General features: G+C 36.9%; 1 protein-coding gene across 2 annotated transcripts; it reads right to left on the bottom strand.

Annotated features, from left to right (window-relative positions):
• Nucleotides 1-29,565: 29,565 nt before the first annotated feature.
• On the bottom strand, nt 29,566-143,551 carry atrn (attractin). Of its 2 annotated transcripts, none has more exons than XM_087780503.1 (29): nt 142,878-143,551; nt 132,918-133,001; nt 132,414-132,527; nt 131,907-132,035; nt 129,956-130,152; nt 127,527-127,695; nt 125,179-125,269; nt 124,504-124,753; nt 123,237-123,420; nt 121,527-121,681; nt 119,246-119,330; nt 116,432-116,658; nt 113,925-114,046; nt 111,923-112,136; nt 111,675-111,856; nt 110,749-110,968; nt 108,295-108,480; nt 107,970-108,215; nt 107,762-107,899; nt 106,899-106,992; nt 105,120-105,172; nt 104,721-104,815; nt 102,328-102,406; nt 100,113-100,270; nt 89,467-89,528; nt 78,233-78,311; nt 53,824-53,931; nt 41,139-41,253; nt 29,566-35,401 (listed from the first exon to the last, which is right to left on the bottom strand). In XM_087780503.1, the coding sequence occupies exons 1-29, from the start codon at nt 143,078-143,080 to the stop codon at nt 35,277-35,279; spliced, it is 4,164 nt and encodes a 1,387-aa protein (XP_087636629.1). In that variant the 5' UTR covers nt 143,081-143,551; the 3' UTR covers nt 29,566-35,276. The 2 variants fall into 2 exon arrangements, with proteins under 2 accessions (XP_087636629.1, XP_087636630.1); XM_087780504.1 differs by having other exon boundaries at nt 111,923-112,061; nt 142,878-143,550.
• Between the last annotated feature and the right edge of the window lie 628 nt (nt 143,552-144,179).

Here is a 144,179-nt window from a genome sequence, read left to right as displayed (position 1 = left end):
ATCATGCTATAATGTCGCATTTTATGTCATGCTATAGCGTGGCATTTTAAGTCATGCTATAACGTGGCATTTTATATAATGCTATAAAGTGGCATTTTATGTCATGCTATAAAGTGGCATTTTACATCATGCTATAATGTCGCATTTTACGTCATGCTATAACATGGCATTTTACATCATGCTATAATGTCGCATTTGTTGTCATGCTATAGCGTGGCATTTTATATCATGCTATAGCGTGTCATTTTATGTCATGCTATAAAGTGGCATTTTACATCATGCTATAATGTCGCATTTTATGTCCTGCTATAACGTGCCATTTTACGTCATGCTATAATGTCGCATTTTATGTCCTGCTATAACGTGGCATTTTACATCATGCTATAACATGGCATTTTACGTCATGCTATAGCGTGGCATTTTACGTCCTGCTATAACATGGCCTTTTACATCATGCTATAATGTCGCATTTTATGTCATGCTATAGCGTGGCATTTTAAGTCATGCTATAACGTGGCATTTTATATAATGCTATAATGTCGCATTTTATGTCCTGCTATAACGTGGCATTTTACGTCATGCTATAACATGGCATTTTACATCATGCTATAATGTCGCATTTGTTGTCATGCTATAGCGTGGCATTTTATATCATGCTATAGCGTGTCATTTTATGTCATGCTATAAAGTGGCATTTTACATCATGCTATAATGTCGCATTTTATGTCCTGCTATAACGTGCCATTTTACGTCATGCTATAATGTCGCATTTTATGTCCTGCTATAACGTGGCATTTTACGTCATGCAATGGCGTGGCATTTTACATCATGCTATAACATGGCATTTTACGTCATGCTATAGCGTGGCATTTTACGTCCTGCTATAACATGGCATTTTACATCATACTATAATGTCGCATTTTACGTCATGCTATAGCGTGGCATTTTATGTTATGCTATAGCGTGGCATTTTACGTCATGCTATAACGTCGCATTTTATGTCATGCTATAATGTCGCATTTTAAGTCATGCTATAACATGGCATTTTACGTCATGCTATAACATGGCATTTTACGTCATGCTATAACAAGGCATTTTACGTCATGCTATAACGTGGCATTTTACGTCATGCTATAACATGGCATTTTACGTCATGCTATAACGTGGCATTTTACATCATGCTATAATGTCGCATTTTACGTCATGCTATAACATGGCATTTTACATCATGCTATAACGTGGCATTTTACGTCATGCTATAATGTCGCATTTTATTTCCTGCTATAACGTGGCATTTTACGTCATGCAATGGCGTGGCATTTTACAACATTCTATAACATGGCATTTTACGTCATGCTATAGCGTGGCATTGTACGTCCTGCTATAACATGGCATTTTACATCATGCTATAATGTCGCATTTTATGTCATGCTATAGCGTGGCATTTTATATCATGCTATAGCGTGGCATTTTATGTCATGCTATAAAGTGGCATTTTACATCATGCTATAATGTCGCATTTTATGTCCTGCTTTAACGTGGCATTTTACGTCATGCTATAATGTCGCATTTTATGTCCTGCTATAACGTGGCATTTTACGTCATGCAATGGCGTGGCATTTTACATCATGCTATAACATGGCATTTTACGTCATGCTATAGCGTGGCATTTTACGTCCTGCTATAACATGGCATTTTACATCATACTATAATGTCGCATTTTACGTCATGCTATAGCGTGGCATTTTATGTTATGCTATAGCGTGGCATTTTACGTCATGCTATAACGTCGCATTTTATGTCATGCTATAATGTCGCATTTTAAGTCATGCTATAACATGGCATTTTACGTCATGCTATAACATGGCATTTTACGTCATGCTATAACAAGGCATTTTATTTCCTGCTATAACGTGGCATTTTACGTCATGCAATGGCGTGGCATTTTACAACATTCTATAACATGGCATTTTACGTCATGCTATAGCGTGGCATTTTACGTCCTGCTATAACATGGCATTTTACATCATGCTATAATGTCGCATTTTATGTCATGCTATAGCGTGGCATTTTATATCATGCTATAGCGTGGCATTTTATGTCATGCTATAAAGTGGCATTTTACATCATGCTATAATGTCGCATTTTATGTCCTGCTATAACGTGGCATTTTACGTCATGCTATAATGTCGCATTTTATGTCCTGCTATAACGTGGCATTTTACATCATGCAATGGCGTGGCATTTTACATCATGCTATAACATGGCATTTTACGTCATGCTATAGCGTGGCATTTTACGTCCTGCTATAACATGGCCTTTTACATCATGCTATAATGTCGCATTTTATGTCATGCTATAGCGTGGCATTTTATGTTATGCTATAGCGTGGCATTTTATGTCATGCTATAAAGTGGCATTTTACATCATGCTATAATGTCGCATTTTATGTCCTGCTATAACGTGGCATTTTACGTCATGCTATAATGTCGCATTTTATGTCCTGCTATAACGTGGCATTTTACATCATGCAATGGCGTGGCATTTTACATCATGCTATAACATGGCATTTTACATCATGCTATAATGTCGCATTTTATGTCATGCTATAGCGTGGCATTTTATATCATGCTATAGCGTGGCATTTTATGTCATGCTATAAAGTGGCATTTTACATCATGCTATAATGTCGCATTTTATGTCCTGCTATAACGTGGCATTTTACGTCATGCTATAATGTCGCATTTTATGTCCTGCTATAACGTGGCATTTTACATCATGCAATGGCGTGGCATTTTACATCATGCTATAACATGGCATTTTACGTCATGCTATAGCGTGGCATTTTACGTCCTGCTATAACATGGCCTTTTACATCATACTATAATGTCGCATTTTACGTCATGCTATAGCGTGGCATTTTATGTTATGCTATAGCGTGGCATTTTACGTCATGCTATAACATGGCATTTTATGTCATGCTATAGCGTGGCATTTTACGTCATGCTATAACATGGCATTTTACATCATGCTATAATGTCGCATTTTATGTCATGCTATAGCGTGGCATTTTATATCATGCTATAGCGTGGCATTTTATGTCATGCTATAAAGTGGCATTTTACATCATGCTATAATGTCGCATTTTATGTCCTGCTATAACGTGGCATTTTACGTCATGCTATAATGTCGCATTTTATGTCCTGCTATAACGTGGCATTTTACGTCATGCAATGGCGTGGCATTTTACATCATGCTATAACATGGCATTTTACGTCATGCTATAGCGTGGCATTTTACGTCATGCTATAACATGGCATTTTACATCATGCTATAATGTCGCATTTTATGTCATGCTATAGCGTGGCATTTTTTATCATGCAATAGCGTGGCATTTTATTTCATGCTATAACGTGGCATTTTACGTCATGCTATAATGTCGCATTTTATGTCCTGCTATAACGTGGCATTTTACATCATGCAATGGCGTGGCATTTTACATCATGCTATAACATGGCATTTTACGTCATGCTATAACATGGCATTTTACGTCATGCTATAATGTCGCATTTTATGTCCTGCTATAACGTGGCATTTTACGTCATGCAATGGCGTGGCATTTTACATCATGCTATAACATGGCATTTTACGTCATGCTATAGCGTGGCATTTTAAATCATACTATAATGTCGCATTTTACGTCATGCTATAGCGTGGCATTTTATGTTATGCTATAGCGTGGCATTTTACGTCATGCTATAACGTCGCATTTTATGTCATGCTATAATGTCGCATTTTACGTCATGCTATAACATGGCATTTTACGTCATGCTATAACATGGCATTTTACGTCATGCTATAACAAGGCATTTTACGTCATGCTATAACAAGGCATTTTACGTCATGCTATAACGTGGCATTTTACGTCATGCTATAACATGGCATTTTACGTCCTGCTATAACATGGCATTTTACAGCATACTATAATGTCGCATTTTACGTCATGCTATAGCGTGGCATTTTATGTTATGCTATAGCGTGGCATTTTACGTCATGCTATAACATCGCATTTTATGTCATGCTATAATGTCGCATTTTACGTCATGCTATAACATGGCATTTTACGTCATGCTATAACATGGCATTTTACGTCATGCTATAACAAGGCATTTTACGTCATGCTATAACGTGGCATTTTACGTCATGCTATAACATGGCATTTTACGTCATGCTATAACGTGGCATTTTACATCATGCTATAATGTCGCATTTTACGTCATGCTATAACGTGGCATTTTACGTCATGCTATAACGTGGCATTTTACATTATGCTATAACATGGCATTTTACGTCATGCTATAGCGTGGCATTTTACGTCCTGCTATAACATGGCATTTTACATCATACTATAATGTCGCATTTTACGTCATGCTATAGCGTGGCATTTTATGTTATGCTATAGCGTGGCATTTTACGTCATGCTATAACGTGGCATTTTACATTATGCTATAACATGGCATTTTACGTCATGCTATAGCGTGGCATTTTACGTCCTGCTATAACATGGCATTTTACATCATACTATAATGTCGCATTTTACGTCATGCTATAACGTGGCATTTTACATCATGCTATAATGTCGCATTTTACGTCATGCTATAACAAGGCATTTTACGTCATGCTATAACGTGGCATTTTACGTCATGCTATAACATGGCATTTTACGTCATGCTATAACGTGGCATTTTACATCATGCTATAATGTCGCATTTTACGTCATGCTATAACGTGGCATTTTACGTCATGCTATAACGTGGCATTTTACATTATGCTATAACATGGCATTTTACGTCATGCTATAGCGTGGCATTTTACGTCCTGCTATAACATGGCATTTTACATCATACTATAATGTCGCATTTTACGTCATGCTATAGCGTGGCATTTTATGTTATGCTATAGCGTGGCATTTTACGTCATGCTATAACGTCGCATTTTATGTCATGCTATAATGTCGCATTTTACGTCATGCTATAACATGGCATTTTACGTCATGCTATAACATGGCATTTTACGTCATGCTATAACAAGGCATTTTACGTCATGCTATAACGTGGCATTTTACGTCATGCTATAACATGGCATTTTACGTCATGCTATAACGTGGCATTTTACATCATGCTATAATGTCGCATTTTACGTCATGCTATAACATGGCATTTTACATCATGCTATAACGTGGCATTTTACATTATGCTATAAAGTCGCATTTTACGTCATGCTATAACGTGGCATTTTACGTCATGCTATAGTGTGGCATTTTATTTAATGCTAAAGCATGGCATTTTACGTCATGCTATAACGTGGCATTTTAAGTCATGCTATAACGTGGCATTTTATATAATGCTATAATGTCGCATTTTATGTCCTGCTATAACGTGGCATTTTACGTCATGCTATAACATGGCATTTTACATCATGCTATAATGTCGCATTTTATGTCATGCTATAGCGTGGCATTTTATATCATGCTATAGCGTGTCATTTTATGTCATGCTATAAAGTGGCATTTTACATCATGCTATAATGTCGCATTTTATGTCCTGCTATAACGTGGCATTTTACGTCATGCTATAATGTCGCATTTTATGTCCTGCTATAACGTGGCATTTTACGTCATGCAATGGCGTGGCATTTTACATCATGCTATAACATGGCATTTTACGTCATGCTATAGCGTGGCATTTTACGTCCTGCTATAACATGGCATTTTACATCATACTATAATGTCGCATTTTACGTCATGCTATAGCGTGGCATTTTATGTTATGCTATAGCGTGGCATTTAACGTCATGCTATAACGTCGCATTTTATGTCATGCTATAATGTCGCATTTTAAGTCATGCTATAACATGGCATTTTACGTCATGCTATAACATGGCATTTTACGTCATGCTATAACAAGGCATTTTACGTCATGCTATAACGTGGCATTTTACGTCATGCTATAACATGGCATTTTACGTCATGCTATAACGTGGCATTTTACATCATGCTATAATGTCGCATTTTACGTCATGCTATAACATGGCATTTTACATCATGCTATAACGTGGCATTTTACGTCATGCTATAATGTCGCATTTTATTTCCTGCTATAACGTGGCATTTTACGTCATGCAATGGCGTGGCATTTTACAACATTCTATAACATGGCATTTTACGTCATGCTATAGCGTGGCATTGTACGTCCTGCTATAACATGGCATTTTACATCATGCTATAATGTCGCATTTTATGTCATGCTATAGCGTGGCATTTTATATCATGCTATAGCGTGGCATTTTATGTCATGCTATAAAGTGGCATTTTACATCATGCTATAATGTCGCATTTTATGTCCTGCTATAACGTGGCATTTTACGTCATGCTATAATGTCGCATTTTATGTCCTGCTATAACGTGGCATTTTACATCATGCAATGGCGTGGCATTTTACATCATGCTATAACATGGCATTTTACGTCATGCTATAGCGTGGCATTTTACGTCCTGCTATAACATGGCCTTTTACATCATACTATAATGTCGCATTTTACGTCATGCTATAGCGTGGCATTTTATGTTATGCTATAGCGTGGCATTTTACGTCATGCTATAACGTCGCATTTTATGTCATGCTATAATGTCGCATTTTACGTCATGCTATAACATGGCATTTTACGTCATGCTATAACATGGCATTTTACGTCATGCTATAACGTGGCATTTTACGTCATGCTATAGCGTGGCATTTTACGTCATGCTATAGCGTGGCATTTTATATCATGCTGTAGCATGGCATTTTGCGTCATGCCATAACGTGGCATTTTACGTCATACAATAACGTGGCATTTTACATCATGTTATAATGTCGCATTTACGTCATGCAATGGCGTGGCATTTTACGTCATGCTATAACATGGCATTTTACATCATGCTATAATGTCGCATTTTACGTCATCCTATAGCGTGGCATTTTACGTCATGCTATAACGTGGCATTTTACATCATGCTATAACATGGCATTTTACGTCATGCTATAGCATGGCATTTTATGTAATGCTATAGCATGGCATTTTACGTCATGCTATAACATGGCATTTTACGTCATGCTATAGCGTGGCATTTTACGTCCTGCTATAACATTGCCTTTTACATCATACTATAATGTCGCATTTTACGTCATGCTATAGCGTGGCATTTTATGTTATGCTATAGCGTGGCATTTTACGTCATGCTATAACGTCGCATTTTATGTCATGCTATAATGTCGCATTTTACGTCATGCTATAACATGGCATTTTACGTCATGCTATAACATGGCATTTTACGTCATGCTATAACGTGGCATTTTACGTCATGCTATAGCGTGGCATTTTACGTCATGCTATAGCGTGGCATTTTATATCATGCTGTAGCATGGCATTTTGCGTCATGCCATAACGTGGCATTTTACGTCATACAATAACGTGGCATTTTACATCATGTTATAATATCGCATTTACGTCATGCAATGGCGTGGCATTTTATGTCATGCTATAACATGGCATTTTACATCATGCTATAATGTCGCATTTTACGTCATCCTATAGCGTGGCATTTTACGTCATGCTATAACGTGGCATTTTACATCATGCTATAACATGGCATTTTACGTCATGCTATAGCATGGCATTTTATGTAATGCTATAGCATGGCATTTTACGTCATGCTATAACGTGGAATTTTACGTCATGCTATAGCGTGGCAATTTCATGTAATGCTATAGCATGGCATTTTACGTCATGCTATAACGTGGCATTTTACGTCATCCTATAGCGTGGCACTTTACGTCATGCTATAGCGTGGCATTTTACGTCATGCTATAGCGTGGCATTTTACGTCATGCTATAGCGTGGCATTTTACATCATGCTATAATGTCGCATTTTACGTCATCCTATAGCGTGGCATTTTACGTCATGCTATAACGTGGCATTTTACATCATGCTATAACATGGCATTTTACGTCATGCTATAGCATGGCATTTTATGTAATGCTATAGCATGGCATTTTACGTCATGCTATAACGTGGAATTTTACGTCATGCTATAGCGTGGCAATTTCATGTAATGCTATAGCATGGCATTTTACGTCATGCTATAACGTGGCATTTTACGTCATCCTATAGCGTGGCACTTTACGTCATGCTATAGCGTGGCATTTTACGTCATGCTATAGCGTGGCATTTTACGTCATGCTATAACATGGCATTTTACGTCATGCTATAACATGGCATTTTACGTCATGCTATAACGTGGCATTTTACATCATGCTATAACATGGCATTTTACGTCATGCTATAACGTGGCATTTTACGTCATGCTATAACGTGGCATTTTACGTCATGCTATAAAGTGGCATTTTATATCATGCTATAGCGTGGCATTTTACGTCATGCTATAACGTGGCATTTTACGTCATGCTTTAACGTGGCATTTTATATCAAGCTATAACGTGGCATTTTACGTCATGCTATAATGTCGCATTTTACGTCATGCTATAACATGGCATTTTACGTCATGCTATAACGTGGCATTTTACATCATGCTATAACATGGCATTTTACGTCATACTATAACGTGGCATTTTACGTCATGCTATAACGTGGAATTTTACGTCATGCTATAACGTGGCATTTTACGTCATGCTATAAAGTGGCATTTTATATCATGCTATAGCGTGGCATTTTACGTCATGCTATAGCGTGGCATTTTACGTCATGCTATAATGTCGCATTTTACGTCATGCTATAACGTGGCATTTTACGTCATGCTATAGCGTGGCATTTTATGTAATGTTAAAGCATGGAATTTTACGTCATGCTATAACATGGCATTTTACGTCATGCTATAACATGGCATTTTACGTCATGCTATGACGTGGCATTTTACATCATGCTATAACATGGCATTTTACGTCATGCTATAACGTGGCATTTTACGTCATGCTATAACGTGGCATTTTACGTCATGCTATAAAGTGGCATTTTATATCATGCTATAGCGTGGCATTTTACGTCATGCTATAACGTGGCATTTTACGTCATGCTATAACATGGCATTTTACGTCATGCTATAACGTCGCATTTTACGTCATGCTATAACGTCGCATTTTACGTCATGCTATAACGTGGCATTTTACGTCATGCTATAACGTGGCATTTTACGTCATGCTATAAAGTGGCATTTTATATCATGTTATAGCGTGGCATTTTACGTCATGCTATAGCGTGGCATTTTTCGTCATGCTATAATGTCGCATTTTACGTCATGCTATAACGTGGCATTTTACGTCATGCTATAGCGTGGCATTTTATGTAATGTTAAAGCATGGAATTTTACGTCATGCTATAACATGGCATTTTACATATAACTTTGCATTTTACGTCATGCTATAACTTTGCATCTTACGTCATGCTATAACGTGGCATTTTACGTCATGCTATAGCGTGGCATTTTACGTTATGCTATAGCGTGGCATTTTACATCATGCTATAGCGTGGCATTTTACGTCATGCTATAATGGGGCATTTTACGTCATGCTATAGCATGTCATTTTGCATCATGCCATAACGTGGCATTTCATCATGCTATAGTGTGGCATTTTACGTCATGCTATAACATGGCATTTTACATCATGCTATAATGTCGCATTTTACGTCATGCTATTTGCGTGGCATTTTACGTCATGCTATTATGTGGAATTTTACATCATGCTATAACGTGGCATTTTACATCATGCTATAATGTCGCATTTTACGTCATGCTATAATGTCACATTTTACGTCATGCAATGGTGTGGCATTTTACGTCATGCTATAATGTCGCATTTTACGTCATGCTATAACGTGGCATTTTACGTCATGCTATAGCGTGGCATTTTACGTCATGCTACAACATGGCATTTTACGTCATGCTATGACGTGGCATTTTACGTCATGCAATGGCGTGACATTTTACGTCATGCTATAGCGTGGCATTTTATGTCATGCTATAGCGTGGCATTTTATGTAATGCTATAGCATGGCATTTTACGTCATGCTATAACATGGCATTTTACGTCATGCTATAACGTGGCATTTTACGTCATGCTATAACATGGCATTTTACTTCATGCTATAACAAGGCATTTTACGTCATGCTATAATGTCGCATTTTACGTCATGCTATAACGTGGCATTTTATGTCATGCTATAGCGTGGCATTTTACGTCATGCTATAGCGTGGCATTTTATGTCATGCTATAGCGTGGCATTTTATGTAACGCTATAGCATGGCATTTTACGTCATGCTATAACATGGCATTTTACGTCATGCTATAACATGGCATTTTACTTCATGCTATAGCGTGGCTTTTTACTTCCTACTATAACATGGTATTTTACATCATGCTATAATGTCGCATTTTACGTCATGCTATAACGTGGCATTTTACGTCATGCAATTGCGTGGCATTTTACGTCATGCTATAACGTCGCATTTTATGTCATGCTATAGCGTGGCATTTTATGTCATGCTATAGCGTGGCATTTTACGTCATGTTATAACGTGGCATTCTACATCATGCTATAATGTCGCATTTTACGTCATGCTATAGCGTGGCATTTTATGTAATGCTATAGCATGGCATTTTACGTCATGCTATAACATGGCATTTTACGTCATGCAATGGCGTGGCATTTTACGTCATGCTATAACGTGGCATTTTACATCATGCTATAATGTCACATTTTACGTCATGCTATAGCGTGGCATTTTATGTAATGCTATAGCATGGCATTTTACGTCATGCTATAGCGTGGCATTTTATGTAATGCTATAGCATGGCATTTTACGTCATGTTATAACGTGGCATTTTACATCATGCAATGGCGTGGCATTTTACGTCATGCTATAACATGGCATTTTACGTCATGCTATAACGTGTCATTTTACATCATGCTATAATGTCGCATTTTACGTCATGCTATAACATGGCATTTTACATCATGCTATAACGTGGCATTTTACATTATGCTATAATGTCGCATTTTACGTCATGCTATAACGTGGCATTTTACGTCATGCTATAGCGTGGCATTTTATTTAATGCTAAAGCATGGCATTTTACGTCATGCTATAACGTGGCATTTTAAGTCATGCTATAACGTGGCATTTTATATAATGCTATAATGTCACATTTTATGTCCTGCTATAACGTGGCATTTTACGTCATGCTATAATGTCGCATTTTACATCATGCTATAATGTCGCATTTTATGTCCTGCTATAACGTGGCATTTTACGTCATGCTATAATGTCGCATTTTATTTCCTGCTATAACGTGGCATTTTACGTCATGCAATGGCATGGCATTTTACATCATTCTATAACATGGCATTTTACGTCATGTTATAGCGTGGCATTTTACGTCCTGGTATAACATGGCATTTTACATCATGCTATAATGTCCCATTTTATGTCATGCTATAGCGTGGCATTTTATGTAATGCTGTAGCATGGCATTTTACCTCATGCTATAACATGGCATTTTACGTCATGCTATAGCGTGGCATTTTATGTAATGCTATAACATGGCATTTTACGTCATGCAATGGCGTGGCATTTTACGTCATGCTATAACGTGGCATTTTACATCATGCTATAATGTCACATTTTACGTCATGCTATAGCGTGGCATTTTATGTAATGCTATAACATGGCATTTTACGTCATGCAATGGCGTGGCATTTTACGTCATGCTATAACGTGGCATTTTACATCATGCTATAATGTCACATTTTACGTCATGCTATAGCGTGGCATTTTATGTAATGCTATAGCATGGCATTTTACGTCATGCTATAACATGGCATTTTACGTCATGCTATAACGTGGCATTTTACATCATGCTATAATGTCGCATTTTACGTCATGCTATAACATGGCATTTTACATCATGCTATAACGTGGCATTTTACATTATGCTATAATGTCGCATTTTACGTCATGCTATAACGTGGCATTTTACGTCATGCTATAACGTGGCATTTTAAGTCATGCTATAACGTGGCATTTTATGTCCTGCTATAACGTGGCATTTTACGTCATGCTACAATGTCGCATTTTACATCATGCTATAATGTCGCATTTTATGTCCTGCTATAACGTGGCATTTTACGTCATGCTATAATGTCGCATTTTATTTCCTGCTATAACGTGGCATTTTACGTCATGCAATGGCATGGCATTTTACATCATTCTATAACATGGCATTTTACATCATGCTATAGCGTGGCATTTTACGTCCTGCTATAACATGGCATTTTAGATCATGCTATAATGTCGCATTTTATGTCATGCTATAGCGTGGCATTTTATATCATGCTATAGCGTGGCATTTTATGTCATGCTATAAAGTGGCATTTTACATCATGCTATAATGTCGCATTTTATGTCCTGCTATAACGTGGCATTTTACGTCATCCTATAATGTCGCATTTTATGTCCTGCTATAACGTGGCATTTTACGTCATGCAATGGCGTGGCATTTTACATCATGCTATAACATGGCATTTTACGTCATGCTATAGCGTGGCATTTTACGTCCTGCTATAACATGGCATTTTACATCATACTATAATGTCGCATTTTACGTCATGCTATAGCGTGGCATTTTATGTCATGCTATAGCGTGGCATTTTACGTCATGCTATAATGTTGCATTTTACATCATGCCATAATGTCGCATTTTATGTCCTGCTATAACGTGGCATTTTACGTCATGCTATAATGTCGCATTTTATTTCCTGCTATAACGTGGCATTTTACGTCATGCAATGGCGTGGCATTTTACATCATTCTATAACATGGCATTTTACGTCATGCTATAGCGTGGCATTTTACGTCCTGCTATAACATGGCATTTTACATCATGCTATAATGTCGCATTTTATGTCATGCTATAGCGTGGCATTTTATATCATGCTATAGCGTGGCATTTTATGTCATGCTATAAAGTGGCATTTTACATCATGCTATAATGTCGCATTTTATGTCCTGCTATAACGTGGCATTTTACGTCATGCTATAATGTCGCATTTTATGTCCTACTATAACGTGGCATTTTACGTCATGCAATGGCGTGGCATTTTACATCATGCTATAACATGGCATTTTACGTCATGCTATAGCGTGGCATTTTACGTCCTGCTATAACGTGGCATTTTACATCATACTATAATGTCGCATTTTACGTCATGCTATAGCGTGGCATTTTATGTCATGCTATAGCGTGGCATTTTACGTCATGTTATAACGTCGCATTTTATGTCATGCTATAATGTCGCATTTTACGTCATGCTATAACATGGCATTTTACGTCATGCTATAACATGGCATTTTACGTCATGCTATAACGTGGCATTTTACATCATGCTATAACATGGCATTTTACGTCATGCTATAGCGTGGCATTATACGTCCTGCTATAACATGGTATTTTACATCATGCTATAATGTCGCATTTTACGTCATGCTATAACATGGCATTTTACATCATGCTATAACGTGGCATTTTACATTATGCTATAATGTCGCACTTTACGTCATGCTATAACGTGGCATTTTACGTCATGCTATAACGTGGCATTTTAAGTCATGCTATAACGTGGCATTTTATGTCCTGCTATAACGTGGCATTTTACGTCATGCTATAATGTCGCATTTTACATCATGCTATAATGTCGCATTTTATGTCCTGCTATAACGTGGCATTTTACGTCATGCTATAATGTCGCATTTTATTTCCTGCTATAACGTGGCATTTTACGTCATGCAATGGCATGGCATTTTACATCATTCTATAACATGGCATTTTACGTCATGCTATAGCGTGGCATTTTACGTCCTGCTATAACATGGCATTTTAGATCATGCTATAATGTCGCATTTTATGTCATGCTATAGCGTGGCATTTTATATCATGCTATAGCGTGGCATTTTATGTCATGCTATAAAGTGGCATTTTACATCATGCTATAATGTCGCATTTTATGTCCTGCTATAACGTGGCATTTTACGTCATGCTATAATGTCGCATTTTATGTCCTGCTATAACGTGGCATTTTACGTCATGCAATGGCGTGGCATTTTACATCATGCTATAACATGGCATTTTACGTCATGCTATAGCGTGGCATTTTACGTCCTGCTATAACATGGCATTTTACATCATACTATAATGTCGCATTTTACGTCATACTATAGCGTGGCATTTTATGTCATGCTATAGCGTGGCATTTTACGTCATGCTATAATGTCGCATTTTACATCATGCCATAATGTCGCATTTTATGTCCTGCTATAACGTGGCATTTTACGTCATGCTATAATGTCGCATTTTATTTCCTGCTATAACGTGGCATTTTACGTCATGCAATGGCGTGGCATTTTACATCATTCTATAACATGGCATTTTACGTCATGCTATAGCGTGGCATTTTACGTCCTGCTATAACATGGCATTTTACATCATGCTATAATGTCGCATTTTATGTCATGCTATAGCGTGGCATTTTATATCATGCTATAGCGTGGCATTTTATGTCATGCTATAAAGTGGCATTTTACATCATGCTATAATGTCGCATTTTATGTCCTGCTATAACGTGGCATTTTACGTCATGCTATAATGTCGCATTTTATGTCCTGCTATAACGTGGCATTTTACGTCATGCAATGGCGTGGCATTTTACATCATGCTATAACATGGCATTTTACGTCATGCTATAGCGTGGCATTTTACGTCCTGCTATAACATGGCATTTTACATCATACTATAATGTCGCATTTTACGTCATACTATAGCGTGGCATTTTATGTCATGCTATAGCGTGGCATTTTACGTCATGCTATAATGTCGCATTTTACATCATGCCATAATGTCGCATTTTATGTCCTGCTATAACGTGGCATTTTACGTCATGCTATAATGTCGCATTTTATTTCCTGCTATAACGTGGCATTTTACGTCATGCAATGGCGTGGCATTTTACATCATTCTATAACATGGCATTTTACGTCATGCTATAGCGTGGCATTTTACGTCCTGCTATAACATGGCATTTTACATCATGCTATAATGTCGCATTTTATGTCATGCTATAGCGTGGCATTTTATATCATGCTATAGCGTGGCATTTTATGTCATGCTATAAAGTGGCATTTTACATCATGCTATAATGTCGCATTTTATGTCCTGCTATAACGTGGCATTTTACGTCATGCTATAATGTCGCATTTTATGTCCTACTATAACGTGGCATTTTACGTCATGCAATGGCGTGGCATTTTACATCATGCTATAACATGGCATTTTACGTCATGCTATAGCGTGGCATTTTACGTCCTGCTATAACGTGGCATTTTACATCATACTATAATGTCGCATTTTACGTCATGCTATAGCGTGGCATTTTATGTCATGCTATAGCGTGGCATTTTACGTCATGTTATAACGTCGCATTTTATGTCATGCTATAATGTCGCATTTTACGTCATGCTATAACATCGCATTTTACGTCATGCTATAACATGGCATTTTACGTCATGCTATAACGTGGCATTTTACATCATGCTATAACATGGCATTTTACGTCATGCTATAGCGTGGCATTATACGTCCTGCTATAACATGGTATTTTACATCATGCTATAATGTCGCATTTTACGTCATGCTATAACATGGCATTTTACATCATGCTATAACGTGGCATTTTACATTATGCTATAATGTCGCACTTTACGTCATGCTATAACGTGGCATTTTACGTCATGCTATAACGTGGCATTTTAAGTCATGCTATAACGTGGCATTTTATGTCCTGCTATAACGTGGCATTTTACGTCATGCTATAATGTCGCATTTTACATCATGCTATAATGTCGCATTTTATGTCCTGCTATAACGTGGCATTTTACGTCATGCTATAATGTCGCATTTTATTTCCTGCTATAACGTGGCATTTTACGTCATGCAATGGCATGGCATTTTACATCATTCTATAACATGGCATTTTACGTCATGCTATAGCGTGGCATTTTACGTCCTGCTATAACATGGCATTTTAGATCATGCTATAATGTCGCATTTTATGTCATGCTATAGCGTGGCATTTTATATCATGCTATAGCGTGGCATTTTATGTCATGCTATAAAGTGGCATTTTACATCATGCTATAATGTCGCATTTTATGTCCTGCTATAACGTGGCATTTTACGTCATGCTATAATGTCGCATTTTATGTCCTGCTATAACGTGGCATTTTACGTCATGCAATGGCGTGGCATTTTACATCATGCTATAACATGGCATTTTACGTCATGCTATAGCGTGGCATTTTACGTCCTGCTATAACATGGCATTTTACATCATACTATAATGTCGCATTTTACGTCATACTATAGCGTGGCATTTTATGTCATGCTATAGCGTGGCATTTTACGTCATGCTATAATGTCGCATTTTACATCATGCCATCATGTCGCATTTTATGTCCTGCTATAACGTGGCATTTTACGTCATGCTATAATGTCGCATTTTATTTCCTGCTACAACGTGGCATTTTACGTCATGCAATGGCGTGGCATTTTACATCATTCTATAACATGGCATTTTACGTCATGCTATAGCGTGGCATTTTACGTCCTGCTATAACATGGCATTTTACATCATGCTATAATGTCGCATTTTATGTCATGCTATAGCGTGGCATTTTATATCATGCTATAGCGTGGCATTTTATGTCATGCTATAAAGTGGCATTTTACATCATGCTATAATGTCGCATTTTATGTCCTGCTATAACGTGGCATTTTACGTCATGCTATAATGTCGCATTTTATGTCCTACTATAACGTGGCATTTTACGTCATGCAATGGCGTGGCATTTTACATCATGCTATAACATGGCATTTTACGTCATGCTATAGCGTGGCATTTTACGTCCTGCTATAACGTGGCATTTTACATCATACTATAATGTCGCATTTTACGTCATGCTATAGCGTGGCATTTTATGTCATGCTATAGCGTGGCATTTTACGTCATGTTATAACGTCGCATTTTATGTCATGCTATAATGTCGCATTTTACGTCATGCTATAACATGGCATTTTACGTCATGCTATAACATGGCATTTTACGTCATGCTATAACGTGGCATTTTACATCATGCTATAACATGGCATTTTACGTCATGCTATAGCGTGGCATTATACGTCCTGCTATAACATGGTATTTTACATCATGCTATAATGTCGCATTTTACGTCATGCTATAACGTGGCATTTTACGTCATGCAATGGCGTGGCATTTTACATCATGCTATAATGTCGCATTTTACGTCATGCTATAGCGTGGCATTTTACGTCATGCTATAGCGTGGCATTATACGTCCTGCTATAACATGGTATTTTACATCATGCTATAATTTCTCATTTTACGTCATGCTATAGCGTGGCATTTTATGTCATGCTATAGCGTGGCATTTTACGTCATGCTATAACGTCGCATTTTATGTCATGCTATAATGTCGCATTTTACGTCATGCTATAACATGGCATTTTACGTCATGCTATAACATGGCATTTTACGTCATGCTATAACAAGGCATTTTACGTCATGCTATAACGTGGCATTTTACGTCGTGCTATAACATGGCATTTTACGTCATGCTATAACGTGGCATTTTACATCATGCTATAATGTCGCATTTTACGTCATGCTATAACATGGCATTTTACGTCATGCTATAACAAGGCATTTTACGTCATGCTATAACGTGGCATTTTACGTCATGCTATAACATGGCATTTTACGTCATGCTATAACGTGGCATTTTACATCATGCTATAATGTCGCATTTTACGTCATGCTATAACATGGCATTTTACGTCATGCTATAACAAGGCATTTTACGTCATGCTATAACGTGGCATTTTACGTCATGCTATAACATGGCATTTTACGTCATGCTATAACGTGGCATTTTACATCATGCTATAATGTCGCATTTTACGTCATGCTATAACATGGCATTTTACGTCATGCTATAACGTCGCATTTTATGTCATGCTATAATGTCGCATTTTACGTCATGCTATAACATGGCATTTTACGTCATGCTATAACAAGGCATTTTACGTCATGCTATAATGTCGCATTTTACGTCATGCTATAATGTCGCATTTTACGTCATGCTATAGCGTGGCATTTTACGTCATGCTATAGCGTGGCATTATACGTCCTGCTATAACATGGTATTTTACATCATGCTATAATTTCTCATTTTACGTCATGCTATAGCGTGGCATTTTATGTCATGCTATAGCGTGGCATTTTACGTCATGCTATAACGTCGCATTTTATGTCATGCTATAATATCGCATTTTACGTCATGCTATAACATGGCATTTTACGTTATGCTATAACATGGCATTTTACGTCATGCTATAACGTGGCATTTTACATCATGCTAAAACATGGCATTTTACGTCATGCTATAGCGTGGCATTATACGTCCTGCTATAACATGGTATTTTACATCATGCTATAATGTCGCATTTTACGTCATGCTATAACGTGGCATTTTACATCATGCTATAATGTCGCATTTTATGTCATGCTATAGCGTGGCTTTTTATGTCATGCTATAGCGTGGCATTTTACGTCATGCTATAACGTGGCATTTTACATCATGCTATAATGTCGCATTTTACGTCATGCTATAACATGGCATTTTACGTCATGCTATAACATGGCATTTTACGTCATGCTATAACGTGGCATTTTACATCATGCTATAACATGGCATTTTACGTCATGCTATAGCGTGGCATTATACGTCCTGCTATAACATGGTATTTTACATCATGCTATAATGTCGCATTTTACGTCATGCTATAACGTTGCATTTTACGTCATGCAATGGCGTGGCATTTTACATCATGCTATAATGTCGCATTTTACGTCATGCTATAGCGTGGCATTTTACGTCATGCTATAGCGTGGCATTATACGTCCTGCTATAACATGGTATTTTACATCATGCTATAATTTCTCATTTTACGTCATGCTATAACGTGGCATTTTACGTCATGCAATGGGGTGGCATTTTACATCATGCTATAATGTCGCATTTTACGTCATGCTATAGCGTGGCATTTTATGTCATGCTATAGCGTGGCATTTTACGTCATGCTATAACGTCGCATTTTATGTCATGCTATAATATCGCATTTTACGTCATGCTATAACATGGCATTTTACGTTATGCTATAACATGGCATTTTACGTCATGCTATAATGTCGCATTTTATGTCATGCTATAGCGTGGCATTTTATATCATGCTATAGCGTGGCATTTTATGTCATGCTATAAAGTGGCATTTTACATCATGCTATAATGTCGCATTTTATGTCCTGCTATAACGTGGCATTTTACGTCATGCTATAATGTCGCATTTTATGTCCTACTATAACGTGGCATTTTACGTCATGCAATGGCGTGGCATTTTACATCATGCTATAACATGGCATTTTACGTCATGCTATAGCGTGGCATTTTACGTCCTGCTATAACGTGGCATTTTACATCATACTATAATGTCGCATTTTACGTCATGCTATAGCGTGGCATTTTATGTCATGCTATAGCGTGGCATTTTACGTCATGTTATAACGTCGCATTTTATGTCATGCTATAATGTCGCATTTTACGTCATGCTATAACATGGCATTTTACGTCATGCTATAACATGGCATTTTACGTCATGCTATAACGTGGCATTTTACATCATGCTATAACATGGCATTTTATGTCATGCTATAGCGTGGCATTATACGTCCTGCTATAACATGGTATTTTACATCATGCTATAATGTCGCATTTTACGTCATGCTATAACGTGGCATTTTACGTCATGCAATGGCGTGGCATTTTACATCATGCTATAATGTCGCATTTTACGTCATGCTATAGCGTGGCATTTTACGTCATGCTATAGCGTGGCATTATACGTCCTGCTATAACATGGTATTTTACATCATGCTATAATTTCTCATTTTACGTCATGCTATAGCGTGGCATTTTATGTCATGCTATAGCGTGGCATTTTACGTCATGCTATAACGTCGCATTTTATGTCATGCTATAATGTCGCATTTTACGTCATGCTATAACATGGCATTTTACGTCATGCTATAACATGGCATTTTACGTCATGCTATAACAAGGCATTTTACGTCATGCTATAACGTGGCATTTTACGTCATGCTATAACATGGCATTTTACGTCATGCTATAACGTGGCATTTTACATCATGCTATAATGTCGCATTTTACGTCATGCTATAACATGGCATTTTACGTCATGCTATAACAAGGCATTTTACGTCATGCTATAACGTGGCATTTTACGTCATGCTATAACATGGCATTTTACGTCATGCTATAACGTGGCATTTTACATCATGCTATAATGTCGCATTTTACGTCATGCTATAACATGGCATTTTACGTCATGCTATAACAAGGCATTTTACGTCATGCTATAACGTGGCATTTTACGTCATGCTATAACATGGCATTTTACGTCATGCTATAACGTGGCATTTTACATCATGCTATAATGTCGCATTTTACGTCATGCTATAACATGGCATTTTACGTCATGCTATAACGTCGCATTTTATGTCATGCTATAATGTCGCATTTTACGTCATGCTATAACATGGCATTTTACGTCATGCTATAACAAGGCATTTTACGTCATGCTATAATGTCGCATTTTACGTCATGCTATAATGTCGCATTTTACGTCATGCTATAGCGTGGCATTTTACGTCATGCTATAGCGTGGCATTATACGTCCTGCTATAACATGGTATTTTACATCATGCTATAATTTCTCATTTTACGTCATGCTATAGCGTGGCATTTTATGTCATGCTATAGCGTGGCATTTTACGTCATGCTATAACGTCGCATTTTATGTCATGCTATAATATCGCATTTTACGTCATGCTATAACATGGCATTTTACGTTATGCTATAACATGGCATTTTACGTCATGCTATAACGTGGCATTTTACATCATGCTAAAACATGGCATTTTACGTCATGCTATAGCGTGGCATTATACGTCCTGCTATAACATGGTATTTTACATCATGCTATAATGTCGCATTTTACGTCATGCTATAACGTGGCATTTTACATCATGCTATAATGTCGCATTTTATGTCATGCTATAGCGTGGCTTTTTATGTCATGCTATAGCGTGGCATTTTACGTCATGCTATAACGTGGCATTTTACATCATGCTATAATGTCGCATTTTACGTCATGCTATAACATGGCATTTTACGTCATGCTATAACATGGCATTTTACGTCATGCTATAACGTGGCATTTTACATCATGCTATAACATGGCATTTTACGTCATGCTATAGCGTGGCATTATACGTCCTGCTATAACATGGTATTTTACATCATGCTATAATGTCGCATTTTACGTCATGCTATAACGTGGCATTTTACGTCATGCAATGGTGTGGCATTTTACATCATGCTATAATGTCGCATTTTACGTCATGCTATAGCGTGGCATTTTACGTCATGCTATAGCGTGGCATTATACGTCCTGCTATAACATGGTATTTTACATCATGCTATAATTTCTCATTTTACGTCATGCTATAACGTGGCATTTTACGTCATGCAATGGGGTGGCATTTTACATCATCCTATAATGTCGCATTTTACGTCATGCTATAGCGTGGCATTTTATGTCATGCTATAGCGTGGCATTTTACGTCATGCTATAACGTCGCATTTTATGTCATGCTATAATATCGCATTTTACGTCATGCTATAACATGGCATTTTACGTTATGCTATAACATGGCATTTTACGTCATGCTATAACGTGGCATTTTACATCATGCTATAACATGGCATTTTACGTCATGCTATAGCGTGGCATTATACGTCCTGCTATAACATGGTATTTTACATCATGCTATAATGTCGCATTTTACGTCATGCTATAACGTGGCATTTTACATCATGCTATAATGTCGCATTTTATGTCATGCTATAGCGTGGCTTTTTATGTCATGCTATAGCGTGGCATTTTACGTCATGCTATAACGTGGCATTTTACATCATGCTATAATGTCGCATTTTACGTCATGCTATAACGTAGCATTTTACGTCATGCTATAGCGTGGCATTTTACGTCATGCTATAACATGGCATTTTACATGATGCTATAATGTCGCATTTTACGTCATGCTATAACGTGGCATTTTACGTCATGCTATAGCATGGCATTTTACGTCATGCTATAACATGGCATTTTACGTCATGCTATAACATGGCATTTTACATCATGCTATAATGTCGCATTTTACGTCATGCTATAACGTGGCATTTTACATCATGCTATAACGTGGCATTTTACATTATGCTATAATGTCGCATTTTATGTCATGCTATAATGTCGCATTTTATATCATGCTATAATGTCGCATTTTATGTCCTGCTATAACGTGGCATTTTATATCATGCTATAATGTCGCATTTTATGTCCTGCTATAACGTGGCATTTTATATCATGCTATAACGTGGCATTTTACATTATGCTATAATGTCGCATTTTATGTCATGCTATAATGTCGCATTTTATATCATGCTATAATGTCGCATTTTATGTCCTGCTATAACGTGGCATTTTATATCAAGCTATAATGTCGCATTTTATGTCCTGCTATAACGTGGCATTTTACATCATGCTATAACGTGGCATTTTACGTCATGCTATAGTGTGATATTTTACGTCACGCTATGATAGAGCCTCCATCTTTCTAACAGGAGATGTTTTTCTCCAGTCAACCTTTATTTTAATGTTTTGTAGTCTTTGAGATTCTCCTACGTTGAGTAATTTTCAGTTGGTATTTTTGAGACGAATAAAGCTTCATCGTCCTGCTCTGCACCTCAGTCCTGTTTTGAGTCCCTTAAATTTTTTAAGTGCTTTTAAATTTGGATACTCAATGTTTTTGCTTTGATTCAAAAACAATATGATCTCAATAAAATGAAAACAAAGTATCTAAAGGAAGCATAGAAGCATTTAGAACATTTACATTGAAAAAATCAAATGTTTTTTTTTTTATGAAGTTATAAGTACCAAAGTATTGTTGATGAAATTGTCAAGGTATGATCAACAATGTCACTGATAGTTGAATTTTTAAAATATAAACTGACAAAAAAATGTTATGGAGTCAAAGAAAATATAATTTACTACATGAAAGAAAAAAAACATATCACAGATCTATTCATTTTTTAAAGCTGAATCAGAACAAAATATTTAAATAGACAAAATACTTTGACTCTAATAATATAATGGAATAATCTCTTAATAAACACTTCAAAACTAGTTCATATTCATGACATGAAAGTGTTAAACGTTACAACTCATTTTTTGAGGTTAAACATTGCAGTTGTCAATAAAGAGAAGGAAGAATTAACATGAAAACCAATTGACAAAAATACTTTGTTAATAAAATAAATTGTAGTATTTTATTAAAAAAAAAACATTGACAAGGATGGAATTCAAAGCTGTTTGTAAATGGAGCTGTCAAACACTAAAGACTGAAATTAGATCTTGACATGTTTCGGGTGATTCCAGTCGGTTTGACAATCATTATTAAAGCTGTCAATCATCAGCAGCTTGAAAATTTTCTGCATCGATTGATACATGAAAATAATTGTGTTGTTGTTGCTCATGAAGTTTGTGAGACTTTTTGACGTTTAAGAAAGAATGTAAAATACAGTACACGATTTAATTTTCAAGTATCTGACGACATGTATTACGAGATAGAGACAGAGGCAACGATACGATATATCGTGACTGTAGTAACAAGTATATATTTTTAGTATTGTTGAGTACTTGACTCCTGTGTTGCAGAATTTACAGACCACATGACTCTTGACGAAGTCGTAAGTGATTTCATTTGTTTTGAAACCAAAATATGTCCAAACATCAGCTTTAAAAGCTGCTGGAGTCACTGTATCCTCTCGTCCTCAGTCATCCTCATTTCATTATTACTTTCTAAAAATGCGTGCAAAAATCAGCTTTTAAAACTGCTGGAGTCACTGTATCCTCTTGTCCTCAGTTTCGTCATTTCATTGTTACTTTAGAAAAATAAGTGCAAAAATCAGCTTTAAAAGCGGTTGGAGTCCACTGTTTCCTCTTGTCCTCAGTTTCGTCATTTCATTGTTACTTTAGAAAAATAAGTAGAAAAATCAGCTTTAAAAGCGGTTGGAGTCCACTGTATCCTCTTATCCTCAGTCATCGCAGGGATCTCCATTTAACGACCGCTACCATGTAGCGAAATATGTCGAAACATCAGCTTGCAAACGACTGAACATATCCTCTCGTCCTCAGTCATTGACATGGTCTCTCTGTTCCTTTAGCTCTGCACGTCATCCTGCCATCTAGTGGATGAAAATTGAATTGCAACACAATGATGGACAAAAACAGTTCAAATGTTCTTTTAAATTACATTATTTTATGTAAAAAAAAAAATTGTAAGTGATGAAATAAATATGATCAAAATACAGTTTTGTAAAATAAACGAAGAAAAAAAGGTTTCGATCTTTCCTCACACTTTTTTTTAATGCATTTGACACCTGTCAATCATAACATCCTCGCCTCCTACTGTCCGTCACTCCGAGACGTCCAAGATGAGACGAAAAGACACTTGCGATCAATAAAAAGGACAAAACTTTGAGTCGTGAGCGAAGGAAGGTGTTGTTGGTTTGAAGCAGACGCCGAAGAGACGCTGGAGGACATGAAGGCGTCGAGAAAAGTCCCCCAAAAAAAATCAAATAAAAAGGTGGCGTCGCGGGAGAGAAGCTCCAGCCGGGCTTTGTTGTGATGCTGCAGGACTTTGTGCTTCGGTGTCGACAGGGATGTGAGCTCCAGCCTCCTGCTGCTCTGAAGCTGCTGCTGTCGCCAGATAAGCTTCGTGACAACAGACCAACACGTCAGAAGAACTTCTGGATCTTCTCACCTGACGCTGAAGGACCAGAAAAATGCCCAAAACTAAACATCAAACTAAACGTAGAAATATCAATAGAAATATGTGTAGGTTTTGTTCATGTCTTTTTGTTAAATAACTTAAATGTAAGTTAAGTGTGTAGATGTGTGCCTGTGTGTGTGTGTAGGTTAGTGTGTGTGCCTGTATGTGTGTGTAGGTGAGTTTGTGATTCTGTGTAGGTGAGTGTGTGTGTGCTTAGATGTGTGTGTGTATAGGTGTGTGCATGTGGGTGTGTGTGTCTGTGTGTGTGTAGGTGAGTTTGTGTGGTATAGTGTGTATGAGTGTTTAGGTGAGTGTATTTGTGTGTAAGGATAGCGTGTGTATGTGTGTGGGGGTGAGTTTGTGTAGGTAAGTGCGTGTGTGTGAGTTTGTATGGGTGTGTATGTGTGAGTGTATATATGTGAGTGTGTGTTTAGGTGAGTGTGTATGTCTGCATGTGTGTATGTGAGTGTGTGTAGCTGAGTGTATGTGTGTGTCTGTGTGTAGGTGAGTCTGTTTGTATGCGTGTGTGTAGGTGTGAGTGTGTGTGTGTACGTGTGTGTGTGTTTAGATGTGTGTGTGTGTGTAGGTGAGTGTGTGTGTAGGTGAGTGTGTATGTATGCATGTGTGTATGTGAGTGTGTGTAGCTGAGTGTATGTGTGTGTCTGTGTGTAGGTGAGTGTGTGTGTATGCATGTGTGTAGGTGTGAGTGTGTGTGTACGTGTGTGTGTGTTTAGATGTGTGTGTGTGCAGGTGTGTGCATTTTGGTGTTTGTGTAGATGAGTGTGTGAGTAGGTGAGTGTATGTTTGTGTAAATGTAAGTAAACAAGTTAACTTTTTTGATTAAAAAAGCATTTATTGTTAGCATAGCGTAGCATGAACTAGCTTAGCATTAACAACAGAGAAGTTTATCATTGAACGATTTAATTTTAAATGTAACTTTTTTTTAAATAATTTAACTATTACTTTTCAATACTTAAATTCAATAATTGATATATTGGTATAAATTCGTAGCCTTTTAAATTCGATTTTAAAAATGTTGGTATAATAGCGTTGTGATGCAGACATAACTAGAAGAGCACCGAGCGAAATGATCGAACTCTAAGCCAATCATGCGACGCACAGGTGATCATGTGATGAGGTAGAAGTACACAAGTAGCTCGGTACTCTTCTGGTATTTTTTAAGATAGTTGAAATACAATGTCAAATTCTACGAGTAAATAAAATATAATTTATTTATTTAAAATATATTCATTTTCTTTTATTCATCATAGATAAAATATTCTTTTTGAATTCGTAGGATTTTAAATTCAATCTAAAAACATTGTCAGAATAGTTTCACCAGACATTAGCAATCGAGCACCGAGCTACACGATCACACGCTTCTACGTCGTCACGTGATCGTCTGTGCGTCGCGTGATTGGCTGAACGTTTGATCGACTATCTCGGCGCTCGATTGCTGTTGTCTGGTTAAACCACTTTTTTTTTATATCGAATTTAAAACGACACAAATTAAAAAGTAAGGGATTTAGAGAAAAGTATTTGGTAATTTTTGGAATTGAAAAATACCAAACTTTGTGTAAAAAAAAGTCAATCAATTGGCAGAAAAATAAACTTAAAAACGATTAAATTAAATAATCCCATAAAAATAAATTCAAAAGTAAATAATATGCAAATACCACATAATTCAAAACTTCAAAAAACACCGTTAAAATACTGTAAAGTACTTTTAAAACGTGAAAAAAAAGTTGTACTATGAAAAAGAGTGAAGGAAAAACAAGGTGCGTTCAATAAAATAGGATCAATTGTGCTGCGTTCAATAGCGTGGGACAAATTAAATTCACACAAAAAAAAGAAAAAAAAAAAAAAAGTGATATATTTCTCACAACATGTATTAAAATACGTGAAATAAATCTTTAATATGAGCTTCAAAGGAGCGTTGATTGACAGGTGGAGGTCCGTCTCCAGGACACTTGGACCGACGGCTGGTTTGAGACGCAGCCTCGCCGCCGGCAGAGGAAGTGAAAACGAGGGATTTTTCCAAAACATGGCGTCACAGTCAGTCGCCCCAAAACTTCTGTGTTAATTATTGCAACAACAACAACGAGCTCATTCCTCAGAGCAGCAAAGTGGAAACAGAAAAGACTAATAATGAAGGAAAAAAAAAAAGCAGCTGTCGGCGCGAGTTGAACGAAGACGATAAGATTTTTAATTAAAGTCCACAACACGACGTTCGCTTCATTAATGATTTTCATGATGTTTTCACCGCGACTCGAGCGGCTGCTGCTCGACTGCAGGACTTGTTGACTCGAGGTCATGACGAGAGAAAACTGGATCCAGCAGGTTTTGTTCATGTTTTTTTTAAATAACTTAAACGTAAGGTAAATGTGTAGATGTGTGCCTGTGTGTCTAGGTGAGTGTGTGAGTGTAGGTAAGTGTGTGTGAGTGAAGGTAAGTGTGTGTGTGTGTGCTTGTGTGTGTGTAGGTAAGTGTGTGTGTGTGAGTTTGTATGTGTGTATAGGTGAGTGTGTGTGTGTAGGTGTGTGTGTATGTGTGTGTGTGTAGGCGAGTGTGTGTGTGTAGGCGAGTGTGTGTGTGTATAGGCAAGTGTGTGTGTAGGTGAGTGTTTGTGTGTAGGTGTGTGTATGTGTAGGTGAGTGTGTGAGTGTAGGCAAGTGTGTGTGTAGGTGAGTGTTTGTGTGTAGGTGTGTATATGTGTAGGTGAGTGTGTGAGTGTAGGCAAGTGTTTGTGTGTAGGTGTGTGTATGTGGGTGTGTGTATAGGTGAGTGTGTGTGTGTAGGTGCGTGTATGTGGGTGTGTGTGTAGGTGAGTGTGTGTGTGTGTAGGTGCGTGTATGTAGGTGTGTGTGTGTAGGTGAGTGTGTGTGTGTAGGTGAGTGTGTGAGTGTAGGCAAGTGTGTGTGTAGGTGAGTGTTTGTGTGTAGGTGTGTGTATGTGGGTGTGTGTATAGGTGAGTGTGTGTGTATAGGTGAGTGTGTGTGGGTGTGTGTGTAGGTGAGTGTGTGTGTGTAGGTGCGTGCATGTGTGTGTGTGTGTGTATAGGTGAGTGTGTGTGTGTAGGTGAGTGTGTGTGTGTAGGCAAGTGTGTGTGTAGGTGAGTGTTTATGTGTAGGTGTAATTATGTGGGTGTGTGTATAGGTGAGTGTGTGTGTGTGTAGGTGCGTGTATGTGTGTGTGTGTGTAGGTGAGTGTGTGTGTTTAGGTGCGTGTATGTGGGTGTGTGTGTGTAGGTGAGTGTGTGTGTGTAGGTGCGTGTATGTGTATCTGAGTGTGTGTGTAGGTGCGTGTGTGTTTGTACTTGTATGTGAGTTTTTAGACGAGTGTGTATGTGTAGGTGTGTGCACGTGGGTGTGTGTGTGTGTGTAGGTGAGTGTGTGTGTGTGTGAGTATGCGTGTGTGTAGGTGAGTGTTTGTGTGTGTGTGTGAGTATGCGTGTGTGTAGGTTGGTGTGTGTGTGTGTGTGTGAGTGTTACCTGCAGAAGGTAATCTTGAACAAACTGGTCTAGAATAATCTCCTGGACTTCAAGCGTCTGCTGGTCCTGGTGAGAAACTGGAATTGAACCTGCAACTCTGAACGTCTGAAGGTCGTTTAGCTTGAGAAGGTTGAAGGTCAGAACTTTCTCTGGATGATCTGCTGCAGCCTAATACCAGACGCTGATGATACCAGATGTCTGATGACAGGAAGTTGTTTTTTTTAATCGTGATCTTCTGGAGCTCCATCTGGACCCAGGAGGTTTTTAAAGGATGTCATATGTTTGAAAACACATCGATGAAATTGCCCTCAAACACAATTTTTCCAGATTCATTTATCAAAACAATAAAATAAATAAAACTACATTCAAATCGGTTACGATTTAATTTAAATCAGGTGTAATGAGCTCCTCCTTGGGGGAGGTATGTGCCCTATGAGTGCTTTTTTTTTTTTTTCAAGTTGGTATTGAACCGAGGATCCACAGAGTAAAAGAAACGACGGATGAAAGAATGAGTTCAGGAAGAAAAAAGAAAACGAGTGAGAAGAGAAGGAGAGAGTGAAAAGAAAGAAGAAAGAGATTTATTTAGATTTGAAAGATGGTGGATCGATGGAGGTAAAGAAAAAGGTTGAAGATGTATATTAGGGAAAAAAAGAGGTGAAGTAGAACGTGGAATTCCTGTGTGTTAACCCGGGTAGCTGGGATAGTCTCTAAATAAGAAGGTATAAAATAATAATTTTCTTAATCCACACTCTTGCAACTCCGGTTTCCTCCCACAGTCGGCAACCATACGCTGCACTGAGCGAGTCCTTTCCAGGGTGTCCCCTCCAGCATCATCACACAAGAACACACACACAAAAGAAATGGTAGAATTTCACATTTATTAATAGACAAACCAAATGCTCTGTCATCCTGGTATTTACACGTGTGGTTTACAAACGTGGTTAACGGTCGTCAGCTTCTAGTAATAGTTCAACATAGAAAATATGCCACTCGCTATAGTCACGGTTCCAAAAGCTGCAGGAGTTTGAAAAACAAAAACAATGTCATTCATAATATTTCCTCGGTATTTACAACAACAAAAGAAGCTAAATTATACATATTAACAAACTACTTCCTTCTATATATATATATATGTATATATATATATTTAAAATGCCGCCGTACAAAAGAACCATTGATTTAATTCAGTGTTTGACATGGAAATGACTTTAAGTTCAACACGGAGGGAATTTTGTCGCTTCCGTCACCGGCGTCCTCTCGATAAAGTTACTTTCGAATGCTTCACACGCGACCGAGAGTTGGACTTTGTGCTCATTTCTGCGGATTTATTGCATCTTTCGGGGAGATTTTCGGTCGTAAACGGGGAGGGAAGCGGGAACCTTATGAATAAAGAACAGCAGGAGGAACTTTTTAAGTCGTGTCCGGGAGATTTAACGTGACTTTAAACCAAAAAAACCCCAAAAACTTGACATTCCCGATGAACAAATGACTCTTCTCCGCAAACAACGTAAACTCTTTTTCGTATTTCAAATTACGGAATCAAAAATGATATCGTGAAGTTGTGGCTCAGATTGTTTTGCTAGCTTTAGCATTAGCAGAAGAATTCACATAGAAAGTGCTAATTTCTTGGGCCTAGAGTCAGAGCAGTTTTTACGCTGAAAACATCGTAACGGAAAGTCGTATTTTTGGGTGGGTATATAACGCACGTCCACCATCTAGTCCCATAATGCACTGCAACAGAAATCGCAGTAAAAGTGTAATTTCTAATTCAGTATACATTTTTTTTTTTGCTAAATTTACTGGGAAAAAAAAATTCTGCAAAAATGTGGCTCAGATCGTATTGCTAGCTTTAGCATTAGCAGAAGAATGCACGTAGCAAGTGCTAATATTTTGGGCCTAGAGTCAGAGCAGTTTTTACACTGAAAACATCGTAAAGGAAAGTCATATTTTGGATACGAGTTTTATCACATATTTTCATAAAGATCCCTTTGAGTATCTTAGTAATTATGGAATCGTAAATTATATCGTGAAGTTTTAACATTTGGGTGTCGCAGATGGGTTTGCTAGCTTTAGCATTAGCAAAAGAATCATGTAGGAAGTGCTAATTTTGGAATTAAACTCAATTTACGCTGAAAACCTCCTAAAGAAAAGTTTTGGATTCGTATTTAACCGCAAGTCCGCCACCAAGTCCCATAATGCAATGCAACAAAAAATAATAGTACAAGTGTATTTACTTACTCAGTAAACGGTTGTTGTTGGTTGTTTTTTTACACATTTACTGATAAAAAATAATTGTTTCTGCAAAATTTTGGTTAAAAAAATGTTTTGCTAGCTTTAGCATTAGCAGAAAAATTAGGGAAAAAAAGAAAATGTTTTAAACAAGATCATCTTTTCTACATGGAAATATAATCAAAATACATCTAAATGTATTAGAGAAAAATATTCACAACTTGCACAACAGCTACATTGTAAGTTAACTTAAATTGTGTTCACTTTTTAAATAAAATAATATCTGTAATAAATTTAAAAAAGAACGCAAATATATAAACACGATTAGATCATTTTCAGTTCATTTTTTTAACCATCCAACCTTGTAAAGTGTAAATATTTATGAAACCTCAAATCATTTTTAAACTTAAATCAGGTTTTGGATAAAACCATGTTTTTCAACCTCTTGTCTTTTAAGTTATGAACGTTGAATTTGTTATTCAGTCGTTTACGAATAAAGTTCTGAAGACAGTTTTGTCGAAAAAAAAAGGGCTTCTGCTAATTTTGGATGTAAACACTTTCACGTTTGTTTACCTGAAACTTTAACCCGAAACTTTGCGGCGCTGACGAACGTGGGAGGAAGAAAAACTCGACTCGAAAAAAACACACTTTCGTTGGCGAGACGACAACACGTCGCACACACTCGTCGAGGATTTCGTCGCTCGGTGAAATCCGCCCACGCGGAGCTCGACCCTCGACGCATCCACTTCCTGCCGTCGCGGACCAACTTCCCGGAGCAACACAAACGACTCTAATGCGAAAGAGAATTTAAAGATCTATAAACATTTTTAACAGAACTTTTTATTTACGGTTTCTTTCTGATTCGGGCGTTAAGTCAGAAAGCGAGAGGTTGATCCGTCTGTCTGAAGTCCTCCTGAGGTTTTCTTTTATTTTTAGAAAAGTGTTGGATTCTTCCCTCCGCGACAAATGGCGTCAGTAGTAGAATTAAAGAGTCCCTAATAAAACCGAGAGAATTTAAAGAGTTTTCGTCTGACAAACATCAATTACCTACAAAAAAGGTTTGGGTTCCCCCAAAATCTTACTGCCGACAATGTTTTACACGGACCGGGCATTTTGATTAAAAAAAGAAGAGATAAAAAAGAATGATTTGCCCAAAATATCAAAAAACAAAACAGTCGCTAAGTGCATGAAAAAAACAGCTCAGCATTATGCTGACTCAGCGTTTTTCTCAAAATGGTCCCATGTACCGTTTTTGTTTTGGAAAATATTTGCAAGTTTACAGGTTTTTTTTCTTAGTTTAGTCTAGCGGTCCGAAAACAAATCTTCTTGACGTGTCGAGAGTCACGGGCTGATCTTACTTTAAAACAAAATTCTGGACTCTAGTCAAAATAAAATGTCTCCCAGACAGTAATAATCAATACCGTTCTATCCTAGTTACTCCGAAATCACTGTGCTTATGCGCAACCACAAATTCGGATTAACTTTAGTAAAGTAATTATTATTATAATTTTTTTTTTTAAACAATTTTGATTCATTTTTAAAACCATGTCAAAGGTGGGGTAGGTATTCTTCAAAACGTTCAGTAGAAGCTCCATCCATCGCAAAATTCTGAATTGTGGGCGTAGGGCGGGACAATAGAATTTTGATTGACATATTCCTATCCAACCGTTTTGAATGTGCCTGCAACAATACCGTACTTTTCACCGGTGACTTAAATGTTGTATTTTTAACAAGTTAATCGTAGCGTAAAAGCAGTTTTTCACGACCAGGATGGGTTAGCGCTGTTAGCTCTTCATGCTAAAAATCGGAATGTATTATTCACCCAATAGTAATTTAAGGGGTAAAATGAGATATTTAAGTTTACCGTTACTTCTTGATTGAACCTTTTAGCCTAATGCTGGTAAATATGTTTAAATATGTCCGCTGTGAAAAGGGTGAAATCATAAAGTATAAATAGTATTTTGTCGTCTGAAGCTCAAAAAGCTGTAATAGACACAGAGAGTAACGGGTACTTTCGTATATATCTATGGGCGAATAAAACGTCTCTGGTCATTTCATCCTGGCATTCGGACAGAAATAGCTTTCAGAAGGTGATTACCGGAGAGTAATAATTTGGATTTCGATTGGCAAACCTGACAAGTGTTTCTATATTTGCGTCTCGCTCGGGAATCCGATATATCGGACAGATTTGAATAAAGGCGGCGAAGGATAATGAAGAGGCTCCGCTTCACGCCGCACATGCGAAGGTGACGCCACTTGTCGGCACATCCAGCTCGCTGTAATTACAGAATGTCAACTTTGTTCATGCTTCCTGCGCTGACCTTTTCTCCTGCACTAAGAGTTTGCCCTTTTATCCAGATGGCGAGAGGTTTTCTACCGAGGCTTGGGAAACGAGGGAAGCGAGCGCGGCACTTCCAGGACGGATTCAAAAGCTACGTAATTGTCCTATTAATATTCCTTTCGCTAATGAGACTTTTGTCAGAGGTGTCGTTAGCGCGCGGTTTGCTAATGACTTAGCGCAAGTTGAATAAAAAACAACAAGCTCGGATTCTTTTGACGGTAATGAGCTCGTTCGTTCACGTAACTTTGTGCGTCAATCTTCGGTTTTAGTCTCCACGAGTAGTTTGTAGAGTAGCTAGGCTAGCTAGCAGCACCCCCGTAACTTAGCATTTCAGGATGGTACATTTTTTAAGTCTATGCATGCACTGATGAGGATTTTGAAGTATTGTTTTCAACTAGTTACATATTTTCGTACCTTTCTGTTGTGTTTTTTTGGTCTTTTAGAGAAGCTAAACGTTAGCCCTGATAGCTTCCATCGGGTCCAGGCTAGCTCAACATTCTAGAGGAAATACTTCAAACAAAACAAAGTACTTATTGACAAAAAAATGACTGATTTACCAAAATATATAGCTCGAGGTTTGCAGTACAGTTTAGGCCAATGGCATGTTTTTCGTGGTCCGGTTTTAATAGTATTCATAGGTCATTTAAAAGTGGCCCATAATGCACTGCTACAGTTTGAGCTCTTGGTCAAGGTGAAGCCAAAATCTTAACACTGTTCATTTTCTGCTAAAAATTTTAAATCGCGATTCTTCACTCGAAAGTGTAAACAAAGGTTCGGAAACGTTTATATTAATACTTGATGGACGATGAATCGAAGTTTAACTTAAAATATTAACAAATGACAGCTTTTTCAAAATTTTACACAAAATCCAATCAAAAGCTCTATTTTTCTCAAATGTTTCAAAATTGAAGTTCAAAGCCTGAAATTGTAAATGATGATAAAACCACAAAGAATTTTTAGCTTAAATTCAAGGATCCCTTTTCATGATTAAAAAAACATTATAATTACCATCACATTTTTTCGCAATTTTAGGTGGTTTTAAAAAAATCATTATATAAAATCCAACCTTCTAAATAAATACTACAAATCCATGCTAGGTACGCTCGGTTGGGTTTTCAGCGAGAGGCTAAGATCGGGAAGATTTTCGTACAGAGCAAAGCGCGATGTTTGCGTCGTGGAGTCTGGAGGAGTGAACCGCACACGTATGGAACATGCTACTGACTCGACTCGTGGTAGAAGGTGGCGCTCAAAATACAAAACAGGAAAATAGAAACTATTGTTTTTAGGGGGGGGGGCGAAAAAAAATAAACGAAATTCAGTGACTGCTACCTGTTTCCACTCGAGTCCCTCCGCCGACGAGACCCGGACTAGAGCTGCCGAAGATCCGGGAACCGAAAAGTTTGTGCAATATTTGCAACATCGCCTGGAGAAGCTCCTGGATGAGAATGTTCTGCTCACATCATCGTCGGGTAAAAAGTTCCTAACTCCGGGTTTTGAGCTTTTTTTTTTTTTTTTTTTGGGATGGTTTTGGTCCATTTCCTGCAGCAGCTCCTCATCAAAGGAACTTTGTTTTCCTGCATGGAGGCCGAACTGAGCGTCTTTGAAAACTAACTAATGAGTACGGCAGCAAGGCATTCTGGGGGGTTTGTGTCGAGCGTTTTCCAGCGAGCCCCCCCCCCCCCTCCCCCACCCGCGCTAAACCAAACAATAAATTAGGTAAAACATCGATAAAAGTTAAATCTGTGGAGATGAAGATCTTCTTCTAGCAGCAAGCCGTGGCACCGACCTCGTCATGGGGGTGTCGGAGGTAAATGTTTTCAAAGAGGGGGAACATTCACGCTGTCCCGCTTCCTCCCAGTGAGTCTTTTCAAGTGGTCCCTCGTAAGGACGGAGAGGCGACCCCCGGCCCTGCCTCCCCAGCGAGCACCTCCACCTGCCAGACCTGGCTTCAGTCTCTGAAGGAGGGGGTGCAGTCTGAGGGGGAACTTCTGGTCGGGTGGGTTCAGATGCAGGTGGAGGGTTGTGCGGTGGGCTGCTGTTTGCGGTTCCTCAGGCCTCCGGACTTTTCCTTGTAGCCTAAACACATCTGCTGGGACACGTCCACCAGAGCACTGGCCACTGCCAGACCTGCAAACACACGGAGCAGATTCTTGAGTCGTGGTCCGAACGTCAGGCCTGGACCTGGTGATGAGAACCGGTTCTCAAATTGACAGAAAACGGTAGTTTACGAAAGTGATAAAAGTCATGAAAGCCCAGGAAGTACGAAAGTCATGGAAGGAAAGTCACGAAAGTCACTGAATTAAGAAAAGTCATGAAACTACAAAGGTTACAAGTCATAGGAGTACAAAAGTGCAAAAGTCACAAAAGTTACGAGTCGCAAAAGTCACAGAAGTATGAAAGCTACAAAAGTCATGGAAGAACTAAAGTTGCAATTGTTTTGAAAGTCCAGAAATCCCTGAAGTAAGAAAAGTCATGGAAGTACAAAAGTAACAAGTCGCAAAAGTCACGAAAGTACAAAAGTTAGAAAAGTCACTGAAGTACGAAAGTCTTAAGAAAAATGTCAAAGTCACAAAAGTTACAAGTTGCAAAGCCACAGAAGTACAAAAAAGTTGTGAAAGTCACGAAAGTCACCGAAGTGAGAAAGTCATAGGAGTACAAAATAATGCAAAAGTCACAATCGCAAAAGTCACGGAAGTACAAAAGTTACAAAAATCGTGACGGTCGCGAAAATCACTGAAGTATAAAAGTCATAGAAGTACAAAATTTACAAAAGTTGCGAAAGTCAAAAACATCACTTACAAAAGTACAAAAGTCATGGATTATGATACAGAATATAAAAAACAAAACAAAAGGTTTGCGTGACATCTTTTGCCATGATACTTCTTTGGGATTTTAACAAAGACCTAGACAACTTCCTGTTCAGTTATTTCTTGACTATTGCCAGCAGTTATTGGTTGACATTTTCACAGCTTTAAAAGTAAAACTCTGAAATCAAATGATATATTTTTCTGGACGGGTCTTTAACAATCATTTCATGTAGAAGATTGCTGAGAAAATGTTCTCATCAAGGCACTGTGTCAAGAAATTAAGGGGAAATGATGCTTTTCACAATATACATATATATATGTACGATATACGAAGTTAAGACTTGGGTAAATATTGGTAAAACATCTTTAAAAATTATTTTGCGAGCCATTGAAAAGGCGTAAAAATGAGGACCTTTTAAAAAGACAAAAAAAAAACATTTTCTCTAAATCACCTCCTGACAGTTTCCTCCCATCGGACGATTAATGAACTTAGGTGGAGGCAGTGAGAGATGATTCATTGAGGTCAAAGACATTAATGTTACCGAGACTGGATTTATGTCCAGAAATTATTGGCTCGATAAAGACTTGATCCTCTGTCATGAATTTTACATCAGTCGCACTCCTGCGACGTCTTCTTCCCTCGCCGTGTAATTGTTTAATTAACCAAACATTGATCCAAATAATGGTCCGGAGACAGAGAGGCGGTCGATGTCGCATCATCGCAGCATTAATACTTAGTTTTTGGCGAGTCGTAGAGACACCTTGCATGTGTAAGATCATGAAATAACTGGATTTAAAGCCTGAGAAACGCATCAATGAGACGTTTACCAACCTCACTTCATTAAGATTGATCAGGACTCCCTGAGGCGTGAGATCCATTCATTTCCGATGATGGATGGATTCGACCTCATCGGGAGGCGAGTCCTGTGGTTCTTCTTCAACAGATTTAATGTTGAGAATGTTTTTAAAAAGTTGAAAAATATAGTAAAAGAAAAAAAAGAAAAGATGGATCGAATTCACTCGACGAGTAAATAACGAAACTATCGACCAGTGGTGAGTCCCAAATCACTTCATATTTTGAGTACACAAGTGCGTTCACACTGAGCAGTGTGCGAAAATGTAGTGCACTTAAATGGCCAGAAAATTGAGTGTGGATAGATGGACACTTTCCACCCTTAACAGCCACCATCTTAGTGACGTAGATGAGGCTAAACTGAAGCGACGTCACTGACGAATGCGTCTTCGGAGCTGATACCGTCGTAAATGTCTCGAGAAAACACTTATTTTTCCACAAAACAACACAATGAAACACAACTAAATAACTTGTTTCCGTTGGCGAAAAGTGCCTTCAAGTGACGGTGATAGCGTTCCAACTTCCGGTTGAAATCAGTGTTCAAAATAAGAGATGAATTCTGATTGGACAATATAACCACAACCACAGCTCTAATCATGGAAATTCAGGAAAACATATAAACGAGTAAAAAATGAATTTTAATGATGAAATAAAAATAGTGTTGATATTTAATAAACCAGGCAGTGAACGTGTTTTTTTTAATGCCGTCATCATCTATTTTTGTTGCAGAATTGGTCCTTGATCTTCAGTTTTATCTGAAGCCAGCCTCAAGTGGACACTTGATGAACTGCAGCTTTTGGCACTAAAATATTCAACTGTTTATGGTAATTATATAACATTTAAAAATCCACTGTAACTATTTTTAAACATACTTTTCTGCATTAGTGTTACCTTTTTTTTTCTTCTAAAAACAAATTCCTTTGGTGGGAAAGAGAAAACATACTTTAAAAAAACTTTCACCTTCGCCACGTCCTGTAGTCACTCGACTATTTATTTTATTGTATGGTTATTTGCCCTCATCTTACCGATGGCTTTAACACGTTATCATTAAAATCACAAGAAATACATTTTATCGTCATATGATTTATTGTAATAGAGAAGAAATTCATGAAAATAATACATTTAAGAAATAATCACATGTTATATGCAATTAGATTATTATCCATAATCGTTCAGCACTTGTTTAATATTGCCATTATTTTTGCTGGATTAAAATGGCAGAAATTAAATGAAAAAAAACAATAAAAAGTGCATGAAAAATACATCTTACTGTAATGCTGAATCAGCAAGAGCTCTGAGCTATAATTAGCCGCTAATGTAGGATTTTTTTAAACCATTTTTACAAAAAAAAAACCTTTTTACAAAAACTAACGTTTAAATAAAACCAACTGTAAAAAAAAACATCAAATATTAGGTACATTAAAAATACCATAACGGTGGGCGAACTTCTGTACAACGACATGATCTCGTAAAGAGCTGATGTTTTACTGATTTTAGTTTAAAAGTTTGTTTTCTTTATTAACCTTTACCGAAATGAGCAACTAGATGCGTCAATAGTCACATGCTAATCAGAATTTCAGAATTAAATATCTGTCCAAACATCCGAAACAACAGAAATGAAATACATTATAATTTTCAGACGAAGCTGCAGTAAAAAGAACAAAAAAAAAGAAAAGAAAAATCCTTCGCAGAATAACTTAAACAACTCAGTCTGGAGTTTCGCCTCAAATGCGAGCGAAACAGATGACGGACAGATGCGAATGTAAGGCGAGGAAGCGACAAAAGAGAGGATGAGAGAAAGTAATGGGCTCAATTCTCAGTCCTATCAGAGTTGTCTGTGAAAGGAGGATGAGGAAGAGAGGGCTCTGTGGGACGTGGAAAAGCAAGCAGATTTAAATCCCAGACCTCAAAGTCTGGAGAGGAATAAAAGGGAAAGCAAAGAGATATAGAAGTTGAGAGAGAGCGAAGGGAAGCATTTGAACACAGAGACGAAGGCAACACCGAAGATGAAATGAGGAAGCGGATGAAACGGGGAAAAAAAGAAAAAATGCTCGGCACAGAACTGGAAAGTGAGGAACAGGAAACAAGGGAGGAAATGAAGGAACAGCAGTCGACTTCTTTAACTCACTGCCACGCTCTGTTTACTGTCAGACAAGACCCCAGTAGCTGCTGCTGTGCACGGCCTCCCGTCGCTGAACACATTTCCCATAATCCCTCTTGATTACCCTGTCAGTGACGGCTTTAACTCAGGTGTGATTTCGCCCTCATTCTACATAAGAGGATGAAAAAAATGGTCCCCACCATCACTCATTCTTGTTTTTGGTGTCGCGAGAACTTGTTCACAAACTTGTAAAACAACATGTTTTAAAAAGTATCCATTTTTTCCTATATGAAGACAAATTATATGTTTTATACAGTGTTTTTTCTAAATCTTATAATACAATACGTGGTCATGGTCGAGGGAGAATGATACGATATATCGTGACACTGTAGTAACAATGTTACACTGTACCACATATGTGTAGTATTGTCAAGTACTTGACTCTGGTGTTGCAGAATTTACAGACCACATGACTCTTGATGAAGCTTTAAAAGCTACTGGAGGCAAAGTATCCCCTCGTCCTCAGTCATCACAGGGATCTCACAGGATGTATGTTTAACATAAACATTATCTTTAAAAGCTGCTCGAGTCCACTGTATCCTCTCGTCCTCAGTTGTAACTTCTTTCATTTGTTTTCAAACCAATATACTGTATGTCCAAACATCAGCTTTTAAAGCTGCTGGAGTCCACTGTATCCTCTCGTCCTCAGTCATTTCCGGGATCTCTTTGTTCCTTTAGCTGCGGATGATGTAATGACTGATGCCATCTAGTGGCAGGAAGTTGTATACAGTAATGTTAAATATAGACACAATATTATGAAAAACAATATTATTGCGATAAATCGCTGTATCAATATTCTCTAACAAACCTATTATTTATATAATTTGTATATATATATATATATATATATATATATATATAGATGTTACCATATGTATGTAACATGTGTCAATCTGGCCCGCCCAGTCATTTTAGGTCGCCAAAAGTAGATTAATGTTCATGTGGTTGAAGTATAAAGAAGTATGGGTTCAAATAAGAAACACTTTCTAAGGTATTTGACGTGTATAATGTAGGACAAACATAAGAGAAACAATGGATTTAGCCTCCGGGAATGAAGCGACAATATCGTAATTAGACTCGTACTGTACTTCCTGTTAGTGGATACACATTTAGTCTGGGTTAGGGTGACTAATGTGACCAACTTTGCTAAAGGATTCCGGCTCCTTGTGTCTTCAAGTTTGACACACTTGTGATACACGGACTCAAACATATTTTCAACGCACAAAATACAAACAAAAATGCCTGTTTGTAAGTCGAACGACATTTTTCAGGAAGTAGATTTGATGGATTGCTTTACATAACTTGTTATTTGTAATAACATCAGGATGTTCTGGTTTTTTTTTTTATTCTGTTATATATCTAGGAATAGAATTTAAAAACTTTAAAAAGCCTGAAAGAAAATATCTCAGAATCAAAGTAAATCTGGACGGTAATAAGAACAATACAATCTAAACGAGGAAAATTTCCTACAAAGTTTTCAAGGCAAAAATGATTTTAGCCGTTTCCTTTCATCACTCAATCCTATTGAAATAACAGTGACCTTGGTTGACCTGTTCTTAGTCACATTGGTCTTCAACAATGAGTCCAATACCAGAAAAAAGAAATTCAAGTTTCAGGTGTGAAGTTTTAACCAGAAATATGAAGACATTTGACGTTAGCTCCACGTTAGCTTGATGCTAACGAAAACACATTCACTCCAACAAACAAATGCTGGTCTTATAACTTTACCGTTTGTCAAATTTTTGTGGTCTTAGTCGAGTGATCTCCACCTTTTTGACTAAAAGGTAAGTCGATTAGCAAACAAGCGCCAGCTAGCATACGCAGATACTCTAGCTGAAAGGAAATTGAAGATTTAACCAAACATTTTAAAAGGTCGTTTCAACTCGAAACTGCAAATATTCTCGTATATCTAGTGCTTTACCCAGAATTCTTTAGGGAACTCGATGGCTATTTGAACGCTACAATGCTACAAAATGCTTTTCGAGTGTCTGTCAATCATCAGAAAGAATATAACACTCCATAAAAAACTGAAAATGGACTCACCAGACTGCCCTGGAGGAGGGATGCCACCGGTTCCTCGGGGTAATCGCACGAAAATGGAGAGCACGGCGGCTTTGTTGCCAAAGCAAGGCTCAAGGGCGATGGGTTTTGGAACAGACTGTGAGGAGAGAGGAAAAAAAAAAGATTATGCATTACTCAACACAAACCTCGGGTCCAAACAGAGGGAGCGTCGAAGCCGGGGCTGAGGCGGGTTTTACTGCCGCGCTGGTGTCATGGAACAAACCACCAGGAAAACATCTCAATCCCCCGCTGAGCCACACATATTGATCTGTGGCCACAAATTGGAGCTCTGTTTTCAGGCGTAACTCTTTCCACGGTGCGACTGGGTATCAAGTGGCAGGACCGGGAAGATTTGTGTACCCGGGGGGTGCGCCGCCTTCGCCTCCAGGCCGCCACTAACGCCCAGGTATCGCCCGGCGAATCGGCAACTCATCCTCGTGTTCGGGATTCAGCTTCATCCGGTGAATACCAGATGCATCCGCGGCTGCTGTTGTTGCTGCGGCGGCTTCCTACAATATTCATGGATTTGTTCCAGGATACGAGGTACAAAACCGACGGCGCCCCGGCATGCAGATAGCTTTCCCCCGCGCTAACCCATCTGTCGCTCCGCGGCTGGCTTTTGTATTCCGGGGAGGATGTAAGGTGAGCTAACGCACACCATCTCATCCGGTTCCTTCGGTTCATGAGGATTTAAGTGCTGCTGAGTCGACACTCCAGCGATCCCGGCTCGACTGGACTGTGGAGAAAGACCTCAGAACCAGATAACAACCGCTTTAAACTAGTCGTGTCCAATAAAATCATCAACACACTGACTCGTGACCTTAAGTAATACTATTAAACTGTCCATTAAGAAATGTTTAACATCACTACCCATCAGTACTATTACTAGTTTAACCCCATGTATCTTTTTCTTAAAGATCTTTGATTTGATATATTTTTTCTTGTAGTTCTTTTAAGGTAAGGTAAGGTAAGGTAAAACTTTAATGATCGGTCAGGAGGTCTGCTTCGGGAAATTGTTTTTTTCCAATAGCCACAGAAAATATCGCAATTTTTCATAAAAAATGAACTATGGCGCTTCCTGGAGTAATATGACAGCGCCTAGCAGAGTAATGCTATAGATCCTCATGGATTAATACTACAGCACCTAGCGTAGTAATACTGTGGGGCATCGTTGAGTCACACTACAGCGTCATGTGGAATAACACTAGAGCACCATGCGGAGTAATACGACACCACCTTGCGGAATAATACTAGATCCCCTTGCGGAGTAATACTACAGCACCAAGTGCAGTAATACTATAGCGCCTCGTGGAGTAATACTACAGCACCTAGAAGAGTAATACTAAAACGCCTCGTGGAGTAATACTACAGCACCTAGCGGAGTAATACTAAAGCATTTCATGGAGTAATAGTACAGCAACTCATGGAGTAATACTACAGCACCTAGCGTAGTAATACTGTGGGGCATCGTGGAGTCATAATAATACTACAGCGCCTTGCTGAGTAGTACTAGAGCACCTTGTGGAGTTATATCACAGCACCTTGCGGAATAATACTAGAGTAATAAAAAATTTAAAAATTAATTAAAAATAAAATAAAAACAAGAACATAAAGAGAAAGAACAAGATGACACAATCTAAGTCTAAAGACAAAGAACATCGATCAAAGAAAAACAACAAAGACAAAGACTTATATTTTTATATGATTTACGTTTAAATAAAATGTATATTAAATAAAATATTAGACAATTTATTTACCTCCAGTCTTCAATGGCTTATCTTAACATACAGTATAGATTCGCATCAAGCGAATGCTAAAAAATTATGAAAAAAATGGCTGACTCAAGACAAAACTTGTTTGAACGACGAGGTACTTTTTCTAGTTTAGAGTAAAACTACAATTCAGTAGTTTAAAAGCTCTTGTGGGCCAGATTTGAACCCCGGGGGCCAAAGCATGAACGCTTCTCCACTTGTATTGCTTTTGAAAACATGCCACATTTGTTCAGAAATCGCAAAAAAAATGATCATCATTGTTTTGTCAAGATGTAAAATTAACTCATTGTGAGGAGTATGCATTGTATCATCGCTTTTAAAAAATAAATCCTTAAAAAAATGTATACCACTTTTAATTCAAAGTAAAAAGTATCTGCAGGGATAGATCAAAGATAGATAAGATTTACTTTTAAAAAGTAAAAATAAATATGAATTAAAATGAAAATTTAAAACCAAAAATTTTCACACCATCAAAATAAGACTTAAGAAAAAAATAAAGTCGTTATATTGGTTTTGAACGTATATATATACACAGTATATATATATATTTTTGACGCGATACAAATACATTTTGTCTAGAAAAAAAATTAATGTAAACATTTTTTCAAATGTGTACAAATTTGATGTAAAAGTACGTTAAAAATTAAGTTTAATACATCTGGTTTGAAAAGATTCTGTTAAAATCCAGTAAATCAAACGTTCGATTGCTTTTCCCTGATTGCCTGGATGTTAGCACTACATTTTTCAAAAATGTTAAACTCTTACGTTGCATTTTTATAACACTGACTTGTTTCATGCATTGAAAAAACTTGAAATCAAATCTTTTTCAAATTAAAATTATGATTTTGATGTTGATTCAACAAAAATAAATCATATTCAAAGTCTATTGTCAGATAACTTTTTTTTTTTTTACTTCCCGACACACACCACCACAACATTACAGGTTCAAATCCTAAACTCGCCCTCGGACAAATGCTGGAAGAAGCTTTTGCTCAACCTTTTCACCGCGGCGTGAACAATCAGAATAAACCCACAACGCTGTACCAACACACAACAGGAGCGGGGCAGGTAATGATATTCAGGTTCTGACCCATTTTACACATTTATTCTCTGCTCCATCTCTCCCAGGTTTAGTTTCCTACCAGCAGGATCCACCGGCTGTCACACTGGCAGTTCGGGAAATAGGACGAGTGCCCGGGAGCCTCGCTGTGTGTGTGTGTGTGTGTGTTCACAGGTGTGTGTCTGCTTCTTCACATCTGTGTGTTTTCTACTGTAAAAGAGAGGGAATTCTTTATTTGTTTATCCTCCCGCTGGTGTGTGAGCTCCACAGCAGACAATAACTTCTCATTAAAACAAAGAATATTTACTGTATAATCCAACAAATGGTTGTAGATTTGGATGTGATTTATACATTTATTAAACGCTACATTTCTTCACAACAGTTTTAATCTGGGAATGTTTAACGACTGAGGCAGAATGACACGGATTTCTTGATGATTTGTTTCACAAAGTAGGTAAAACGTGAGGCTGTTTGTTTGTTCGGCTCACGCCACTGAGCTTGCAATTTGCAGCTACGTTGATCCACGGGAATGTTGCCGGATCGAATCGAAAACCATCGTGGAAACAGTCGAGACGGAAACTTTCATAAAGGCCACAACAAAAAGCAAATCATTCCTTTTCTCTGGAAACACGAGGATATTCTAGACATAAAACCTGTAATAACTCACCTTTAGGAACAAAACTCTATTATTATAGAAGAGAAGGTACTGTGGTTCAGTGTTCATGTATGTTCTAGGAATTATATTTTTATTTATTTATCTATTTATTATAAAATGAATTTAAAAAATCTTAAAAGTACAATAACATCTATAAGGTTTATAGAAACGTCTCATTATTTATTATCCTAAAGAGTTTAGGGTTTAAGTTGAATATAATCTGTTGATGTCAACAGTTAAGCAGAGCCTTCCAATAACAGCATGTATCATACTTCCTGTTTGGCCCCTAGCGTAGTAATACTATAGCGCCTTTCAGAGTAATACTACAGCACCTAGAGGAGTAATACTAAAGCGCCTCGTGGAGTAATACTACAGTACCTAGCGGAGTAATGCTAAAGCGCTTCGTGGAGTAATACTATAGCGCCTCATGGAGTAATACTACAGCACCTAGCGTAGTAATACTATGGAGCTTCGTGGAGTAATATGACAGCGCCCAGCGGAGTAATACTATAGCGCCTCATGGATTAATACTACAGCACCTAGCGGAGTAATACTAAAGCGCTTCGTGGAGTAATACTATAGCCCCTAATGGAGTAATACTACAGCACCTAGCGTAGTAATACTATGGAGCTTCGTGGAGTAATATGAAAGCGCCCAGCGGAGTAATACTATAGCGCCTCATGGATTAATACTACAGCACCTAGCGGAGTAATACTAAAGCGCTTCGTGGAGTAATACTATATCGCCTCATGGAGTAATACTACAGCACCTAGCGTAGTAATACTATGGTGCTTCGTGGAGTAATATGACAGCGCCTAGCAGAGTAATACTATAGAGCCTCATGGATTAATACTACAGCACCTAGCGTAGTAATACTGTGGGGCATCGTCGAGTCACACTACAGCGTCATGTGGAATAATACTACAGCGCCTTGCAGAGTAATACTAGAGCACCTTGCGGAGTAATACCACACCACCTTGCGGAATAATACTAGAGCCCCTTGCGGAGTAATACTACAGCACCAAGCGCAGTAATACTATAGCGCCTCGTGGAGTAATACTACAGCACCTAGAAGAGTAATACTAAAGCGCCTCGTGGAGTAATACTACAGCACCTAGCGGAGTAATACTAAAGCATTTCATGGAGTAATAGTACAGCAACTCATGGAGTAATACTACAGCACCTAGCGTAGTAATACTATGGCGCTTCGTGGAGTAATACTACAGCACCTAGCGGAGTAATACTATAGCGCCTCATGGATTAATACTACAGCACCTAGCGTAGTAATACTGTGGGGCATCGTGGAGTCATACTACAGCGTCATGCTGAATAATACTACAGCGCCTTGCGGAGTAATACTAGAGCACCTTGTGGAGTAATATCACAGCACCTTGCGGAATAATACTAGAGTCGCCGCCCTACGTTGTAATAGTACAGAGCCTCACAGAGTAATACTATATTGGTTCACGGAGTAATACAATGGCGCCTCGTGGAGCCTCGCGTTTATACCATCACTATGAGTGATACAACGGTGCCTTAAGTATTTATTGAGCGCCTTGTGGTTCAGCTGTGTAGCTTACCAATATTTTGTGTTGCAAATAATATAGTTCCGAGGTCAGTAAGTACAACAAGAACACAAACATAGTGCGCATTAAGGAGTGTTGTCGTTTTCTGAGCAAATTGTGTGCCTTATACTACCGAAAATACGGTGTGAAAACAAAGCGCTCCCTTGTGTCATTGATCATAAACACTCGCTCATATCACCTGCGGAGCATCATGGGAAGTGTCGAGACTTTTCACACCACATGTTTGTGACCGGGCTCGTCGTGAAGCCAAGTTTTTGAGCCGAGCAGACGCAAGTGTATCCATATTCACCTCTGCTTGAATTCACCGCAGTTGCACTTTACCCCAAAAAAACTTCAGTGAACAGGCGATGAATTTTTCAAAAGCTTGTCTTCAAATGGATGCGTCAGGAGGATCATTCACATATTCAAAAGACCTTGTTTTTCGCCAACAATCGCAGAGTTTATCAGGACGGTAATTGTATCTGAGGGGAGACCTCCATTTCAACCCGAAACCACGAGGCCCAGGTGCTCCTTTCTGCCGTTTCGGGCAAAACCAAAGCGAAGTGCACTTACAGAAAGATTTATCATCTCAAGCAGGCACCATGTATTTTTCAGAAGAGGGGAAAACATAACACCTCGAGAAATTCAATTAAACCACCTTTTAAGTCCGGCGCGTTTTCATTTCCGCCCGTGATGTTTTCTGAAAAGGTGGACTGTCTTCAGAGGCTGCACGTTTAAAATGAAAACAACAACAACATTTTCCCAGCAGCGCTTCTCTTGATGTGAGCCACCACCTCCACGAGCCTCCCACAGCGACGGGCCCCCCGGAGACTTATCTGGACCGGCCAGGCGGAGCTGCTAAACGCTTCTTTTAATTACTTTTGGTAATGCGACCTACACGTAGGATTACAGTGGACCCCGACATTAGGGACAACCATGCTCGTACCCACGTCTCTAGTGGGACTTCAGGATCAGTTTTTTTTTATTATTTCCAGAAGAATCATCAATGGATGTTCTTTTAATTCTCGTCAAAACCTCTTTTTTTAATCCCAACTCTGGGTTGGAACGTGGCGTTGAGTCCCTGAGAAAGATGCTGTAATTGCTCCTGAAGGGTTGAGCTGGCATGCTGCGTCGCAGCCTACTCCCATCAGTGTGTGATTAAATGAATGCATAAGTAATTAAGTAAGTAATATTTATTTATATAGCGCTTTTCGAGACCAGGGTCACAAAGCGCTTAAACAATCAAAACAATACTCAAAAAAGTACATACTTTAAAGATCAAGATAATACTGAGAACAACACAGGAGTTCGAGAAATTCAAGGAAAAGCCTGAACAAATAGAAACGTCTTAAGGTGTTTCTTAAAGGAGTCAGTAGACTCCATCAAGCGCAAAGAGAGAGGAAGATCGTTCCAAAGCTTAGGAGCAACAGCCTGAAAAGATTTCTCTCCTCTGGTCCTGAGCCGTGTGCGTGGAACCATAAGTAGATTGTGATCCACAGACCTCAGAGCCCGAGCTGGGGTGTAAGGCTGGATCAGATCAGTGATGTAAGGAGGAGCCTGACAATGAATAGCTCTGTAAGTAAGAACCAGAATTTTAAAGTTGATCCTGAAAGAAACTGGAAGCCAGTGAAGAGATTTAAGGATCGGAGAAATGTGAGTTCTTCTACTAGAGCGGGTCAGAATTCTCGCTGCAGAGTTCTGAATCAACTGCAGACGAGACAGATCCTTCTTGTTAAGACATGAAAACAAACTGTTACAATAGTCCAGACGATGTGTAAAGTGTGTTGAGGGATGAAAAAACCCATCGAAAAGCGCTAAATAAGTAAGAACTATTTTCTTACTGTGGATTCACAACACGAGCGGTCATGGCACCGTGTTTTTTTTACCCTTGGAATTCGGAAATACGGGGCAAAGTATTTCCCGAGTGCCACTAAAACAGGATTGGTTTCTTATAGAAAATAATACATTTGTCGACGTTACATCGCAAAAAATCAGCTGTTTTAACTAGCTGGTGGATCCAATAAATCACGACTGAATTGATGGACCTTACAAAGAAAAAGTGACCTATTAATTATTTTTCTAACCGGGGTTGGGCAGGTCCAAACAGACAGACACCTGGGCAAAAGTGCCGCCTGGGGTGCCTAATGCGGCCCTTTGCGAGTATTTATGCGGAACTCAAAAGGTCATAGTAGTTTTTTTCCAACAGCTAACAATTTTATTTTGTTTTGATTACTGTAATAAACTTGCTTGAGTTTTTTAGTGTCAGATTTCTTCCACTTTTTTTGCAACTTTTCTTGAAAATGTCTTGCCCCTCAAAATGAATAGAGAAAATATTGACATCATATTTACAGGGAAAGGTTGTATGTTTATGTCGATATTTCTTCTTTACTATTTTTACTTTATTTGTTTTTTTTTTAAAGATCTATATTATATTTTAGCTCTTCTCTCAGAGTCACAGTATATAATGTGGCCCCAGGGGACATTTAATTGCTCACCCATGGTGTAGTATCAATAAAGTTATTAAGTTAAAAATGGTTTAAATGCATCATGTACAGAGAATTACTTTTGTTGTGAGTCCGGGTTTATCCTGTGCAACAAGATTCCGGATTTTAAAATGTGTCAATCTCACGTCTGAGGGCCACGTCCTGTTTTATGAGGCCCATAAAAAGCTTTAAAAGTCTATTCAAGACCTCACCTCTTATCCAAAACTGTCCGTTAAGACCCGTACAAATCTCTGATCGTGCATGTGTCCTCATATTACTCTACATCCGTTGTTTCTCCACAGCAAAAAAACATAAACAAAAGCCACATAAAAAAAAAAAATCCTCCTCTGCAGAAGGGCCCCATTGAGCAGCATCCAGGCGAAGATATCTCATCACTGGAGTAACTCTGGACTTCCCACCGGGGCCATAAACAACTTAAATGATCTTCAGGCTCCTGGTGCAGTTCCCAACTACACTGAACCAAGATTGCCTCTGTTAATACAACAACATTTTGATAAAACCGGGGCGGAAACAAGGGAAAAGAACCCGCTCGGAGTTGTTCAATCGGAGCCTGAGGGTGGGGGGGGGTTGGAGATAGGATAGTGTGCGTCTGAAGGCAGGGGAAGCAGAAAGTGGGGGGAAGATCTAAATTGGATCTTTGCTCCTGCCCCGGTGAAGAGGAGCAGCCGAGGCCGGGCGGAGGAGAACAAAACAAGAGGTGGCACGAGGAAAGGTATGGGATAGGAAGGGGGTGGCGAGAGGAGGATATCGGATATCCACGGCTGACTGCAGTTATTTTTTTTTCTACCGCAGGAGTGGCCGCCGAAAAAAAAAAAAAAGCCGACGTCAGCACATGGGAGACACTCACGATTCCGTTGCAGATGTGAACACAAACAGCAGCAGCAGCAGATAACATAGAATAAAACCGATAAGATCAAAACAAGGTCGGAACATTTCGACACTATGGCGACCTGACTTAACAGGTTTTGAAAAGAGGGGAAAAAAATGTACTCTGTATGGTAAGAACTATTTGTAAAGAATGACGGATTAGATTGGTGCAGGAATTGCAGAAGACAGTTAAAAGGCACAAAACAGCGAATACGTCTGCCAAGGAGCTCATTTTACACAATGTTATTTAAGAGCTTTAAAAACTGAAAAAAAGACTTTCATTAAAATGTATAATTTGTCTCTACAATCATGAAGGAATTGAGGGTTACTAGCGTATATTTAGTATATATTATTAACTGTGTATTTTTTTTGATTGTGAAAGCGCTTTACAAATAACCATTACTAACTTGCTTAATTAAAAATATCACAAAGCATCATGGGCCGTCAAGTTGAGATGTGGCAGCAACTAATGTCAATCTTAGAGTTATTATTAGGGATGTGTATAAGCGTGTATAAGGGGTGGTAAGAACCTGGTGATACAATAAGAATACATGGGCAACGATACCATATATAGCGATATATCGTGATACTGTGGTATAAAGGATACATGTGTAGTATTGTCCAGTACTTGACTCTGGTGTTGTAGAATTTACAGACCACATGACTCTTGACGAAGTCATAACTGCTTTCATTTGTTTTCAAACCAAAATATGTCCAAACATCAACTTTAAAGGGTGCTGGAGTCACTGTATCCTCTTGTACTCAGTCATCGCTGGTTATCTCAAGGGATTTAATTGTTCCTTTAGATGCGGAGGACATAATGGCCGTCACCACCTATGGGCCGGAAGTTAAAATGCAACACTACAATGAACAAAAGCTGGAAATATTCGCACATTATTTGTAAATAAAAATTAAAAAATATTTTATACTTTAAAAAGCCCAAAATAATTGACACTTATTTTCAAGTTTTTTTTATTTTTTATCGACACAGTTGAATATTATAGAGGCTTCAATATAATATATTTTGAATATTATTATTTTTTCAGAATCACACAACTTTTGCGTTATTAGCAGTATTTTTAGTTACAAGATTGTAACTCCGGTTCTAGAAAGGAAGGAGCAATTGTAACATAGAATTTCTAAAGAGAGTTTTATCCTCTTAAACAAAACCATGAAATACAGTAGACCCCCAGTGATTTTATATCACTTGACAGGGGGTTTAAAAAAGATGAATACTCTTCCTCGGGGGCCATTTGTATTCTGTGAGGGGCCGTCAAGCCAAAAGAAAGAAGGGATGATTCTTAATATGATGGGAAAACTGGACGAGAAGAACAACCAACTATAATTTCCTCTGATTTTCTGTTATTAAAGGAAAATATCATTTAAAACTGTATAAACAAAAAACTTTAAGTCAGACTTGTTGGGATGAAGGAGAAGGAGTAGATATTTAAAAAAAAAGCGAAGGAGGCACGAAAGAAGAGTGCAGGATTAGAGGATCAAGCACCTGAGGGGCCCCGGTCCGACTCAGTCGTAATAACCTCGTGCCAAAGGAGTCTCTGGAGATAAGAGGCCGGTGTCAGAGCTGAGGACTCTTGAGCCAAACTGCTGAAGCGACCCTTTAACTTCTGGCCTACATCTGCATGTTGACGTCATCCTACACCTGGAAACCTGAATTCATGTCGACCAGTTTCTTACCTGAAGGAAACAAAATTAAATTTGACCTCGAAGTTGGATTAAAACCAGTGTTTTTTATTTCATCCGTCGTATGAATCCATGTGTCCCCGGGAGAGAATTCAAAGTCTAAAATTTGACGTTTTTTTATTTTTAACTTTGGACTTTTTTTTTGTCTGGTCCAAAGCTCAGAAAATTGAGATCAAACACTGAAGTTTCCGAGCATTTGATCCCAAGCGTGGTGGTTTTTTTTGGTTTTGTTTCTTTTTCCACTTTGACTGATGTTCCAAACAACATCTGGCCCGAAATCGCTTCCTCTTGACGTATAGATGTTTACTCTCCAGATTGATCGCATTAGAAATCACATCTTAAAGTGATAGTTCTTCCCAAGTTAAACATTTTTTTTCGGGGGTTTTCTACTCACCATGATGTCGACCAAGAATTGGAATTATTTTCAGAGTTAAAGACATAAATGTATGTCCATATGGCGGTCGCGACCGGAGCTCACTTTTTGTTCGTACAAAAAGACACTTATGTTTGTCAATGTATGGAAATATGACTGAAGCTCACTTTTGGTCGTCCAAAAAGACAAACTTAATAACATCCAAATACCTCCATCCTGCTCGTCTGAGGAATTGTTCAGGGAAAAAAGTTAAATAAGTCTGTATTTTAAGCTTGTTTTTAGAAGAAGCTAACATGCTAACATGCTAAACAGACCCCAAGTAGCATGCTAGTTTTATCCTGCTATAAAAAAGACTTATCCTGCTATAAAAAAGCTTAAAATATGGACGTATTTTACCAACAATTTTCTCATATGGAGGCGTCAACACAAGATTACAGACGAGCAGAATGTATGGGGCTATTATTGTTGCAAAAGCTTTGTAAATGCGTGAAATGATTTGCAAATATATGCGTGTATCTGTACAGTGATCTACAAATGCGTCAATTGATTTACGAATGTGTAACTTGATTTGTTAATGTGTAATTCAGAATAAGTATACACAAATCACCGAACAACCTACACACAACTTCCAAAAAAACGAAAAACAAACAATAATAGCCCCATAAGTATGGAGGTATTTTAAAGTTTGTCTTTTTGGATGAATAAAGGTAAGCTTACATTTTTGTCTACAACTCTAAAAAGAACAATCCTTTACTCAAATAATCCCAACCCTTACTCGACATCAGGGTGAGTAGAAAATGACCTTTAACTACACAGTAAAAGGGAAACGAATCCACGAACGAGGGAGAAATCTTTCATCAAAAAAGAGAAAAAAAACAAAAGTTTCGACTTCAGAAACCGCTTCAAACGACACAAGAGCCACTACACAACTTCAGTAACCTCGATTACACACTTCAGTTGAACAGCGTACCGAGGGATCTTTAAAGAGAAATATGTCGCACTTTTTTCTCAAGGTTCCTTTCACAGGTTGACGCCACAAACACGACCAGAACCGGCTCAGCCCGAGGTTCTTCAGAACACTGACCCGCCTCTTCACGAGTTACAAACCGACCCAGACTTTTGCATCATCTTCGCTCCTCTCTACACGCTCAACCCGGAGAGCTTTCATGACTTATCTCCAGTATTTATTCCATTGATTTGTCAGGGGTTTGTACATGTGTACTGGCACGAATACACATTCTGGACCAGGTAAGGTGACCTTGAAAAACATCAACAACTCTTCTAATGCATGTTGTGAGTTCATTTGAAGAAACTGGAACCTTTGAAGTTCGGTCCATTTCATGAACCTTGAAAAATATGTAAAAAAAATGCATTTTGTGTGTTTTCATTTTATCATAAAAAAGTTTCTTAAGATTCCTTGTAAGATATTACAGAAAGAAACGTTAGAACCAAACTTAACTTGCAACTTCGATCCCTGTATATACTGTAAATACCATATACTGTTTATTGAAGGTACATGTTTCGGGATACGAGGTACATTTTTCAATGAAATACAAATGTTTTACTAAAAGTAATATACAACAGGGTTGCCTCCCTGTCCTCGCCTGTATTCGCACTCACCATTTAACTTTGGTTGACGTTCATTCATTCATTTTCTGCTGCTTTATCCCTTACCAGGGTCGCGGGGAGACTGGTGGCTATCCCAGTATCATAGGGCAAGAGGCAGGGGACACCCTGGAAAGGACGCTGGTCGATAGACACACAACCATTCACACACACACACTCATACCTATGGACAACTTCCCCAAAGTTCTCAATCAACCTCGGTATGTTTTTGGACTTTGGGAGGAAACCGGAGTGCCCGGAGTAAACCCACGCAACACGGAGAGAACATACAAACTCCACACATAAAAAGGTCACAAGTTGGCAAGGGAACCAGCAACCTTCTTTCCATGAGGCGACCGTGCCACCGCGTGCACCAGATGGTTGACATGAAACCCAAAATATACGTATACGCAGATGATGTTGTTCCGTTCGTTTGTGATCGAAATACATCATTTCGTAAAAAAAAAATAGTCATAAGGTTTTGCCATGGACCAGTCAGACGTCTTTGAACCTCTCGAGGACTGTGTTCGCCCAGAATAGGATAAGAAAAAAAGGATTTGCTGACCTTGACGTTGCCCCCTATTAGGTCAGGAGGCTCCTCGTCTGTCTCCAAGGCGACGTTGATGGTGGCGAAAGGCCGACTGGCCATCTGCTGCATCTCCCTCAGAAGTTGCTGCAGGGAAAAGTTAGATGTGAGTGACGGGTTCAATTCCAGAGACTTTTAATGAGCAGAACACAAAAAACGGCCTTCAAAGAGTACAATGGTCTTTTGTTTTTTTTTGGTATTATCCGATGACTTGACGCCTTCCTAGGCCGACTAAGGGACAATTCCTTGGTCCTGCCCCGGGGCCTCCTCCTAGTTGAACGTGCTATGAGTACCTCACGAGTAAAGAGGGAGGAGTCCAGGAAGCATCCGGAGAAGATCCCAGATTCACTTCTACTGATGTCTCAATGAGGTGAAGTAGCCTTTTTCATAATTTTGCGAATGAGATGACAGTTAAAAATTGTTCGATTATAGTTGAAAATTGTTTATAGTTGAAAATTGTTTGATTATAGTTGAAAATTGTTTATAGTTGAAAAATTTTGATTACAGTTGAACATTTTTGATTACAGTTGAAAATTGTTTGATTATAGTTGAAAATTGTTTGATTACAGTTGAAAATTGTTTGATTACAGTTGAAAATTGTTTAATTATAGATGAAAATTGTTAATACAGTTGAAAATTATTTGATTATAGATGAAAATTGTTCTATTATAGTTGAAAATTGTTTGATTATAGATGAAAATTGTTTGATTATAGTTGAAAATTGTTAATACAGTTGAAAATTGTTTGATTATAGATGAACATTGTTCTATTATAGTTGAAAATTGTTTGATTACAGTTGAAAATTGTTAATACAGTTGAAAATGATTTGATTATAGATGAAAATTGTTTTATTATAGTTGAAAATTGTTTGATTACAGTTGAAAATTGTTAATACAGTTAAAAATTGTTTGATTATAGTTGAAAATTGTTTGATTATAGTTGAAAATTGTTTGATTATAGTTAAAAATTGTTTATAGTTGAAAATTGTTTGATTATAGTCGAAAATTGTTTGATTATAGTTGAAAATTGTTTATAGTTGAAAATTGTTTGATTATAGTTGAAAATTGTTTGATTACAGTTGAAAATTGTTTGATTATAGTTGAAAATTGTTTGATTATAGTTGAAAATTGTTTGATTATAGTTGAAAATTGTTTGATTACAGTTGAAAATGGTTTAATTATAGATGAAAATTGTTAATACAGTTGAAAATTATTTGATTATAGATGAAAATTGTTCTATTATAGTTGAAAATTGTTTGATTATAGATGAAAATTGTTTGATTATAGTTGAAAATTGTTTGATTATAGATGAAAATTGTTTGATTATAGATGAAAATTGTTTGATTATAGTTGAAAATTGTTAATACAGTTGAAAATGATTTGATTATAGATGAACCTTGTTCTATTATAGTTGAAAATTGTTTGATTACAGTTGTAAATTGTTTAATTATAGATGAAAATTGTTTAATTATAGATGAAAATTGTTCTATTATAGTTGAAAATTGTTTGATTATAGTTGAAAATTGTTCTATTATAGTGGAAAATTGTTTGATTATAGTTGAAAATTGTTCTATTATAGTGGAAAATTGTTTTATTATAGTTGAAAATTGTTTGATCATAGTTTAAAGCGTTTTATTATATTTGAAAATCGACTGACATCATCACAATGACTAAAAAATAATATGGTTTATGAAACGTTTGGTCTTTTCCTTTTTGATCATAAACATCCAAGAAAAAAAAAACCCTCTTCACAAAAGCATGAAACCATTCTGGCAACATTTAAGTGGCTTCTCTAAACCCTATTAACATTTTTTATTGATCTATTAAGATAATTGCACATTCCCGAGGGTAGCCATGTTATCGAGCAATACAGTAACTCTTTTTTATTTATTTTTAACTGCGTACAATTATTCCAGAGCGCTCTGCCACCGCGAGAGTCTATTGATTCTGGCTATTGATATGGCTGTTGCAACTGTAGCACTTTGGCATAATTGTATCACATACGATCAATCACATTAACAAAGAGTCAGGAAGGAGTCGCAGAGGAAAAGACGATAAAAGACGGAGGCGTCGCAACTCTAGTGGCCGAGAGTCGATCAGTGGAATCTACTCTTTCTTTTACATCTTCTTACATCAATTCAAAAACAAATATTTGATGAACAGATATCTTGTTTGATTATAGTTGAAAAATTCTTAAATATAGTTAAAACTGTTGGATTTCAGTTGAAAATGGTTTGATTATAGTTTAAAATTGTTGGATTATTATTGAAAATTGTTTGATTATGTTAGAAAATTGTTTGATTATAGTGGAAAATTGTTGGATTTCAGTTGAAAATGGTTTGATTATAGTGAAAAATGGTTCCATTACAGTTGAAAATGGTTTGTTTATAGTTAAAAATGGTTTGATTATAGTTGAAAATTGTTGGATTTCAGTTAAAAATGGTTCCATTACAGTTGAAAATGGTTTGTTTATAGTTAAAAATGGTTTGTTTATAGTTAAAAATGGTTTGATTATAGTTGAAAATTGTCGGATTATAGTTGAAAATTGTTTGATTACAGTTGAAAATTGTTGGATTATAGTTGAAAATTATTTGATTACAGTTGAAAATAGTTGGATTATGGTTGAAAATTGTTTGATTACAGTTAAAAATTGTTGGATTATAGTTGAAAACAGTTGGATTATGGTTGAAAATTGTTTGATTACAGTTAAAAATTGTTTGATTACAGTTAAAAATTGTTGGATTATAGTTGAAAATTGTTTGATTACAGTTAAAAATTGTTGGATTATAGTTGAAAATTGTTGGATTATGGTTGAAAATTGTTTGATTACAGTTAAAAATTGTTGGATTATAGTTGAAAATTGTTGGATTATGGTTTAAAATTGTTTGATTACAGTTAAAACTTGTTGGATTATAGTTGAAAATTGTTGGATTATGGTTGAAAATTGTTTGATTACAGTTAAAAATTGTTGGATTATAGTTGAAAATTGTTGGATTACAGTTAAAAATTGTTGGATTATAGTTGAAAATTGTTGGATTATGGTTGACAATGGTATGATTACAGTTAAAAATAGTTGGATTATAGTTGAAAATTGTTGGATTATGGTTGACAATGGTATGATTACAGTTAAAAATAGTTGGATTATAGTTGAAAATTGTTGGATTATAGTTTAAAATTGTTGGATTATTATTGAAAATTGTTTGATTATGTTAGAAAATTGTTTGATTATAGTGAAAAATGGTTCCATTACAGTTGAAAATGGTTTGTTTATAGTTAAAAATGGTTTGATTATAGTTGAAAATTGTTGGATTTCAGTTAAAAATGGTTCCATTACAGTTGAAAATGGTTTGTTTATAGTTAAAAATGGTTTGATTATAGTTGAAAATTGTCGGATTATAGTTGAAAATTGTTTGATTACAGTTGAAAATTGTTGGATTATAGTTGAAAATTATTTGATTACAGTTCAAAATAGTTGGATTATGGTTGAAAATTGTTTGATTACAGTTAAAAATAGTTGGATTATGGTTGAAAATTGTTTGATTACAGTTAAAAATTGTTGGATTATAGTTGAAAACAGTTGGATTATGGTTGAAAATTGTTTGATTACAGTTAAAAATTGTTGGATTATAGTTGAAAATTGTTTGATTACAGTTAAAAATTGTTGGATTATAGTTGAAAATTGTTGGATTATGGTTGAAAATTGTTTGATTACAGTTAAAAATTGTTGGATTATAGTTGAAAATTGTTGGATTATGGTTTAAAATTGTTTGATTACAGTTAAAACTTGTTGGATTATAGTTGAAAATTGTTGGATTATGGTTGAAAATTGCTTGATTACAGTTAAAAATTGTTGGATTATAGTTGAAAATTGTTGGATTACAGTTAAAAATTGTTGGATTATAGTTGAAAATTGTTGGATTATGGTTGACAATGGTATGATTACAGTTAAAAATAGTTGGATTATGGTTGAAAATTGTTTGATTACACTTAAAAATTCAATTAAAAATTGTTTGATTACAGTTGAGAATTTTGGGATTATGGTTGAAAATTGCTGGATAACAGTTTAAAATGTTTGATTGTTGTTGAGAACCACTTCTTCAATGCTTTTACAAAGACATGTTTCAAAAGTTTGGATATTGAAATACATCAACAGTAACTCTAAGATACCCGTGGACAGAAAAGATCAATAACGAAAGCACTTTAACTGCTACAAGAGACAGTAAACAACTTATTTTTGCAGAAAGTATCACAAATAATATCAATTTCACAAGAGTTGAGGCTCCTGCCTAAAGTAACCTGTAAGTGAAGTTAAAAGAAATGAAAACATTGCTTCTAGTCGGTGAAAGACCGTAACTGAAACATGACCGTGAATAAAATGAAGAAAGTCAAAATAAAGCATAAAGCATTGAGAGGAAAATAAAGATATTGAAGTCGGCGCGACTTGCGAGATGTCAAGCTGGTTTAAATGAAAACACAAGTAAATGTTCTTAAAAAACCCAATTTGTCATGATTAGACGTCCCGCCGAGCGCCGCCTCCCACGGCGGGGCGCTAGCAAAGTGGCGTTTCTGCGCGTTCAATTCACTAACAGTGGGTATTTAGCGTCGTTCCCACTGATGTCTCCTGGCTTTTAACTAAACGTCAGCCTCTCTCCGGCTCCGTCTGTCTCCACTTCGCCGCCGGAGAAAAACACAAATTCAAGCAATAAACTCGATGAACTTCAATCCGATCCGACATGAATTCCCGAGATCGAGTCTGACGCGAGGATTGACGGATGCGTCGGCGCCGCCGCGAGACGTGTCGGCCTGAATGCAAAAAGCAAACATTGCGGTCGAGTTTTTCCTCGAAGATCCACGGATAAGGATTTGATGTAGTGGATGAGAAGCAGACGGACGGACGAGCGCCTCGGTAAACAAAGTCAATTCAATGAACGACTTTTATTAACGTCATTTTTTTCATCTCTTCACTTTGAAAAAGCGCCGGCGACCACCTGGACGACGCCCGGTCCGTCCATCACTGACACCAGCGGCTAACAAGACGGAGTGGGGAAGAGGAACCGTCGTTAACCCGGATCAAGATGTTTAATGGCTTGGATGGATCACCAGCGGAAAAGTAACTTCGAGAGAAAAAAAAAATCTTTCCGCTCGGAGACGACAACTTCGACGGTGAGTCGTCAGGACGTGTTAATGCTAGTTACTGAAGAATCAATCATCGTTGCTTTTATTTTGAAAACAGGATACGGAATCATTGCATTTAAAGCAGAAATATGTAACATTTACCCTTTTTACCTTTTTCAAATCTTCTCCAATGATTGGTTTATCAATACATGTATTTATAAACACACACAAAAAAATACAAATAAAATGAAGCAAAAAAAAGTATGCTTCAGTTTGTAAGAAGATATTGCCAAATACTATAACAAGGCAAATAAAATAAATATAAATAAAAAAATACTACATACAAGGAGTGTCAATGTTGACAGCCTATTTTTTTGCTTGTGTAGTAAAGTGTTGTACACGTTGTGTAGTAACTAGTGGTTATATAGTACAACTTTGTGTAATTAAAGGGTTCTGTCTATATTCAAACACCTCCTTAATCCCATTACAGCGAAGCCCTTCCAGTAGTTCACTTACTTTAAATAGGGACTCAATTATATTCAACTCCCATTACCGTAATTTTGGGACTATAATACACTTTGAACTTTCTAAATTTTCTAAAAAAATCCAAGCGCACACTTTAAGACTTGTGTATTCATTTTAGTTTTTCTTTTTTTCAAACTGATTATTTTTGGTACACGGAGCTCAAAAGTCTGTTAACACGTTGGTAAAATAAAAAGAACCGTGACTTGCGAAGAAGCAAGTAAATTATTTAGTAATTTACAAAAATGTTAAACCCTCCATTAGTACAATTAAAATTGATGTATACCGAAAAGATGTCATACTTGTCCTGTTTTGAAACAACTGTCAAGTCGCAGTCTCAAAACTTTATTGACACCACAGTTTACCTCCTGAGTCACATCACATGACCAAGACACACACATACCTGATCAATCAAAAGCAGTAGTAGCTGGTATTTTAACTTAATTACTGCTTATCAAAGTGTTTTTTTTATATATATGGTCGAAGTACTAGAGTTAACAAAAATATAAAGCAGGAAACAAATAAAAAGTTATTCTGCGTATGCTCCATCAAGCAACGGCGCAACAGAGACTTTGCGTGATTGCAGTGAAACTTTTGGGACACTGTATACACTTAACTTTTTTTTTAATCTGGTGTTGAACTGGAAGTTTTTTTAAACAAGATGCGTTTCTTTAACAGAAAGTACAATCGTGGTATTATATTTTCCAACTTGGACGCTCAAAATGATCAAAAACCATCAGTTTTTCCTCTGATTCTCTGTATATTTGTCACTAATCTCTGTTCCTTATCTTATCTCAAACACCGGGATCTTTATAGGCCATCACCATGAACATTCATCTGCTTTTATTTTGAGCCAACGATCCAGCGGACCATGTAAAATAACTTGGATGGCCATATTTGGCCCCCGGGCCATGACCCATGCCAAAACGGTGGCACATAGACATTTGTGTCCAGAGAAAACCTTGCAGTAAATTAATGTAGTACCAAAAAGAAACTTCCTGTTTTCAAAATAAAAGTCAAATGACAGTGAATCTATAACACAAAAAACTAGACATTGTGTCAATAAAAAACGATCGCATCGCATCATTAAACACAATATACTATCATGCATAACGTGGTTAGTTTCAAGCTCTGCAGTCCCAAACATTTATACAAAAGGAAAATATGCGATTAAAAAGAAAATTTACAAGAAATTTAAATAAATATGACTATTATCTTCAATTCAAAACGGCTCCTCTCGACTTGAAGCATTCACACGGGCCGATACTCTGAGAGGAGGATTCATAAGAAGCAGAAGAAGAATGAAAAAAAAAAAGAACAGGCTCCTGAAAGCGTTACTACGCAGGATCCAATTTGCACAAATCTCATTATACTGTGCTCAAAGTAGGCAGCTGCTGTCCAGGACTCGGCGCAGCCGTGATAACCAGAAGGAAAAGGAGTTAGAGTGCAATCGCCTACTCGCTCAAATTGGCTCTTAGTTTCCCGAAGGGTGTTTGTGTTTGTGGGTTTTATTGTTCGCCGTGTCTTCCGTGATGGATGTGCGCACAAGTGGGGGAAAAAAAAAATGCATGAGCATTAATAGTTTAAAGTTATGTAAATAAAGTGGCGCAGTCAGAAGTGATTGAACTCATATGTGAGGTGAAAATACACACAATTGCTTGAAGATGAATCGCAGTTTTGTCGTGATAGGAAGAAGAAGAAAAAAAACAGCCTTTGTGTTTGTCTGGTCTTTTTCATGATCTGTACAAAAAAGGTTGTCGATTAAATAAAACTAAAAATTAATTAATTAAAAATGTCTGGAGAAACCCACAAAAAAAATTTCACCTCACATATTGAATGAATGTTTTTCCTTTTTGAACCACATTATACATAAAAATAATAATAATACAACTTTTTTTTTTTTTTTTTTTAACATTTTTGTATTATAGCAAGTTTTTTTAACACTAAAAATATATGTATTTGAATTAATGTTTTGTCTTTTAATTTTAAGTGTTAGAAAAGTTCAATGGAATTTAAGTTTTGCAGGAGCCGAGGTCTCTAGTAGGTATGATTTGATATTTGTTCTTAAAGGTGCTTGAAAAGTGTCTGGTATGTTTTAATACAGAGTAACATATCATGAAAGGTATTTTTTAACTTATATTTTTTAGAAAATATAGTATAGTATAAAAGTTGACAGCATTGTATCAATTCCAATTTTGTTTTTATTACCATAGTTCTTTTATGCTTGACAGTTCAGTAAAGTGTGTTTTAAATAAAATAATAATTTACAATAAACATGCAAATATTCACAGCGTTGATGTTAATGTTTGTGTTGCATTTAAGCTTCAGGCCTCTAGATGGCATCATCCTGACAATGACTGAGGATGAGAGGATACAGTCGACTCCAGCAGCTTTTAAAGCTGATTTTTGGACATATTTTGGCTCTATTTAATAAAACATTTTCAACTGACAGCCAGAATTGCTAGCTAAGCTACTCGAAAACAGGTGAAAGGTAGCGCCCGTAGCACTTAACACATTTCTTCATATGTGGATCAAAAGATCCAAGTTCAAAATATTTGTTTTTGTCATTTAACCCTTGTGTTATCTGAGGGTCAAGGTGACCCGAAGGCCCGGCAACAAATGTGTTCCCTTTTACCCAGAGACAACTCAAGGGAATCCAGAAACAAATTAGTTTTTTGGAGCTTAGGGTCACCTTGACCCAGAGAAAACACAAGGGATACCACAAACACATTGGTTTTCAGGCATTCGGGTCACCTTGACCCAGAGACAACACAAGGGATACCACAAACGCATTGGTTTTCGGGCCTTTAGGTCACCTTTTCCCAGAGACAACTCAAGGGATACCACAAAAACATTGGTTTTCCGGCTTTCGGGTCACTCTGACCCTGAGATAACACAAGGGATACCACAAACACATTGGTTTTCAGGCATTAGGGTCACCTTGACCCAGAGACAACACAAGGGCTACCACAAACACATTGGTTTTTCCGGCTTTCGGGTCACTCTGACCCTGAGATAACACAAGGGAAACCACAAACACATTGATTTTCGGGCCTTTGGGTCACCTTGAACCAGATACAACACAAGGGATACCACAAACACATTGGTTTTCAGGCTTTCAGGTCACCTTGACTCTGAGATAACAAACAAGGGATACCACAAACACATTGATTTTCGGGCCTTTGGTTCACCTTGACCCAGAGACAACACAAGGGATACCACAAACACATGCGTTTTAAGGCATTCGGGTCACCTTGACCCAGAAACTCACTTTAAGGCAGGTTTAAAAGCTATTTGTAAAGAGACAATCTTTTTTGTTTGTGCCACCAATATTGTTTGAGTTTGAGATAAAAAAAAAAAAAGAACCCTAAGAAAAAGTTAACAAACGCAGTTGCAGTGAAAATGCATCGGCGGGAAAAACATTCTCCTTCTATTTGTCTTGTTTGAATCTCCGCACAGAAAACAGCAGAAGTTGTTTTCTTTAATCACATTTATGTCGGGAAGATAACAAACCTGACAGCAGCTGCAAAAAGTTCTTTCATGCGTTCGAGTCGGGAGCGAGCAGGCAGTGCTGCGCCTCCGACTGCAGTCCTGATAGATGAGCGCCAACAATGCTTTGTGTGCAGGATGTTGAAAGATCATCTTATCTCTTTGCTAAAATGGATACAATCCCTGATCTGACTTAGGGGGGAAAAAAAAGGGGATATTTTCCTGTCCTGAAGGAGAAGACGACGGTGTAACTCGTGAAAAGGAATCACATTCCGGTCGAGGCGTTTTAAACAAAGTTAGTCGTACGCCAGCGTGAGTTGGCGCCGCTTAGTTTTTGGCTCGTTCCCATCGTTCTCGGGAAGGAAATGAAAAGGGGAAAAGTGGAGAGAAAATGATGAGAGTATTTCTGGATGAGTGAACAATGGGCGAAGAGGAAAATAGCGGGAAACGGCGTCGGAAATATAGACAAAAAAAAAAAAAAAGGCTTTTCGTTTTGCCCTCGAGACGAGATGCTGATTTCCTGCAGGGGGAAAGAGAGAAAACAGACTGTACCATAAAACACAAATGCCCATCGAAGCGTCACGACTTACGATGTGCATCTGTTTACTTATTTATTCATCTGTAGAAGAATGGGTGGTAGGAAAAAAAAAAGAAGCTCCCAATGATCGGAGGAGAAAGGAAAGACAATATCTCGCCGCTTTCCTTTCTCTTCATCTCGCCATCTTTCCGAGAGATCGTGAAGTGGAAACGCACGCTGTGAATACTGACAAGCGAGAACTCTTTGATCCCTCGTTCACTACCTTCTCCAATGATATCGCTCTACCCCTCCCTCCGTCATGTTCTACCCATTATTCCCTAAACCACCCGAACCTCCCGCGGTCCGAATTTGTGCGGCGCCCCGGCGTCGAACTTCGAACGCCACACATCTCCCGACTCGGCGATCGCTTTTGGGTTCTTCAATGACGATCAATAATCCATTAAAGGCGCGAGCGAGAGTGTAAACAACTGGCGAGGTACGAATCATGTTGTTGCACAAGAGTGAGGGATGGAAAGCCGGTCGTTACGCGAGAATCAAGATGCATTTAAAAAAAAAAAAAAAACCAAAGTACTCGCTGGAAGATTGGAGATAAACGAGTGTCTGCGGTTTCCAATCAATGAGAAACTGAATTAGGTTTCTTTTGTCCCCAACTTGGGGCCCCTGAGGGGCCGAATACGGCCATGGAAGTAATTTGACGTGGTGTTCGGACGGATGGCTCGAAAATCGAGTAGATTAATGTTTATTTTCTATCATGTAAAGAGCTCAGTATGAGCAAAACAAATGCTACAGTGATATATATTTAGTTAGTTCTGTTCACCATACTGTCAACAGCAGTGCATAATTTTTTGGGCTTTCAAATCATACTATGTTTTTATCAAGTTTATAAAGATTATAATAGTTTTCAATTACAATTCAGATTCAATTTAGTGTGTATTACACAAAATAATTCGATTTATTTATTTTTATTTAAAGCAAATATTCACGTTTGTGTCGCAGCTACACTTCTGGTGCCGTCCTCACAGTTAATAAAACAATAAAATCCTGTGAGATGCTGCGACGACTGAGGACGAGAGGATACAGTGGACTTCAGCAGCTTTTAAAAGCTGATTTTTGGACATCTTTTGGTTTGAAAAAAAATGAAAGCAGTTACGACTTCGTCGAGAGTCATGTGGTCTGTAAATTATGCAACACCAGAGTCAAGTACAAATAGATCCTGCTTTTAAATCCTTATCCTTGCAGGACATTCAGTTTTATGAATTCAACCCAGATATTTGCTCAATCAAAATTTGACACTTAAATTCAGTGTTACCTTAAATCATTATGGAAAACCATGCAAGTCTATTGTAATATATTGTATCGTATCGTGAGCTGAATATATCGTATTCGAATTGAAAGCCCTAGAGGTCAGTGTTCAATACGAGTTAATAAATGTCAATACCTATTCTGAGACTTTCAGTAAGAGGAAAGTAATACAATGAAGGACAAAAAAGTAACTTCAAAATTCAATATTACAATCAGACGGTTTTGGACCACGGATGCAAAAGACTTTGGCCCCTAGTGTGACAATACAATAATAATAGGTAGTAGTTAGCGACACATTATAAAAAAAGACGTGGAAGCTGCTAAGGCAGGAGTGGGCAATTATGATTCTTCAAGGGCCACATTACATTCTGTGAATGCCGCATAAATACAGTCAAAGGGCCGCACTTTTCCCAGGTCTGTGCTAAAAGTTGCTAAGAACGTTTGAAACTGCAACATTTAACAGGCTGTAACTTGCTCAGTAATTCCTCATTTTGATTAAAACCTTCCTTGTAATGAGACGAAGAAAATAATAAGGGTAGTCGTTAGCGCATGACAGTTTTTGGCCTTTTTGCAGAACAAGTCCAAAAATGAAAAATCCTGACAGAGCAGTTCATCTACAGAGGACCCCTGTAGCACCCGTGAGAGGGTCACTAACTCAAGTGCCCTTTAAAGATATAGATAATATATTGATTAAAGCCGTGCTAGCAAAGGCAACCATTTCAGATTTAAAAGTCTCTTAGCATCAATAATTTCCCTGATAGCTCCCTAACCTTGGACTAATGAAAAGAAGGTCTGAACGTGAGATTTACACGGCTGACACGGTGAGCTGGATGCAACCCACGTCAGGTTAGGTTTCACAATCACAGCCGTGACCCAGTTTAACAGGCTGTTCAGCAAGAAAATAGCAGGTCAGACCTCGACGGGGGAATTTGTACATGCAAGGAGCAGCAGAAAGTAGCTCCGGAGCGGCTGATGTGCACGGAACAAGTCCGGGTTGTAAAGAAACGCTGGCGATGAAGGGTTCCTATGATTTTGATAGGATAATACAATGTGTTTTTTTGCAAGTTTGTGTCAAGCGTTGTTTTGTGGAAAGTCATTCCGAACTCTCATTTGGTGTCAGACGTAGGATGCATAGATAGGCCCTAAATAATGAACTACACCCGGTTCAAGGAGTACAGGATGGTTTATTTAAAGGGCACCTACTGTGAAAACCCAACTCTCCTGACTTATTCACGTTGTAAATGTTGAGGTCGTTCAAAATGCAGTAGTTCATTCATCATAACGTTGCTCCGTTTTGTAATTATTACTTAATAAAGTTCTCGTCTGAAATCTCGCCAAACGAGATTATGGTTTAAATTATACATTCTGACATCACTCTGGTGAAAAGTCCTCCCCTAGAAGCCCTAAATAAGTTAAGAACCTACATGTAAGTAATGAAAAAAAATAAATATTGATGTAAACATGGTGAGAGTGTTTTTGTAATGTGTACATTAAGCAGCAAACCTTATTTTTATTATTCGTTTTTAATGTACAAAACAGGAGTTTTAGGGGTGCATTAAAATAGAATAATTTTCCTTGTAGGCTTTTTATCAAAGTATTTGATGTAATTGGCCCCTGGGTTACCAATATGGTGAACCTCTCCCTTTCCACAGGGGTTTTTCCCAATGCATTTAAACATGCCATTGTGGAGCCTCTGCTCAAAAAACCAGGCTTAGACCCAACTGACCTCAGTAATTTCAGGCCTATTTCTAAGCTCCCTTTCTTGTCCAAGATCTTGGAGAAGGTGGTGTCCGAGCAGCTGTCTTTGTTCCTGGATCAGAGCGACATCCATGAGAAGTTTCAGTCTGGCTTCCGTAAACATCACTCTACGGAGACAGCTTTATTGAAAGTGTCCAGTGACATCATGATGTCGGCTGACTCTGGTAAATTCACTGTTCTGGTTCTCTTGGATCTGTCGTCAGCCTTTGACACAGTTGATCACCAGATCCTGCTGAGAAGACTAAGGGATGAAGTGGGACTGTCTGGGTCTGTGTTAGAATGGTTCTCATCTTACCTTTCTGGGCGCAGTTTTAGTGTATCTGCCAATCAAATGAGGTCTGAATCGGCAGATCTGTTGTGTGGAGTCCCTCAAGGTTCTGTTCTGGGTCCTTTATTGTTTTTGCTGTACTTGATTCCCCTTGGTAAAATCATTCAGAGATTTCCAGATGTTTCTTATCACATTTTTGCTGATGACATCCAGCTCTACTGCTCTTTTGACCCAACTGAGCCCCAAAGGCTGAACAGCTTAGTCAATTGTTTGCTAGAAATCAAACAATGGCTGAGTGAAAACACTTTACAGCTTAATGTGGACAAAACTGAAACTCTGGTGATTGCTCCTGATGATAAGATTCCAGGGTTGAGTCAGTACTTGGGTGACTTAGGTCAGTCTGTCAAACTGAGCCTGAGAAACCTGGGTGTTGTATTTGATAAAGACATGTCTCTTGTTCAACACTGCAGAAAACTGACCAGAAACTGTTTCCTTCAACTGAGAAAAATCTCTAAACTTAGGAAAATGTTGTCGGAACATGATCTGGAGCTTGTAATCCATGCGTTTGTTTCTTCTCGTCTGGACTATTGTAACAGTTTGTTTTCATGTCTTAACAAGAAGGATCTGTCTCGTCTGCAGTTGATTCAGAACTCAGCAGCGAGAATTCTGACCCGCTCAAGTAGAAGAACTCACATCTCTCCGATCCTTAAAACTCTTCACTGGCTTCCAGTTTCTTTCAGGATCAACTTTAAAATTCTGGTTCTTACTTTCAGAGCTATTCATGGTCAGGCTCCTCCTTACATCACTGATCTGATCCAGCCTTACACCCCAGCTCGGTCTCTGAGGTCTGTGGATCAGAATCTACTTATGGTTCCACGCACACGGCTCAGGACCAGAGGAGAGAAATCTTTTCAGGCTGTTGCTCCTAAGCTTTGGAACAATCTTCCTCTCTCTTTGCGCTTGATGGATCTACTGACTCCTTTAAGAAACATCTTAAGACGTTTCTATTTGTTCAGGCTTTTCCTTGAATTTCTCGAACTCCTGTGTTGTTCTCGGTGTTGTCTTGATCTTTGAAGTATGTACTGTTTTGAGTATTGTTTTGATTGTTAAAGCGCTTTGTGACCCTGAATAACTAATAATTTAATTAATTAATTGAAAAAGTTCAATAAGAAATGGAAATATGTTTCTAAAGCTGCTTCTAATGACCAATCAGAAATAAATAAATAAATGATGCCTTCAGGAAAGAAAATAGTGAATAATATTTTTAGAAATGACAGAATCATATCAATCTTTAAATTAACTTTGTTAAGGATAAATCTACCTTTAATCTAAGTTGATCAAAAATAAGAACTAGAGCAAGAGATTGATGGAAAATAAACAAGTTGGGTTCTAAAATTGAAAACATAGGGATGCAACTCGTGTTTTTGTGACCAATCAGAGCAGAGTGGGCGTGGCTGACGAGACTTCTTCTGAGCAAAACAGCGCATTTTTAAGTGGGCGGGGCTTAAGCATATTTTCTAATGTAAATATCTTTATTAAATGAGAGTTTTGTACAAAAAGAAACATACTGATGAGTATAATAGAGGTCCCAGAACAATTTAAGACACACTTAAATCCACACATTAGGTGCCCTTTAAGAGATGGATGGACGATGTTTCGTAATGTACGATAAGTTAAGCGTACGTTCTCTAAATAAATAAAAAATATGACTATCCACGGTCACTAGGACATGATGTTTCCCTGTTAGCATCGTCAACATCTCTTAGTAAAAAAAACAACCAAAACTCTCAGCCGCGTAAGCAGGCAAATGGAAAAAAAAAAAAAAACGCCAAATTGATATTACTTTCAAGCTCTTGACAAAGAAAACATCCATTAACACAACCAGAGCGAACCAAAGAATAACAATAAAACAAAATCTCTTTGATGATGAATAAACGGTTCCTCTCGACACCTACTTAACCAAATCCATCAGGAGAAAAATTGAAGAGGGGAAAACAATTGCGGGAATCAATCTAGTTTTAAGGACCTTGAACCGGCCACTCAGATTATTGCGACGCTCCTCCGGGCAAGTCGTCGTAGCCGCACTTGATATTATTTGATGCGCTCGGGAATGTTCTTCAGAAGAGTCGCCCGGGTCCGGACAAATGTTAAGTCCAAACTCATTTTCCTTTTAAACGTTTCTACACAAGGACTACATATTAATACATAATACACCCCCATAGACCTTTTGAAAGAAGTATCAGAAAATAAATAAGGGATTATTAGGGGAAAAAAAGCTAAGTTTTTCTGTTGAAAATAATGACCCGTCATTAACTCTCTTATTTGGACTCTCCAGACATGATCAATCGATCGATCCTAACTGAGAATCATTATGGAAGTTATTCAGAGATGGTGTTTGCCTTTATTTCCATAATGGCTGATTTTTTTTCCCCCCAAGTTTGCATGAAGTAAAAGCAGGTAACGGATCCAAAAAACACTAAAAACTGAGAGAAAAAGGAATTCACCAGAGCTGCAATTACAGTCTTCTAACACCAGGGGCGCCAAATATGTTACATCCTGTCAGTACACAATCACTGAAGTCTGCGCGATCCCTGAACCCATTTGCTCACATACAGTACACAACGGCATATTTCGATCCTCCATGTTTTTTACGAAAAAACAGATTTGGATAAAAACGTAGCGCTGTAAACTAATCAAAATACACACCTTTATTGACATAATCGAGAAGGAAGCGTCTCTTCAAGTCTCAAAGCATCGATTTTATGAAAGATAAAGAGGGAAATGATTCATCGTATCTATAGCATCTAGTGGTTTTAATTGAAATTACTATTAATAAATTCCAATTTTTGTGTTGGCGAACATGTAAGTTTAGGCGTCGAACACCATATTAAACCCGGTTTAATCACAGGGTAATTTATTGTGTTATGTTTCAATGGATTTTACACCATATAAGACAAAACGTACTGTTGTTTAAAGTAAATGTACACGGTCTCCATTATTCGTTTACCTTGAAGAGACGATACATTCTTGGCTGCATCAACAAAAGTATGTTGCCTTTCAAGGCCGTGCTACTTCAACAATACACTGTATTCCCAAGAGTTCACCCTTTATGCCAACAGAGACGTCACAATAAAGTAGGAAAATCTACATTAGTTGTAATTGAATATACACTATATGAGCTTCACGTGACAAATTAAATTTCACGAACGAGGAGCAGAGGCGGCGACGGCTCACGAATTCCAGAGTATTATCATGATTGAAAATGATTATGTATTGCCGGAGAACCTTGTGAGACGGCGGCAGCAGCTGCAAGGGAAAAGTGCCGTGTTTTTTTTTTTTTTTTTTCCTTCTTTCGTTCCTGCTCGAGAGTGAACTGCATTAACTTTCAGCCATCTGCTGCTGGGACTGTAGTGTGTGCGCCGCGGGTGGAGAGACACCAGCGAGACGATCCTCCTCATCACACACCATTCAGAAACTAATTCGATGTGACGTCCTCGCGCCTCTTGATGTCTTCATTGTTTCGCGGTAGTTGGAAAAGCCAGATTTACTGGTAAATGGAGGAAGAACGGCATTGATTTTTTTTTTTTATTACATTCAAATCAGATAGAAAGAAAAAAACAACCTTTTAATAAGGATGTATGGAATAAATATTTTATTTTAGCAATAGCATCGTTGTTCCCAGACTAACACACTTATATTACTTTAATATTCACTTGGATTAACTATAGAAAAAGCATAGATCTTAACAAGTGTACAGTACATCTTGTACGTGACCCAGATTGTGCGATTGAGTTTGACACCCCTGCTATAGAGGTTGCTTTAAATTATTAATTGAGTTGCATTTACAAGTGACTTCTTTCAAAAAGTAACTCATTTAACTTTCAGTTAACTATCAAACTAACGCGTTACTCAGGACAAGTGACTTGTTTGTAAGAGAGGGATGAAGGAAAAAGCCAGTATTAGTTTGGATGCTGTGAATAAACAATTCAGATACGACGTAAGAACAATAAATTAAATCACCAAATACAATAAAATAAATGAATCTGTCGATACCAGTTTTTGCACAGTTTTCCCCCCTAGGAACTTAAACGCTTATAATCAGTGTATCGATCAAAGAAACCTATTAAATAAAAAACAATACAACTTAAAAAACACTGTATAAAAAACACAACAACCTTAAATGATGATGAATAATAAACAATAAAAATAAATGAGTAAAAAAAACTTAATTGCAGACACGAGCTTATAAATTCCCTTCAATAACTTGAAAAAAATGATTATTTATTCGTATTTCCTGACAAACATCTCCTCTTTGTTCAAGAAAGTTTCGCAAATTGGTATTCAATAGAAAGTGCATGGGTTTTATGTGGCTTTAAAACATTAAACCCTCTTGAATGCAACAATCCCGACATCACTGAATGCATCGTTCACGTGTGACAAATAAAAAAAAACATCTTAAAAGAAAAGGTAAATGTAAATATAAATCTTTAGTTTTTATTTAGCTTTCTCACAACACTCTTCTTTAAATTCCAGTAATGACAACGACAAAGAAATTAGTTACAGCGACTTGAACGTAGTTAATGTAACAAGTTGCTTAATAACAAATTAGCCAATTAGCTTGTTTAGCACATGCTAATTCAGAATAAACAGGAAGCAATTCGCTTTCAAATTGTTAAAATATTCCATATTAAACTTTAACTTTTGCATCAGAATATTGATACCCAAGGATGTGAGGAGGTTTTTACAGCACATTCTGTGCAACACGGTAAGGAGGTGAGGGAGTTCTTCTTCTCGGATTCAAAGTCAGCTTATTATATCGGGGATTTAATAGTGCCACTTAAATCTGGGAAAATTCTTCTCAAGCTTTCTTCCTGTATCCTATATAGCCTTGGATGGGTTCATAGAGAGACAAAGAACAACAGCTTTCAGGTATGAAATGCTGGCTGTCACATGTCAAAGAACATCCTTTGAAAAAACGCTGAAGAGCAGGGATGTATTTTAAGGTTCGTCTCGGGGAAGAGCAGGTGGGAAAAAAAAACAAAACGCGAAAACACGTGACAGACACGACGGTGAGAATAAAAAAAAAAATGGTCGCGACCAAGGTCGGCGGCTGCAGAGGTCGGCGTTCTCTCCGGCGAAAGGGAAGTGGGCGGACAAGAGAGGGCAGGGCGTGATGGGACGGAGAGGCTGGTGACACAGCTGCCTCTTCTGAAATGAGGGTCAGCAATTTGAAGTGGTGAAGGGCGAGAGGACGAGGGCGCTTTATTAACTTTATTGCTCCTGCCAACTCGCCCCCTTGAAACGGACCGACGACTTTCTAAAACCGTCTTAAAGGGAAAGCTCCACCAAAAATTCAACATTTCTACTCACCCTCATGTCGACTAAGAGTTGGGATTATTTTCGAGTAACTGTTACAGACTGAAATATGTGTTCATATGACTGTTGCGACCAGAACTCACTTTTATTCGTCCAAAAAAAGACACTTAAATCATCCAAATACCTCCATACTGCTCATCTGTAACGTCCATCTGGTATGGAAGCCTGGACAAGAGCAATTGTTCTAAAAATAAATGTTTTAATTCTATATTTAAAGCTTTTTTGTAGCGGGAGCTAACATGCTAACATACTAAACATATCTCGCAAGATCTTCCAGTGTCTACACTCGCGCAAGATTTACCCGAAGAGTATCCCGTCTCAAAATACGAAACTTTTTGTTGCCAAAAACCAAACGTAGGGATTTTTTTGGGTGCCGTTAGTCTGTGTTAGCATGTTAGCCTTTTAGCTTTTGCTACAAACAATCTTCAAATATAGACTCACAAGTGGGACACTTGAGACGAGCGTTATGGGGGTATTTGGATGTTTTTAAGTGTGTTTTTTGGAAAAGGATCACAAAAATATTGCGTACGGAAACACAATTTTTCTCCAAAAACACACGGGTTACTCTGAAAATAACCAGAACCCTTGGTCGACATGAGGGTGAGTAGAAAACGAGTGAATCATTTCGTGTTTACTATCGCTTTAATGTGTTGTTGCTAACTAAATAGGGTAATCATGCTAATGCTTAATATCTTATTCTGTCTTTTAAACCCATTCCACGCGACTCGATGCGGCACCAAGCCGGTAGTTGCAATCCCACGGCAGCTCGGAGTGACCCCGTTTTAATAAACAGTGTCTGGTTTTAGCACCTCGGCTGACAGTCGTATTTACGGCTTTGACAAAGTGGCGGTGATGAGGTGCGAGGGGGCGAGAGGGCTGCTGTAATAGGGTTATAAATATGTGAGAGCATCCTGAGATGTTTACATTGCTTCGTCTCCCTGAACTCTCCACACTGTCGGCGTATGTCACGGCGAAAACAATCGGGCTCGGGCCGTAAATCTCGCGTGATGCCGAGATGATGCCGAGGGACATTAGCGCCTTTTGTCGATGGCTCCGGGTCGATGCGGCTCTGAAGCGCCAGATTTCCCTCGATGTACTCGTGAACCCCGGGTGAGATTGATGCTGCTGGCTAATATTAAAAAAAAAAACATCATCGGTGTAAATTATAAACAATATTTTTCATTTATGAATTAGTAAATGAGTAAATCAAAGTCTGGCATGGGGGTCGTTTGCGGCCATTGAGCAGGTCTGATGTGGCCCACACTATACCCACAATATATATTTTTTAACTCAACTTTTTTAATGTCACTAAAGCTTTTAAAGACTAGATCTCACGAGTTGTAAAAAATCCTTCAACCCTTTTTATTTACTGTATAAAGTCCCAAGACCAAAAAAAACAAAAGAGCAAGTCCAAAGACCAATAGACAGATAGACCAATAGACCAAACCACTATCAAGATGAAAAGACCAAGACCAAAAAAACAAAAAAACAAAAGTCCAAAGACCATTGACCAAGCAAAGACCAATTGATGGATAGATAGATAGACCAAACCCATACCAAAAGACCAATCAAAAAATAGACCAAAGACTAAATAAAATAAACCAAGACCAATAGACTACAACCAATACCAAGACCAAAAAATCAAGACCAAAAGACCAAGACTCAAGGACCAAAGACTATAGAACAAGCAAAGACCAATAGACCAAGCAAAGACCAATAGACCAAACCAAGATCAAAAAATCAAGACCAAAAGACCAACACTCAAGGACCAAAGACTATTGACCAAACAGAGCCCAATAGACCATACTACTGAACAAACTACTGTCCATCATGGATGATGACAGTCATCCTCTGAACACTGTCATCAGTGAGCAGAGAAGTAGAATGAGAGCACGAATGCTCCTACCCAGGTGCAAAACAAATAGACTCAGGGACTCATTCATCCCTCGGGCTATTAAATTGTACAATTCTGAGTTTGGGTGCAGGAGTGGAGTAAAAGTATCATGATGTTCTGTTCTACGTTAGTCTTTGTATCCTTTGTCTGTTTTTCTTTGACCTATGTTCTTTGTCTTTATCTTTAGACTTAGATTGTGTCATCTTGTTCTTCCTCTTTTTGTTCTTCTTCTTATTTTATTTTTTATGTATTATTTTTTATTTTTTATTTTATTGTTTATGAAAAATTGCTGGCTATTGGTAAAAAACAATTTCCCGAAGGAGACCTCCTGAGCGATCAATAAAGTTTTACCTTACCTTACCTTATACCAAGGCCAAAGACAAAGTTAGAGCAATTAAAGGCTTTTTCCAGACAGAGACCAACAAATGAAAGAGAAAAAATAAAGAAGTATACACACAATTACGTATTTAAGATGAAGAACACCAGCATCATTTTGGAGTCCATTAGGATGATAGTGAAGATCTCTGTGGAGTGGACTCTAACTTGTGCGCGAACTGTACCAATGCTGTAAATTACGCTTCAAACCAAGACTGGGAAAGGCAGACCAAAACCATGGATTTTAGCGACAAGACAAAATTGAGACCAAGCAAAGGTTGTCCACTTAACTAAATTATAACAGATTTTTTCTGAAACATCGTGATCATGGCTTTTAAATCTCCCCTAAGTCGTGTTTCCATCCCAGCAAAGCAAAAAAGGCCCTTCTTGCTGCTATTGTTGTCTGAATATTGATCATAAATCATAGTAAAAGTGGTTTAAATTGATCCAAACATCTGCTCTCTATCCAGCGTTTCCAACCCAACCCTTCTTGGCATGAGAGTATATTTCTAATTGCATCGTGAGTAGATGCCACCTTGCCCGTCTCCTCCATTTAAATCCTTTTGCTTCTTCATTCCAGTCAAATTTGCAGAGAGAGAAACAAAGCAACAGCTCCCAATTTCCTCCAGCTGAAATTCAGTGTATCACTGAGTTCTTCTGCTGAATTCAAAAACCCTGTGATTTTTCGCTGCTACAATATTGCCGCTGTGGCTTCGTCCATCTATGGCCAGCTGGCAGCTGCAGCTTCTTCAAAGGAGATGTCACGACTCACAGAGGAGCTTTGAACCTTCAGACAGAGGCCAAACAGCAGAACTCGCATGGAAGCCGAATATGAAGGTGAAACAGGTGCCAAGGTTCCAGAACGCTCGTAACAAGCCGTACGTAGCCGTACTTCAAAAGCTTGTAACGACTAATTTGAATTCGTAAACAACGTGGCACATTTTTTTTAACTAAGCAGAGTAGACGGAAAAAACCTTCGCAAAAAATGATGACTATATAAACCTATTTTACAGGTCGTGTTTAAGACAAACTAATGTGTAAACCAACTCTCCTGACTTCGCATGTCTGAAATCTGGGCGAACGAGAGGTTACGAGAGCGGAGTCCGTAATGATGTGATAATGGCTACACTGCTCCTCCAGCCAGCTGGAATCATGCCCCGCATTGTTTATACAACGAGTCCCTTAGGAGATGAAGATGGTGACTTCCGGGGTTGATGACATTCGGTGACCAACCTCGATGCTTGACCAATCACAGAAGAGTGGGTGTGGTTAAAAGTTTTCAGTGGGCGGGGCTTAAGATCATTTTCTAATGTCAATATTTCAATGAAAATAGACTTTTGTACAAACAGACACGTAGTGATGATACAATAGAGTCCAACATCTATTTAAGAGAAGCTTAAATTAACACATTAGTTCAACCTGAAGTAACTTGTAGTCGAAAACTTATTTTTCTACTACGATCAACTACTTTAATTATATATATGTTTCTTGTGGTGTAGAAGTTGCAACATGAAGTTATGTGTATACATTTATAGTACAGGTACAGATCTAATGTGTGCGACTTTTGAACCAGTTTACCCTTCATCGATCTAATCCAATAAACAGGAGATAAGAACATGCAAAGAAAAATATTTTTAATTATTATTATATTTCCAGGTTTCTACTTCTTTACCTCCCAGTTTTTTCCTAAACAATACTATGGTCAAAATCAGTGTTCATTTTGTGTTTAATTGTTTGTATATTTCAACAATGGGTTGAAGTAAATACACCCTAAATACACAACGATACAGTCTTTTATGCAAAACAAATGTATTTCACGTTGTCTTCCCCAAAGGGGAAAAACGTCTCTTCCTTTATTCGAACAAATACAGTGAATGAGTACAAATCTCGAGTGACAGCTCAGCACCAAAAAGTTGAGTGAAATTCTCAAGTATCCTTGAAACAGAGCTAAGCCCCTCACATCTCTCCACGACAGTTAAGGGCAGATACTCTATAATCTATCCGACGAGATCGCTAGCCGACATTGTGACCTCCCTGTGACCCAGAGACGTTTTTCCCACCCGGGCCGACCTTTAAAGAAGCGAGAGACGACGAAACCTACGTGTAAACGTGTGACATTGTGCGGCTGATCAGAGTCAAAACCAAGGAAGGACAAGGAACGCGGCGGGTTTTGAAGCCCGGAGGTGCCATAACGTTGACATAACGCTGAAATTAAACCTCTCAGGTTGTTGGATTATCACCTGATTTACATTTAAGTTAATAAGAGCCTGCGGTCGACAAACTTGAGTTTGTTTTCGGCTCTAATTTATCCTTTTATTACTAATCAAACACTAAATAAAGCACAATAACTGTAGATTATTAGTGACTATTAATCAATATTTTACCAAGAAGTTGAAAACAGTTATTTCCAGTTGAACAACCATAACTTTTGTTTTTTAAATCAAGCCGACACGTTGCGAAACACAACAAAACAACTGAATTATATTTAAAAACTTCAAAAGTATGTTTAAAAAAATGCAAACACTATCAAACCATTTTTTATCGTCGAAGCGATTCCAGAGGTAAAGAAAGGTGAGCACGGACGCAGTTTTGAGGTAAAGATCCGCCTGAAAAGACTCAAATAAAATGCAGACGCAGAGACAAGAACGAGTCGTGCGAGGAGAGGCTGAGCTATTGTGAACGCTGTCAGATCGGGACAAACAAACCTGCGCGAGCCTCTGTTCGTGTTGTCAGGACAAAGGGAGTCCACACTCGGTGAACTCATGAGATCTTGTCTCTTCTGACAAGCGGCAGTAAATCATGGCGGTTTTAAATCAAAGAAGACGAGTATTCGTGGTGAGGCCAGGTGTTGGACTTGTATGAGTAGTTGCTTAGAAGTTTTATACTATTTTCCTAATACTAAATCCAAACGAAAAATCTTAAAAAAATAAAATATAAGGTAAGTCTTCTTTCAAGTCACATTCAAATGACAAGTCCTTAAAAAAGCCTTATTTCAAGAACAAGATGGACACCTGAATCTTAATCTCTTGTTTAGCGTTTTGACATTATTCTTGTTTTTAGAAATGTATAAGAAACTGCAGCAGAATTTTCATTTCAATAATATACTTACTATGGTGATTATTCTTGTTTTCTTAGCTTTAAAATAACCCTTATTCATCATAAAGTGAAAAAAAAATCTTTGAAACAAAACAAACAAGCATTTTCTTGGACTTCAGTTTTTTGCAGTGTATCTGTGATCAAAAAAATGTGAAATACTGTCATTTTTTTCTGTGTAAAATCCAGCTTTTTAAAGGACTCAACTTTCAGCTTTTTGACGGATACAAGTTTATCAAATCAGCCTCTTGGACCCTCGAGTTTTCCTTTAGTTCTTCTTGGACAGAAATCAACAGAGTAGAGTCTTAAAGCTATCATGGCCCATATCTGTGGATCTTTATATACTGTATATTGGAAAATTAGCAAAAAATAAATGATTAAACAAGTTTAAGAAACGTTTGTCAGTATATGCAGTGAAGCTTTATATACTGTATATTGGAAAATTAGCAAAAAATAAATGATTAAACAAGTTTAAGAAACGTTTGTCAGTATATGCAGTGAAGCTTCCGCCTCGTTGGCTTCGGCTACGTCTTGGAAAAACAAAAACATTAAAAGGAAGCAATTCTCGTGGCGTTGCTAATAACAACCTCCGGATTCATTATTGAGCACTTTAGCAGACAAGATTTGTTTTTTTGTTTGTGGGTGGATAACAGGCTTACCTCTCGCCGCCGTGACGCCCAGCAGCTTTGTTTTATCTTCCACACCACAGCGGCGACCAGGAGCAGCGACAGGAAACAGCTGCGGATAAACAAATGCAGAGATGAGTCGAAAAGAAAAAAAAGTGCTCAATGAAGAGGACGGATTAGAAAAGGAAAATTACGAGGAATAACCAAGAAAATCTGGCGCAACATTAATTCTGCTGAGAAAGAAGAATCCAACATGGCAGCTAAAGATTTTACCAAATAAACAGGATATAAAGATTATTTATGAGTAATAATACGTTTGGAATTTATTTGGAATTTAAAATCGAACACATATCACATATATATTAACAGATTTTCTTGGTGTATTCTTGCCGTCGACTACCCCGAGGTTCACCTTTAGCACGGCTTAAAATCAAAGTTGTGTACTTCACCGGTAAAGTATTTGGCTTATCTCAGCCGTTTACTCTTTAGACCTATTGTAATTTACCAGATACCCTTGTCTTTAAAAGTATAAATTGATTTGCTAAAATCAATTATTTATACCATGAACCCCTTAAATATTCTGGGATCATTGACAGCAGATCTTTGACATTCTTGCAGGAGCCAAGGTCTCAAGCAGGCCATTTTTGGGGTATTTTAAGATCAACTTCGCAACACAAATTCGAAAAGAGACTTGTTTTTTTTTTGTGTTTTTTCTTGTAGTTTTTGTTTGTTTTCTTAATTTACTGCTTGTTTTTTTTATCTCAACTTGTTTTAGCAATATACAGTATATTTTTGTACTCATTTTACAAGTACAATCAAGTTCTAAGTATAATCTAAATATCAAGTATAATCAAGTATCAATTATAATCCAAATATGAAGTATACTCAAGTATAATCCAGATATCAAATATCAAGTATAATCAAGTATAATCCAAATATAAAGTATAATCAAGTATCAATTATAATCCAAATATGAAGTATACTCAAGTATAATCCAGATATCAAATATCAAGTATAATCAAGTATCAATTATAATCCAAATATGAAGTATAATCAAGTATAATCCAAATATGAAGTATAATCAAGTATAATCCAAATATAAAGTATAATCAATTATAATCCAGATATCAAATATCAAGTATAATCAAGTATAATCCAAATATGAAGTATACTCAAGTATAATCCAAATATGAAGTATAATCAAGTATAATCCAGATATCAAATATCAAGTATAATCAAGTATAATATAAATATCAAGTATAATCAAGTATCAATTATAATCCAAATATGAAGTATAATCAAGTATAATCTAAATATCAAGTATAATCAAGTATAATCCAAATATGAAGTATAATCAAGTATAATCCAAATATAAAGTATAATCAAGTATCAATTATAATCCAAATATGAAGTATACTCAAGTATAATCCAGATATCAAATATCAAGTATAATCAAGTATCAATTATAATCCAAATATGAAGTATAATCAAGTATAATCCAAATATGAAGTATAATCAAGTATAATCCAAATATGAAGTATAATCAAGTATAATCTAAATATCAAGTATAATCAAGTATAATCCAAATATAAAGTATAATCAAGTTAAGTTAAGTGAAGTATGTATCAAATCGCCCGGGAGTCCTTCCACGTCATGATGGAACACCTCGATGCGTCGAGGACATGAGGTGCTGGTTTTCACACTCGCACCTTGCGAAAGCTGTGAAACGACGACGACGGAAAAAAAAACAAAAACCGAACAACAACTGAGAACGTGTGAGAGAAATGAGTTTGTCCTTTTCCGTCTGTGTGCCATCTCACATCACAGCCGACATCCCCAGCGATCTGAACTTCATTCCCAACTGTCAGGCCTCACACTGATTTCCTGTCAGCGTTCCTCGCGGCTTCCTGGCTCACGGGTTTATTTATTTATATTTTCTCCCCCCACCGCGAGGTCCGTGTCAACAACTGGCTGGTGACGAGCACCGGGATGTTACACAATAGAATCCTGACAAAAATGTGTGTAAACAAGCACCTCTTTTCTGACTTTAACAAGAATTTGAGATGAAAACTTGACTCATGGAACCACTTATTCCTTAATTTTTTAGCCACTTAACCCTTATGGGGGTTTCGAAGGGGGTGGAGTCTATTCCAGTTTCTTCGGGCATGAGGCAGGGGACACCCTGGACAGGACGCCACTCTGTCTCAGGACACACAAAGACACACAACCATTCACAAACACACTCATACCTATGGACAATTTCCCCTTGTTCTCAATCAACCTCTGTTTGTATTTGGACTGTGGGAGGAAACCGGAGTTCCAGGAGTAAACCCACGCAACACGGGGAGAACATACAAACTCCACACAAGAGGTCACACCGACCTGGAAGTGAACTGGCAACCTTCTTACTTTGAGGCGGAACCACTTATTAAGGTTAGTAAATTAAACTCTTCTAATCCAATGAACAATATAAAACGATAATTCCAGAAGGAGTACTGGTTCCTTTTTTGTGTTTGGTTCTTTCCAACTAATTTCGGGGGAATCCAGGAGGGACAAAGTCCAATGCCTTCTTCAGATCCACAACAGGTTGGGCATACTCCGAGGAACCCTAAAGGATCCAGAGAGCTGATCCATGGTCCCACGACCTGAGCAAAAACCACATTGCAACTCCTTGATCCAAGGTTGGCCTACCCTTGACCCCAAAATAGACTTTTCCATGGAAGCTCAGGAGTTGGATCCCCCTATGGTTACACCCTACGACCTCCATTCTTAAAAAGGGGGACCAACACCACGGTCTGCCAATCCGGTCCGAGTCCGATGTCCATGAGATGTTAAAGAGGACAACTTTGTAGGTCTATGCTCTTGCTTCCAACCTGGCTTCCAGAAATACATATGCAGTGTCGGGGGTCGTTCACCTTGACGAACAATTTTTTGTTTTCAGCCACCGGGTCACCTTGATCAAGGGGCCAGAAAACGACCTACCTCTGGGCCCCTACCACCAATTAGCTTTTTAACCACCCGGGGCAATTTTAAGTGTAAAGGTTCATTTGGTCTCTGTCATTTTTCCCAGTGCATTGTGGGACTTTATGAGTCGAGTCCACTCCATAAAGTCAGATGGAAACAGCTTTGAAAGGCTGAAGTAGTCCATCCGTCCACCTGCCCGGCTCCATTCATGTGCTGCCAAAAAGAGCGCCGGGGCGAGCTGATGAACACATATCGGCCTCACATCAAAGGTCTCAGCAGGGTGGGAGAGCACGGGGGGGGGCGGCGCAGTGGAAAGGACAAGAGGAGAAGGAGAGGTGAAGACAAAGATAGGAATGGAAATTGACAGCGATGGCAAAGGGGTAGGAGACGAGGGGAAGATAAGAGCGGGACTAAAGTCAGCGCCGTCTAAAAAAAGACAGGACACAAGAAGAGACGGAGGATGAAAGGTTGCGAGATAAGCGGAGACGGCAGGGTCTGGAGATGGCTCCACAACATCGATACAGATGGATGCGGCGGCGAGAAGAAAAACCAGGCGGAGCTCATGTAAGGCGCCGCTATCAATTACCGTTTCACGCCTATGCTTTCAGGTGCTACCGCGCTTCGAACGAAGTGGTGCGAAAGTCTGAGATCAGCAGTGAAAGTGTCGACGTTGGTTATTGAGTAGCTCTTTGCGTTGGTGTGGTTAGAAGCGGAACGACTAACCAGCGAGAGCAGGATTCATCGTGAAACATCGGCTGCCGAAAAGGTGAGCATTCGCATGTCTTTGGGTTAACCTGACAGCAAAGACAACAACCGCGGGGCACAAACGTCCTCAGTCGACTGAATGCTAATCCGTCCGCCCGGCTACTGCTGGCATTTATACTCCGCGGTGGGGAAATCCAGCCAAACCCTATATCCCGAGGGCTCTCCTCCGAAACCGCCAAAGAAAATGGAAAAGGTCTGAACATTAGCGGCGGGAAAAAGACCCGCTGATGGCTCAAGGCTGTTTGAATATCCTTCACTCTGAGATCAGAGGTTCGTGTTGATGTCCAACCACCTCAGACTTTAGCTTCACATCGATCTCACGGTCTTGGATTTCAATCCTAGCACAACCTGTTCTAGTCTTTTCCCATTTATTCCGTACGCAAGTAGAAACAGAGTTGACTATTCAGTCGCTACTGGTTAATCTACAAAAAATGCTTCAAATTCTCGGATTAAAATAAAAAAAAGTCTAGTTAAAACAAGTGACTACTTAAATTAGCGACATTTTTCCCGGTTATTTAGAAAATCTACTTTATTTACTTTACTACTACTTTACTACTATTTATTTCATGCCATGGAAATTTGTTATTGATTTTTGTTGTTTCAAGGTCAAAAGTTAAATAATTCCAATAAGATTGTCTTCATCCATTTAGTTCTTTGTATTGTCAGATTAAAAAATGACAAAAGGCTCAAAACTTTAAGGCGACTTTCTTTGAAGCAACATTGAAGCTAGCGTTAGCGTTGACTAATACTTCATACTTTTTTTCCCCAGGAGGGCCACCTTTGATTAAGTGATAACAAGGTGCCAAATATGAACATCTCACCAGGAGTTATCTTTAGACTTTCTTTTATTGTCATCGCACAAAAAACACAGCAGTGAAACTGGCAACGCAATTTCGTTGCTTGGCAACCGTTAAAAACACGGCAGAATGAATGTATATATAAAAAGTATAAATATAATATATAGTATAAAGCTAATTAATAAATAACGTTTTAAATATTGCATATAATAATTAATGTATTTAAAAGTATAAATATAAATAATAAACAGAACATTTCTGACTTCTTTGTGTTTACATTTTTATTTATACTTTTTTTTTAATGTGGGTTGTAACGAACAAACTGTATTATTCAACCTCGTCTCCAGCCGGATACAATCTGTTCTAATGGCCAACCAAACCCATGAATCACGCCGTTTAATCTGGATTACATGAAGGCATTTGATGCCCAAATCTGACCGTTTAAAAAAATCAAAGGAATAATCCGATATAATAGCTTAACAATGACTACTTTACAATATATATATATATCTTCTTGCCTTTTCTTTAGGATCCATTTATACGTGGTAGTAAAATTACGAGACGTATTTTTCAGCACTTTTCTACGACGGCTTCGGTTCTTCTAAGATGTGGGTCATGAGACCAGGAAAAAAATGTCATTTTCCTTTTTCTCTTGTTACATGTCTTTTCCATTTCCAAACCTCGCAGCCTTTGAAAAAGCCAGACACGCCGCCTCGTTCTGGAATCTTTTTGAAGGAAGGAATAAAATGTGGGAATCGTGCTACTCTTAAGAATCCTCACGTGAAAGTTTGATGAAGAACATTAAAGAGATAATTGTATCTTCTTTTAGCAGGTCCTACCTCGTCTTGGTTTTGATATGTTAAACTATTATAACTTAAATGAATATAAATATGTCGCCTCATTTACTCTGACAACATAGTCCAGCAGTGTCAGTGTTTATTTCAAGGTCTCGAAAATATAAAACTGAATTAAAGTTTTTATTATATACAATAAGTTCCTTAAATATTAATCAGGAAATTGTATTTTATTTTAAACAAAATTCTATTTATTTCCTCATTTAATGTAATTTATCCGAATTTTTTCGAATGTGAAGAAAAGTGAATAATTTTAACCTGAATGCTTTTCTTGCTAGCTTAGCTCGTCGCTAACAGTTGCAGCTGAACTCAGCCGTTTACTCTTTAGACCTATTGTAATTTACCAGATACCCTTGTCTTTAAAAGTATAAATTGATTTGCTAAAATCAATTATTTATACCATGAACCCCTTAAATATTCTGGGATCATTGACAGCAGATCTTTGACATTCTTGCAGGAGCCATGGTCTCAAGCAGGCCATTTTTGGGGTATTTTAAGATCAACTTCGCAACACAAATTAGAAAAGAGACTTTTTTTTTTTCGAATGTGAAGAAAAGTGAATAATTTTAACCTGAATGCTTTTCTTGCAGCTGAACTCATTTTTTTCTTGTAGTTTTGTTTGTTTTCTTAATTTACTGCTAGTTTTTTTTTTTTATCTCAATTTGTTTTAGCAATATACAGTATATTTTTGTACTCATTTTACAAGTACAATCAAGTTCTAAGTATAATCTAAATATCAAGTATAATCAAGTCTCAATTATAATCCAAATATGAAGTATAATCAAGTATAATCCAGATATCAAATATGAAGTATAATCAAGTATAATCCAAATATAAAGTATAATCAAGTATCAAGTATAATCCAAATATCAAATATAATCAAGTATCAAGTATAATCCAAATATCAAATATAAAGTATAATTAAGTATAATCCAAATATGAAGTATAATCAAGTACATTTTCAATCAAACCATTTTTGAACATATATATATATATATATATATATATATATATATATATATATATATATATATAATATTACAAATGTTACTCATGTTTTTTTATGTTTAATTTAGAAGTTTTAAAACTGAATTCTGTAAATCTGCACCTAAATAAAAGCACAAATTAGAACATTTATAATACAAATTATAGTTTTCACATCATAAAAACATTCATTAAAATAAATCCAGGCGTCATTTCTTGCGTCAGTGAAAACTAACACATGGGTTACACTGAAAAGAGCAAGATTAATAATAACAAATACATGAAAGTGTTTAGAAAAAGCTGTGATCGGCGGAACGACCCGCTTATCATCCCTGATAAAAGACAGAATTAACTAAGCGAGGATGGAAGTGTTTCTTCCTCCTCTCGGGAATCCCTTGAACGGCCTTCGTGGCCTCGCGCTCATCCCTCGCTCCTCTCCTCCCTGCTCATTACAGGTGAGCGAGAGAGAGAGAGAGAGAGAAAGAAAGAAGGGAGGAGGACACACCTCGTCAATCCGAAGTGCTTCGCCTCATTTATTATTAACCCGATGCAGCTTTCAAGCTCCTGGTGGACGCGTCGGGGAGGACGCTTTAGCCCAGGGAGGGGTTTTCTTCCATCTGTTCATCTTTGACTCGTATCTTTCTCGCCGATGACCCCGACAAAGAGGTCGGGTGCGAGGAGAGCGCCGCTCAAGCATGCGAGAAACAAGTGGAGCATGAGGTCGGCGGAGGAGACGATGAGAGGAGGAAGAAAGAGAGGGAGAAAGAGAGGCGCCAAGGAGGGCGAGGCAGGGGAGAAGGATGAAGATGTTAAAAATGTGCCTTGAATAAGAAGAGGTTGACCGGGAGGGGGGAGGGGGGGCAAATGGACAGAAGAGAGGGTAATAAAAGACAAGAAAAGATGGAGCCTCGCTGAGCTCCCTGAGGACAAACAGAAAAAAAGGTTGGGATGATCGTCGGTGATGTCTCCCCCGCTCGCCCCCCGGGGGGGAGGACGCAGAAGAAGAAATGTCCTGTCAGTCAACACATGAAGGTGGGGCGCAGGTACGAGAGGACGTCGACTCAACAGGAACTAGTTCTTCACAGAGAGTGGATGATGAAGAAGAAGAAGAAGTGCTGCTGCTGCTGTCAGTCACGCGTCACTCAAGCAGTTGTTGACACGCCGACGGTCACGCGGCCTGACATGTGTGTACAAACACCGGCGAGCGACGGAGCGCAGAGTGTGCGGCGCCGCCGAGGGTATCACACTCGGGGTCGACGTCGCTCAGGTCTCACCCGAGTGACGGGAGTCGAGGGGGGTTATAGTGCCGCGCTTCAGGGCGTCACGAGCACAACCGTGATTAAATACATCAGTCGGATTCTTTTTTTTACAGTATCTTCATTTGATTTATCATGTCTGGCTATGAGGGGATCTTTGACTGAAGCAGGAGGGGACGATATTTGCTTAAGGTCTTTATTATTGTTATTTATTAGTAGTTCAACTGTAGTTATAAGTCAAGATATTTGTTTCAGGTCTTTATTATTGTTATTTATTAGTAGTTCAACTGTAATTATAAGTCAAGATATTTGTTTTAGGTCTTTATTATTGTTATGTATTACTAGTTTAACTGTAGTTATAAATTAAGATATTTGTTTAATTTCTTTATTATTTTGATTTATTACTAGTTCAACTGTAATTACAAGTCAAAATATTTATTCTTAGTATATCGTTATTTGTATTCATTACTAGTTCAACTGTAGTTATAAATTAAGATATTTGTTTCAGGTATTTATGATTGTTATTTATTACTAGTTCAACTACAATTATAACTAAAATTATTTGTTTTAGTATATCATTATTTTTCTTTATTTCTAGTTACACTATTATTATAACTTGATATTCGTTTTAGGTCTTTATTCTTTTTTATTATTTATTAGTAGTTAAACTATTGTTATAACTTGATATTTGTTTCAGGTCTTTATTATTTTTATTTATTACTAGTTCAACTGTAGTTATAACTTAAGATATTTGTTTCAGGGATTTATTATTGTTATTTATTACTAGTTCAAATGTAGTTATAACTTAAGATATTTGTTTCAGGTCTTTATTATTTTTATTTATTACTAGTTCAAATGTAGTTATAACTTAAGATATTTGTTTCAGGTCTTTATTATTGTTATTTATTACTAGTTCAACTGTAGTTATAACTTAAGATATTTGTTTCAGGTCTTTATTATTGTTATTTATTACTAGTTCAACTGTAGTTATAACTTAAGATATTTGTTTCAGGTCTTTATTATTGTTATTTATTACTAGTTCAACTCTAGATATAACTTAAGATATTTGTTTCAGGTCTTTATTATTGTTATTTATTACTAGTTCAACTGTAGTTATAACTTAAGATATTTGTTTCAGGTCTTTATTATTGTTATTTATTACTAGTTCAACTGTAGTTATAACTTAAGATATTTGTTTCAGGTCTTTATTATTGTTATTTATTACTAGTTCAACTACAATTATAACTCAAAATATTTATTTCAGTACATCCTTATTTTTATTTATTACTAGTTAAACTATTATAACTTGATATTTGTTTTAGGTCTTTATTATTTTTCATTATTTATTAGTAGTTAAAGTATTGTTATAACTTGATATTTGTTTCAGGTCTTTATTATTTTTATTTATTACTAGTTCAACTACAATTATAACTCAAAATATTTATTTCAGTATATCATTGTTTGTTTTTATTACTAGTTCAACTACAATTATAACTCAAAATATTTATTTCAGTATATCATTGTTTGTTTTTATTACTAGTTCAACTACAATTATAACTTGATATTTTTTTTAGGTCTGTATTATTTTTATTTATTACTGCAATTATAACTCAAAATATCTATTTCAGTACATCATTATTTTCATTCATCACTTATATATAACTTTTAGTATAACTCAATGAATTGTTTTTTTATTATTATTATTATTTATTATTTTGTATTCATTATAATATAATACATGGAAAACTAATAATGAATAATAAAAACAATTTATTTATTAATTTTACCTCCTTAATATGTTTCCTCATTTTTTTGTTCTTCATTTCAATTAACAGTATAGAAGACCCTTTACAACATTGACGTGAAAATTCTCTTTAGAAAAGTTTAACCTGGGTCAACGATGAAATTGAAGATATATTATATATATATATATATATATATATCAATTATAAACAAACATTATTCAAGCGAGGGACAAACATATTAAAAATCTGCCCAGTTCGTCATAAAGAGTCTCCTGTTGGACTTTAGAGTGAAAGAGAAAGGATTGTTTCCCGTGGCTGGAGAAGGCTCACGGGTGGTGTTGCTGGTGATGGTGTTGGGGGTGTTGGGGGAGGGCGGGGGTCTGTGCTGGCGCTGCAGATAACAGCGAGGCTCCACCTTCATCCGTCCCCGCAGGCAGCGTCAGCGCCGAGAAAGTCAAAACACTCGCGAGTGAGAGAGGAAGATTAAGACGCAGTGAAAGTGGCGAAGCCGTTTTCACGTTAATTAGCATCTCTGTCGTCCCCCCAACAATATGAGCGGCGCCCCGGGACCCCCGCACCCACCCCCTTGAAGCAAACAGGGATTAGACGTTAAAAACTTCGAGACTCATCTGAGCTGCATCACTGTCAAGACGTGTTTGAAGCAGGAGAAGAAAGTCTCCCTAAAAAAAAAAAAAAACGAAGAACAATTCAATCGCAACTTTACGGACCCTAGTGAATACTGGGCGTTCGCTTGGGACCTTGGCTCCAGCAAGCGTTTGAGTCATGTCGTAGGCTGGTGGCTGGAAGAAGTTGCAGGTCTCAACCCCCAGGTCCGGGTATGATTGTGTTGTTGAGCGAGAAACTGCGAGAGGAGCTGCATTGCGGCCTACTCCCGCCGTCATAGCTTAGATGGTGGAGTGGTTGCTCGCGGTCTAAGAGGTTGCGGGTTCAATCCCAGCTCCGGATGAGTTTGTGGCATTGTGTCCCTGAGAAAGACACTTTACCCTGATGGCTCCTAATGGTAGAGCTGGGGCGCTGGGTCGCAGCCTACTCCCATCAGTGTGTGATTGTGCGTGTTTCTTGTCCTTCTTCCTTTTATTTTTCTTCTTAGTTTCCTTTTCCTTTTTCTCTTATTATTCTTTATACTTTTCTTCTTTTTTTCTTCTTCTTATTCTCCTTCTCCTTCTTCTCCTTCTACTTCTTCTTCACCAGTGTGCGACCAAAACCCAATCCCACGAAAGGCCGAAATCTTTTAGGAAACAAGGTTAAGTGTCCAACAGTATGTTCGGAAGTATGAGCGTAGTATTGTTTTCCTGAACTAAAACTCAATATATCTTTGTGTGTAAGTAAGTAAGTAAGTAATTTTTATTTGTATAGCGCTTTTCCAGACCAAGGTCACAAAGCGCTTAAATAATCAAAACAATACTCAATAAAATATATACTTTAAAGGTCAAGATAAAACTGAGAACACAACAGGAGTTCCAGAAAATCAAGGAAAATGCATCACCTTAACCCTTACCCAACACAAAAAATCCTCTAATATCAGTTTCATACTTTTTGGAAGTACAATTGAACATTAATCTACTTTGATTTTTAGTCAACCACCCAGAGAGCTACATGCAATGACTCGCCCGGCTGGCCTTGAGTCGGACACTTGCTTTAGGCCTTTTGTGACGAAAAAAAACAGAACAGTCAAAGAACAGAACAAGTGCAACGCTGGTGTGTCTAAGCGTGACGCAAGCTAGTAGCTGCATGACTTCTCCTTCATCGTAATTGCTCCCGCGTTCCCGGAAGCGACATCGGGCGATCCATCAATGCAGTTTTACTTGGAAACGCACACATAGACGTACACACAGACACACACACAGACACACACAGACGCACACGACGGCGACAGCTCACCTGAAAAACGTGACGAAGAACTGCACCAGGTCCATGAAGTTGCTGTGCTGCGAGAACGCGATCTGTGGGCGAGACGAAAAAAAAAGAAAACACTCTTTATTATTGTCAGAGTTGGTGAGAAGAATGTCCAGAAGAATTCAAGGTTAAACGAAGAAGGTTCTACACAAAGACGACACAACTGTAGAAGAAACACGTGTTCAATATGAACAAAGATCTCAAGGTGACTGAACATATGACTTTACATGCGTCTGCTACCAACAAGTGAAGGGTATTGTAACGATGACACAACTGAACACAAACAAACTGACTTTGAATTATAAACACAAACTAGAACAATTGCCTGTCAAGAAGTAAAGTGAAATGTTATGAAGTATTAGTATTCAAAGTAAAAATGAGTGGAAACAGTTGAAATGATAATATAAAGTGAAAAATGTTGTGGAGAAGGAAAAAAGGAGAAAAGAAGAAGAATTTGTCATAGAAGTAGCAGTAGAATTAAAAGTAAAAGTAATACTACAGTGACTCGCTGAGTAACACTAAAGTGACTCCCTGAGCAATACTACGGTGACTCTCTGAGTAACACTAAAGTGACTCGCTGAGTAATACTACGGCAACTCTGAGTAATACCAAGATGACTCCCTGAGTAATACTAGTGTGAATTGCTGAGAAATACTACGGTGACTCGCTTAGTAATACTACGATGACTCTCTGAGTAACACTAAAGTGACTCGCTGAGTAATACTACGGTAACTCTGAGTAATACTAAGATGACTCCCTGAGTAATACTAGTGTGATTTGCTGAGAAATACTACGGTGACTCGCTGAGTAATACTACGATGACTCGCTGAGTAACACTAAAGTGACTCGCTGAGTAATACTACGGGGACTCGCTGAGTAATACTACGATGACTCGCTGAGTAACACTAAAGTGACTCGCTGAGTAATACTATGGGGAATCGCTGAGTAATACTATGGTGACTCGCTGAGTAATACTACTGTGACTCGCTGAGTAATACTACAGTGACTCGCTGAGTAACACTTCAGTGAATCGCAGAGTTATACCACGGTGACCTGCTGAGTAATACTACGATGACTCGCTGAGTAATACTACTGTGACCCGCTGAGTAATACTACGATGACTCCCTTAGTAATACTACGGTGACTCCCTGAGTAATAATATGGTGACACGATGAGTAATACTACTGTGGCTCAACAGACCTTCACTAACTATCAAAAAGAGAAAAATCTGCATGGAATAGCGTCTGCTTGAGAGCTTGGCTCCAGCAAGGGTTTGACCTTACTTAAAAAAAAACGTACTTTTGTAATACAAAATGCTCGTTTTTAGACCGTAGTATTAAGACCGGTAGTCAAAGTCATTAACACAAGGGGCTACAATCTTGTATTAGTTTTGGTAGCAGAACACAATTTGTATTCACTGAACTGTAACCGGGAGAATTAAACGTCCATTAATTTGTGTCACTTTTAATGTCATTGGAAGTCTGTGTATCATCGTCGACATCCATTCGTCCATCGACGGCAACATTTTAATTTGAAAGATTTTGGTTTTAAAATGAGAATAATTCACGTCTATTCCAGGTGCTCAGTGTTCATCTAGTGTTTGTCATTCACCGTGAAGTCGTCACGTCAGCATGAAGCCTCCTCAAGTTATCAAACCTTTCTTTTTTTTTTTAAATCTCTCCTCAAATGAACGACGACAGCCACACACACACGGCTCAACACTGCTCCACCCTGGTCACCCCGCGTCACTGCACCTTCCGACTCGCCCACCAGAATTCAACTCACACACTCCCCCGTCCCCCCTCAACCCCCCCCATCTCAGAGGTGACACCTTGGACCAGAACTCATCGCCGAGCCTGCTTATTATTCCTTGGCAAAGTGGGATTAGCATACAATTCCAGTGGAAAAGAAAATGAGGAGGCAGAAGAAGGAAAAAAAACAAAAAACAAAACCCAACAGTGCTCTCGTCAGACGAGTCCATGAATACTTAATACGTGATGAAGAGTTACAATGTATGCATGAGCAAGAACAGGGGTCAGGATGAATATAAATCCGTGTCAGCTTACGCCGGGAACACCGGGGGCACTGGATACTGCTGGAATAACTCGCCTTTTTTTTTTTTTTTTTGGGGGCTCGTGGTGTAAATCGACTCGTGTCGTCGGCGCCATCTGGGTCGCTAACGTGTCGCTCTTGATTACCGTTGAGCGCCGGATCTTTCCTCGCCATCGTTTTCCTGAACGCAGGAGCTGCTTGGTAGACTTTAGGGATAATGTCCTTTTAAATTTTTAGTACATAAGGAAGGAAACGATATTCTTATTTTGTCCATCAATTACCGTTACTTAGTCGTAACCACGGAAACCTGCGGCTTGTATACAAGTGCGGCTTATATATGTACAACGTGAATTATCTTTAAAAATGTAGCCGGTGCGCTGAAATTTACGGTACTTCACAAGCATCATCATCATCAACTGAAAATATGGCAGAAGGAAGAAGCACAAACACAAGAAGTAGGAGAAAATAATAAATCAAAATAGAGTAAAAAAAGATTTAAAATGCACCAGAAAAAGCACAAAAAGAACAAAAAGTAAAGAACATACAGTATATAGGCCTTTTAACATTTAACTGGTGCGCTTTATAGTCCGAAATTTAAGGTACTTCACAAGGATCATTATTATCAACTAAAATATAAATGATGAAGAAGGACAAAGACAAGAAGTAGAAGCAAAAAATAATTTAAAATAGAGTAAAAAAAGATTGAAAATGCACCAGAAAAAGCACAAAAAGTAAAGAACATACAGTATATAGGCCTTTTAACATTTAGCTGGTGCGCTTAATAGTCCGAAATTTACGGTACTTCACAAGACTAAATATCATCATTATCAACTAAAATATAACTGATGAAGAAAGAAGGACAAAGACAAGAAGTAGAAGCAAAAAATAAATAAAATAAGAGTAAAAAAAGATTTAAAATGCACCAGAAACAGCCTGGGTCCCAAATGCTCAAAATTCCCATTCATTTATACATTTACTCGGCAGCAAAGAAAAAACGTTTAAAACAGACAAAAAAACCATTTTTGAGAAACTCAATTGACATATGGTATCGCATACAAACACATTTGGGGGAAGCTACAGCACTGTCACAGTTTTCACCAATATATGGTAATGATGACTTCCGCCCAGGAAGGGAAGACCCAGGCTTCAGAGTCTGGGCCATAAAAGGAATAAGTAAAATTTCAGATTTATATAAGGATCATCAACTAATGTCATTTGAAGAGCTCCGCCTAAAATATAACATTCCCACGAAACATTTTTTCAAATTTCTTCGAATTAGAAGCTATATTAAATCCAAAGCTCTGGCCTGGCTCTTCCTGCCCTGTCTGCTCTGGAGGAGGTTATTGTAAAGCATTCACATCCCAAAGGTCAAATATCTCTTTTGTATAAACTTTGTGTGGATGGGTGCAAGGAGTCATCAGTGACTACCTTACAAGCCTGGAGAATGGATTTAAACGAAGATGTAACCGAAGATGAATGGAGGCAGGCTTGCACTTCAGCTCAAACCCAATCAGTGAATTCAAACTCCAAGTTGCTTCAATATAAATGGTTAACTAGACAATACATATCACCTGCTAAACTACACCGCTTTAATCCAAATATTCCGGACACCTGTATAAAATGCAATGAGCATAAGGGGTCACTATTTCACTGCATGTGGGAGTGTCCAAAGGTGCTTTCTTTTTGGAAGAAGGTTGTAGAATTGAGTGGACAAATGACTGGGAAGGATATTCCATTGAACCCAAAACTCTGTATTTTGAGTGTCTATCCTGCTGATTTTGTGACCTCGAGAAACATTAAGGCGTTACAAAGCGATGCATTGCCCTTTCCTGGAAAAATGTTGTTGCTTGCAGTATCTCCCAATGGCTAAAAGGATTGACTTTCTATGTAGCCTTGGAGAAAGTTTTTGTGTGAAAGGTAAACTGGACAAATTTTGGAAAATATGGAAAATGTTCTATAACTTTTTGGAAATTTTCAACATTGAAAATTTGATTTGACTGTAATAATCACAAGATAGAGGTGTACTGGACTGGCTGCTTTTGTTTTATTTTATCTTTGTTTTCACGCATGTTTGTCTTTTTTCTGTGTATATATTGTTTTGTTTTGTTTTTGTTTCTTGTTTTCTTATTTCTTCTTCTGTGACTGCATCTTGTAAAGTTTGAATAAACAGATGTTTAAAAAAAAAAATGCACCAGAAAAAGCACAAAAAGTAAAGAACATACAGTATATAGGCCTTTTTTTAATTTAGTTGGTGCGCTTAATAGTCCGAAATATACGGTACTTCACAAGACTTAGCATCATCATTATCAACTAAAATATAACTGATGAAGAAAGAAGGACAAAAACAAGAAGTAGAAGCAAAAAATACATAAAAATAGAGTAAAAAAAAAGATTTTAAATGCACCAAAAAAAGCACAAAATTAAAGAACATACAATATATAGGCCTTTTAACATTTAGCTGGTGCGCCTTATAGTCCGAAATATACGGTACTTCACAAGACTTAGCATCATCATTATCAACTAAAATATAACTGATGAAGAAAGAAGGACAAAGACAAGAAGTAGAAGCAAAAAATACATAAAAATAGAGTAAAAAAAAGATTTTAAATGCACCAAAAAAAGCACAAAATTAAAGAACATACAGTATATAGGCCTTTTTCTAATTTAGCTGGTGCGCCTTATAGTCCGAAATATACGGTACTTCACAAGACTTAGCATCATCATTATCAACTAAAATATAACTGATGAAGGAAGGACAAAGACAAGAAGTAGAAGCAAAAAATAAGATTTGAAATGCAGCAGAAAAAGAACAAAAAGAACAACAAGTAAAGCAAGACAACAGAAAGTAGAATGAGTAATGCAAATTAATAACAAGAAAAAACAAACCAGAAAAACATAACATGCTTTACTTTTCTCTCTTGTTCTTTGTGCGCTTTTTCTGGTGCGTTGACAAAAATACTTGAACGATAATTATGATGATTATAATCATGTTGCTAATAGATGATGAAGAAAAGGACAAAGACGAAAAAAATGAAGAATTTAAAAGTGCACAAAGAACGAGCACAAAGAGAAAAGAACAATAACAGAAGGTAGAATCAGGAGAAGAAGAATTAGAAGGAAAGAAAGGAGAAGACAAGTAAGTAAGTAGAAGGAGAAAAAACTAGAAGTAGAAGCAGAAAACACGCACAGAAAAGCACAAAAAGTAAAAGAAAGATCATGAAAAGTTGAATCAGGAGGACAAAAATGAAACAGGAGGAGCATAAAGAAAAAAATATAGCAAAAAAAGAAAAGAAGAATAAGGTTTTTTTTAATGCACCAGAAACAGTGAAAAACAACAAGATCAAAAAGTAAAGCATGATAAAAGAAAGTAGAATCCAAAAGGACAAGAATAAATATAAAAGAAGAAAAATAGAAAAAACGATTAGTAGTAGCAGGAAGAAAAGCACAAAAGGAGATACCACGGTGACTCACTGAGTAATATTACAGTGACTCACCGAGTAATATTACAGTGACTCACCGAGTAATATTACAGTGACTCACCGAGTAATATTACAGTGACTCATCGAGTAATATTACAGTGACTAACCGAGTAATACTACGCTGACTCGCTGAGTAACACTACAGTGATTGCTGAGTAATACTACGTTGACTTGCTGAGTAATAATACGTTGACTTGCTGAGTAACACTACGGTGACTCGCTAAGTAACACTACGGTGACTCGCTAAGTATCACTACGGTGACTCGCTAAGTAACACTACGGTGACTCGCTAAGTATCACTACTGTGACTCGCTAAGTAACACTACGGTGACTCGCTAAGTAACACTACGGTGACTCGCTAAGTAACACTACGGTGACTCGCTAAGTATCACTACTGTGACTCGCTAAGTAACACTACGGTGACTCGCTAAGTAACACTACGGTGACTCGCTAAGTATCACTACTGTGACTCGCTAAGTATCACTACGGTGACTTGCTAAGTATCACTATGGTGACTCGCTGAGTAATACTACGTTGACTTGCTGAGTAATAATACGTTGACTTGCTGAGTAACACTACGGTGACTTGCTGAGTAACACTACGGTGACTCGCTAAGTAACACTACGGTGACTCGCTAAGTAACACTACGGTGACTCGCTAAGTATCACTACGGTGACTCGCTAAGTATCACTACGGTGACTCGCTAAGTATCACTACGGTGACTCGCTAAGTATCACTACGGTGACTCGCTGAGTAATACTACGTTGACTTGCGGAGTAATAATACGTTGACTTGCTGAGTAATACTACACAAACTCGCGGAGAAATACTACCGTGATCACTGAGTCACTACATAAGTAATAAATGAAGCTTTTGAGGAAATAGAACTATTGCTTTACCGTCTGAATCATACGGTAAATGAAGTTCTGTGATGTATCTGTTACATTGGCTATAATTTAGTACCATTTGAAGTGACTCTAACATGATGAATAATTGCCGTCTGATAACTACTGGAAGGGCTTTGTTGTAATGAGGTTAGGAGGTGCTTTAATGAAGACAGAACCCTCTAGTGGCTCTATAGCGTAACCGTGTGTAACAGGTTACGTGACGGTTACAACACTCGTCTACACGTGTACAATACGTTTGTTAGGCGTCGAAACCTCTAGTTTTAATACGATCCGTCATCAGATCCGATATCAAAGGACGGCGACAGGGATCCTAGAGCCGTGGATAATGAAGGGAGCTCCGTCAGCCTCCGATACCTGCGGTGCTCCTTGACAACCTCCCACTTCCTCGCGGAGCCGCTAAACATTCCCTCGCTCGCTGACGGGAAACTTGAAGGACGGAGCTTTCAAGGTTCCGTCATTAATCCGGGGGGGGGGGGGGGTTCATTTGGGGAGATAAAAGACAGGAAAGATCGCAGCGATGACGCGCAACAGCGCTAATCCAAGTGTCACTTCTGCGAGGTGCGAGCGAGTCGAAACCCAGGAGAGCGACTCCTGCGGCGACAAAGGCCTTTGTGAGGAAGTGTCGTCTTCCTCTCGGGAAAGAGACGCGAGACTCGGTGCTTCAGGAGGAACCGAGGGAAAAGAAATTCAACATCAACAAAAACTGTTGAAATCACGTTGTAATACAACAAAGCACTGACGCCGCTCATACCACCTCCAACGACTCAATTCCACATGACTTCATGAAAACAGTGCGACATACAAACTGAATAAAACGACTTTGATTATAGAAAAAACGAAGTCACTCCTCAGACACGTAGTTTGATCTTATGAGCAGCAGCGATGAGCGGCCATACAGGTGAATAAAAAACCATCATAAAACCAATGAAAATCTAATCCTTTAAGGGGAAATGACAATTTGTGTTTTGACATACTTTTCAAAAAACAAAGAAGAGCAAGCAAAAGTTCCCCGAAAGAGGTCAAAACAAAAACAACACCTTTATTAAAGGATGAAAAAAAGGTTCTGACATACATTATTACTCTTATTTTTAAGTGCCAGATCAAGCAATAACTGCGTTATGAACTTCTTTTAGTATCACTACAGATTTTTTGCTCCCACACTGATAGATACCACAATGTCTTCTGGCACAGTCGTGAAAACTGAAGCGTCTCAAGTCATGTCTTGAGATGGTATAAAGGAAAAGCCTAAATGCTACTTGCTATGAAATCAGGGACCCGATATGTTGACAACAGTCACTTGATACTATCCCCCAAAAAAAATACAAGGTGAAAATGCTAATTTTTTTGGAAGATTCCCACGTGATCTAAACACCTCGATTCTCATAAACTATAATCCGGTAGTGGTAAACTAAATTTCTTTAGGGGCCACAATTTATACTGTGGCTGTAGTGAGGGGCCATCAAGCAAAATATAAAAGAGAGAAAAAAAGTATAAAATTGACTAAATATGGTCAAATTAATATTTTATTTCACTTTTTTAAAAATAAATGATACAAAGTACATGTATTTATGTTTTTGAGGGGCAGAAAATGTAAAAAATAAAATAAATATTATTTAGAGATTAGTAATAACTAATCAAAAATAAATACAAGATAAAATAGTTAGTTTCTACCTGACCTTTGACCTCACGAGGGCCACTTAAATACAGTGAAAGGGGCGACACGTGTACTTAATTTAATCTGTATCAAATCACGACGCGTTCAAATAAACACGAGAACTCTTTAGCGTAATCACTCCGGGATTTATCGCTTCATTACAAACGCGATCCATTCTTCATCTCAAAGCGAATCGGAGACAATTGACGACGGCGTTCGACAGCCACGAGAGGAAACGTCGTACGAAGAAATTCAAGCGTAAGATTCATATCGTGTCCATATCGATGGAAGCGAAGACGCTTCCGAATGCTTACACTGTTCTGGCTCTCGGGCCCAGCATGTGGCGGCGAACAGACGGCGATCTGTTGCACGTGAGAGAGAGAGAGAGAGAGAGAGAAAGAGAGAGAGAGAGAGAGAGAGAGACGTAGGAACTCAAGGAAAAGAAGAAGAAGAAGAAAAAAAAGAGAAGCTTCTACACAGACTGCTGTGAATGCAGCATGTGTTCCAACTTAACATTTCACTTTGCCCTTGCTCCTTCTCAGCTACTGCAACACTGTTCTCGCCTGCCAATACTTGGAGAAACAACCGCCCACGATCTCCCACACACACACACACACACACACACACACACACACTCACGCTCACACACACACACGCTCACACACACCTCAGTGCCACACAGCACGCCGACACTGAAGGCGAAGAGAAACGGCGGCGACAAATACAAAGCGCTCGTCAAGCGATGGTATAGAAGAATCTCATGGATCAGAGTAAGTCGGCGTCGAAAAGACGTTCCTTCAAGGAAACGAACTGGTCGTCGAAGGCGGGAAATATGTTCGGAATAAAAAAGGATGAAAAAATGTGTTTTCGATGGATTAAAACACTTGTTTGAGGGTTTTTTTTAATGACATTTTTTCAAAATGAATCCAAAGTGGTTCTGTGTAAAAATTAGCAGATATAACATATTTACTTACATTTTTTTATTCTTTTATTCTTTAATTGACACCACACACAAAACGTACTATGTTGTGTTTACAACACTGGCAATAAAAGTTTCTAAAATGTATACAAATACTAATTATTAAAGTAATTATTAGAATGCTGCCCTCAACAGAATCTATCCATCCGTCCGTCCATCCATCTTTCCATCCATCCATTCATTCATTCATCCATCTTTCCATCCATCCATCCATTCATTCATCCATCTTTCCATCCATTCATTCATCCATCTTTCCATCCATCCATCCATCTTTCCATCCATTTATTCATCCATCCATCCATCCATCCATCCATCCATCCATCCATCCATTCATTCATTCATCCATCATTGCAAAATTATCTTTTATCAAATTATCAAATTATTGTCAAAATAATTCCTTCACAAATTCAGAGATATTTAGTTCTTTTCGAGGGGAGACTGTTTTCAAAGACAATTTTGATCCATCTAGTGACAGACACTGTGTTACAAAGGGGGTCGAGGGTAGGATTCGAGATGACTTGGTGTTCTACAATCAACAATTGAACTAAAAACGATAAGGCAAATTTTATTTTTACGAATATTTCCTTTGATAATTGAGAAATGTTGTTGTTTTTTCAATGTTTTTTAATGTTCAAACTGTGTTACAAATGGAATTGGTAGTAGGATTGAGAGAATGTAATCATCATTTTACCATGACCAATATTTAAAATAAAAGTGTTAATGGTAGGATTGACACTGTGATACCAACAACAGCCACGATATAACACTTATATTTACTATTTCAAATATTTCCTTCAAAGATTCAAAAAATGTTTTTTTTGCTAAAAGAAAAGCATTACAAAGGGTGTTGAAGGTAGGATTGAAATATGACCTAAAGTTCTAAGACAATGTCAATATTAAATTATTAATTTAGCACGAGCAATATGTTCTAAAAGAAATACATAAAAAATGCAAAGAGCTTTTTCTAACTATTACGCTAAATAAACTCTGTTACAAAGGGTGTTGAGGGTAGGATTGACAGTTGACCTGAGAACTTAGCGCCAAAGTGGCAGCCATAAAAAACACAACCAAAGTTAAAAGGGAAAAATTACTAATCCAAATATTTACTCCAAAAATTAAGAGATATTTTCCAGAGAAAAGCGAGAAAATGGTGTTACAAAGGGGGTTGAGGGTAGGATTGACAGTTGACCTGAGGACCTAATACTTCACCACAGCGCCACCAGTGGCAGCCATAAAAAACAAAACCAAAATTAAAATTGATAAATTACTATTCCTAGTATTTACTCCAAAAATAAAGATATTTACCATTTTGATAGCGAGAAAAACTGTGTAACAAACGGGGTTGAGGGTAGGATTGACAGACGACAATAACATGTATGTAATTAAAAAAAACGGTGATTTTTATCTATTTCGCTTGAAGTAAAAAGTGTACGACAAAAACTTAAACAACCTTCACAAGCCTAGTTTCATCGTCACGTTGTTCCACTGCAGAGGAACCACGTCTCGACTTCATAAAACAAAAAAAATCTGCCCAAACTATTGTGCTGAGTCGGCACTTACTTGGATCTTAATGGGCCAAGTGAAGTTGCTGACGTAGACGAAGAAGGTGATGTTCGGGCTGTTGCGGAAATCAAAGTTCTCGTTGGAGAAGCTGTCTTTGAAATCCTTGATGTTGCTCCGTGACACGATGGGAATCTCCTCGCCGGCCTGCGTTCCCGCTGGATGACGGAGATGAAGATCAGAGGTTAGTGACGCACGAAAGAATGAAGAAATAAAATAGAGTTAAGAAGAAAGAGTGAGATGATCATTTAGATTAACATTAAGGAACAATAACTGACTTTATTTCACTCATTTGGAAACAGAAAACAGTGAAAGTTTGTTCAATAAAAGCTATTTTTTAAAGATAACTTTAACAACTTTTGATTGGACTTGAGCCTCGATGACAATCTCCAGGAAAAACTAGTTTATTTTTGGCAGCATTAACTAGACGTCCTCCAGAAACAAGCCGTAGAGGTCGTCCACTGATTTGGTCAGTGTTTGACCTTCGCCCAAAACCATCTCACGAGGAAAAACAAAAGTTGATGAACATCCTGAAGAACCTCCGCCCACAGCGTTTCAACTTCCCAAAAAAATGTTATCTCGAAAAAATCTTAACAAGATAATAAGAGTATAAATCAACAAATAGTTCCAGTTGAAGAGTTCACAGAGAGGGTGTGAGACAAAAAGAGTTTAGTGTCCAAAGATTGAAGTGAGTTTTCTAACAGTGAAAAATTGAGTCGAAATGCGATTTTTGTATTTGAGTTACAAAGCTAGTTGAAAACTTTTCTCTCGTACAAATCCTTAAAAAACAGCAGCAGCTTTTGTTTTAGTTCAATAATTAAATCCTAAACATCTTAAAAGAAAATGAATCATCTCAGCTTTATTAATCATGTATTTTTAAGCTATGTTGTCGCATTTTCCCCCATTTATTTGTTATAGAACATCTTTAAAAAGAAAATAAATGATGGTGATGAACATCTTAAAAAGAAAGCAGCAACATCAATGTACTTTTGCATCAATTAAATAGGCGAAAATAAATATATAAACAGATAAACTGTAGATAATTATAGTATTAAAATGGTTGAATGTAAAATTGGAATTGTTTTCTGCCCCTAGTGGGCTTTAAACCTGCAACCTGGGGTTTAAACGAAGGGGCTTAATTGCCTCATGAACAAACAACCAATAATGAAAATTATATTAAGAGATATTTAGTTTTTTTTTTTTTTCTGGCAAAAAGAAAAGGTTACAAAGGGCGTTGATGGTAGGATTTACAGATGACTTGATGTTCTATTTAACAAGCAGCTGCAGCCACAATAACACAACGGAAATTAAATCATTAATTAACATTATAAATATTTACTTGAGAGATATTACAGAGTTTTTAAGATAAAATTGCATGTTATAAAGGGCGTTGATGGTGGGATTAACTGTAAATATCGCTTCTATTTTAAGTGGATTTATTCAGAAAGATACATATTTTTTTTTTGATGGTCTAATGCAGGGGTTTCCAAACTTTTTTTCCCCAAATATTGCCGCATTTGATGAGGTGAACATTAATGTAATAGTGAAACAAAGGTAAAAAATACTTAGCAGGCGACATATCGTGATTTTTGTTTCAATAGCACTGTATCCATTTCTTTTTTTAACCTTTGAAATAACAAATACATATAATTCAAAGTTATTATTTGGTTTATATTTCAACAGTGTGTGTATAAAAGACAATCATTAAATGGTTTATTTCACAATGAACACTCAAGTAATCCCTGTGTTTATTCATTTGTGTGCTGCAACTAAAACTCTGGCCACTAGTTGGCACAGTTGTCATTTCCTGATTAACAAAAGTGGCAAAATTGCAGCAATGAGTGAGTAAGTATGTAAGTAAGTAAGTAATTTTTATTTGTATAGCGCTTTTTCAGACCAGGGTCACAAAGCGCTTAAACAATCAAAACAATATTCAATAAAGTATTTACTTTAAAGATCAAGATAAAACTGATAACACAACAGGAGTTCCAGAAAATCAAGGAAAAGCCTGAACAAATAGAAACGTCTTAGTGAAAAAGGAAAGGATACACCAGAGTCCAGCAGCTTTTAAAGCCGATGTTTGGACTAATTTTGGACTTAAAACAAAGTTTAAAGTTAAAAAATCAAACACTATATTTCATGTTGTTCTAGTTTGTTTGTTAATGCACTTCATTGTTAATATAAGTTTACATTTGTTGTCCTGGGAGAGCCTCACCTGTGAAACTACTGGCCCACGTGATGTTCAGGTTGAAGTTCTTGGACGCGTTGATGAACATGTCGAGGTCTCGGTTGGGCTGAGTTCAAAGAGAAGAGAGAGAGAGAGAGAAAAAAAAAAGAACAGTTTAGTGAAGAAGCCAGAGCCACATTTATTCAAACTGGTCCAGAGTGTCTGGGCTGCTGCTGCCGCGAGAGGTTTTTTCTTCTCCCACCTGCTCGACGGCGAGCGGCAGCTGCACACACACGGTCACGCGAGGCTGCGTCTGCACGGCTAATAGAAACTGATGGAACGCATCAAAACTACAGAAGCCGCCGCCATCCAGCCAAAATATCATCAAGCCGTTTGAAACCAACGCAAATCATTCTGAACGAGGGAACAGACGAGCTAATAATTGATGTGATCCCGACAAAAAGGCTGGTAATGATCTTGTTCAAATGATACTTTCAAACCAATTTTTTTCCAAGATATCGACATCTTCAGACTGGAGTTTCGCCGCTGATTAAAAAAAATAAAAAGGACGGTCATCATTTTTATCGCAGCCAAAAGAGCCATCTGGGCTCGTTCATCAAGAGGCTTCTCCGTGAGCTTCACGCCCAGATGTCGCAGTCAGGTAAACACAACGGAAGGAGTCGCAGTTTAATGAGAAGCACATCTGCGCAGCTTTATCAAGTTAAGACATATTAACCTGCAGCTGAGCATCGGAGCAGATTAACTCTCAAGTGATTTGACTCGTTATTAATGTGATATTTAGTGGTTAGAATACGTTCGTCTCAACACTTGAAAAATCTTAAGTGAGTTTCCTTTTATCTATTTCTCTTCTATATATACAGTATTTATAAACACGACATCATGTCAGCCCGTCAAACAGTGGTTTAAATAATACATCTATGAGTTGTTTATATTGTTTATTTAACGACTAAATATGTTCGTCTTTTCTCTAAATGTCATCATTTAAAAAAAGTGATTAAAGATTAACTCAGATAAAAACTATAGTCTTATTTGTTTTGCTTTCATTGATGGTAAAATCATTTAAAAAAACAGTTATTATTATTGTAATAACCAGCAAATTAAAATAAAAATAAAATCTACTTTTGGGGAATTATTTTTACTAAAAGGTTTGTTATTTAATTGTTGTTCTTAAACAAACTTTATTAAATGTGATCACTTTTTATTAAAACCTTTTTTCTTCAATAATAATTTCCCATTTACATGATTTGCTGCTTATAGTAATTAGACAAAGTTTATGATTATTAAGTCAATCAAAGCTCCCCAATTAGAAACTAATATATATGGTATATCTGGATTGCTTTATTTTAAAAATATATTTTTTGTTTTAAATTCATGCGCATTATTTTCAATAGATATTCAATAAATAAAAATAGGTTGATCTGATGTAAAATAATACATTAAAATAAACTTTTTACTCACTAATAATTACACCAAGAATTGATTTACATCGTGTTAATAATAATAGTAATAATAATTATTTCACTTAAGTTTATGATGATTTCATTGATATCCATCAAAGCCAAAAATAAAAACAAATTAACCGAATATAAAAACTTATATTTTTAGAGCATTATTTACAAACAAAACTTCAAAAAATCATTTAGATATCCCTTTATGTATATTAATTTAATGTGTTTTTTGTCTTTTGTTGGATATCAAATGCATATTTTTGTTATATTCAAAATCGATTAATATAAATATTTATAGAGGGATTAAAAAAAAAGAAAGTATTCAACGTCACATTTTTCTTCAAAATAAATGTTTTACTTCAATAAAAGTCCACAAAAATATGATAAACTTAGATATCTAAATAATTTTTTTTAAAGTTTTGTTTGTAAATATTTCTCTGAAAATATATGTTTATATATTAGGTTAATATTTTTCTTGGCTTTGATAGATATATAAATTAGACATTATAAATTATTATTATTTTTACCACGATTTAAATCTATTATTGGGGTAATTACTAGTGACTAAAAAGTTTATTTTAATGTATTTTTTCAAAGAACAACCCATTTTTATTAATTGAATAGCTAACAAAACTTCAAAAAATCATTTAGATATCTCAGTTTGTCATATTTTTTGGACTTTTAATGAAGTAAAACGTTTATTTTGAATAAAAATGTAACATTAAATACATTTTCTTTTAATCCCTCTATAAAGATTTATATTAATTGATGTTAAAAATAGCAATAATGATAATATTTTTTGATATCTAACAAAGTCAAAAAACACCAATGACACCAGTGGAAAGTTACGCTCCCGCACACCTCTCGAATCGTGACAAATAGACGGTGATGGAGAGAACAAAAGAAAAAGAGTCGGAGCCTCATCAGAGCGACAGCTGCTGTGACGGCAGGACGCTCTTATCGTCAACATACCTCCTCCGGAGTGGCCACGAAGTTGATGGCGGTGTAGTAACGGTCGTCCTCCTGCGACAGGCTGAAGGTGAACTGGTAGTCGATGAGAAGCGTGTCTATTTGAAAAAAGGACAAAGATTGGATCAGACTTCAGGGGGAATGATTGACGATTTGGACATCATTTAAGAAAACGTTAGATCGACTTTAGATCCTTATGAAGATGATTTATTCATCCAGGTATCTCGGAGGATCGGCCCCGTCTTCACGGTGTGTCATCACAGGAAGATGATTCTCTTTCATCCGTCGTTTTGAAACATGCTTTCACGGCCTTAACCTTCTTTGATTTTCAGCTCAAACGTCGGCGGACGTGCAAACGTCACTCGTCTTTTCTTAGCAGCCGCTAATTGGAATTCCACTTACAGTAGCAGGTGCCTTTAAGAGGGTTGCCTTGGTAACGGTTCTCCACTTCACACCTGAGGAGAAGGAAGAGAAAAGCATGAATAGAAGTTGAAAAAGAAAAGAGCATCTATTGCTTTGGCTTTTGCTCAAAAATAGTCGTATACATGTTTTTATTTTTTTAATTAAGAATAACTCAATTCAAACGTATTCAGCTATTTATGACAACAAAAACCTATAAAAGGCAAACAGACACCAGAACAAGTAAACTTAGGAGAACAGAAAGAATAAGAACAAGGACACGTACAAAAACCAACAAGAAAAACAAGATCAAGAAGAACTGGAACAAGGAGTATAGGAGTAAATAGATCACATAGAAGAAAAAATAAAAATTCCACTAAGAACAGCAGAAACAAGAAGAAGAACAAGATCACAATGAACAGGAAGAACAAGAAGAAGAACAAGGACAAGAAGTACAAGGAGAAATATTTCAAGAAGAAGGAGTGTACAAAGAAGAAGAAAACAAAATACCACTAAGAACAGCAGAAACAAGAAGAAGAAGATCACAAATAATAGGAAGAACAAGATGAAAAAGAACCAGGACAAGAAGTATAAGAAGAAATATATCAAGAAGAACAAGATCACAAAGAACAGGAAGAACAAGATGAAGAGGAACAAGACAAGAAGTACAAGAAGAACTATATCAAGCAGAACAAGATCACAAAGAATAAGAAATGCGATATCAAGAAGAACTATAACAAGAAAAACATGAAAAACAAGATCACAAATAACAGGAAGAATGAAATCAAGAAGAAGAATATCACAAAGAATAAGAAAAACAAGATCAGGAAAAACTGGAACAAGAAGTACAAGAAGAAAAAATAAGAGTAAGATCACAAAGAAGAAGAACAAGAAGAAGAAAACCAAATACAACTAAGAACAGCAGAAACAAGGAGAAGAAGAACAAGAAGATCACAAAGAACAGGAAGAACAAGATGAAGAACTAGGACAAGAGGTATATGAAGAACAAGATCACAAAGAAGAAAAACAAGAAGAAGAAAACAAAATACAACTAAGAACAGCAGAAACAAGAAGAATACGAAGAAGATGACAAAGAACAGGAAGAAAAGATGAAGAAGAACTAGGACAAGAATTACAAAAATAACTATATCAAGAAGAACAAGATCATAAAGAATAAGAAAGACAATATCAAGAAGAACTAGAACAACGAGAAAACAAAATATCACCAAGAACGACAAAAAAATAAGAAGAAAAAGGAGATCACAAAGAACAAAAAACAAGAAGAACAAGATCGCAAAGAACATAAAACAGGAAGAATGAGAAGAAGAAAACACAGCGTGGCTAAGAGCAACAGCAACAAGAACGAGAAGAACAGTAAAAAAAAAATAGATCAAGAAGAACTAGAAATAGAACTAGATGGAAAAAAAGAAAAAAAAACAATATCGCAAGGAACAAGATCAAGAAGAAGTAGAACAAGATGAACTAGAGGAACAAGATCAAGAAGAAGTAGAACAAGATGAACTAGAGGAAGAAGGTCAAGAAGAAGTAGAACAAGATGAACTAGAGGAACAAGATCAAGAAGAAGTAGAACAAGATGAACTAGAGGAAGAAGGTCAAGAAGAAGTAGAACAAGATGAACTAGAGGAACAAGATCAAGAAGAAGTAGAACAAGATGAACAAAAGGACCACAAAGAACTAAACGAACAAAATCTAGAACAAGAACTACAACAAAAACGAGATCACAAAGTACAAATAGTACGAGAAGAAAAAGAAAACACTCACAAGTGGCAGCGATCTCCTTTGATCCCTTTAGTGGTGCAGAAACACTTGCCGTTGTTTGGGTTACACATGCTGGCGTGACCGTTGCATTTACAGGCTGAAGACAAACAAACACAAATCATCGTCAATGACAGTAGCGAGAAGTAAGTAAGTAAGTAAGTAATTTTTATTTATAGAGCGCTTTTCCAGGCCAGGGTCACAAAGCGCTTAAACAATCAAAACAATATTCAATAAAGTATATACTTTAAAGGTCAAGATAAAACTGAGAACACAACAGGAGTTCCAGCAAATCAAGGAAAAGCCTGAACAAATAGAAACGTCTTAAGATGTTTCTTAAAGGAGTCAGTAGACTCCATCAAGCGAAGAGAGAGAAGAAGATCGTTCCAAAGCTTAGGAGCAACAGCCTGAAAAGATTTCTCTCCTCTGGTCCTGAGCCGTGTGCGTGGAACCATCAGTAGATTCTGATCCACAGACCTCAGAGCCCGAGCTCGGGTGTAAGGCTGGATCAGGTGTGAGAGATCATTAAACCTGATCAGAAACAAACATAGTTGATTGATAGTCACTGATCATGTGATGGTAAGAAGGTAGAAATATACAAAAACATCTACAGCTGCTGTACTACACGGCTTAGCTGTATTACGCCGTCGACGCTACACACGACTGATTTGTCGTCTGATTGGCCGACCGTCAACAGAGCAGAGTAAATCTCCAACGGCCTGGAGGGGGGCGGGGGGGCTTTACGAGGCGGCTCAGGATCTCAAGAAAATGGCCGCCATAAAACTGGACTGTAAAACGCTGACGGGGTAAATGAACCCTGCGCTCGCCGGGCGCCCGTGATTTAAGCGTCGAAGAAAAAAAAAACTCACGTTGGCAGCTGCCGCCGTTGGTGGGGTCGCCGTAGAACCCGGAGATGCAGCTCTCGCAGTGTCGACCCGTGGTCAGGTCCTCGCACTTCTCGCACACGCTCTCGTTGAGGCAGCGGCTGTGGCCGTTGCACTGGCACGCTGGGACACAGTCGTTAAAAATGAATGAGGGATAAAAAAAAAAATAAAGATGTTTTTTTTATGAACATACCAGGACACTGGATGAAGGACCACTTGTACTTGGCCTCGCTGGGACACATGCTGGAGTTGAGGGCGGGCTGGGGGTCAGCGGCGAGTCCCGGTTGCGTGGAGGGAGCCGGGACGGAGGTCTGGAAGGGTCCCCGGTACGAGCCCTCGATGCACTGGCCTTTGCCCGTGTTGCTGGGGTCCGTGCACCAGCCGCAGCCCGGCTGGTCCAGACACTGACCGCACGTCCTGTAGCCGGAGCAGTTTTCCGCTGCAGGATTAAAAAAAAAAAAAAAAGTAAGAAGATAAATAACGAGGAACGAGGGAAGAGGTGGAGAAGGCGGTCGTACGTGGACAGGTGCTCATGGTGTACCACTCCATGCACTGGCCGAAGGGGAAGGAGGCCACGTAGGCGTTGGAGTCCACGCACTGCTTCATGTTGCTGCACCACATGCACTCGGAGCTGCTGCTGGTGCACTCGGTGCACGTGGTCCGCATGGCGCACGGGGTCCGGCACTGCTTGGCGCTGTGATTGGCTGAGGAGGAAGAAATATGAATCAAAACTTTTTAACACCAATAACGCTCCGAAACTCATTTTAAATCAGATTAATCGCGGGTTTTGTGAGGATTAATCTCGATTAATTATGATTATTTTAACTTCATTAATCTAATGATTCATTAATTTTTTATTTGTTTTACATTTAATGGGTTTAATAAACCCATTCAGATCATGAATATTTTACAAATTATATTTAATCTCTTTTAATCAAACGTAACCATGTTATTAATCTCAATTAATCTCAGTTTCTATACTCTTTTTTTTTTTTTTTATTGTCTTGAATTAACAGATTCAGACCATGAATATGTGTTCTAATACAAACTCACTTTGACATTTAAACAGAAACAATTTAAGTTTAAGATCAATAAAGTTTTACATTACCTTACCTTACCTTTATTAAAGTTTTAAAAAATAAGATTGTTATTTAATCGCTATTAATCCACAGTAAAACCTGTGACTAATCTCAATTGTTTTTTATTAACATTCATTTGTTTGATGTGTTTAGTATCACAAAAAGAGCATGAATATTTTTCCTTCTCTTATAATCAGATGCTTGTTTTGCAAAAACATGCTAACAGATGCTAGTTTTGCTAACAGATGCTAGTTTTGCTAACAGATGCTAGTTTTGCTAAAATACGCTAATAGATGCTGGTTGGATAACAGATGCTAGTTTTGCAAAAAGATGCCAATAGATGCTAGTTTGGCTAACAGATGTTTGCTACATCAACATTATATAAATGTGGTAGATTAAATGAATGATATTTAATTGGAATAATCCCGTTTAACACAGTGATTAATCTGAAATGATACCAAATCAAATATTGTGTATATAGATGTTTTTATCTGCATTAATTCCAAATTAAAAATAGTGAGAGCTAATGATATAAGAGCAAACTCATCTAAGGATTATTCCTCTTACCCTTTTTTTTCAAAACTACTTTCTGTACAAAGACAAAGTAAAAAGAAATAAATAAATAAAAGTCACACACGACAAAAGCTCGAGTCTCCAGAGATTTCACGTCATGGACTCTGATCTGCGACCGTCAAACAAAACCTCCCGAGGGCCGAGAAGGTTGAGCCACTTCCAGAGGCGAGGACCTAATGTCCGACATCAGTGTTCACGCATTAAATCAGACCCTGGTATCACTTTTCAAGGGTAATAACAGCTCGACCATATTTACTGCTCCATGTCTTCCACAGCAATCATCCTGTCAGCGACAGACAACCAGCTTCATGGATGAGGAAGAGGAGGATGTGAAGAAGAAAGGAGTGAATAGAGAAGGCCGACAATAAATGAAGGAGGGGAATAGGAAGAAAAAAAAGGAAGAGGAAAGGGAAAAGCATCGACAGAAAGGGGGAAGAAAGATAGAAAGTAATGAAGGAGAGCAGTGGGAGGAAGAAGAGGGAGGAATAAATAAAAGAAAGACGAAAAAGGAGGAAGTAAATGAGAATTAAAATAGAGAAGAATAGAATAAAAGAAATAAAAAAGAGACAAGAGGAGGATGAAGAAAAAGATGGCGATGAAGCACAAAGGAAAAAAAAAGGAAGGACATGGAGAAAAAAGGAAGTAAAAATAAAAAAAGGAAAGAGGGAAAAGAAACGAGAGGAGGGAATAATAAGAGGAAGGAGATAAAAGAATGAAAGAAGACAAAAAAAGAGTTCTGAATGAAGGATTAAAAAAATCAAATATAAGAGGAAGAAGAAAAGAGAGGAAGAAAGAAAATGAAGAAAGAAAATAAGAAATGTAATTATAAAGGAAAGAAACAGTAGAATAAATGAGAAAGGTAGTATGTAGAAAAAGCAAGGGGAAAGAAAAGAAAAGCAGATAAAAAAGGCGGAGAGGACAAAAGAAAATAAAGAATAGAAAGAAAGTAATAAGGGGGAAAAGAATATAAAGAAGAGGAAGAAGTAAAATGGACAAAAAGGGGGGGGGAAAAGAAGGGGAAATAGAAAAAGTAAAAAATAAAAGAATAAGAAAGAAGATAACAAAGGACAGTAAAGACAGGTAGAAGAAATAAGAAGAGTGTAAAGATAAAAAAGGAGAGAATGAGGAGAAAAGAGATAAAGAATACATTTAAAAGGGAAAGTGGGAGAGAGAAGAGCGAGAGCAAGAAACGCAAGAGGATGAAGAAGACCGAGCAGGAGAAGCAGCGCTAGCTAACAGCTAATAGCTAATAGCTAGCAGCTAACAAAGAATGAAAGCCTGACGAACAAACATGGCTGAAGATGAAACCATGTGACTCACCTGGACGTTCACACAAGCTTCCGTTGACAGGACTGATGCAGGTCTGAGCCTTCAAGCCACTAGAAGCTGCTTCAGCCAAGTATCCACAGAAACCTGCGTCGCTCGGTTCTCCAGGCAACCACTGCAGCGAGGTGTTGGTGAACGGAGACATGTCCTCCCAGCACCAGTAGGACACGTTGATCTTCCTCAGGCCCACCCAGGGCGTCACCGAGGCCTTGTACTGCAGGAGAGAAGAAGACGCTCTGAGAAGAGATACAACCAATCCATTCCAGATGCTACTTTTGCTAATAGATGCTAACAGATGCTACTTTTGCTAATAAATGCTTAAAGATTCTAGTTTTGCTAACGGGCGCTAGTTTTGCTAATAGATGCTAAGAGATGCTAGTTTGCTAACAGATGCAAGTTTTGCTAACAGATGCAAGTTTTGCTAAAAGGTGTTAGTTTTGGTAAACGACGCTAGTTTTGCTAATAGATGCTAAGAGATGCTAGTTTGCTAACAGATGCGAGTTTTGCTAACAGATGCAAGTTTTGCTAACAGATGCAAGTTTTGCTAACAGGTGCAAGTTTTGCTAACAGGTGCAAGTTTTGCTAAAAGGTGTTAGTTTTGGTAAACAATGCTAGTTTGGCTAGCAGATGTTGGTTTTTCAAAAATAAACTAGTTTTGCTAATAGATGCTAAGAGATGCTAGTTTGCCAACAGATGCGAGTTTTGCTAATAGATAAAAAGAAGGGCAAAAAAAGAGAAAGAAGGGGAAAGAAAATGAAAATACATTCCGACTGAAAATGATCTGAACGTTGGTCAAAAACTTTTCCAAACCACTATTTTTCACATTCACTTATTCATGAATGAATGAATATTAATGTTTTCTCGGCGACCTTCAAACCCCTCCAGAGATCGAGGGGTTGGACGATGACATCACTACTCACCAGCACGCTCATGATCTGCAGCTCCTTCAGCACGAAGTCCACCTTCTTCTGGCTGGTGAGCGAGGCCAGGACGGCGCTGTGGCTGCGACACGCCAGCTTGGCGTTGTCGTAGGAGTCGTTGGCCGTGATGAACTTCAGGCAGGAGTTCCCCACCAGGTGCCAGCTCTCCCCGCAGACGTTCTCTGCTCGGGAGGAACCAGGTGAGTGTCTTCTAAAAATCCGACAGAACCTCCGATAAGAGAAAGTACCTGGGAGGGAGATGCACTCCTGGTTCCGAGCCTCCCACTGACAGTTCTGGTCCACGGCGCAGCTTTTGCAGCTGGTTTTCTTCTGGCACACGAAGGTGGGGTTGTCCTTCGGGCAGACCTCCAGCTCCACGATGGCTCCCTGAGAGGAGATGAAGTTGAGGAGGTTTGTGTGAGGACGACGCGTTTGATGGTTAGGATGGAGTTTCATCTCATTCTGGAGCCAAAACAAGGGATTTTAAAACAGAGTCTATTGTTAAATACAAGCAAAATATACCTGAGAAGTAAATATTCACTATAAAAAAATCTAAATAAATAGACTTCTTTCAGAGATATTTTATTTTGGTCTTATTTTAGGGATTCATTTTCCAATTTGTAACAAACACAACAAGTTGATATTAAAGTAGATAATGAATCATATGATAAAATAAGAGTCATGTCCTTAAAGTATTAGTTAAGAGACTAAGTTGTAGGTTTTAAGTGAATATTAAAGTAAATCATGAATAAAATAAAACAGACGCTTTGTCTGAGTTATATTATTTCAGTATTAGTTTGGAGATTAATATTGTAAATTGTCACAAACACAAACAGTATTAAAGTAAATATTGTATAATACAATTAGAAGAAAAATAAATGAATATACTTTATCTAAATTTGTGTTCTTTAAGTTCTAGTTTGGGGAATAATTTAGGTAATTTTTACACACATAGAAAGTGAATATTAAAGTAAATATTGAATAAGAAAATAAAATAAATATACTTTTTCTGAGATATGTTCTTCCAGTATTAGTTTGGGGATTCATTTTTTTAAATTGTAACAAACAAGTGAATATTAAAGTAAATATTAAATAAGAAAATTAAATGAATACACTTTTTCTGATTTATGTTATATACTTTTAGTTTAAATTTGGGGATTAATTTAAGTAATTTTCACAGACATCCAAAGTGAATATTAAAGTAAGAATTTCAATAATAAAATGAATAAATAGATAGTTATAGAGTTTACCAACACAGACTGATGGTATAAACTGCTAAATACATTGTTAAAAACAATATAAATACTTTTTTAATGTCACTAGTCTGGAAAAAACTAGTTTTCTGTTTGTAAATATCAAAACATTTACTCATAAAACCCTACGATGACTCGCATCACAATAAACGTGTGAAACCAGGGTTCTAAACTCTCCATCGACTGAAGCGTCTCCGCAAATCAATTACAGGAAATGGATTAGGAATTACTGTGGCGGTCGTGATAAATGTAACGGCTTAACCTGTCGAGGGTTTTCTCAGTTTCAAGAAAAAACATTTGTTTGCCTCAAATAACAGCTTGTTCGTGACAAATACTTTTTATCCTTCTTTCTTTCAGGTTTTTTATCGTGTTCAATGTTTTTAACTAGATCAATAAATGCATTTATTATGTTTTATTTTGAAAAATTCCAATTGATCAGGAAGTCAAACAAGAACCCGGAATAAAAACAAATATTCTATTATTATCTCAGATATTATTTCAATATAAAGTATTAAATCTACTATTTATTCTAGTTTGTTATTTTACTTCATCGATGTCAACAAAAGCTTTTACAATTATTATTAAGCTTTTTTTATTTAAATTTAAATTTATATTATATAGTCGTTTACAATATATATATATATATATTTGTAAATGTTGTGTAAATTTATTTACTGTAAATTTACTTTAATGAATCTTCACAAAATATCTTCTTGGACTTCTTAAAATACTTTTCCGCAACATAAATGCAACTTCTAAGAATATAAACAAATATCAGTTCAGGATATGCTCAAGCTACTTCCTGTTTAGAGGGACAGGAAGTAGCTTAAGTTATTTATTATTTAAGACACACACTTATTTAAAGTGATTAGCGAATGCTTAGGTTAAGTGCGTTCAAAAATTCAGAGTTTACTCAATTAGAATGTAATATTTAATTTCAAATATTAGCATTGTTAGCATCATTAGCATTATTAGAATGGTTAGCATTAGTTCTCACCAAGGTGGAGGTGCAGTTGCTTCCCAGAGAGACGCACTGGCCTGAACACCACTGGCAGCCGTTGGTGTTGGCGGTGCAGCTGTAGCAGTCGGAATACTGGTCACACCTTTCGCTGTCGACGTCTGGAAAATGACGGAAATCGGAGTTAAAAGCTGTAGAACATTTTAATGCCTCGTTTATTACTGGTGCTTAATATCTATGAACATTTTAAGAAGTAAATAAATGTAATATTCAGTTCATGAATCGACTTTAAGGGGTGTGTATTAGCAAGAATATTGAGATATGATACATATCATGATACAGGGGCAACAATACCATATCGTGATACTGTAGGAACAAGAATATATTTGTAGTATTGTCCGAGTACTTGACTCTGGTGTTGCAGAATTTACAGACCACATGACTCTTGACGAAGTCGTAACTGCTTTCATTTGTTTTGAAACCAAAATATGTCCAAACATCAGCTTTAAAAGCTGCTGGAGACCAATGTATCCTCTTGTCCTCAGTCATCGCCATCTCAATTTAACGACTGCTACCATTTAGCGAAATATGTCGAAACATCAGCCTTAAAAGCTGCTGGAGTCCACTGCATCCTCTCGTCCTCAGTCATGGTCAGGGTCTCAATTTAACGACTGCTATCCTGTAGCAAAATACGTCGAAACATCAGCTTAAAAATGAGTGAGTGTATCCTCTCGTCCTCAGTCATCGCCGACGTAATGACTGTTGATGAAGTTTAATAGCAACCGAAAATAAACTAACACTTTCCTATTGGTTATTTAAAAACAAAATCTAATTATTCTATTTTTTACACACTTTGTTGAAATATGACAAAGAACAATGAAAATAAATAAAACAAATAAAATGTGTTTTAAAAGCTTTTCATTTTCCAATTCAAAAAAATATTTTTGAAAAAATGGATATGATAAAAAAGAAAAGAAATTGCTGTATTTAAGTGAGTCAATATTTTTTAACTACTTCAATCGTTTAGCTGCGTCTCCATCGGAACATTGACTTGAGTCGAGGGGAAACTAGGGCGTCGAGCCAGACGGCAGCACAGCCTCATGATGTTTAATGTGTCTGAGATACTTCAGGCTGTAGTTTCCCATCTGCCCCCTACCTGTGAACCAGTGCAGGAGGAAACAAGCCTCTGAAGGTGAAGGAAAAGGTCGGATCATGATGAGCTTCTGTTTCCAACACGACTGGAACATTTCAACTTCCTGCTCCATCACCGGGTTTTTACTGACTCAGCACTTTTTTTATTTTAATTCTTTTTTATCGCTTCCTGGATGATTTTTAATCTGTTCTGAGGAAATCATGAGGCGACTGATTTAATTGGAACGACGGCTCGTGTCACGAACCAAAGACCACAAATTATTATTTTTTAATTTGTGTAACACATTCAGGACGAGTCAGAAAAATTGGTGACACGCGGTGATGAAGATGAATTATATTTAATTCATTTATACATTTATAATCGACTACGTGTGTTAGAAAATATCAATAATGTATTGATATATACAGTATATACATTTAGTTTAAATGAAAATGTTGCTTTAGAACGAACTACAATTTTCTTTTTAAATAAACATTTTGGTAAAAATGAATTCTTTAAAGTTAGATTTTTTTTGCTGGTTATAATAATAATGATAACTGAGTTTAAAAAAACAAAACATTTTACCCTTAATCAAAGCCAAAAAAAACACTATAGTATTTACCTGAGATCATTTATTTATAAATTACATTTTTTTAAATCATGATTATATATATATATATATATATATATATTAAAAATATATAATATATTTATATTAAACTTAAGACAACATCACTTCTGCAGCTAAAAGAACAATAAAATCCCAGCGATGACTGAGGACGAGAGGATACGGTCGTCATTGGCTGCTTTGAAAGCTGATGTTTAGACATATTTCGCTAAAGAAACAATTAAAACCAGCGATGACTAAGGACGAGAGGATACGGCCACTCGTTGTAAAGCTGATATTTTGGCATATTTTGCTGCATGGTAGTAGTCGCTGAATTGAGATCCTGATCATGACTGAGGACGAGAGGATACAGTGACAGTTTGGACATATTTTGGTTTGAAAACCAAGGAAATCAGTAACGACTCCGTCAAGAGTCATGTGGTCTGTAAATTCTACAACACCAGAGTCAAGTACTCGACAATACTACACATATATACTTGTTACTACAGTATCAAAGTATATCATCATATCATCTCTTCATTATTTAAGCGATGAATTTATCCGAATGATCTCTCCGTTTGTCCTTGTTCACCAAACTGATTTCTTTCCTTGAACATCAATTTTAAACTTTATGTCGACATCCACCATCTCCGTCCCTTATCTTATCTCAAGAGCCATCTTTCTAGGTCATTAGAAGAACATGACCTTAATAAAATGGAGATCCTATATCATACAGGTAAAAAAAAAATCAATATTTAGAGTTGCTGATCCTCATCCTGATCAACAACAATTAAAACATTTACTTACATGATCTTGTGGTGCACGAGGACATGAACTGATGCTGCAGCTCGGGTGCGACCCCGGTGCCCTCCCACGGCAGACAGGTCCCGTGAGTGCTGTTCCAGGTGCAGTGGATCCCGGGCCAGGCCAAGGCGCAGGCGGCGGACGTGGAGAAGGCGGAGCAGCTCGGCGACGTGTAGATCAGGACGTCGTCCAGCAGGAGGCTGTTGAAGCCGCCGAACACGTGCATCTGACTGTGGCGGCAGAAGAGACGCAGGACGTGAGGATATCATCTCAAAACAGGGGCCAAAATCATCTCCACAATCTGGGTCAACGTACCACATATTTCCAGTTCGTTGTTACAGATTATTAAAAAAAAATGTTTTCCAACATTATTCTTGACATTTGTTGTCTCAGCAGAAAACAAAAAAAAAATGCTAGTCATTCTGTCTTTTTATTTTAAAGCTCCTGCGGATCACAATACATTCTGTACTAAAAGGATATATTCGTTTTTATAAATGAATTAAATTGAATTATGTGTTTATTGAATGGTTAAATTCTTTTTTTTTTTCTAATAATTGATATAATTGTATTGCATACTTTCAATACTTAAAAGTAGAACATGATTTTTCTAATAATTTAATTCAATAGTTTCAATGTTTAAAATTAGCATCAGCTTTATTGTTATTATTGAATTAATTAATTTCAATATTTAAAACTAAAATAGAATTGTATTTAATAATTATATTCAATCATTTCGATTTTAAAAAGTAGAATTCGATTTTTTGAATAATTGAATTCAATCATTTTGACATTTAAGAGGAGAATTAGTTGTTTTTTTAAATAATGGAGTTCTATCATTTTGAAATTAAAAGGTTGGACTTTGGTTTGATTAAATATATCTATTCAATTAAACTTTTATTAAAAGGTTTAATATATTTTTAATGTATATCATTTAATTTTTTTCTTTTTACAGTTTTTAATAGAAATTATTATTTTTCAAGGTATTATTTTTTCTTTATACACCAAGGTTGATAATATTATTCCAACAATTAAAAAGGAAAAAAATAATAGTTTTAATTGGCTTTTGAATTCACTGGTGGCACCAGTAACTCAATTATTAAAAAATAAAAACAACTCTTCAACGTGCAAAGAATTGAATTAAATTATTAAAATATTTATCCAATGCTAAAAAAATCAACAACATTTCAATAAAAAACATTTGAAATGTTAGATTCCACATTAACACGAACATACTTCCGTACACGTGACCAAGAGTCTCACTTTATAAAGTGACTCTTGAACTGAAGTTATTCATGGGTGCACATGATCAGCAGGTGTGTCAGGCTGGCGCGTGATTGGCCGTCAACAGCAGGTGTATAATTTAACATGGATCTAAATGAGTGGCTCGGCAGGCGATGCAAACACTCCTTACAGACGAGTCATCGCATCTGCTCGCTGTGAACAGACTCTTATGAAGGAGCTCACAGCGTTTCCAGCATCACTCCAGGAATCAACCTGCTCTGAATCACAGTTTCAACCATAGGTTTGATTTTTCTACGGAAAAGTGACAAGTCACGATGTAAAAAGATATCAAAACTCTTGATAGAAGTGTTTTTAGCTCATATTGTGATTATATTTCTACAATTTTAATTCATTTTTATCGACGACTAATGTCTGCAAAGTCCTATTCATGTTAAATCACACATTTTCATTCATTTTTTGGTTAAAATTAGGCTCTTGTTGCATTTTTTACTTTGTTTTAAATAAAAATGTTACTCATATATCCAATAACACTTACCTGAAGGAATGTTTTAAATGTAGTATTCATTCTGCAAATCTATAATTTAAAAATAAATTGGATAATCACTATTTTTAAGACAATAAAAGGTTTTTTCTAAGACCACATGTTAACTGAATCTTTCTTGTATTACGATTTTTGAGCACTGCCTTCTGTTTTTTGTTATTCAGAATTTTTACAAGGTTTTTATTAATTTCACTTTTAAATTATGGCATTCTTTTTTTTCTAATTAAGTAATACTGACTTCATATTTTTGAAAATTAAGATTAAAAATCCTCTAAATCATCAATGAAATGAAAACCTAATAGACTCAATAAAATCTTCTAGATTTTTCCATACTTCAATAAAGTGTGTATAAAAATAAAATAATAAATAAATAATAAAATAATAATATATATAATATATTATAAATAACAAATATTCAGAACGTTCATGTTAATTTTTGTCTCGCAATTAAACTTCCGTCTCTATTACCTCTGAAGCTAAGAGGACAATAAAATCCCGGCAAAGACTGAGGACGAGAGGATACAGTGAATTTTTTACAACAACATCAACATTTTCCCTTATTTCTTTTTCTGCCTTTTTAATCAACACATTTATTTAAATAATTTATGCATCACATTTTTTTTAATTTATAGAATCTGGAATTGCAGGGTTTTTTTTGTATTATTAGATTCTTTTTAAGGGATTAACATGTCTTTTAATGATTGATTGTTTATTTTATATATATTTTTTTACTTTCAAGACATTTACACACATTGGTCCAGCATTTTTAGAAAAGAACATTAAAAAAAAAAGAATTTAAACTTTTGTTTTTAGGCCCCTACATTACTTTATTTTAAAAAACAACAACACAGGATTAATTACAAGAGCACAAGATTAAACATAGATTTCTATCAAGTTTCTACTCAGAGTTTAATTAACAAGAGAGTGAAGATTGATTTAATTCCTTCCAAACCAAACACTTTATTTTAATGAATCTGTTTATTTACTTGGATTTAAAAAGTATTTTTATAAATCTCGTATTTCAAAGTGCTCACCTGTCGCTGAAGACCGCCGAGTGTCCGAAGCGGTTGACGTCCTGGTAGACGTCCGGTCGAGGCAGGACGCTCCACTCGTCACAGGCTGCAATGAGAAATGTTCAGGGGTCAACGCCGCCGACCTCTGGTACGCTTTAAATCATACGTGTCTCGGGAAAAGTCGGCCGCGGTCGGTTTCGCGGAGAGACTCGCTGACAGCTTCATATCTATTTGTCAATCAACGTGTCGGCGGCGACGGCGTCCTTGACCGAGGAGACGCCGCGAGTGACGAGGACGAGGACGAGGAGAAACTGTCGAGGGACGGATGTTGTTGTGCGTCTGCATCGTAATGAAAGTCAAACTGTTCCTGACACTCTGATGAAAATCATACATTAATACATATAAAAATGATGAAATAATGAATTAAAAACAAATAAATAAACAGGAAATATGATTATTATAAATGTATATTATTACAAACATATTTGACCAACTATACACCAAGATGCATTTTCTTCATTTTGATTTTTTATCTGTTAATGACATAGAAAAGTGTATTTTTTCTTAATAAAATTCACTTTCCTTTTATTAAATACTTGAACCGAGTGTCAATTGTTTTGATAGGAATTAATAATTCAGTTTTGAGCTTTAAAAACAACATGTTTGATCACTGTAACAAGAATTAAAATCCTTACATCATGTTCAGATGACTTCATGTATATCATTATATCATCAAATTTTAAATGTACTTTTCTTAATATTTGAAACATTTAAAATAACTTTTGTGTTAACCTTTTTACAATAAAGTCATTAAAAATCACATCTGTTATATTATATTATATTTGAGTCTTCAATGGGAGTCTGTATTTGCAGAATACGATACGCATCATGATACAATACAATTTATTATGATACTGTAGTATCACGTATATATGTGTAGTATTGTTGAGTACTTGACTCTGATGTTGCAGAATTTACAGACCACACGACTCTTGACGAAGTCGTAACTATTTTCATTTGTTTTCAAACCAAAATATGTCCAAATATCAGCTTGAATCACTGTATCCTCTCGTGCTCAGTCGTCGCATGATTTAATCACTCCTTTAGCTGCAGAGCATGTAACGGCTGCTGCCATCTAGTGGCCGGAGGTTTAATTGCAACACAGAAACGCCAGGAATATTTGGATGTTAATTGTAAATAAAGTATACATTTTATACAAACTTTATTGTAACATAAACCATAAAATAACTTTGGTAATAAAATACAATATGATTATAAAGCCTTTTTTATATCGACATGCTGTTGTCGAATATTGATACAGTATAAATATAAATATTACAATATATTGCTGTATCAGCATGTTATAACATCCATACCATTTTAAAATATAAAGCAACACTAAAATTAAAAAACAACACAACGTTGGGCACTGAGTGCTATACAATAAGTAAATAAAACGCACATAAGCAATAATAAAATACAATAAAACAGCTAAAACATGTCAAAAGATGACATAATTAAGGAAAATAGTAGAAAGAAAATTCCTTCAGTGTCATCTTGACCTCTTTCATCTTTTATTAAATCATGAATATTTCATAAAATTCATTTTATATTTCACAACCTTTAAGCCTAAGAATTCAAACGTCCTGTATCTCTGACCGCAGTAAATCTCCTCCAGTATATACTTGCAAGTCATCATCACGTCTCAGTGGAGCCTCCACGCTTTTCACGGGTAGACAGCGCCATCCTGCGTTTGTACCGAGTACTGCATGTGAGCAGGAGGAGGTCGAGGGACGGAAGCCCCGAGTCCTCCTCTATAATCGAGCTCAGCTCGTTAACGACGGTCATTAAGTCTTTGAACGCATCGCGTCTAAACTGTAATTACAGGACAATTACTGAGCTCATGCCGCGAGTCGTCGGCACGAATCCTGCAGCTGCGGAAATACTTTCGCTCCAGAAATGACCAATTGCTTGCCTCTGGAGAGGTCAAAGGTCGGGGAATAGATCATTTCCAACTCGAGAAAGTTAGAACGTATCCGTTTGTAAATGTGCGAGGACTTCCTGGTGACGAGGTGGGGGCAGAGGACTTCAAAATAAAAGCTGTCCTGACTTAAATATGAATTAAATCAAATCAAAGTGGATTTTTCGAACAGTACGTCTTCAATAAAGACCCTTTTTTTCCTTCTCGTACCTAAAAATATATCTTTAAATTTCTGCCATATTGATTCACCGTGTCTGAAAGGTGTTTTATTTTGAAAAAAAAAAATGGATTTCCCCCTGAAATAAAGTGTCATAAACTGACCTAAATTGTAGCTGATGAAGTCCGAGGAGAAGCACTTGGCGCCGTGGCTCATGGACGTGTCGTTGTGGGTGTTCCCTCCGAACACCAGCATCGTGCCGCTGACGATCACCGCCGTGTGGAGGTACCTGAAGAACCCGCTGTCCCTCAAGATGGTCCTGCACACACGGATGAAGATCAAGCTTTTATTTTTATGTTTAATTTTTCCTGGACGAGCCTTTTATTTGCATTGACGCGACCAAAAAAAAAAAAAAAAAAAAAAATAGATTATAAGTACAATTCAATTCAATTTAATTGTAATGTAACATGTTAAACTTCAGGTCTAATAGATGGCAACAGCCGTTACAATGAGATTCGAGTGATGACTGAGGACGAGAGGATGCAGTCGACTCCTTTTAAAGCTGATGTTTTGACATATTTTCGTTGAAAAATTAGCATGCAAATATGCATAACGTTTGTTTATTTTTCGTGTTGCAATTAAACTTCTGAACACTAGATGGCAACAGTCACTACACTTACATCTGGGTGATGACTGAGGACAAGAGGATACAGTCGACTCCAGCAGCTTTTAAAGCTGATGATTTGACATATTTTGGTTGAAAAATTAACATGCAAATATGCATAACGTTTGTTAATTTTTCGTGTTGCAATTAAACTTCTGAACACTAGATGGCAACAGTCACTACACTGACATCTGGGTGATGACTGAGGACAAGAGGATACAGTCGACTCCAGCAGCTTTTAAAGCTGATGTTTTGACATATTTTGGTTGAAAAATTAACATGCAAATATGCATAACGTTTGATAATTTTTCGTGTTGCAATTAAACTTCTGAACACTAGATGGCAACAGTCACTACACTTACATCTGGGTGATGACTGAGGACAAGAGGATACAGTCGACTCCAGCAGCTTTTAAAGCTGATGATTTGACATATTTTGGTTGAAAAATTAACATGCAAATATGCATAACGTTTGTTAATTCTTTCGTGTTGCAATTAAACTTCTGAACACTAGATGGCAACAGTCACTACACTGACATCTGGGTGATGACTGAGGACAAGAGGATACAGTCGACTCCAGCAGCTTTTAAAGCTGATGTTTTGACATATTTTCGTTGAAAAATTAGCATGCAAATATGCATAACGTTTGTTTATTTTTCGTGTTGCAATTAAACTTCTGAACACTAGATGGCAACAGTCACTACACTTACATCTGGGTGATGACTGAGGACAAGAGGATACGGTCGACTCCAGCAGCTTTTAAAGCTGATGTTTGGATAATATTTTGGTTGAAAACAAATGATATCAATTACGACTTTGTCAAGAGTCATGTGGTCTGTAAATACTGCAACACCAGAGTCAAGTACTCGACAATACTACAAATATATCCTCGTTCAGACAGTATCGCAATTTATTGTATTATTGACCCCGTATCGTGATACATATAGTGCCTCTAAATTCTTGACAATAAACAGGCTATTTACACTAAAATTCGACATATATTTGGGGCTTTTGTATTGGTTGCTTATTGTTACGACTTAAAATTATTTATTTTCTTGTTTTTGTTCATTAATCCACATATTTCTGATAAAATAAAATATAAAATGTATTGTTTTCTTGTACCTGAACACAAACAGGAAGTCAACCCAACGACACGCTAGCAAATAAAAAGTCAAATCCGTCCTTGTAAAAAGTTGTTGAGCTGGTCTCACCACTTCCTCTTGTCCACGTCCAGCTTGTAGAGGTCTCCTGCCAGGCCGTACTTGTTGGCGCTGAAGGCCTTGTAGCCTCCGTGGATGTAGATGGATCGAGTGTTTGGGTCGAAGACGCTGCTGTGGCCGTAGCCGCCCTGGACCAGAGCGCCGTCCGTCTCCACCACGCTCCACGTGTTCTTCCCTGGTAGAGGCCACAGAAGATATACACTTAAATATCACAATATTTATTTTACCAAACTGTTTTGTTTCTCTTTCAAATCCTATTTTATTACCATCATAGTCATTTTATATACATTTATATATAAGGTAAGGTAAGGTAAAACTTTATTGACCCCTCAGGAGGTCTCCTTCGGGAAATTGTTTAATATATTAATATATATTTATTTAAAAGTGTTGATTAAAATAAATTAGATTTATTTTTATTTACAATTATCATGTACATTTTCACGATTAGGGGTGTTATATCTATTTGAATATATCCAAATTATATCGCGATATTCTTTCCACGATATTGTATTGAATTTGTATTGTATTGGACAGCAATGTATAGATTATTAAAAAAGATAGATATATTTTCGTTTAAAGTACAGTAATTTGTGTGTAAAATTAAATAATTATATTATTTACAATGAACATGCAAATATTATCTTCAGTTTTTAGTTGCAATTAAACTGCTGGCCGCTAGATGGCAGCGGTCATTATGTTTTCGCCGCAAAATTGAAATCCCACGGGAATGGAGGCGATGACTGAGGACGAGAGGATACAGTCAATTCCAGCAGCTTTTAAAGCTGATGTTTGGACATATTTTGGTTGAAAATTCACATGCAAATATGCATAATGTTTGTTTATTTCTGTGTTGCAATTAAACTTGAGCCACTAGATGGCAGAATCCATTACAATGACATTCGGGAGATGACTGAGGATGAGAGGATACAGTCGATTCCACATATATATTGGACATATATTGGTTTGAAAACAAACGAAAGCAGTTACGACTTTGTCAAGAGTCATGTGGTCTGTAAATTCTGCAACACCAGAGTCAAGTACTCGACAATACTACACATATATCCTTGTTACTACAGTTTAGCAATTTATCGTATTATTGACCCTGTATCGTGCTACATATAGCGTCTCTATATTCTTGACAATAAACACCCTAAATACAGTATTTACACTAAAGTTCTACATATTTTTCAGGTTATTTCCACAATAAAGAAAGACGTATTTGTGATTAAACATTGTGTCGTTCGGGCGAGCGACTCACCGATGTCGTACTCCTGGACGTGGCTGATGTAACCGTACAGGGGGCAGTGTCCGAAAACCACCACCATGACAGGACTCTCTCCCTCCAGCAAGGGGGGCACGACGTGAGCCGAGTGACCCACCACGGCGTACTGGTCCTGGGCCCGGGGGTTCAGCAGCACCCAGGTCTGGTTCTGGATGTGGAAGACCCAAAGCTGGCTGGACACGTTCCCGGTGGAGTCGATCTTCCCTCCGTACATGTACATCGTTCCCTGTAAAAAGCAGCAGAGGATTATGGGTAAAAATGTAGTGTCAATCATGAATCATTGCTCGTCTCTCTCTCAGAGCCTAACATCTTTGCGCCGTGAGTTTCCGCTTCGGCAGAGTTTCATCCAGATTCGAGTCGAGGTTTGTCGGAGCGGCTTCTCCGGTCGCGTCGCTACGCTGACACAATTCGAGCATCGCAAACACGCGACACCTTCCGACGTTTCCGAAAAACCACTGAGCAGAAAAGTCTCTTGATTTATGATTCCATCAGCAGTTTTCTCGCCGGAGACTTCGCTGTGCAAGATGTTTACATCGCATCCGACACGACGGCAGGATGATACTTGTCATTCCACACTTGTCAGCTGCTTCCCCTCCTCGCAGGGATAGACATTTATTCTGTGAGAACAGATGGATTTGAGTAGAAGTTTACCTCATGAAGAGCCAGGGAGTGGCCATATCGTGGCGTGACGGCGTTGACCGAAGGTTCAAGGGTCAGCCAAGTCTTGCTTGATAGATTATAGCTATGAAAACAGAAAAGTACATTAATTTCTCTTTTTATCCCATCTTTATTGCTAGTAATGTCAGAATACAACAGGGATTTTTCCATTTTATTATCATTATTATTATACATGTTCCTTTAATTCTACTATATTTCCCCTTTTTTTTTATTATAAACAGAATTTTTTTTTTAGATTAACTTTTATAAAAGATATACCCAATCAGTTTCCATGTTAAATTGTTAAAAGCCCGATCGGTGGTAATTTGAACTTGCTGGAGTCTACTGACTCCTTTAAGAAACATCTTAAGACGTTTCTATTTGTTCAGGCTTTTCCTTGAATTTCTCGAACTCCTGTGTTGTTCTCAGTATTATCTTGATCTTTAAAGTATGTACTTTTTTGAGTATTGTTTTGATTGTTTAAGCGCTTTGTGACCCTGGTCTCGAAAAGCGCTATATAAATAAATATTACTTACTTACTTACTTACTTACTTTCTGGCTCCCCTAGTGTCGACATAGTGTCACTGCAATGTTACTTTAATCTCATCTTGGCATCTAATTTTAAAAAATGTCTCATAACTAGTCTAATAATTAATCAATCCACAGTGTATTTCTGCACAATAGCAACAAAATATTTCCATCTTTTATAAATACTTTCATTCTCAAGTTTAATAAGATGAAATATACAAAGACTGATCATGTTAGGATCTAATTTCATGTTCAAAACACCTCAATGTAAGTTACTACACATCGATCCACAGCTTTTTCAAGAGCGATACAATAAATTCATCTGTAATCGTTACTTTCATTCTTATAATTCTTAAAAATATATAAAATTATAAATATTTTTTCTCCTCACAAAAGCATCTAATGTAATTTTTAATGCATTTAAAACGCTTTTTTGTGTACATATGCATTTTTTACAATAAATCAATAAACAGACATTGTTTTTCACAAACATTTTCAATAGCAACAACAACAAAAAAAAATCATCCTTTAATTACCAATTTCATTATTTTATCAAAGTTAACTAGGGTTATAGCTATAAACACATAATATATATATATATATATATATATATATATATATATATAAAAATACAATACATCGATCCACTTCACATTTTTGCACAACAATGTTCGATAGCGACATAATTTCACCTTTTATTACTGACTGAGATTGAGAGGATACATTTGATTCCAGCAGCTTTTAAATCTGAGGTTTGGACATATTTTGGTTGAAAATTAATATGCAAACATTCATAACCTTGTTTTTTTTCCTGTTGCAATTAAACTTCAGGCCACTAGATGACAGCATATTTCTGAACAACAATGTTCAATAGCCGTAGACATAATAATTTCACCTTTTATTACTTATTTTATTCTAAAGTATCAATATACACCTTTACACATTAGACATTACGTCCAACTGTTATCAATGTACTGAGATATATTGCATTTCTAACCGTTTTGCAGTGTTATAATGGATTGAAGAACAAAAAAAACAAGATTTAAGTGTTAATAACAATAAACGAAGATGATACATTTGAAACTTTTGACATATTTAAAAGAGCAAAATGTATCTTCTGTTCTTTTTTTAAATTTGCTAATTGACAATTTCCATGTCCAGATACTTTTTTTTTTTTCTGGTGAGGTAGGACTATAAGTAGTTCTTAAGTTTATTTTTACATGATTTTAAATAAGACGAAACCCAACTATCATTACGACTCTGTAAACAATAATAGTGTCTTCCATTATCACACCCTAGGGGTCTCACCCCCTCTCAGTAAACTCATCACTGAAGCTTTGTGAATTTAGAAAAAGTATACCGATGCATGCATCATTTAAAAAAATAAATCAAAAGATTTTGTACTCATAACACAGTTATACTAGTTATACCAGTATGCTACTCATTCGTTATGGTTTTCAATTGTAAACATTATTTCTTATGACCTTTTATATCGAGGCTTGTCCTTGTGTTCGACTTAATAACAGCCATTTTCCATTAAAACATGACAGTTTCAATCTTCTAGAGCGTCCTCAGAGAACATGAGGTCATGTTAAATAACTGGGTGGAGTCGAGATGGAGAAACATCAGCTGCTGTTGCAATCTTTGAGTTTGAAATGATAGAGACGTCCGGCCTGATGCGACTGTAATTATCGAGAGGATGTCGAGAGTCAGTCGCTCTCCAACATGTTATTTAAACGCACACGTGCGTATTAAAACTATTTTTAATGTGTGTTCGGTTCAAAGTCCTTTGGGTTTGGATATTAAACACTCACGCTTTCACCATCTGATAGCTGGACGAGTTGAAGACATAGCCGCCGACGACCCACATGACGCCCTGATCCACCGCGGCCTTGTGGGCCGCCCGGGCCAGACCGGGTTCCGAGGATTCTTCTCTGGTCCAGAACGAGGAGTTGGCAGGCACCGGGACAGAGCAGTCTGGACCTGTTCCACAAAAAAAAAAAGTAGGAGATAGTGAATTGAAATTGTTATAAGTGATCAATACGACCTCAGACCCACTGATGCTAACAGACGAGCTAAGTAAGCAGCTACATCTCTCCATGTTAGATTCACCCTCGTTTTACAATATATATTAATAAAAACTTTTTTTCTTTTTTTTTTTAAACTAATGTGCATTTTCTATGAGGAGAAAGAAAAAAACATTTTTAAAAATTGTCATAAGTGATCAATACGACCTCAGATCAACTGATGCTAACGGGGCTATCGACGAGCTAAGCAAGCAGCTACATCTCTCCGTTTTAGATTCCCCTTGTTTTACAATATATATTAATAAAAACATGAATTAAGTATTTCAAAACTAAAGTGCCTCTTCTATGAGGAGAAAGAAAAACATTTTTTAAAATTGTCATAAGTGATCAATACGACCTCAGAACCACTGATGCTAACACACAAGCTAAGTAAGCAGCTACCTCTCTACGTTTTAGATTCCCCTTGTTTTACAATATATATTAATAAAAACATTAATTAATTAATTCAAAGCTAAAGTGCCAAGTCTATGAGGAGAAAAAAAAACATTTTTAAAACTTGTTATTCATATTTACATATTGAAAAAACAGCGTTAGCATCAACTAGCTAGGAGCTAACAACACATCTAACTGCCCAAACAGGAAGTCAATCAGTCCTCAGGCAATAACAAAGCACCATGTGACAGGAAGTGGAGTTCCGTCCAGCTATTCTCTCTCTCTCTGCGCCGCGGTCAAGCCGACATGGTTTCCTCGCTATAAATAAAAATCAACGCCGCTCTCCCTGGAGGCGGCGGCTTGTTTAAGGGCGCTCGCTGTGAAAGCGAGATTAAACGCCGCGCTGCCTCCATCCCAGAGACGTCCGTCTCCTCGCTCCGGATGGCGTGGAAAATGAGTCCATTTTGAGAGCGTCGCTGTGGACTGGACTCGTCCTCGGATTAATACCACGACAGGCTAATGAAGGAAGGATAGAAAGTCTGGCGAGCTCTGGGAATTGTGAGAACACTTAAAGTGAAGCTCATTGAAGTTGTCGGTTATAAACCCGGGTTGTTTTAAGAAGTACCAGAGCGTCCACTGATTTAGTAAAGATCAAGGTCAAAGATAACTTTTTGGAAAAATACATTTAATTAACTTATTTTTACGTTAGTGTTAGACTTCTTCAGCTAATGCTAACACTTGATTGTTACCACTAGCTTTACTGTAAAATACTTTTTGAGTTGACTAATAAACAACTTAAGTTTCATGTCTATGTACTCGATTATATTTTGATAATATTTACTAACATATGTTAAACTCAAGTCTGGCCCGCGGATTAATACTAAAATGAGTCGCAGATTTATACTACAGTGAGTTGCAGATTCATACTACGGTCACTTGCGGATTCATACTTCGATGAGTTGCAGATTCATACTACGATTACTGGTGGAGTAATACTACGGTGAGTCGTGGAGTAATACTACTGTGACTCGTGGACTAGTACTACGTTGACTCGTGGAGTAATACTACAGTGACTCGTGGAGTAATAATACGGTGACTCGTGGAGTAGTACTACGGTGTCTCGTGGAGTAATAATTAAGTGACTCATGGAGTAATACTACAGTGACTTGTGGAGTAGTACTACAGTGACTCTTGGAGTAATACTACGGTGACTCTTGGAGTAATACTATGGTGACTCGTGGAGTAATACTACAGTGACTCGCGGAGTAATACTACAGTGACTCGCGGAGTAATACTACAGGGACTCGCGGAGTAATAATACGGTGACTCGCGGAGTAATACTACGGTGACTCGCGGAGTAATACTACGGTGACTCGCGGAGTAATACTACGATGACTCGCGGAATATTACTACGGTGACTCGCGGAATATTACTACGGTGACTCGCGGAATATTACTACGGTGACTCGCGGAATAATACTACGGTGACTCGCGGAATAATACTACGGTGACTTGTGGAGTAGTACTACGGTGACTTGTGGAGTAGTACTACGGTGACACGTGGAATAATACTACGGTGACTCGCGCAGAAATTCTACGGTGACTCGCGCAGTAATACTACAGTGACTCGCGCAGTAATACTACAGTGACTCGTGGAATAATACTACAGTGACTAAAAATCGTTGAAAACTTTACAGTGAAGACTTTTTCATAATTTTAACGACAGACATTCATTTATTTTATTCCGTGAATCTTTCGTGACACCAAAAAATAAAAAACACTCACCTTGCCAGCCATGCTTGCAAACACAACTCTTGTCGTGACACTGGCCCTGCTCCGGAGCGCCGCAGTCGCCCTGGCAGTACGGCGTGTCGCAGGCTTCGCCCTTCCAGTTGACTTCACACTCACAATACACCGAGCCAGAGGTGCTTTGCACACGACACTCGCCTCGACCGGAGCAGTTGTTGGGACACAAGTTGACGCTGAGAGAGAGACAGAAGTGCAACATGTCAATGTTCGTGTTGTGACAGCGAGTGAACACTTGTCGCTCATCTGGGCAGAGAACGACGGAGTCGTCACGAGCGCAGCAGATGCTGCGAACACACCCAAGACTGCAGCAGATGCTGCCGACGTCGCTCAGCTGTTGACTGACGCCTTCGTGTTATTGCTGTCGGCAGCAGCAGCAGCAGCAGCAGTCGACACATTATTATCTGAACCCACATGTTTGTGTGAACGTGCCGCCATTATACACACAAATAAGCAATTAATGATGTCTCGGTACCGTCACACGAGTGTGAATGAAGACATGAAGAGGTTTTATTTACTATTAATTAAGAGTTTTTACTTTAGATTATTATTTAAAAACCATAAAAAATCCATTCAAAATACAATAAATGACTTCTTATATTATTTACTCATTTTTAAAAACTATGAATTAGTTTTACATTACTGTAGAATAAATTAAGTTTTTTTTTCCTATTTCTCAAGAAGTTTTTCTACTTCAATTTATTATTTAAAAATCAGTAAAATCAAATTAAAAATCATTATTAAAAGTACAATAAATGACTTATTCGTTTTTTTTCTTTTTCTTAAGAGATTTTACTTCAGATTCTTATTTAAAAATAAATTAAAATCAAATTAAAATCATTATTTAAGGTAAAATAAATTACTTAGTTTTTTTTCTATTTCTTAAGAGTTTTTACTTCAGTTTATTATTTAAAAATGAATTTTAAAAATCCATTCAAAATACAATAAATTACTTGTCAAATTATTTCCTATATTATTAACTAATTTTAAAAACAATGAATTCGTTTTTATTTGCATTACTGGAGAAAAAATGAATACATGATGAGTTTTTTTTAATTATTCAGAGATTTTACTTCAGATTATTATTTAAAAAAACAATTTAAAAAATATATTCTAAATACAATCAATTACTTGTAAAATTAGTTCTTATATTATTTACTCATTTTTAAAAACAATGAATTAGTTTTTATTTACATTACTTTAGAATAAATGGAGGTTTTCTTAAGAGTTTTTCTACTTCAATTTATTATTTAAAAATCAATCAAATCAAATTAAAATCATTATTAAAAGTACAATAAATAACTTCTTCGGTTTTCTTTCTATTTCTTAAGAGTTTTTACTTCAGTTTATTATTTAAAAATTAGTTTAAAAAATCGATTAAAAATACAATTAATTACTTCAAATTATTTCTTATATTATTAACTCATTTTTAACAATAAATTGGTTTTTATTTGCATTGCTGGAGAAAAAATGAAGACATGAAGAGTTTTATTTATCAAAAATCAATTTAAAATACAATAAATTACTTCTAAAATTATTATTTTTTTGGTTATTTTCTCATGTTTAAAAACCATTTTATCAGCATTACTGGAGAATAAATGACAACATCAAGAGTAAATGCTTCAAATGCTTCAAATGTTCCACAATGTTGAGTGATTTCTACTTCAAAATACATTTTAAAAATAAATAAATTACTTATTAGCTTATTAGCATCACTGAGGATAAATGAAGACACAAGGAGTTAAAACCTCAAGTTTCATTACATTTTTTAAGAGATTTAACTTCAAAATAAATTTAAAAAAAAAAAAAATCATGTCTAAATAACCTCACTGGAGGATAAATGAGATTTTTACTTCAACATATATTTTATAAAAGATCTTTCCTAGCTCCACCCAGACTTCAGCACCCGATACTTTGCAGGAGCACTCACTGGTACGAGATGTTGAAGCCGGTCAGGTTGTAGGCGGCGTCGCTGAAGAAGTGCAGCAGAGCGTAGCCGGACGTCGACACAACCTCGGGAACCGTCTCGTTGGCAGAGACCTCGGGAACGATGAGGCCGCTGTGGATTTCATTAGAAAGAAATGCATTAATTTCATTCTTTCTAACGCATAGAGCTTGATATTCTAGGTCCAATAAGGAAAAAATAAATTATCTAAATTCAATATATTTTTAATTCCTTGTCTTTTTAATTGGATATAAAAACATTTTATAATAATGCAAATATTTTGAATTACTAAAAACACTTTAATTAATTCTATTAATAGAGAAATCGTTTAATTCAATTATTCAAAAATAATATGAAATGCTTAAAAAAAACATTTAAAATATTACATTCAATCATTTTATATTCGGATTGGCACTGATATACTTCCATATGGATGCTATAAAAAAAAAAAGGAAAGATGGAAGATTTTTGTTTTGAAAGTGAGAGCAGTACCTGAAAGCAGCCAGCAGGGGGGCGTAGATGGAGTCCCCATCGTACACGTAGAGGTGGTCCCAGCTGCACTCGGTCGCAAAATGGTTGAATCGCAGTCGCAGCACCGAGTTGGGCCTGGAAGTAAAAAAAATGTAATTAAATAACTTGTCGAATTGATGGATAAAAATAAAATAAATTAATACAATTAATACAGAAATAAAATCATCTGAGTCATCAACAAAAATCTCTTAAAGTGTCAAGGGTTTAACGCCTGGACGAGCTCATCATTTCTCCGTTATGGGCGAAATGAAGATGTCGATCGTCGCCATTGACGAGTGATTGGATCTGAAGTGAGGCGTGAGAAGTGCTGCCGGAGCGTTTCCACGATCAGAGGCAACGTCTGTAATGAATGGATCTTTTTTTTCCGTCTCCGTTCGTCTGATGCCAAATGATGCGATCGATTCATGAACAACATCTGAAATAAAATACTTATTTTCAAAAGGCAATTTTAAAAGAGCGACTCACTGTCCTTCGATGAGCCACGTGCACTTGGTCTTGTACTTGTAGTTTCCTGGTCCGTCCGACAGGTGACCAGAGAGTCCAGTTAACCTGGAGAGAAATAGAAACAAAAAACATTGTAAATCAAACGTTTAAAATCCAAAACATGCAGATCAGGGCGACTTATTTTTCTAATGAGACTTGAACTTTCATCCTCATTCATGGATTATTTCTGAATCAGAAACATCTTTATGGCCGGTAATGTCAGAATAAAAGTGATTTTTCTATTTATAATATACATCTGCCTTTAATTCTACTATACGTTTCCCTTTTTTTTTTATTATAAACAGATTTTTTTTTTTTCAGATAAACCTTTATAACAGCCCAACATCCCAAATCAGTTTCCCTGTTAAATTGTTAAAATTCTTATTGGTGGTATTTTAAACAGTGTTTCTGGCTCCCCTAGTGTCGGCATAGTGTCACTGCATTGTTATTTTTACTTCTATTTAGCATCACTTTAGGATAAATGAGAACGTAAAGAGTTAAAGCATCAAGTTTTGAAGAGATTTTTACTTCAAAATGTATTTTGAAAAACAAATAAATTACTTTTATTTGCATCACTGAAGGATAAATGAGGAGTTAATTTATGAAATTTCATTTAAGAGAGATATTTACCTTAAATAATAAAAATATATATACATAGATGACTTAAAATTAGCATAACTGGAAGGTATATGAAGACATTAGGGTTTAAAACATGAAGTTTTGAACATATATTTTTTTAGATAAACCTTTAAAGCAGCATGTTAAATTGTTGAAAGCCCGATCGGTGTGGAATTTTAACAGTGTTTTTGGCTCCCGGCATAGTGTCACTGCATTGTTACTTTTACTTCTATTAAGCATCACTTGAGGATAAATGAAGACATAAAGAGTTAAAACATGAAGTTTTGAAGATATTTTTTTTAGATAAACCTTTATAACGGACCAACATCCCAAATCAGTTTCCATGTTAAACTGTTAAAAGCCGGATCAGTAGTATTTTAAACAGCGTTTCTGGCTCCCCTAGTGTCGGCATAGTGTCACTGCAATGTTGAAATTTCTATGTTTCGCTGTTGCCAGTTTTCTGTTTGTACATAGTTATTTTAAAAAAAAAAACAACAATCTAATGTGCGAGTTTCCCATTTTCAAAATAAGTTAAACCAAAAACACTAATAACGTGTCAAAATGTTACCTAGTGTGGCTTTAATGGTCATAATCTTGTTGATGGCATTTGTTGTTTCCTAACCTGTGTTTTAGTTACATACTTGTTTTTCTCCAGAGGAAACTTGTCTCGAGTGGACTTTCTAACGAGTCCGTGGAGACTTTCTCGATTCACAAGGAAAACAATAACTAGACAAACGGAGGAAACGAGCAGTGGACGGATCCGGGTCAGCAGAGGAACATGAAGCAACACGAGTGACCAACATTTAGATGCTTTAGAAAAATCGCATTTTGGTTTTTGAATCCGATAAAAAGCAGTGATGTAGAAGAGTACATCACTCTTGTTACTAAGCGTTACTAAGAGGTTCATTTTAGATTTTTAAATTACAATTTAAATTAGATATTTTAAATACTTTTATTACTTCTACATTACCAATTAAAAATAGTTTATGTACTCGAAATTCATTTTTGTTTCTTAATTTATTTTAAATATTTCTTTAAATGTCCACAACATTTGAGGATTTCATGCTTTTAGGGTGGATTTATTTAATAAAAAAAAATATATTTTTATAAAATGTATACAAGAGTTAAGAGGTTAATTTTTTTCAAAACTATCAAGTATTCAAATTATATTAAAGTTTAAATTCTACAATTTGTTTTAAATGACAAAACCATTTTATAACTTTTTTTTTTTTTTTTTACTTCCACATTAGAAATATTAATATAAGCGTTTACTTCACTCGCCATTTATTTTGATGGTCCTTTATTTTCCTTTATTCCTAATTTTAATATTTTTAGAATTAGCTTCTCTTCGGGGAAATTTATTTACTGAAAAAAACAACGATGAAAATAATCGCATTTTTGTTTTGAATCTGATGATAGCAGTGAATTACTAACGAGTCATTAATTGGTTCATTTTAGTTGTTTTTTTTAATAAACTGTGAATTAAAAATGATAATTTTACAAAACGTTTGAATGACAAAAATAATTTTCCTGCTTCTACATCAGTGATATAAACAATATTTGATAAACTCACAATTTATTTTGATGATTCTAAATTTGACCTTCTTTTTATTTTCGACAAAATTTGAGATTTTGCCAAAAACCAAAACGAAAAAATTATCAAAAATTGCATTTTAATTTTAAATCTGATGTACACATAAAATAAAAAAAATATATAAATATGTATTTGTATTCATTTTTTAAGTTTTTGATTTCTTCTCTGATTCAGATTTTTTTTCTATTCATTTAAACATTTGAAAAAAATGTAACTCAGACAATTTAAAAGAAAAGTATACGAAGTACACTTTGTGTAAATGAGATTTTAGACAAGATTTCTGCCGACATCAGAACGTTCTACTACGCAAGTATCTTCACTTCACCCTTTAAACAAAATATGTTACGAGGAAAGGAATCTGTCGAGATGTTTGTCTTTCGATTGAAAACTAAACGCTTCTGGGAAAAGTCTCGACCAGTTTTTAAAATAGTTAACGAATGACCCAAGTGTTGCGCAACATGCTGAGCTTTCTACAGCTGCTGGAGTTTAAACACAAACCCAAAGAAAACAGAACCAAAACCTCCGACTTCAGAATGAGTCACTCATCAAACACAAGGCCGGAAAAATCATCCCAACCAGTGGCAGGAAGATTCAAAAACGAAAGAAAAATGACTTTCAAAGAATATTCGCCATCAGCGACCCAGAATGCATTGCGGTAAAACTCGACCGTTATCGACTATAAAGGCGTTAAGACGAGGGCAAAAGTTAAAAAAACAAATATGAAGACGCCCTTGAGCAAGGTCGCCGAAATCCATCATGCAAAAAAAGGGACAAATAGCAAAGACGCCGCCAAAGTCTTTCGGGCCGAACGCAATTTCTATTCATCGCACGTTTTATTGGTCCAGATAGTATTTCTTCGACGCGAGCAGGAAAACATCTCCTTCGACACGACTTCCGCGGTTCTTCATCTTGATCTGATCCTTTCATCCGCACAAATGCTCTTGGTCGAAACCAGCCTCTGTCCTTAGTCCTTAACACTGATCTGGTTTTTAACTTGCGTTTTTTTCTTTAAAACAGATGTACTTTTAAATCTCTTGCGGTCACAATAAAACTAGCTAGTGGGCCAGCTTTGACACCCCGGGTTCAAGAAAGTGCTTTTCGTGTACTTTTAATAAATAAAGAAGTTACAAGGCAGTTGTTGCTTCTATTAATAGTATTATGTACAGTACATATCGCAATACAGTACGTATCACAATAAGTAAATATAACAATACAGTACATATTGCGATACAGTACGTATCGCAATACAGTGCGTATCGCAATACATTACGTATCACAGTACAGCACGTATCGCAATTCATTACATATCACGATACAGTACATATCGCGATACAGTACGTATCGCAATACAAGAGACAACGATACAATATATTGCGTTGTGTTACAAAACTGTAGTAACGAGGATGTATTTGTAGTATTGTCGAGTACTGAGTCTTGTCGGATACTATTGCCGTATCCTCTCGTCCTCAGTAATTTCCGGCATTTCAATGTTCCTTTAGCTGCGGAGGATGTAATGACTGCTGCCATCAAGTGGCCGGAAGTGTTAATGCAAAAGAAAAGCAGTGAATATTTGTTAATTGTATATATTGTTTTATTTTATTTTAATTGAAACCATAATGAAAATATAATGCATTTCTTTGAGTATATATATATATATATATATATATATATATATATATATATATAAAAATTTATTCACTGCTGTTGTACATCAATACAGTATCGTGAAAAGCAATAATGCAATATATTTCCATCACAGTATTTTCTAACATCCCTGCTATAAACGTATAATAAACAAGTTAAAAAAAAAGAAGTGAATCTACCCTCAAAGTTTGTCAACGTTGAGACGACAGAGTTGTTAACCTAAACCGGACAATAAAGGTTGATGACACAACAACCAGATTGTTTGAATTGCAGAAGTGAAGATAGTGTAACCATGGCAACAGCTGGCCAACACAACCATAACACTTTAAAGTACATCACGGCCCTTAGTTTGGATTTGAAAAAAAACAACATTCTGAAATGTAATATTGAAGCTATGAAGTCATTTTCACGTCCTTCCTTATCTTCGTACGATCAAATGATTTCACGTGTAATACTTCCTTCAAATGAAAAGTGTTTATTGCGACTTTAAGTTTAAAAAAAAAAAAAAGGAATTTAATTTTTATTTCCATTTCCTTCTACCGTGATCAATATCACATCACAGTCACGTCCGAAAGTCATTAGACGTCTCTCGGCCTCAACAACAACATTTGGAGAAGCAGCGTTAGCTTCTGTGAGCGGCCATTGTCTGAGGCTTAAATGCAGCTCTTTGAGCGACACAACAACAGAGTCCAGATCAACAAACGCACATACGCTCGTAAAAGTTCAACCTTTGATTTTTACGAGCGTATTGTTTTCGAGGCTGTCCAGGAGCGAGAAATAAAAAAACAACAACAACTGCTGCGAAAGATGCTAATGCTAACTTGCTAATTATGAAAAATGACGCTACCTTTAAAACAGCATCGAAGGTAAACAAACGGCCGAACTGAAGAATATAAATACAAGAAAACAAGCAGATGAATAGATAAGAAAGAAAAAAATGAAAGAAGATGAACAAAGACGGACTGCAGGAATGAAGAATGTGAAGGTAGGAAAAGAAAAGAACAGAGGATTTAATAAATGAGAAGCAACGATAGAAGTAGGATGTCGCGAAGGAAAGAAAAAGGACAAGGAAGAAGGGATGAGTGGGTTACAGAGGTGGGGATGAAAAGGAGAAAAGACCGATGGAGGGATCGAGAGATGGATAGGAAAGATTGAATGTAAGACTGAAAAAAATGGAAGAACAGAAGGAAAAAAAAGGGAGGAGAAAACGAAAAATATTCCAAGAAAGGAAGGAAGAAGGAGAAGAAAACGTGAAGTCTAAGAATGAATGGAAGAAGGAAAGGGAAAAGGAAAAGAACGGAGCTGTGGATAGAAGATGGAAAGATGAAGACGTAAGAAAAGGAGGAGCAAAGAACAAAGTAAAGATGAAAAGAAGAAATAAAACTCAAGAAAGAAAGAAAAGGAAGGGGAGAAACAATGGGAAAAATTAGATTTTAAATGTTTAAAGAAAGAGTGAGGTAAAGCAGATAGAAAGAAAAGGAAGAAGAAAAGTTAAGGTAAGACTAGGAAAGAAATGTGCACAGAAAAAAAAGAAAAGAAAGCGTATGTCAAACCACAGAGCAGACGATAAACTTGATCACGTTTCCAAAACTTTATCGACAAATGGAAACTCACGAAAGTTGGCAGTCAAGAAGGATCTCAACACACAACTGTAGTGATGAACACACAACTGTAGTGATGAACACACAAGTGTAGTGATGAACACACAACTGTAGTGATGAACACACAAGTGTAGTGATGAACACACAAGTGTAGTGATGAACACACAAGTGTAGTGATGAACACACAAGTGTCGTGAAGAACACACAAGTTTAGTGAAGAACACACAAGTGTAGTGAAGAACACACAAGTGTAGTGAAGAACACACAAGTGTAGTGAAGAACACACAAGTGTAGTGAAGAACACACAAGTGTCGTGAAGAACACACAAGTGTAGTGATGAACACACAACTGTTGTGAAGAACACACAAGTGTAGTGAAGAACACACAAGCGTAGTGAAGAACACACAAGTGTAGTGAAGAACACACAAGCGTAGTGAAGAACACACAAGTGTAGTGAAGAACACACAAGTGTAGCGAAGAACACACAAGTGTAGTGAATAACACAATAATGTAATTAAGAACACACAAGTGTTGCGAAGAACACACAAGTGTAGTTATTAACACAATAATGTAATGAAGGACACACAAGTCTAGTGAAGAACATACAACTGTTGTGAAGAACACACAAGTGTAGTGAAGAACACACAAGTGTAGTAAAGAACACAATAGTGTAGTGAAGAACACAATAGTGTAGTGAAGAACACACAAGTGTAGTGAAGAACACACAAGTGTAGTGAAGAACACAATAGTGTAGTGAAGAACACAATAGTGTAGTGAAGAACACACAAGTGTAGTAAAGAACACAATAGTGTAGTGAAGAACACAATAATGTAATGAAGAACACAATAGTGTAGTGAAGAACACAATAGTGTAGTGACGAACACAATAATGTAATGAAGAACACAATAGTGTAGTGAAGAACACAATAGTGTAGTGAAGAACACAATAATGTAATTAAGAACACACAAGTGTTGCGAAGAACACACAAGTGTAGTTATTAACACAATAATGTAATGAAGGACACACAAGTCTAGTGAAGAACATACAACTGTTGTGAAGAACACACAAGTGTAGTGAAGAACACACAAGTGTAGTAAAGAACACAATAGTGTAGTGAAGAACACAATAGTGTAGTGAAGAACACACAAGTGTAGTGAAGAACACACAAGTGTAGTGAAGAACACAATAGTGTAGTGAAGAACACAATAGTGTAGTGAAGAACACACAAGTGTAGTAAAGAACACAATAGTGTAGTGAAGAACACAATAATGTAATGAAGAACACAATAGTGTAGTGAAGAACACAATAGTGTAGTGACGAACACAATAATGTAATGAAGAACACAATAGTGTAGTGAAGAACACAATAGTGTAGTGAAGAACACAATAATGTAATTAAGAACACACAAGTGTTGCGAAGAACACACAAGTGTAGTTATTAACACAATAATGTAATGAAGGACACACAAGTCTAGTGAAGAACATACAACTGTTGTGAAGAACACACAAGTGTAGTGAAGAACACACAAGTGTAGTAAAGAACACAATAGTGTAGTGAAGAACACAATAGTGTAGTGAAGAACACACAAGTGTAGTGAAGAACACACAAGTGTAGTGAAGAACACAATAGTGTAGTGAAGAACACAATAGTGTAGTGAAGAACACACAAGTGTAGTAAAGAACACAATAGTGTAGTGAAGAACACAATAATGTAATGAAGAACACAATAGTGTAGTGAAGAACACACAAGTGTTGTGTAGATCAAGGACCATTTTGATGTTATATTTAGTGATATTATATATTTAAACGTCTTCATAAGTCACTGAAGTGTTGAACACAACAGTTGTGTAACTACTTTCATTGAAGACTTTCAACCTACATCACTTCTCACTGTGGGCAGCGACAGAGTTGTCGGTTCAACACCGTCATCGTCCTCCCACCTCTCGTATGGTCAGCTCGACACACACACACACACACACACACACACACACACACACACACACACACACACACACACACACACACACACACACACACACACACACACACACACACACACACACACACACACACACACACACACACACACACACACACACACACACACACACACACACACACACACACACACACACACACACACACACACGACCTTTGACCCCTCCACCCTAGCTTTATCAAAAACAAACCATAAGTGGAAGTAAAAATAAAGAAGTTTGTTTTTTGTAACTAAAATAAACGCCATTATCTTGAAATTACTTCCTGACTCCTGTAGCTACAATCTGGTGCACAGTTGGCGCCAAGTGATGACATCACAACGTGTTATTTTACCTTCAAAATCAAACCTAAAATTCATTGACTCAATCAATTCAGCTCAGCTAAACAGAAGCTTTAGGTCACATTATTTAAACATTGACGTTTGTCAACAACAAAAACAGAAATATACTCTTGACTGAAATTATAATTTGTTGTTCATTTTTCAGTTTTTCTGAATTAAGAAAATTGGTAGTAATTTCACCTAGCGAGCAATGCTAGCAGCTAGCTAGACTAGCAAGAATAGCAGTATAAATTGTACTTCCTTCAATAATAAGATTATTGAAATATGCTGTAATATTTAAATGGATTTACCTCAGGAAATGTGTTTTTTTTGGGGGGCGGGGGGGGGGGAATACTGAATCCTGTAGCATTAATATTTACTTACTATATTTACGTATATTCTGGAAATGATCACAGTTTTCAGAATGTACAAAATACACAAAGTGTCACGGATCTCACCATGCTAGCGCAAGAAGAGCCATTTGAAGCGTAATTACTTTCTAAAAATAAAATAAAAACATTTTTTATTAATATGTTTGAAGAAATACAGAAATGTGTAATATTTATACATAAGTATAGATGTAAACAACTTGTAAAGTTTGAGATCAAGTTTTGTTTTTTAGTTCTTTTTTTTTACATTAATTTATTTCAAAATGTTAACAAAATAATATCTGACGGATATAAGAACTTATAGTTTTGTTGGTTAATCGTAGATATACATAAATTAAATATTAATATTTTAAATGAAAGTGTTACACACTGGTAATCTCACTTATCTAGCACTACTATCAACTAGCAAAAATAGCTGTTTAAATACTATGTATAATCAAATTATTAATATATATTTTTTACTTTCAACTATACATATCAAAAACTATAATATTATAATATATATAATGTAATAATTAGAAGTAGCATTTATATTTAGTTTTAATTTTTTTTTTTTTATAGTTACTTATTTTTGGGAGATTAACAGTGTTTATATCCTAATTTAAAAATGTTTTTTTAAATTGTACATACAATTTAAATGATAAATATGAATTCGTTTTTAATTAAACGTCTCCAAAACTGTAAAATAATTCACATGTATACTTAAAACTGCAGCATTTTTATTTACTTTAATTTTAAATTGTATATGAACTATTACCAAATTTAGATACTTTGCTTCAAAAAAATACACAAGTGTTACTTATGGTCATTTCACTTAACTCGCAAAATTTGCGGTTTAATAGTACATAGTATTTAAAATAAAATAATCGAAATTTGTTTTTAATTTTTAATTATATCTCTCCAAAACTGTATTTTTAACTATATTTGCTAAGGGGAAAAATACTACAAATTGTAGCATTTATATATATATTCTTTTTTTAATTATAAAATGTCTTATTTTTAGGAGATCGAAAAGGTGGTATTTACACATTTCACATAACAGCAGTTTAAATACTTCTTATAATGTATTTTTCATTTTTAATTATACTTCTTCACTTAAAATCATTCGTTTAAGGAAGAAACACAAAACATTGTAGCATTTAATTATTTTTGGCTAAATATATTACACAGGATATATTATTTAGAATAAAAATATTTTAATTTCATTTTAAATGTTATCTCCAAAACCATACAACTATTCACATTTGTTTTAGCATTTATATATTTTTTTATTTAATCATTTTTGAGAGACTAACAATAATATAGATACTACTTTATTTTTAAATACGTGTTTCAAGATAGTAGTTTCACTCGCACTACTATCAACTAGCTAAGCTACACTAGAATAAATAAATAAAAAGAAGATACTATTTATTATTATATGTATTGAATTTCTTTAATTTCTTTAAAAACTTTACAATAATTTATATTTATTTGGAAGGAAAAGAAAACGCAAAATAAACAAAACATACACGTTTGACGTCATTAAACGAATAAGAATAAACATAATATTATGAAAACGTGTCAATATTTGATTTTTATTTAAATGACGTAAACACCTGCAGCAGGTGAAACATGTCGCTGCTTCATCTTCATATTATGGGATGTGTTTTATCTAAGCGATGTCGTCACGGGGGCCAGACATGTCAACACACAGCGGGATCCACGGAACCGTCTCACGGTGATGACGCAGACACGTAAATAAAGAATAATAAAAACCCAACAGAACCGGGTTCGGTACCTGAATCTCCCCCCGCAGTGCTGACACAGGTCTCCCACCCAGCCGGGGAAACACACACAGTTGCCGGTGGCGTTGTTGCACCGGCCGTTCAGACACGCTTTGTCGCAGTCCTTCGCCGCGGCGAGCCCGGCGAGGAGGACCAGGAGCCCGGCGAGCAGCACCAGCGCGCCCCGGCAGGAGGCCCGCCGCGTCCAGCCGTACATTCTCTCCCACAAAAAGATGGCTGCTGAGCGGCTAGAGAGGAGGAGGGAGGGAGGAGGGGGGGACGAGTACGAGCCCGAGCACCGGGGGGAGCCCGGAGGAGGAGGAGGAGGAACCGGGTCGCGACGCTACGGAGGTCGAAAGGGCGGAGAGAGTGTTCGCTGGTCGCGGGGTTCTTGGCTCTACATCCTCCCGGAAGGTTCGCAGCAGCAGCGGCGCCGCAGCAACACTGAAGCCGCAGATCCACGGCCAGAAGTGACGTCGTAGTAACGGAAATGCGCAACCGGGGGGAGGAAGAAGCGCGCTGGACTTTAAACCGCGGGGACGTGGAGTGAGCGTGGGGTGCGCGAGTGGAGGTCGTTCGGTCTCGTTTTTTTTAGGGGGTTGGACTCGAAATAAAACGTTCGCTTTTAACGCGATTTCAGAAGTTGAGGTGACGGGTTTTTAGGGTCATTACGGTAAACCGATTACATTTCCGCGTTGGTAGATTCACAACAAACAGTCGAAACATGTACATTTAAACGAAATAAAACTTGCTTTAAAACGCGAATTACTATAATAATTATGTTTCTACCTGGAAAAAAACATGTTATGAACAATATAATGTAATTATTTTAGTGATTTAGTGATTTTTTTAAATTATCGCTAGAATGTTATTTTTTTGTAATTGTTTTTATTTAATTTGTATTTAAATTGCATGTCTTAGTATAAGGTGTACGTATTTTTAATATTTGTGTAACCTGCTTTTAAAATGGGAAAAATTACAATTTGTAAAACAATATTAAGAATGTAAAATGTAAACTAAATATCCTTAAATGATGAACGTGTCTAGAGGTATTTTTATTTTATTATTATTATTATTATTTTATTATTTATTTATGTAAATACGTGTCAAAAATAAATGCTAAAGGATCAAAAACGCAAGTGATATGATAAATTAAATATTTTAAATATAAAACTAAAAAATGTTTTGTCGAGTTCTCATTCGTTCGAAATATACCATGTAACATATAAATACAAATGTTATTAGTTTGAGGTCAAACATTAAGTATTATTTTTAAATACAAAAACATAATCAAATGCTGGTTTAAATATTTAAAC

Source organism: Callionymus lyra, chromosome 18 (assembly GCF_982586985.1).
Source record: "Callionymus lyra chromosome 18, fCalLyr1.hap1.1, whole genome shotgun sequence".
NCBI lineage: Eukaryota > Metazoa > Chordata > Actinopteri > Syngnathiformes > Callionymidae > Callionymus > Callionymus lyra.
The sequence above is the reverse complement of the archived record's forward strand: the minus strand, read 5'-3'. Positions and strand labels throughout refer to the sequence as shown.

Excerpts from the sequence above, each read along its gene's own strand:
- atrn (XM_087780503.1), bottom strand. The coding sequence starts at position 143,080 with ATGTACGGCTGGACGCGGCGGGCCTCCTGCCGGGGCGCGCTGGTGCTG. Across the intron at positions 124,754-125,178 it reads ACTCCCTGGCTCTTCATGAG|GGAACGATGTACATGTACGG; the intron begins GTAAACTTCTAC and ends TGCTTTTTACAG. Across the intron at positions 89,529-100,112 it reads CTTGGCCCATTAAGATCCAA|ATCGCGTTCTCGCAGCACAG; the intron begins GTAAGTGCCGAC and ends TCTCGCCCACAG.